Source organism: Pinus tabuliformis, chromosome 9 (genome assembly GCF_031772625.1).
Source record: "Pinus tabuliformis cultivar Carrire ecotype Pingquan chromosome 9, CPIR1, whole genome shotgun sequence".
Classification (NCBI taxonomy): domain Eukaryota; kingdom Viridiplantae; phylum Streptophyta; class Pinopsida; order Pinales; family Pinaceae; genus Pinus; species Pinus tabuliformis.
In genome coordinates this window covers 1,410,602,779-1,410,746,957 of record NC_142307.1, presented here as the reverse complement: position 1 = coordinate 1,410,746,957, position 144,179 = coordinate 1,410,602,779, and the positions used below count along the sequence as shown (strand labels likewise).

General features: G+C 38.7%; 1 protein-coding gene across 2 annotated transcripts; it reads left to right on the top strand.

Annotated features, from left to right (window-relative positions):
- The first annotated feature begins 29,658 nt into the window (after positions 1–29,658).
- On the top strand, positions 29,659–141,713 carry LOC149153832 (uncharacterized). 2 transcript variants are annotated; one of them, XM_089445095.1, is made up of 4 exons: positions 29,659–30,019; positions 30,155–32,006; positions 32,110–32,182; positions 141,364–141,713. In XM_089445095.1, exons 2-3 carry the CDS (start codon positions 30,316–30,318, stop codon positions 32,126–32,128), a joined length of 1,710 nt encoding a protein of 569 aa, XP_089301221.1. In that variant the 5' UTR covers positions 29,659–30,019; positions 30,155–30,315; the 3' UTR covers positions 32,129–32,182; positions 141,364–141,713. The 2 variants fall into 2 exon arrangements, with proteins under 2 accessions (XP_089301221.1, XP_089301220.1); XM_089445094.1 differs by having other exon boundaries at positions 30,132–32,006.
- The last annotated feature ends 2,466 nt before the right edge of the window (positions 141,714–144,179 follow it).

The window sequence follows — 144,179 nt, the reverse complement described above, 5'->3', positions numbered from 1 at the left end:
GGAAAAAAAAAAACAAAAAGAAGAACCAAATGAACCTCCTTACCCAGAAAGGCTACTTGTTAAGAGGGAAGAGATCCCAATCAAATATGATTTAGAATCAAAATTAAGGAACATTTGTATTAAAATTCCACTATTACAAGCCATTAGGGACATTCCTATCTACACTAAAATGATTAAAGACTTGTGTATTAAGAAACCAAGAAGGAAAGGACATAAGAACCAAAATGTAAAAGTCATGAGTGAAATGTCTAGGATGATCTTAGATTTACCATTAAAATATAGTGACCTAGGAAATCCCATAGTGACCATCGACATCAATGGAGTACTTATGCAAAACACCCTTGTAGACTTAGGAGCAACGATTAACACTATGACTTTTGAAACCATGACATCTTTACAATTGCAAGGGATCAAACCTACACCTAGTATTTTAGAATAGGCAGATAAATCCATTATTAAACCCATGGGAACTCTAGAAGACATAGTAGTCACCATTGCCTCTTGGAAATATCCCATCGATTTCATTGCCATTTATCCTAAAAAACCAGGACACCCTGTAGTCCTAGGATGCCCTTGATTAGCTATTGCGGATGCTGTGATAGGGTGTAGAAATGGAGAAATGGTCATTTCTAATGGTTCATATAATCAAACCTTGTCAATTCCCCCCCCCCGCCTACTCAAACTGCTGCTGAAGTACCCTTGTGGCTAGAGAGTACTTATGGAGATGAGGATTGTATGTTTCCTTTATTATCATTAGAAAAATCTAGAGGACTCTAGGAACAATCAAAAGATCATATTTTGCAGCAATTTTTATCTGATTGTTCTTATATTGATTATCCTATTTCTTTTACTGGTTATAAACATGTTTTCAATAATGAGTTTTAGGAAGCTTGTCATCCAGCTATATTTGCCTCATTCACAGCAATAGAGGACAACAATGAGCTCACTATGGAACCCGTTGAAATTAATGAAGGAAAAATTTTGTATATTGGTAATGAATTAAATGAAGAGCAGAAGCAAAAATTGTTGAGCATGGTTCAAGAACAATCTAGGGCTTTCGCCTGGGACTATTTGGACATAAAAAGCATACGCCCAGATACATGCATCCACCACATCTACACCAATGAGGATATGAGACCAATCCGGCAACCGTAGAGACGCATGAACCCAACATTGAAAGAAACTATAAAATATGAGTTGCAGAAGTTATTGGTTGCAGATTTTATCTATCCTATTTTAGATAGCATATGGGTGTCACCTTTGGTGGTGGTTCTGAAGAAGAACGGTAAGTGGCGCATATGTGTTGATTACAGGGAGTTAAACAACTCCACCCTACAAGATTACTTTCCACTACCATTTATTCATCAGGTACTTGACACACTCTCTGGTAAGAAGTATTTATCTTTTCTAGACAAGTATAACCAGATTCAAATAGCTGAGGAAGACTAAGAGAAGACCACTTCCACTTTTCCTTGTGGTACCTATGCCTATCGAGTTCTTCATTTTTGCCTTTGAAATGCCCCAACCACCTTTCAACGAGCTGTCCTAGCCATATTTTCTGACTTGATCCATGACTGTGTAGAAGTCTATATGGACGACTTCACAATATATGGAGATGATTTTTCCCAAGCTCTGGCAAATCTAGAAAAAGTGTTGATTCAATGTCAAGAAGCCCACCTAGCCCTTAGTAGTAGTAAATGTAAAATGATGCAAACTAAGGGGATAGTCTTGGGCCATCACGTTTCATTTGAAGGAATCAAAGTCGATCCAACCAAGATTGAGGTAATCTCGCATATTTCAATTCCTAGTACACAAAAAGAGGTAAGAAGATTTTTGGGACATGCGGGTTACTATCGTCGATTTATCGAAAATTTTACAAGGATTGCAACACCTTTATTTAAATTATTAACCAAGGACGTTGATTTTGTTTGGAATGATGATTGTCAACATGCTTTTCAGGTATTAAAGGACAGGTTGTCCACCGCTCCAGTATTGAGAGGACCAAATTGGTCCTTACCATTCCACATTTGCACAGATGCTTCAGATACCACACTTGGAGCAGTTTTAGGACAAAGGGAAGATCATTCTCCTTATGTTATTTATTTTGTTAGCAAGAATCTTTCCCCTACTGAACTAAAATATACAGTTACTGAAAAGGAATTGTTAGCAATTGTTCATGCCATTAGCAAATTTAGTAATTACATAATGGTTATTAGACTTTTGTCCGTACTGATCATTCAGCCATTATATTTTTGATGAACAAACCTATCACTAATGGTAGGATTACTAGATGGCTGCTACTTTTGCAAAAATTTAATATAATTTTGATTGATAGGCGTCGGCGAGATAATTTCACAGCTGAATTCTTGTCTCAAATGAATGTCATGCAGGGAAATGTACCAACACCAATACCATATGATTTTCCGGATGAAGAATTGTTTGCTATATCTACCATTACTCCCTAGTTTGTAGATGTTGCCAACTACCTAGTGTCAGGGAAGTTGCCTCAGAATCTGTCTACCAGGGAAAAACATAACATCATACAGCGTAGTGCCAACTACTCCTGGATTGATGGAGACTTGTTCTACACTGGACCTGACTTGATCATGAGGAGATGTGTGCGAGAAAATGAGATATTTGATGTGTTGAAGGCCTGCCACAATGAGCCTTGTGGGGGGCACTTTGCAGACAAAAGGACCACATACAAAGTCCTTCGTACCGGGTATTATTGGCCCTCGCTCTTCAAAGATGCCAAAAATTTTGTATCTAGTTGTGACGCTTGTCAGAGGATGGGGAGGCTAGTTCCTTCGGATGAGATGCCCCTTCAGACACAGATATCAATAGAACCTTTTGAGAAGTGGGCATTAGATTTCATGGGACCTATCTCCCCCATGTCAAAGAAGAAAAAGCATATTTTAGTTTGCACCGACTATGTTACGAAGTGGGTGGAAACTAAGGCTTTGTATGCAACAACCAAAAAGGAAGTAGTGGAATTCCTTTTTGGAGACATTTTCACTAGATTTGGAGTACCCAAATAGATTGTTACTGACCAAGGCACACAGTTCACATCAAAATTGGTCAAGGCTCTCACTGAACAGTACCGAATCAAACATCAGAAATCTACTCCTTACCACCCCCAAGCCAATGGCAAGGTGGAATCCACAAACAAAGTATTAGAATCCATCTTAACCAAGACCATTCAGTTACATCACAAGGATTGGGTTGATAAGTTGCTGGAGGCATTATGGGCCTACCACATAACTTGGAGGAATGTGATAGGGCACACCCCGTATGAGATAGTTTATGGTAAACAAGTGCAGCTGCCTATTGAATTCCAAGTGAAAACATTTCGGATTGCCACTCAACTTGAGATAAATCTTAATGAAGCCCAAGAACAAAGGTTAATGCAGCTGAATGAGTTTGACGAGATTAGACACGATGCATTCCACAGAACCATGTTGGTGCAAGATCAAAGAGCTCGTTGGCATGATAAGTTTATTAAAAAGAAGATTTTCTGTCCATGAGATTGGGCCTTGCTTTATGACAGTAAGTTCAAATAGTTCAAAGGTAAATTCTCCACTAGGTAGTTAGGTCCCTATGAGGTGGATGAGGTTTTCGACAATGGATCAGTCTGCATTAAGACTATTGATGGCAATGAGACCTCTTATGTAGTAAATGGCCATTGACTCAAGACTTATCACCAACCGCTCTCCCGATAACAATTTCTGCAGGAGGTAAGAAGAGATCCAAAGATGGAGTTGGTCTATGAAAATGATTAGCCTCTTGTTGTTTCATCTGGTTGATTTCTTTTATTGTGTGTGTGTGTATATGTATACAGAGAGAGAGAGAGAGAGAGAGAGAGAGAGTAATCAATGGGTTGTCATTTTCCATATCTTTAGGTGTTTCTCCCCACAGCCCATGTAATATACCTAGGGGGGATAATATGGGGTACAAAGGGAGGTACCCAAGGGAAAAATGTAATAATGGGATGGGCCATAGTAATAAATAAGGTGGTTAACCCGTATCATGTAAGGGACCACAAGTAGTTAGTAATAATGTAATGGACCCATGGTATTAGATAGATGGTATTGAGGGAACCATGGTATTGTATGTATGAGGCCTATATAGAGGCTAGAGACTTCCCATTGAGAGATGTCAAGGATTATTGTATGAACAGGCATATGGCTTGTAGAGTGCTCTCCTTCCTTAAGGAGTGAATGTATGGTGTTGTACTACCTTAAGGGTTTGATCAATAAAGAAGCATTTATATATATTCAGATCTTGTTATTTTTTGTGATTATTTGCAGTTATTGGGTATATTGGTATGTTTTCATATATTTGCAAGTCAGATCTATAACAAGTGGTATCAGAGCACTTTCTTGGGCAAAAGTGGAGAATTTTTTTTAAATTTTTTTGCAGGAACTTTCTGGGGCGGAAAGTTTGCAGATCAGATCTGTATGTTTTGGGACAAAATCTACAAAATCTAATTGCATATTTGGATTCTTTGTGAAAAAATATCCAAGTTCAAAAAAAAAATTGGCCAAGTCGGAGTCCAGATGAAGGAGATATCGCTGATCTAAAAATCAGTGGTGTTGTAGATATTTTTCAGGGCGGCAAGTTTGCAGATCAGATCTGTATGATTTGGGGCAAAATCTGCAAAATATAATTACATATCTGGGTTGTTGGTGAAAAAATACTCAGTTTCAAAAAAAAAAAAAATCGGCCGAATTGGAGTCCGAATGAAGGAGATCTCGCTGATTTAAAAATCAGTGCTGTTGCAGACATTTTTTGGGGCAGCGAGTTTGTGGCACAGATCTGTATGTTCTGGTGCAAAATCTGTAGAATCTAATTGCAAATCTGGATTATTTGTGAAAAAATACCCAATTTCCAAAAAAAAATCAGTCGAATCGGAGTCCGGATGAGGGAGATATCGTTGATTTAAAATCAGTTATTTTTTTCAGCAATTTTTTGTGACGGTGGGATAGTTGCAGCGAAAATAGGAAATTCCAGTGCCTATATCGAGATTTCTACCACATGAGAAGATGCAGAATGGTTGTTCCATTTCCGAAAACACGTCATAATAGGGATTTTGAGCAATATTGACGGAATTGTGGCCATTTCAAATTTTCAGCAAGTAAGTGAATTTTGTTCAAAACACTCTTCATGGCAGTTCCAGATTTTACAGGAAAAGATAATAGTCCTACCATTGAAGAGCACATTTAAAAAAAAAAAAAAAAAAAAAAAAAAAAAAAAAAATTATGGGAAAAACATTGAAGATTTTGGGTAGTGGCTAAATTTAAAGATGAAGCGGCCACATGGTGGGAATTACTTAACCAAAAGAAGTGTTCCAACCTGCCCGATGAAGAATTTGAAAAATTCCTTTTAGACAGATGGTCTCATGCCAGAAAACAAGATAATGAGAAACATGTGGGGTTATTTCCTACTGGTATCTCCTTATTGCAGGTTCATGGATTGATTCAGAAGGAGAAGATCATTGTGTCTATAAATCCTAGTTGCAAGCATAATTTTATCAATGTTAATTTGGCAAAAAAATTGCAAGTTCCAACAAAACACATTGAAAACACACAGGTTGATAATGAGGATGTTCAAGTTTATAAAGATTTGAAGCTTTCTATGGATAAGTATGTGTTGCATTGTGATTTTTATACTTTAGATATGGATAACATGGATGTTGTTTTGGGATATCCTTGGATGGAATCTGTGGGTACTGTCAATATGAATGTGCAAAAGAAATTCATGAAACTCTGGTATAAAAGGAAGAAAATAACATTGCAGGATATTTCCATTAAGCCTCAAACAGAGACTAAGGAGGCAGTAGCACAAAGATCTAATGAAACTTACACATCAGATGATGAGCCTTTGATGATCAACAATCAAACACAAACAAAGGCTGAAGCAGAAAAGGCTACAGGTACTGATACATCAGATGAGGGCTCAGTGGTTGAAGTAATATTGGAAGATAAGCAACAACAAAAGACACCACAACATGTACCAGCTACCAATCAGGCTCCATTAGGTGGTGAATTAAAGAAAAAGACACCGTGGGTTAAAACTTCAGCATATCACCACCCACATCACCCCGCAAGAAAACAACCAACAAGATGGCAACAAATCAGCCACAAGGACAACAACCCCCACATGACAGATCAAGAGGAGCGACGATCCACCTACTACACATCAACACAGAAGAGCCGCCAGGGTCAACTTCCATCTCAAGCGAGCGAGGCACCAGCTGGATCGAGGGTTCACCTATCTCTTGGATGGCTAGATGCACGTGCATGGTACCAATGGACTACTCTTTTGAGTAGATCTTATTATTTGTGTTCTTCCCATGTTTCGGGGACGAAACATGTTAAGGGGGGTGGAATGTAGTATACTTAGGGGGGATAATATGGGGTACAAAGGGAGGTATCCAAGGGAATAACATAATAATGGGATGGGCCATAGTAATAAATAAGGTGGTTAACTCGTATCATGTAAGGGACCACAAGTAGTTAGTAATAATGTAATGGGCCCATGGTATTAGATAGATGGTATTGAGGGAACCATGGTAATGACCCATGGTATTGTATGTATGAGGCCTATATAGAGGCCAAAGACTCCCCATTGAGAGATGTCAAGGATTATTGTATGAACAGGGATATGGCTTGTGGAGTGTTCTCCTTCCTTAAGGAGTGAATGTATTGTGTTGCCCTACCTTAAAGGTTTGATCAATAAAGAAGCATTTATATATATTCAGATCTTGTTATTTTTTGTGATTATTTGCAGTTATTGGGTATATTTGTATGTTTTCATATATTTGCAGGTCAGATCTATAATAGCCCATGTAGAGTAAGGGAGAAATCTGTCTTGGGTAGGTTTATTCCTTTAACCAGACTTTATAGATTATTTATGGAAAAGGAGCTTTTGGGAGTCTTCTTTGGATGTTTTCAAACTCTAAAAAATTGAAACTCTCGAGCAGTAACTAATCCAGGCTCATAAAAACTACATGGAACAGTGGTAGTCTAAGGATTCTTCGAGTACATATTCTTTTACAGCCTTAAGGAAATATTTACGGAAAAGAAGCCCCTTGGAGTCTCCTTTGGGTGGTTCAAACTCTCTATATATGAATACCTCGAGCAATGGCTACTTTAGGCTCGTTAAAACTATAGAGTAGCAGTAGTTAGGGATTTGCTGAGTATAGAATTATTCTTTTCCGGGCTCAGCACAACAAGTACGAAAAAGAAATCCGCCTAGAGCTTTCTTTATGACCATTTCAAGCTCTCTAAATATGAAATGCCTAAGGCAGTTATCATCCCTGGCCTGGTTAAAATCTATGGGATGGTGAGCAGGTTTACCATGTTCTGAAGGAAACATTCAACAAATTTCATGACAACACTCAAGGAGAAACTTTTAGATTTTATACTCCAAATTATGTACTTAGCAGCTTTCTGTACTCTAATGTGTAAAAATTAAAGTCTGTTATTGTGAATGTATTTCAGGAACAACATTTTTAGAGCACATTTGGTGTTTATGCTTCATTTTCATAAGCATCGTTTCATGACCAGTGTCCACTCCCACTACCAACCAAATATGGTTGATCTCTGCATCTCAACACCCTATATCATTGTGAGTTAGTAAGGTATGTGCTCATAATTTATTTGGATTTAATTATGAATAGTTAAAATGTTGTCAAGTGATATGCAACCTCTGGTTCCCTAATCATTTCTACCCTTTGTTTCATAGCCGAGCCCTTACACTCCCTGTCCTATAATCATTACCTTCTCCATGTCATCATTCCCTAAAAGACCCATGTCAATCCTTTCGGCTCATGTTAAATCCTCCACGTCGTCCTAATAATTACCAAATTTCCCCACTTAAATCACATCTGAACCATGGCTATTATCGCACCTTCAGCCTTGTACTACCCCATCACCGTGATAATCATTCCCATGGAGGCATGATGAGGGTGGAATCATCGACACGATGGGGGCAGTTCTCATCAAAATCAAGGCAACCGTTTTGTTTATCAATTATAAGGGAATTCTATTCTTATCTCAATTGTTGCAGGCAGAGAGTTAAAATTTTCAGTTGGATTCGAAAATTGTGGTTTTACACAGGCATGGGGGCCGATCACCATGAGCCGACCTTTGGCCAATTTTCCTGCAACCCTGAGTATCAACAATGCAAAGGAATTCTCGAAGAGCAGGGATGGTTTCCATTTTTAAGAAAATTTCAAGGATATAATGATAAAGTAGCCCTGGCATTTGCTCAGAACTTTGATGGAGAGCATGTTAAAGTTGGTAATTTGAATTTTAAGGTTACAAAGGAGTCTCTTAGCCACGCTATAGGGTTACCCTCTGTGGGTGAACCATTCTTCAAGGGTGGGCAATTAAATATTCCAAATTGTGCCTCATTCCTCAAACCGACCTATCAGTCAATCAGTTGGACGAAAGGTATACTACAGAGTTGTATCAAAGAGAAATGGCACCCTTTGATCACCATGTTGCATCGTTTTTTCACCTGTGAAGGAAGGTATGCCATAGTGTTTTTATATCATATTCGCTTGTTATCACATTTTGCAGAAGATAGTAAGATCAATATTCCACATTTCTTGAAGTTAAGCTTGCATAAAATGTCTAGAGGGGTACAATCAGAGAGCAAGAACCCTGAGACAGCCTTATATCACCACAGTCTTATTAAAATGGTAGTTGTTGTTGAGCTTACAAAGCGACGGAAGTCTTGGGAAGACTTCCTGATTGAAAATTTTCCTGGAGAAGAGACTCAGTTCAAAGGTCAGCAACGGTTGGTGGGACAATCACTTAAGCATAGAAGGGAGACCTTGTCATAGCATTCCCAAATGACACCTAACCCTACAAACAACCCTGCCTCTCCTATTGTCAAAACCCCTCAAGAATCGACACCATATTCTAATACTATGGAAGAGGGGACATCTTCAAAAACCTGAAAGGTAAATAAGCAAAGGAACAAGCGGAGCAGGGGTAGTAAAGACCAACCTGAGCCAGCTGACATTGTAGGGTCAAAAGGTGAAGAACCTGCATCTAAAGCTCCTGAAGCTCATGCAGGGGCAGAACCAAAGCCTAAGTGGAAGAAAGCTCTTTTTCCAGCCCAAGTTCCATCAATGTCCATGGCAGAGACTTCGATCCAAGGTCGCCGAAGAACTAGAAGCATGAACAAGCTTAAGACTCCTAAAGTTATAAATTCTGAGCGTATTGATGTTATTTCCTCTCCTGACTCAGATGGCAAAGAATTTCATTCTTCCCCTGAAGAAATTCATGTCTTAGCATCTATAGTAGAGATCCCCTTCGACATTGCACAAGATTTAGAAACATAGTCCCCTGTTCAGTCCTTGCCTAGCAAGAATCCTAGTCGAAATGTCAGCAGAGAAGTTCAACAAGCTTCCTCACAAGGGAAAGGTAATATCAAAACACCAAGAGGCAGTGCCTCTCAACAATCTACAACACCCATGAAAACTCTGACTCCTATAGAAGAAGAAAACCTGAAGATTCACTTAGTGAAGTTGCAGAGAAAGATTGTTAAACTTCGTAAGCAAGCAAACAAGTATTGAGTCTTATTTCAGTATGTTAGAGAAGTTAACAATCAGATCAGGGAAACTAATCTTCAGTTGTTTTCCCAGAATGATGAGCTAAAGTGGAGGAACAAGCAGTTTCTACATTGGAAAATCTCCAGGATGAAACCCACCAAAAAGCTAAGTGCTCAAGAGCTTGCTCTACAGTTTAAGAAGTGTTCCATTCCAATTAAGCATGGGTTGGAGGTCTTAGTTAAGGTCGCTGGTCTTTGACCAGAGTTTCTTTTGCTATCACTACTATTTTTGGCATACTATGGCAACATGCATGAGGACATGCATTCAAATCGGCATGGGGGGATGTTGGCGCCCATTTTTGTCCCCAATTTTCTGCCTCTCATCCCTATTTTCACCATCTTTTGCCTATGAAAGTACTCCTACTACCTACCCTATCACCTACATCACTCCCTAAACCCCACTAGTACATGAATAAGAGGTAAATGCACTTAACTGACATCGTTTTGATATTTGTGATTGAATTTAAGTGAATTCTTGAGTCATGTCCCTATATGCTAACTATTTATTCATGGGTTTAGTTGGAAGCTTGGTGGCAATATTGGCAGGTCTGCATGAATGGAAGGATGCCTTGTCATCAACATCGATCTCAATTGTCATATTCAAACAACCAATCCTTGACCGAGTTCGAGACAGTCTGGCCAGGTGGGCTCCTTCTTCTTGTTTTGACCATCGAAGTTTACACAACGATCTGTAAGGACAAGCGTGATGCTTCCAAGATCGATTTTTTATGATAAGAATGATAATTCCAAGGCCGAAGATCCTCCAGATCAGAATCAAAGCAGACTACTCTCATAATAGCAGTCAGTTACTCTAGAAGGAAGTCGTTTGTTCTAAGTAGAGTCAATATGATTTGGAGTAGATCGAGCAGTGCTTAGATTAGTTTATAGTTGCTAAGGTTGCCATAGTTAGTTAAATTGTTATTTTTACATTTATACAGTCACCTTTAAAGGTCGTTGTAATGCAAAGACAATGCTAGTGAAGCTAGCTGGTTAAGAATTGTTGTTGTTGATACATTGTGACTTATGTCAATTGGTTCCCAAACTTTGTTTTGAAAATATATATGATCGCTTTCAAGTTGTGAGCCAGAAGCGTTGTTATCATGGTTGATTGCAAATTATGTCTCTAATAGTTTAATCCTTCTTTTGTTGCAGTAGAATAGCTTACTCCAGGCGTGGGAGGGCCCACCACCTCTGGAAATAAGCCTCATTAACAGTTCAGATAGCTAGGTGTGTGCGTGTGATTTTATAGTTTGAATCTTGTGTGTTACAGTTACGAATATTGGTATATGATTTCATAATATGCGTGGTTTGTTGCTTTACAGATTAAACAATTTAAAGATCTATGATTCATTGTATAACCTAAGCTCGTACTTTGATACAGAGTCATGCTCTGTTCTTTCATTCAAAGTCACATTTATTCATATTTATAATTGGAGTGTCCACAATAGAGAAAATCAATCGATTCTTGAAGTTTAAGAAGCACGATTTCTGTGTTTATCCATGTAAATTATGATGTATGGTATGAGTGTGAACGAAGAATTCCTTTTGTATAATTGAGTGGACGATTTATAGTTTGAAAGGTTTTGATTGTGATTACAAATGAATTCGAGCTTGGTAGTGATAGGTGTTGTGTTCTTCATTTCCACAATTTGAATTGTTTAATTGTTTCAAGCATTATGATTTAGTTCAAGCAGCGTGGTTTACTTCAAAGCATTTCATTCAAAGCATCGATTTGAGTCATTAAATTATCATAGGATAATTTAGATTTATTTTCGCATGATAGAATAAGTTTGATTTCCATTTCCAATGCTGTAGTATAAAGATTGATTTCATATTTCGTTTATACACTCAAAGAATTTCGTTAAGATTTCGTTTTCAGTTCAAGTTGATTTCAAAGTCAGGCTTTGTAGCAATGTGATTTGGATATATTCATTTCTGAGCAAGAATAGTCTAGTTTGACAGTTCAGGATTTGATTCTGGTTTTCTTTTTCAAGTTGTAGCAGTACATTTTGATTTCTCGGAGATTAGGTTTTTATGATTGTTTGCCTCTTCCTTTTGAATAATTAGAGTTTGAACTTCTTGTGTTGAAAAGGGTTTATTCCAAGAATTGTACTTAGAGTGAATTTCATCAAACCTTTGGTTTCCATGAGTTTGTCTTTTGCTTGCAAAGATTTATAATAAGGATAATAAATGGATTGAGTTAAGTTAATTTCCTTTAGATTGCTTATGTTTTCTGAGAATGAGATGAGTGCTAGTTTGCATAATTGATAGTTTTTTTCAGTATTATGTACTTAACGATCATTATCAAGAAAAATTACATACTCTGAATTTAATCCTGAGCCAACACGCAGTACAACTCGTGCTTACGAGTCTTGGTTAACAATTAAATACTAGGAGGTTTAATCACTAATTAAAACTCTCAACAGCTGCATCAAGTTTGTGTGGGCATTCGTCAACCTGAAAGGCATGACTAGCCATTCAAAAAGGGCCTCCTTGGATTTGAAGGCATTCTTCCACACATCAAAGGGTTCAATTGGTACCCGATGATACCCGAACTTCAAGTCAATCTTGTTGAAATATTTGCCCCACTTGAGCTAGTCCAGAAGGTCATCAATCTGTGGGATTGGATACCTATTCCAGACAGTGATTTTATTCAGTGCCTGATATTCAATACAGAGTCTCCAGGTGCCATCTTTCTTCTGTACCAACATGATCAGGCTTCCACAGGGTGATGAACTTGGCCTGATGTGCCCTGTCTGCAACAACTCCTGAATCTCCTTCTTAATTTCATTGTTCTCTAGAGCAGATCATCAGTAGATCGATATGTTGGGTATCAATGCACCCAGGGTCAGATCAATGGAGTTCTTAAGCTGACAGTATAGGGGTATCCATGTGGGTGAGGTTAACATGTCCTTGTACTCTTCCACGACCTTTCCCATCTGCTACTACCATGCGGAGGAGCCTTTTCTGAAGGTTGTGGATGTGACCATAGTCTTCTTCTTTCTCTAAGGATGAATAATAAGGAAGACAAATTTCTCGGTCTGGGAAATGATCTCATTGCATTGCTTCGCAGAGATCAAAGATATGGTGGTAGGCAGTTCTACCCCCGGTACCTTGTATAACTTATTGCCCAAATAAATAATGATAGTGCGAGGCCTAGACTCATACACAACATGACGCTTCCACAAGTATGGTTGGCCTAATAATACATCACAAACTTCAAGAGGAGAAACATCACACAATAGCTCATTTGTGAAGGGCTTGATGTTGTAGGGAAGGCAACGTTGTTGGCTGGTGCAGAGATCTCGCCCTTGGTGAAGCCACCCGATGGTGTACGGAAGCAGGTGTGGAGTGGTCGGTAGGCCCAACCACTCCACGACCTCTGCTAAAATGAGGTTCTTTTGGCTCCCACTGTTGACAATGAATTGCAATGGAGAACCCATCACCCACATCTGTAAGTGGAAGAGCCACTCACCCTCCTCTGGATCTCTAGGCTCAATCTTCTGGATCTTGGTCGTGGCAACGGTGGCACTAGGCTCTGCATCAATAATCTGATTCCATTTGTCATTCCCCTTTTCGATTTCTTACTCAAAGTCGGAACATGTATCTGATTCGGAAACCTTCAGCTCGACACTCATTTGTGTTGGGAGTGGGGCTCTTATGGAAGTCACACCATTTCCCTGTGTCCTTCTTTATCTTCGTGGTGTTGTTCTTTTTTTGTGGCTTCGGTGGGTTGTCCTAGGTTGCCTCGCCTTGGCTTTGTCCTTTGTTATATGGTTTTGAGACACCTTTCCTTTACTTCGGATTCGCAAATCCAAAGTATCGCTTCTTCTGTTTAAATTTTTGCTCAATCTTAACAACGTATCGATAAGCGACGCCAAGTGAGGAGATATCCAGGAACTCCATGTTGTCCTGGATATACTCGTGTAGACAGTTGCGGTACTTGAGTACCAAATTCCACTCGTAATCCTTGATACCCAACTTCACGCAAAGGGTATGGAAAATATTTGTTAACTCCAACACATCTTGGTCCCTTCCCTACTATAGCGTGGTCAATTTTATGTATTTATCTTCATAGCTTCCGACGGGGTAATATTGTTCCTTGGTGGCATCTCGGAAATAATTCCAAGTGGGTGTGGCTGAAAACAATGAGGATTCCCTCTTGTCCTTTTGTTCACAGTAGGTTTCCCACCAGTCCTTGATATGTGGGGTGGCTTTGAGGAGTGAAAAAGTGATATTTTCCCGATTGGAAAAGTCATGAACTGAAAAATGTCCTTCCAACAGATTTAACCATCTATCTACAATGTTTGCATTTATTTGTCCTTCAAATAGGGGAATTTCAAAGTTAACTTGTACCTTAAAAGGGGTGGCGCCTCCAGAGTGGCTGTTGGATGAAAATGTGTCGCCTGTGGGTAGTTGTTGAGGGATTTGCACAAAGTTATCCATCATCGCATTCCTATGTCACTCGAGGGCTTCCTCGAGTAATATTTTGAAACGATCTCCTACCCCCTCATCTTTATTTTCTTCCGCCATGGGAGGTCGTTGGGGTTTGCGAGGCTAGCCTTACAAAGGTTCAACCAGTTCGAGCCCTTAACTCCTTATACTCTAACCTCATTGGGGACATGCAAAGGAAAATAGAGAAAGAGAAGACTGCTTTGATACCATTGATCCAAATTTATGTAGGAATGCAAAAGAATACAAATATACACATAAACATAGAGATGCAGCAGAAATAAAACTTCATTTCATTAATATCAAAGAAATGAAATATGCTTACATACAAAATGGAAATAAACTAACTCGAGCGATGGTAGCTTATCTTTGAGAAGAGATGTGGTGACTAAATGCCTCTGAACTATGTTACAATGAGGCTCAAGAGCCTTTTTATTATTCAATAATAAAGAAAAACCCTACCCCGAAGAGATGAAACGCCAAGAGTTTGTGGGTCCCATTGGGGTTAGTTCGGCAGCCAACTTCCCAGGGTCATAACTTGGTCATATGTTCTTCGTTTGGCGCGTACAATACCTTATTGGAAATATCTCTATGAGTACTACAAGATTTGTCACAAGCCCTTGCCAATGGCTATAGGCTTACTGCAGACCTCAAAAAAATGTTGTTTACGAGGTCAAAAAAGCTATAGAAGTTCAAGACCCGAAAAAATGCTAAAAATAGTAAATGATGTTATAATTAACGAAACAGGCAAAATTGACTGGAGATCTAGGTGGAATAGGCGGGTGGCCACCAATATCCACTGGGATCATAAAGTTACGAAGGAATTAACCCTATTACCAGGTGATGAGCACAACCTACCCATGAGCCTTATTGATGATATCTATCCTTCGCATACTTGCGCATTGAGTCTTCCTCAAGACTAGATTCTATCATTGCACATTCAAAACCTTCAAATTATGGTCACCTAACCCTTGATGCTTGTACTAACTCACTTCATTGAGTTTTGATCACTTATGCCTCACATAGCGCATGAAGCACTTCTAGCTTACAACAACGACCTCCTTCATCCCCTTGCAAAAGCAAACCGCGCAATGCAAAGGTCCTCCTTCTTTCACAGGGCAATGAAAATCCTCCTAGCAAAGTGACTTGATATTTTACTACTTTCCTCATCCAAATGCACAATCTTCTCTTCCATTGAGCATCCCTCTGAACATGGTGTAATTCTAGTGGACAACTAGTCCAATTATGAGCCACAACAACCCTCAACTACGCTAGCATATGAGCCTTCCCCTCAAGCACTATGCATGGTGTAGTTGTAGTGGCCAGACTTTCCTTCTCTGCTGATTGTAACCCCTCACTACGCCATTCCTTGTTCTGATTGCCTCCCAAGTGAATATCACAATTATAGTGGATAGTGCAACCTCTCTTAGATCACTACTGAATAAAACTACACAATACACTAAGCCTGCTCTTCCTTCACAGTGCATTGTGTAGTCCCATTTAGTAAGCCATCAACCCCTATCCACTAGATCTCCCTACTGTGCAGAAACTTGACATATCTCTCCTACATTGTGAAATGTGCAATTCTAGTCCATAGTGAGACCATCCCATAGTCACCGTGAAGCTCAACTACGCTATCACTATCTCTTGCTCCCTTAAGCATTGAGCATTCATTCAACAAGCTCATGAGACTATCTCCTGCACTTGCCCACTACGTTGGACCCTGAAGAGACCCTCCTTATAGTGAATTGTATAGTTCTAGTTAACATTGGTGCCTTCCCTCAGCCACTGTTGAGCTCAACTACACAATCCTCAATTACATAGGCCCATCACAATCAACTTATTCCATGAGCAAAGTAAGGATAGGATAGATGTTTTTAAAACTAATCTTTCCTTATCATGAGTGAACTTCATTGGTAGGTGTACCTCCTCAACGAAGCAAGGTGATGCTCGAGGAAGATGTCAAGGAGGAGAAACAAAGAGCCACTTGTAGAGAAGAGGCACAAAGAAGAACTATCATGAAGACATGAAGAGATCTTGGACCATGACAGAATGAAGAATTTTCATGGTGACTCAGAAGGTCCCAGTATTTACCCAAGACCTTTAGAGGGGGAAGATGAAGTACAAGCAAAGAGTTATTATCAATAATGCAAGATGGATCAATAAGGAGAGTGGCTTGAAATTGCCACATAATCACGAAGTTCCATTTCATAGCTACCAATTTATGGCTTGTACAAGTTTCATCACAATGTCATATGTTCCAATGGGTCTTGCCACGTGATGTGGAATGTAATTATGTATTTTTAAGAAAAATGACAAAATGTAAGTGTGAAATTATAAGAGTCACATGTGGAATATAAAAAGTCACATGTGGACCAAAGAGTCTTATAGAAGCTAAAAGGTCACTTAGGAGTCCAAGATTCATACGGGATATCAAAGGTCATTCCTCTTGTTATAAAAGAAACCTCATAACTCAGGCAATGGGCTTTTGGAGTCTTAGAGTTTGGAGAGTTAGCCTTAACTTCTCTAGCTTGGCATAGGAGAGAGGATCATTCCTTGGAAAAGCAAGAAGTGACTTAATGCTCCAATACCGAAATTAGTGTCTCATCATTGTAAATGTGTACTTGGATCTTTCACTTAATAATCAGAAGTTGATTGAGCCCACACACTTTTATGCATGTATCATGAATATTGTAGAGACTATTCTTTAGATGTTATAAGTATATGTTTATGCTCTCATGTACTAAATAAATTGAACTATTTCATTGACTTGGTGCTTATATTGTTGAATGTGTGTTGTATTTTCTTTAATGATTGTTGTGTGTGTATGAACTACTTCGCTATATAACTAACAAATTTTTTCCTGCTCTCGTGTTCCTCTCTTAGGATAGTACTATTACTTTCCTTCCAGAGACTAACTTTTGCCTCCCCTCTCATGAAGGCCTCATTTTACACATTGCAATTGGTGTTTTATATGTGAAATTACTTGTTTATTTCAAAGGTTATGTGCATACTCTCTTATGTTATTCATTGCAGCTAAGGCAAACCTTAGAGTTATGGTGGTCAGGTCGAGACTTTGAATGGGACTCCTACTCCAAACAGTGTGAGGTCTAATTGGGACTTCACACTGGGGAGACCCCCTGTATGTTGGTGGTATCTAGAACCATCAACACATGTCCTATGATACGAGGAATATATCAAACCTCTTTGCAATTCTATGCTCACCCACCCACTAATTCCTCTGATAGGCTTTAACTTAGAAGGCTTGAAATCAAACAGGGCACTTCCTCCAATTTTATCACAAGCAAATTAGACGATGGGTTAACTTGAGTCATGTGACTGATATTTCATCTCTAACAATTTAGAAATTTAGATCACCCCCTATTATCACATTTCCATGGCTAATTATTCCATATTTATAATTTCCTCCCAATGATTTACTCTCTCAACATAAGAGCTATATGTGTCCAAGATTGTGATATTTTTATCCAATTCTTGAGAATAAAGAATGGCTACTAACCCTGGATGAAAAAACTAGATATTTGAATAATTTCATACCATATCCTTCTAACCAGTTATCTCCATCTAGCATCAACATAACTAAATCCCCATACCCCAAATAGTTTTCCTGAATCATAAGAAATATTACCACCATCACCCAGGATTCTTGAAGCAACACTATTTTGGGATGTCAAGACTCAACAAGTCTCTCAAGGGCCTACCTTTTAACAATACAACCCATCCCTTTGCAATTTAAATAGATTAAAATCATCAAGCATTTCCTAATGGAGCATTATTTAGTCTTGAGAACCCCAAAAATATAATATTGTTTTCTAGGAAAAAATGCATACATAGTATTTTCCTTTGCAATACATGAGTTTAATCGTGTACCTCCACCAACTTAGTCTCTCAATACCTTTCCCATCAAATCATCCTAACCCCTACTCAACCCCCCTTTAGCATCCCTAATGCCTTCCTTCATACACTTCAAGTTGTATCCAATACCCAAAACCCCTTCCTAATTTGTTTTAAAACATTAAAAACCTCATCACTAAAAATAGATCTAATAGAAGATCTTATGATAAGACATTCTCCACTTTTAGCCATATTAGAAGCAACCTTCTTTACAATAGGACTACCCCCCACCAAACTACCTAAGGACCAACTAATATTGTTACAACTTTCCCTTATTGAATTTGTAATCCCAACTTTATCATTTTTTTAACAAAAACAAGAACAATATTTTTATCACCTCAAATAAGCACAGGAAATGCAATTCTTACATCAGGAAGATCAGATAAAAGTTGGAACTTGAGCTATATAGAACATTTGAGACAATCATTTCTTAAAGGACCCATTTCCCCAAAATTTTGAAGTTTTTGTCCTAAATATCCCACTATGGCTATATGCATATATATGCCAAAAAAAACTTGTAGAATTAAACAACATTTACAAAGAAACATGTATGAAGTATAGTTAGAGGGACTGCCTTGTTCCTTGAGTGCTTCCTGATCATATGATTCAATGGCATTTAGATCTAGGACCAATTGAGCTATTGTGGGTTATTCACTACTAGAAAGTGTTTGTATAGTTGGTCCTTTATCCATTTCTAACTAGATATTTTCTATCTGTTCATGCAGGAAAACCATCTCATCTTCATTTGTTTGGATGATAATCCTGTGTTCAACTAATATGTCCATTATTGTTGTTATGCTTGAGATAGATTTGTTATGGTTCAATTGTAGAGTGCAAATTTCCTCTTCCAATTGGTTTACTCTTTCCCATAGTAGCCCGATTTCAATTTTTTTTTAAGAATTGGCCATTTGGTGCACCAAGTACAAATCCTCTTGTAGTTTTATCCTTCTATAGAATAGAGCAGAATGGAAGACTTGCAAACATAATTATAAGAAATTTAAATTATCCTTGAGCCCACTCCACATTCACTTGAAGTGAATGGACGATGTTAAGAATACCATATTTATCCAACGATGATTTGCTAACCCTTAGGGGTCCTCCATCTGACAGCCTAAAGGTTCACGAACATGCAGACTTTCGATTGGAATAATTCTCCTACTCAAGCATGAGTTTTGAGTTTAGAACAACCTTCCCATCCTCAAGGTGGTTGAACATAGAGTGCCACTAAACCAAATTTTTAATGTCTTAGCTAGCACTAATTTTATGTGGACTTATCCCTCTTGTGGACAAGAGAAATATCCTTAGACTTCAAAGAAACCTAGTAACAAGCAACCAGGAACTGCTACCTTTCTCTAGACTATGATTGACTGAAACAGATACTATGATAGAGGCCACTTACCATTTAAACGAAATGATTGATGAAGTCCCCTTCAAAGCTTTTAACCATTCGATCTTCGATGCTTTCGAGATCCTTCTGTCGCTCCCCACAACTTCTCCATGGTGTCCTAAAAGAGATCTACATAGACAGAAACAAGCACGAGATCAAAGCATCAAGCATAAAACATAAGAGATAAGTGGACTAATTAACCAATCATGTATCATAAACTGATCAATATGTAATCACAATCTATGTAGGTGATCAAGGAATCCTACAAATTATATCAACTAAGATGTAATTGAGAAAGAATAATTTCATTTATATTTATAAAATGGAGAATAACCTTACAACCATGTAGCCTGGATGTTTCAAGTCCCTTCCCACAATCTCCAACCTTCTCCTTGAATAAATAGCCTTCCAACCTTATTCTTCCACTATAAGCCTACTTTTAACAGTCCTCCTCAATCCCCAGGCATGTGTTAGCTTTATAGGCCATGAGTGGGAAGTTTGGGATCCATTTTCCAAGGGATCAGATCCACTAATGGTGGGATAGGATTCACAAAGAGAGGGAGTTGCTCCATGATGGGAGGGCTTGGGACTAAATAGGCAATCATTCAAAGCTTGTTGGTTGGAATAGATGCTACCAACAATGCTTCTAGACCTTACTTTTTATTTTTACATGCGTTAAGTCATGTTTGCAGGTCATAGTGTAAGACAGTGCGTACTTATGCGCAATTCCTAATGGACTCCTCTGCGTATGTGCAAAAATTGACTAGGGAACTGCGCAGGAAGCCAAAAACAGGGTTTTGTACCATGGGATCTAGGAATTCCACTTTCTTTGGGATAATTTGGATTCTAACTTTGCAAGGGAATGCTTTGGGACACATTTTGGGATAACGAATATCCAAACCGATGGTCATTTTCGTAATGAGACAAAATGACGTGTAACAACAACTAATTACTTGGAAATGTGCACCACCACTACAATGAGGCAATAAAATATAGGTATAACTTGTAGAGAAGGTTCAAATCTTGATGAAGATCTTGCAAGTTGATGGTATTTCCTTTCAAACCATGGAGCCTCTTGATGTAATGAGAGTAGAATTTGAATAAAGCACGGTCGAAAAGTTTGGTGTATTATCACTTCAAGTGTCTAGGGGGAATCTTCCTCTATCTTGGCATGTCTCAAACTAACTATCATCATCCTCTACATGAGATATGCTACTATGAATCAGCCTTGAGCATTCCATCCCATAGGGAACACCATGCCATATCTCATTTTGTCGACCTTAACTACTTCAGAATGTTTGAGAAACAACATGGGAGTCTACCTTCTCATTATGCCAACTAATTAAGCATGTCCTCTACATACTAGAGTGAATGTGTAAAGGGACTAAATCCTAGACAAAATCTCTCTAAGGGCGGCTCACATGCATGTTGTAGTGGGAGAGAGGTTTCCATTTGGCCCTCTCCTATTTGGGGATGAGTCCCCTTTGAATTTTTTTTTTTTTTCATGGGATTGTACATAATTGGCAAGAGAGTTTCCTCCTTAATACACCAAGAGTCAACCCAACTCCTTCATTGGCCAGTGAATCTACTACTTGATTGTACTTCCTGAGAATGTGGTGGATTTTGTATTTTTCAATCCTTAATAGAACCCTCTTAAATTTTTTTACTATGGCCTTCAGGTGAATGTAGTTAGGAGCAATGTCTTCCTTAAAATTTGTAGGACTATTTGGGAATCCCTCGTAATACTTAAGATGAATCCTTGCTTAATTTCTAACATCAATCCCTGGTACAAAGCATAGGCTTCTACCTAATTGTTTGATATTTTTCCAAGCACCCGAGAGAAGGTTGATTCTATCTTTTCATCGGGGCGAAGAATAACCCCTCCCATTCTTTCCACCCCTATAATCTAAAATTTATCATAAATGATAGAATGATATTGTAATTTTAAGGGGGGGGATCTTCAAGGCACCTGCCAATTTTAATTTAGTGTAGATATGTGTCAACTTCAACCTCCAATATTAACACATAACTCTTAGGATACGAAAAAATCCATTTGGAGTTCCTTCTCCCCCTTTTAAACTACTTTAAATTCCTCTAAAATATCCCTCTTGATCCCCTTGGACTTCTCCATTTGGGTTACTCACTCCCCAACCAAAGGACCTTTCCAAATATAGGCCTTCTTCTTCAAATACAATACACAATCCATCATAACATGACCATGTATATGACATCTAATGCACCTAAAAGACATCCTAAAATAGTTTAAAGGCTATATAAATGAATGAGAACTCTTTTGTGAGGAAAACTCAACTACAAGGTTATCTCTTAAATCTATCCCAACGAATATGTGTGCCATAGACATGACATTGAAATCCAATTAGCTTAATCCACCTCAAGGAAAGTTTCCAAAGCCCTATTTCCCTAAGAACTTCCAATGGCCAAAACTCTAATGGAAGGCTAGGGAACTTCACCCAAATTGTAGTAACATCTATCCTTTCTAAACACATTGCTTCAACAAAAGAGGAATTGAGTCCCATTTCTAACAATGGGACAATATATTCTTCAAATCATCTTAATATATCAATAGAAGCCTCATACACCCTCTAGATAAAGTATACAAATTTAAGATGTACCCTATTTAAGGTGCCAAATATTCATGCATCCACATATTGAAAGATGTCATGTGCACCTTTTTCTCATATATATACATATATATATCTTACAATCTTGGAAGGTAATTTCAACCATCTCATGCATTTTGATATCCTCATCAAGAACAAAATAGTTTGGAGAAAACTTTTGTTTAATGGAATTTTACCTCTTCCTATCACCCAAATCCTTTGCACTACCACAACCTCCCTCCTTCAATTCTTGGTAGGTTTCACCCATACCTTTTTCCATTCCCTTTAAAGGATTGACCACTCTATAATCACCTCAACTGATTAAACACGTGCCAACTCTTAATTATAGTACTTACAAAACTAAAATGCCAATTCTCGTTACATGTAACATGTTTCATGAAACTATAATAGTTACAAAACTAAAATGTTGCATGAAAAATTGAAAGTAAAAAATAATTAGTATTTCATGTATATAAATTAAGTAAATTGATATCATAGTTAAAAACATTTTTGTGTGAGTTAAATTTTCTCATAGTAAGAATCAATAAGTATTTATGATATATAAACTAGAATAGATCCATCTTAACTTCAGATCTACAAAGGGTCGAGAGGGATCAAATCTCTTATGATACAAACCTCTTTTTGAGTGCAAAACTTGACGAAAGGTTTACACCTCAAGAGATTCGATCCCTCTCGACGCTTGGTAGGTTTGGAGTCAATAAAATAAAATGTTTGTTGTCATGTACAAATAGAGATTGATATACACAAATACAATAGAGGTTTAAAGAAGATAAGAAAAAATATTACTTGGAAATTAATGCATAGGAAAATAAGTGATATGTATACATAAAAGATGAGCGCACATGCCATAGTTTGGGGGCCCTATGGACTTTGGATTGGACATATAACTAAATCTATTGACTGTAGAAAACTAGAGCCACTATATATTAATGGTAGAAACGTTTACAACAATTAATTAAAAGTTCATTTGTATGAAGGAATTCAATCCCCTAGTCTCTACTTCTTATAGCCATTTGTACAAACTAAATAAACCAAACTTAGCTATCGATCCTATATGAAACAAGTTAAACCCTTATTTGGCTGCTTAAATTTATTGAATTTGGCCCTTTGATCAATTGAATTCACACCCAATCACACGATTTGAAGGAGGTGCAAATTTTCTCTTAGTTGGCGTGTGATCTTCTCTGTTACCATAACATTGACTGCTATGTTGACCGGTCACTATTGTTAGATTTGATCTAAGAGGAAACCAACCATATCGTGAACCCTAGGAACACAACCCACATCTTTGTTTTGCCATAAATTGTTTGCAAGTATCTAAATGAAGGATGATTTACAAGTTTAATTTATTTCCTGTTAAAAATGGGAAAAAATGAATTTTCAACATTTAAATTTGCTATATAACCAGAATTAAAACTAAATAGTATAAATACCTTTTTGTGGGTTTATTTATCTTAATTGGGCAAAAATTAAGCAAAATGCACAAAGGAGAAGAAAAAGGAGGTGAAAATAGCAGAAATGAAACAAAATTTATGTGACTTTTTAATGACCAAAATGAGGACCAACAACCCCAAATCAGAAAGGATATGTTTGAGATAAGAACAAGGTGGATGAGAGGTGGCATGCCTTTACATTCATAGTGATTAATTCCACGTATCTTCATCATTAGAGCCTTAAAAGGATTCCTATATTTTGTATATATAAAGAATGGTCATGTCAGACACCATCTCCCTAAATATTTTGTTTAGATTATGGGGACCTAGTGGTAGAGGAGAATATTGGATTGATAATTCCTAGAAATAAATATGCAAATCATGTAATTTTAGGGTCATGGTTATGAATGAAAAATTTGGAGTTAAGGAAGGCCAACATATATTAAATCTTAATTTTAAGATGTAAGTTGTTGTATAACCATTACTCTATACATCTCATGTGAATGCTAACAATGTATTTTATTTACTTTAAAAAATGGATAATGTTTCATAATCACTACTCTATGCATTTTATGTCAATAATATTCATATATTTTGTTTAGTTTAAAAAAATGGATGAGGGATGAGATAGAAGATGAAAAAGAATCATGGAAAAAAGGATAAAATCAATAAAGTAAAGTTTTTTTTGTAGCTAAGATTGTATTACCTCACAAAATCAAGCTTTCTAGTACATTGGTCATCCAACCACTTGTAACATGCTTTACGACAAATGGTCTCAATCTTTGATCCCTCTCGGTGCATAGTAGATCTAGAGTTAAGATGGATCTATGTCGATTATATTATGTGAAAGGATTTTAAAAGATTATCTTCCAAGACAATAAAGTGATGTTATCTCTTCATTGAAATCATTACTTTATTAATATCTGGTTTCCCAATGGGTAGATTGAGATTATCAAAACAAAACAAAATAAATGATTATTATTAACATAAAATGGATACAGTAATGATTATGAAACACCATCCTTTTTTCTTAAAATAAATAAAATACATTCAATTATTCACATGAGATGTATAGAGCAATGGTTATAAACAACTTACATCTTAAAATTAAATTTAATCTATGTTGGCCTTCCTTCAAAACTCCAAATTTTCCATTCATAACCACGACCTTAAAATTACATGATTTGCTTATTTATTTCCAAGAATTCTCCTCCACCACGAGGTCTCCGTAATATAAATAAAATCTTTAATGAGATGGTGCTTGACATGACCATTCTTATATACAAAATGTAGGAATCATTTGAGGCTCTAATGGTGAAGCTAAGTGGAAGTAATCACTATTAATGTAAAGACATGCCACCTCTCATCCACCTTATTCTTATATCAAGCATATCCTTTTTGATGCAGGGTTGTTGGTCTTTTTTTTTGTCATTAAAAAGTCACATAAACTTTTTTCATCTCGACCATTTTCACGTCCTTTTTATTCTCTTTTGTGCATTTTGCTTAATCTAAATAAAATCTTTAGTAAGATGGTGTATGACCATTCTTATATACAAAATGTAGGAATCCTTTGAGGCTCTAATGGTGAAGCTAGGTGGAAGTAATCACTATGAATGTAAAGGCATGCCGCCTCTCATCTAGCATAGATCCATCTTAACTTTGGATCTACCAAGTGCCAAGAGTGATAAAATCTCCTAACGTGCAAACCTTTCCTCTCAAGCACCAAAAAAGAGGTTTCCATCATAAGAGATTTGATCCCTCTTGGCCCTTGGTAGATCCGAAATTAAGATGGATCTATGCTAGTTTATATATCAAAAATACTTATTGTCTTTTATTATGAGAAAGTTTAGCTCATACAAAAATGTTTTTAACTATGATATCAATCTACTTAATATATATATGTGAAATACTAATTATTTTTTACTTTCAAAATTTTCATGCAACATTTTAGACATAATAAGAATTGGAATTTTAGTTTTGTAAGTATTCTTATTAAGAGTATCATTTTTCGCAAATAGTTTTATATGATATAATTTTTGACATTACACAAATAATCTTTATTTCATTACTATAAGTTATATATTATATAGTTTAAGATTTTTTGAAGTTTTGGGCACCATACTCCCAGCTCATCAAACTTTATATTCTTTTTGTTTTCTTGAATTTTGTCCTCGTTTAATTTCCTTTTGTGATTAATAATATCATTGTATATACATGGTTTTTTGTTAAAAAGTTTAATTAAGCTAACATATTCAATATTATTCTTTATTTTTAATTAATTAGTGGATATATATATATTTTAAATTTTATAACATAAGGTGACAACATCTCCATCATATACTGGGTTGTAGAGGGTCTCTCGATGCAACTTTATAAAGTAATAAGTAACAAGGAGCGATCTAATTTCCTCAGATGCGCTCTACAACTCAGTATAGTGGAGATGTGTGTAATGTAAGTTTGTCAATATTTACCAAATGTTGGGAAATATCTCTCTCTCTCTCTCTCTCTCTCTCTCTCTATATATATATATATATAAAGAAAAAGGAAACAAAATTAAGTGTGGCCTTCATATTCAAATTAAAACACATATAAATGTAATGTAAAAGCTAAAATGCAAAATGTATAATGTAAAATGTAAAATCCATATAAACTAAAATAATAATTAATACCATGACTTATTAGTATCGAATGTCAAAAAACCGTATTAAATTTAATTAATAAGCACATAAAAAATTTAATACTTACAATAAACTTAAAACATAACCAACATAGATCCATTTTAAGTATGGAGAGGGATCAAATTTCTTCAGGTAAAACTTTTTAGAGTGCAAAATAGTGTTATTTTTCATTGTTTAAATTGTATTTTTAATGCTAAAGAGAATATATATATGACCAAATAAATGTTTTAACCATAAACACTTAATTTTTTCATGATGTATACATATATATATTTTTAATTAATGTATATAATATACTTAATTTACATAAACATATTATATCACGTGTACATCCAGACAATTTATCACACAAATTAAAATGGTTTTTTATTATTAATATATTTTTAAGTATATGTCAATATTAATTCTTATTAAAATATTTTATTAATAACTCACATTGACTATTTTTATAGATATATGAAGTTGACATATACATAAATTAGTTAACATAGATCTTCAAATAGCTTATTTAAATCCCTTGTTGAATTTTTTTGAAAAGTATACGATTTAAACATTTTACTATACGTTTTTTTACTTCTATTCATTTTTTTATTATTATTATAAGATGCCCAAAAACCATTACTCATTTCAAAATCAAAAATATTTTAATTTTATAACATTTTTAAAATTTAATCTAAAAGAAAAGATGTTATAATTAATATTTAAACACTCTATCCTCACCACTACTAAAAATATTTCCTAGATATTCCATAGAGAAAGGGAGGGAGAGAGAGATGGAGTTGAAGGGGGAGAGAGGAGGGAAGAACAAATACATAAAGAGATAGAGGTGGAGAGAGAGAGTGACAAGGGAGAAATGAGGAGAGAGTGAGGGAGAGAGGAGAGGAGGAGGGAAGAGAGAGGAGAAAGAGATGGGGGCGGGGGGAGACAAAGGGAGGTGGGAGAAAAAGGGAGACAAGGAAGGAAGAAAGAGAGAGTGAGGGAGAGAGGAGATATTTAGGGAAGAGAGAGGTTATTTTAGACGTAAAGTATATAATTTATTTGAGCCTTAAGCAATCCAAGCCTCAAGTGAAGTGACATGATTACCACTAGCAAGAGTTGTACAAAGAATACATGGAGACATGCATAAAAGATATACATGTGGAAAATTAGGTTATGATACTAGGTAATTATGTATATGGTGAATGATTTAGTGTTAAATTATAAACGACTTCAAAGTTGCAACAAATAACAATTAACTTTGGTTATTTTTTAAGTTTATTTATTTACAACAAAACTAAAAACTAACATTAATATTTGTTTATATTATCATTATTATTATCCAATTATTATCCAATTTTAAGGTCACGACCAAGCCAAACACCAAATCTTACTTGTAAAACTAAAAACTAACAATCTTAGTTGTTTTAACAACATCTTTCGGTAAAATCACATAAGAGATATTCTCGTACCAACTAGTGTGGTTCATTTTCAGGACAAGATGAGGAACCAGATAGATGTAGAGAGTTGCTAACTATCTGTTAGGGAGTCACAACTAGTTTGACTAAAGTTATAAATTAAAAATTAAGTTTTGAAAAAAAAAAAGTAATAGAATTTATTGAATTATTATATATATATATATATATTATTTATTCTTTTATGAAAAAATATAATTAGAATCCCAATTTTTCATTAAAAAAAAGTTTAATTCAATAAATTCCTTTACCCTTCTTTTTCAAAACATAATTTCTATTTTCTAACTTTAGTCAAACTAGTTGTTACTCCCTAACCGCTAGTTAGCAGCGCTCTACATCTATTTATTACAACGCCTGGATTTGGCTCTACATCTATTTATTACAACGCCTGGATTTGGTTGGTTCCTCATTTTGTCGTGAAGATGAACCACACTGGTTGGTTACAACGCCTGGATCTGGTTCCTCATCTTGTCGTGAAGATGAACCACACTGGTTGGTTACAACGCCTGGATCTGGTTCCTCATCTTGTCGTGAAGATGAACCACACTGGTTGGTTACAACGCTTGGATCTGGTTCCTCATCTTGTCGTGAAGATGAACCACACTGGTTGCATCTTGTCGTGAAGATGAACCACACTGGTTGGTTACAACGCTTGGATCTGGTTCCTCATCTTGTCGTGAAGATGAACCACACTGGTTGGTTACAACGCCTGGATCTGGTTCCTCATCTTGTCGTGTAAATGAACCACACTGGTTGGTTCTAAACGCGTCGATGAGAATATCTCTTATGTGATTTTTACCGAAAGATGCTGTTAAAATTATTATGGATCACAGAAGTCTAAATTTTGAAATCTTATTTGTTTATATAAACCAATCTAGATTTATAGAGGGATCAAATTTCTTGAGGTGCAAACCTTCTTTAGAATGGAAAAGAGTTATAATAGATTTATACTGGATCGTTACATGTTTTTATCTTTTTGGCCCAAATATAATGATGAAAATTTTCACGAAATGTTTTTATCTTTTTGACCCAAATATAGTGATGAAAATTTTCACGAAATTGTGGATTTTCACTATTTAACTGTGTTTTTGAAAGCATAAATAAATTCATTGCTCTCAAAAACCATTAAGTACTAGATTATGCAGATCTTAGTTCTTGTTACACATTTTACTTGTTTATATAAACCAATCTAGATCTATAGAGGAATCATTTTTCTTGAGGTGCAAACCTCTTAGAGTGAAAAAAGATTTGATCCTTCTCGACCCGGATTTTTATCATTTTGGCCCAAATACAATGAAAATTTTCACGAAATTGTGGATTTTCACTATTTGACTGTGTTTTTGAATGCATAAATAAATTCATTGCTCTAAAAAACCATTCTTGTACTAGATTATGCAGATCTGAGTTTTTGTTACACATTTTACTTGTTTATATAAATCAATCTAGATCTACAGAGGGATCAAATTTCTTGAAGTGCAAATCTCTTTTAGCTTGAAAAATGATTTGATCTCTCTCCACCTTTGGTAGATTTGGAGTTAAAATGGATTTACAATGATCATTACACGTTTCTACCTTTTTGGCCGGAAAAATGCCAATTTTTTAAGGAAATGGTAGATTTTCACTATTTAATTGTGTTTTTGAATACATAAATAAATTCATTGCTTTTAAAAACTATTCAAGTACTAGATTATGCAGATCTCAATTCTTGTTACACAATTTTATTTTTTAAACTGAAATATAATTATAAAATTTTTCACAAAATAACAAATTTCACTCTGTAAATTGTGTTTTAAATATATAATTGATTCATTACTCTTAAAAACCTTTAGAATACTTATGTAGATTACAAAACTCAAAGTCCATCAAAGATAAAATCCAGGCAAAGATAAGAAACTCCATCAAATTTAAGACAAATTCCATGGAAAAATCATAAACCTATCAGAGTTAAACTTCGGTAAAAATTAAAGTTCAAAGTATTGTGTCCATTTTAAGTTTTTTTTGAGGAGAAGCTAGTGAGGTAATTGAAGTTTTATTTGAAGGAGAAGCTTGTGAAATACCCTTCAGGAATTAGGTCATTTGAGGTTTTCATCAGATGAACACACCAATCTATCCTGTATCGATTCGGATAAATGGAATGTAGTACTGTTGACAATTCGCGAAATCGCAGCCGTTGGAATAACGCATCGTAAGGAGGAGTTTCCACGAGCCTTGCTGCAATAATAACAGGGAAGACGAATCAATCGAAGTCCGTTAAAGTTGCACTTGCCACTATTTCTTTTTGTTATTATTTTGTGTGGTGTGTCGATGGTTTCAGCGCTGAACACGAGACTGTGCTGCTTTTCAGTGGGATTCAATGTCGAGTCTCACCTGCAAATGAATATCGGCGTCCACTACTACTAGCCACAGCCACATTTCTCCATCACCGCTAAAATACCAGGTACTCTTTCTACTCTTTGAGTTTCCATTTTGCCTTTCCAAGATTTGAAGAATTTTTTTGAAGTTATGGCGGTACATTAGCTTTTTTTTTAGCTTAGGGTTTTGTACCAAAGGCTTGGTACATTTTCACATGCAGGCCGGAAAAATTGAAAAACTGAGAAAACTAGCCTGTCACCGAACATATCCGTAAACAAAATGGCTATTTCAAGGCTCTATCCCGCAGAGTAAAAGGATTATCAGGGTTCTTGACGTGTAGTGGAAGGGCAGTTGAAGGTGGGATTTTCTGCTGGAACGGGAATGGTTTCCAAGAAGAAACCCAGCTCAAAGCAGAAAAAATCTAACCGAGAAAGCTCCAAACGGCCCCCCGCCAAGGAGCCGGAATCTGGGGGTGAACATGGGGCGCAACCAGAGGAGGAACACGGCCTTGTTGATGACACTTCACCGTCTTTGAAAATAATGAAATCCGGTTCGGATAAGGTGGAAGAAAAAGATGAGGAGGAAGAAGTGAAAGAGGTTCCAGTGGAAAACAAAAAGTCAGGGCCGAATGTTGTTGAAGATTCCTCGGTTTCTGGTAAACCTCCTTCAGGGAAAGTTCCGGTTGCTAAGTCCGGGAAAGGAAAGAGGTTGCAGAGTGAAATTGATGTGCTAAGAGTGGAATCCCCATCCCTGATCTCTTCTGGGTCTGCAGGAGCACGGCAATTGCGGCCAAGAAAGCAGCCGGCGGTTTTCCGGGAAGTTGGTAAAGGAGAAGTCAATGATGATTTCCTGGCGTCTATAATTGGAAAAAAAATTAAGGTGTACTGGCCCCTGGATAAAGAATGGTACTCTGGGAAGGTAAGGTCATTTGATGCGCGAACAAATCGGCACCTCGTTGTCTATGATGATTGCCAGCAGGAGCGGCTTGATCTTAAGAAGGAGAGGATTAAGATTCCGGATGAAGCCGGCAACTTGTCTGGGGAAACTTCAGAGGTTAGAGCTGCCCTGCCTGAAAGTGATAAAGATATCGACACGAAGGAAAGCAAGGAGGGTAGCAACAAGAATTCTGTGAAAATTAAGGAGGAGGGTGTCATTGTTGATGGTGGCAAGAAGAGTGGTGTGAAGAGAAAGCAGGGGAAAAAGAATGACAGGAAAAGAAAGGAGGAAGAGGAAGAAACTGCCGGGAAGAAGAAAGTTGAAATGGAGGTCGAAATTATGAGCACTGATGTTGATGACAGCAAAAATAAAAATGAGGAGAAAGAAGAAAATGTGAATAAAATCAATCTAGAAAAGGAGGATAAGGTTCAGGAGCAGGTGGCAGAGGAAGTTCACAATCACAAAAGGCCAAAGAAGTCAAAGCAGACAGCACCACGATCAAAAAGAGGAGGCAGTGGAAAACAAATTGCCCAGGAACATGTTGTGGAAGATCGAACCGAAGGTGCAGACGGGAAGCAAGAGAGCAAGGAGCAAAGCCATCATACTATGCAGGATATAAAGCCAGATGATGTTAAGGCTACAGATCACAAAACTCTGGAAGATGTCAGTGCAGCGGAGGTGGATTCAGCGGCTAACAATGAAGGTGAAATGCAACAGAAAGAAAAGGAAAGTGGGAAGTTTCCTAAAAAGAAAGCTGATGGCAGTGTTCCTGGTTCTCCAGATAAGTTGGCAGATTCAGATGATGAGGTGGATGCAAAGCGTTTGAGCAAAGATGCTGGGAAGCAGCCAAAGCAGATTGAGAAATTTGATGAAAAGAATGCGAATACAGTTGCGACAGAGCAGCAGATAGATGAGCAGAAACCAGTTGAAAGGCAAAATTTGGAGCAGGTTGATGAGGAGGAGCTGACCATAGATTCAGGGGATAGGCCGAAGATAACGAACCAAGTGGAAGAGAAACGGATAGATGCAAGGGGAGGTGATGGGAAATTAACAGAAAAGAAAACTGAAACAAAAGATACTGATCAAGTGAGCAAAAAGCACACAAACAAGAAGCATCATGGTAGGACGAAAGCCAGGTAAGCGGGCTTGTCTGAATTTAGGTTCTTGAGTACTGTAGCCATGTTATAATGATGCCATATCAGTCTCATAAGTTTGTTAATTACGTTAATGGGATTCCAGGGATCACGGGAAAAAATGAATACAGTGCAGAAGAGATGCTGATATTTTCGAAGATATGTAGGCTCAAAACATTGTAAGTTTTCTTTACCGTTGTAATTTATAAGTAACTTTTATGCCGTTTACTGGGAAGGCCATTTTAGTTCTATGTGAGCTATAGATTAATTCAGCTGTAAAAGCTGCGATGTGCAAGGAATTTCCCTCGTTGTTGTGATCTTAATCCCAAAGCCTCCCCATATGTATAACCCTTGATAATTTAAGTGGAAGGTGCTATCCTCTTTAATCAATTCTATTGCCCTAACTTTTTTGGTATTTTTCCATATTTACCTTTTGGATCTCTTGCTTTGCAAGGTCTTGCAGTGATTTTTGGAAGCATAAATTAGCTGGTCGAACTAAGTTGTCATCATTTTTTCGTTTTAGTTTATAGGATCGTTCTCCAAAATCACTCACTTTCATTGCTAACAATTGTGATTTATCGGATTTAAAATTTATGTAATTTGTTGAATTGTCTTCTGTCCCTAAGAGTTCAACTTTATAAGGTTACTGCACTTTTAGTAAAGTTTCATTGTTAGTGCGTGTTTAACATCAGACAATTGGGTAGGATCACTCCAAATGGAAAATTTTTCATTCAATTGATAGATTTTGTTGTGTCTCTTTATGAATGGAACTTCTCTTTAAGATGTATTGCCACTGAATACCAAGATTATTAAGCTCAGGAAACTGTGTAATGTCATTTGACTGAAATATGTTGATAACATCATTTTATGTTTTTGGTAGTTTTAAACTCAGCAGGATTAACCTACTGCATATTAGTTTGTAATTTTAATTATTCCAATATTTTCATGTTGTGTTAACGTGTGATTTGTAGTTGACTTCTATTTTTATTTTTGTTTTTATTTTGTTTTGAAGTAAATGATTTGTATTTCCTGAAAACAGAGGGTTACATTCTAATTCTCTGAAGTCTGATCTGGTCGGCCACTGGGAAGGCCTGACCAGATGCAGAGCTTCAGTCTCTTCAAAAATTCTGAAGATAAGAAACTGTCCACAGTTCCTGAAACCAAAATACCTATATTAGTTTCTGGGTCTCCTGGGCCATTTTTAAATCGAAGATTACAGAACTGAAACATGAAAAGGTACAAGACAAAGAAACTAAAAGATAATTGAGTTATCTGAATCTGTGGGTTCAATGGTAATGGCCTCCTTGTTGCTGCCTGGTGAGCAACCTGCCTCAGGAGGGATGCCCATGTGCTTCTTTGTAGTTTGCTAATTTTGAGTTCCAGATATTTTTGTTTAGAGTTTCTATTGATTTTTCATTTTGGCAGTATTGTAGGTTGTCCTTCTCATCACAAATATTTGGCATCATCTTATAGAGAAGCTTTTCCTCTGATCTTATAAAAAATTCTCCACATTTAAAATAAGGTAAGGTTTAAGGGCCAAGGCTGGTGTTGTTCATTTTCAATTAAGTTGTTTTCCATGCTTTATTTTTATGTGTGAATGTTGTAGTTGAAACATTTTTTTTTTTTTTTTTTAGCGTTTGGCCCTTTCCCTATTTCTCAACTTTGTTCAAGATTGACGTTGTTGTGTCACACTTGTGTTTTTGAGATTCGAAATAGCTGCTATCAATCCAATGTTTTGTTTTGTACCTCAAATTATTGTGATAGTGCATATATTGATTGGGTAAAGGTAGCTTACATATTTGTTTTATTGGATGAACCTAATTTGTTGATATTCAAGAATTACGGATATTAGAAACAATTGCATTCATTGAAACATCATAGAGTACAAATAATGAATTGGCTATTTAGGAGCTAATTTATAGGATTTTGTTAGACACGTACATGGTAGCAACAGAGTATGAATGATAAGCATGAGAGTACATCTATTATTAACAAATGATATACATTTATAATACATGGGAGTGACCATTGGATTCCATATTCCAAGGTCTCTTGGACTCCCTTTGACAGTTTATATTTCACACCATAACCCTTAGAGGATTAGGTGTCCAACATTCCCCCCCTAATCCGAAGGGTTATGTATGAGTCCAAGAAGAGAGTTGTAATACAAAACGTGGAAAAATGCATGGCAGCACTTGGCTGAATGTGCTCTCTGAAATGTTGGTATAAAGGGGGGTGGTTTAAGGATGACCACCAACACTGGAATGCTTAGTGCAGTTCACGGAACTCTTCCAGGTCTGGCAAGAAGCTGAGATCTTCTGCTAGAGGAAGTGCTCCTGATGTTTTGAAGAGGGAAACCTTCAACCATGAAGGGGAGGTCTCACCCCGCAGAAAAGGGAGAACTTCAGCCTAAAAAGGGAGGTCTCAACCTATGATGGTTTAAGGATTACCAACAACTCTGGAATGCTTAATGCAATTCTTGGAACTCTTGCAAAACTGGCAAGAAGCTGGAGTCTTTTGCTAGAGGAAGTGTCCCTAATTCTTTGGAGAGGCATCACCAACTGAAGGCATGCTCAGGGGCATCTTTGTCTCTGGCTACAACTCTGAATCTGGTATGGTAGGTTGTGGCTCAGGCTCTCTTGATGTGGCTTTGAAGCTTGTAGATGACCATCATTCCCCCCCCGGTCAGATACAAGGTGAGATGATGGAGAAAACTCAACTGCAAGACTGTTCAATACTCTAGAACAAGTTCGGACATATGACTAAAATATCTTCTTGGCTGTTGATGCTCATTGCCAAGAAGCGATCCATCCAAGATGTATCTTTTTTCTTGCAGGAGGTTTGTTTTTGAAACATATGTTTGAAGAATGACTGGTTTTATGACAATGCTTACATGGATGAAGAGCAAAACAATGATCTTTCACATGGCCAACTCGGTCACAATGTTGGCATTTAACATTCTGTTGTTGCTACTGTGGAAAAGGAACATAATCTGAAACAAATGAAGGTGAACTATCATGAAGAAACCCAACACTCTGAAATTTTGATGGGTTTTGAGTAATCTGGAATGTGAAAGGAAACCTCTTTATCATATCCAAGACCTGTTCTGTGTTTGTTATGGACAAGCTCTTCCCAAGGTCTAATGACCGACTTGGGAAGTGCAAATTGAATTTCTGCATCTGCATGTAATTTTGCTCTTAAACTAGGGATTGAATCTGAATCAACCTCAAATTTATATTCTTGTTGCTGATGGGAGTCTATCTCAATCTGAAACAATAGATTTTTCTGAACATAATGATGCTTGCGTTGTTGTAGCTTTTGTCTCAAGTTGCAAAAACTCAATATTCTCTTGTGCATTTTGCAGACAAGTTCTAATATCAAATATAGTATCTTTGCTGATTTTAACTCTATCATGAACTGTGGAGTGTATTAAAGTATTTAGCAACTCTAATACTTCACCAATTTTATCCATTTTCCAAACTAGTGAAGTGTGTTGAATTGTGTTGTTGAAGTTTATTCCCTTCTTCAATTAACTAGAAGAATTAGAAACATGGACCACTGGTGTCCAAAATTTGTTGCATTCACCTATCTTTAACAACACTAATAGACTTCACACACTGAATAAAATGGAGCAGTTACTGCCACAAAAATCTCTTGAAATGGAGCAAGCAACAAGACTTAAACGTTGCACATTATAGGAGTTTTCAATGTTGCATATATATATAATTTTCAACCAAAAGCCACAATTCAAAGTTTTCGAGTTCAATCACTGTATATACACCAACAATCATACTCAACTCAAGGTATATGAATGACCACGAAATTTTGCATGCTATGTTGATGGATATTTCTATAATACAACATAAACCATTTCAACTTTACCTATTTTGAATTTCAACTTCCATCCAGACATGTCTTCAGTACTAATACCAAATAACAATTCTTCTGTATGACATTCTCCAATGATACAAACTACTGTTGAATTTAAGCCATCTTCAATTCATAACTCAATCAACCCACAACATAAATAGAGCAAAGAACAAGAATCTGAGAAAGCCATAGGAATCCTAACCGACTCACAATAACGCCAAGCTTCCAAACTCAACGGACAAGTGGGCTCCCTGCAACTCAACTGTTCGATTCCCTGTCGTGATGGTTTGTGAATATCATAGGCGATAAGTTGATAACCTTGATGCTGTTATACCTGGATTATTCGTTGCTAGAGAGGCATCATGTGCATCAGTTCATGGTGAGACAACACTAGAGACCATCCTCGGATGATCCAGGTATTCTTAGGTCATAGGTGGGGGATTTGACAATGATGGCAATGAATTACCCCGGTTAGTTTATGTATCCCATGAAAAGAGGCCTGGTTTTCAACATCACAAGAAAGCTGGTGCAATGAATGCGTTGGTCCGAGTTTCTGTTGTCCTCACAAATGGCCCCTTTCTGTTGAACCTTGGCTGTGATCATTATATAAACAACAACAAAGCTCTTCGTGAGGCAATGTGTTTTCTAATGGATCCTTCTCTCAGGAAGAAAGCTTGCTATGTACAGTGCCCTCAGAGATTTGATGGTATTGATCGACATGATTGATATGCAAATCGCAACACTGTGTTCTTTGATATTTCGATGGTATCCTAGGGCCTGTCTATGTGGGTACAGGGTCGTTTTTAATAGACAGGCACTCTATGGTTATGACCCTGTTCTCAGCGAGAAGGATCTTGAACCAGCATGTTTTCTGAGGAGCTGCTGGGGATCTGGAAAGAAGAACGAAAGGGCGAACAATAGATATGATGGCGATAATAAGAAGAACTTGGTGATGTCAAAGTAACTGACAAAAGTTTATATGGACAACATTTAACGTATGGTGGTCGGCCTTTAAGAGAGTCAATGGTATGGTGTTAATGCAGAGCACTATTACCATGCACGCAACACCTCTAGGCATCATCTCCATGCTGGTCGCACCACAACCAACATTCGCATAGGCCACCATTGCATGCACCTCTGTTCGACTGTTCTAACAACGCCAGGCAACAAACTTTTCCACCTTGAGGTTCATCTTAGCAAATCCAAAACTTTATCGCAGAAATCTACAATGGTTGGGACGCAGTGTATATACAGCAGTGGTATATGGGAGCCTTGCAACGCAAACCTCAACGAGTGGGGGTGGCAATGTAAACCTAATGTATGACACCGCAACGTATAACCACTGTTACGTATGATCATCGGAGGAGGTAACGACAACGCAGTATGAGTGGTATCGGGTATTACATTGGACTGGACCCGTAGAGCATGACAGTCGAGGGGCCGAGTGGTGGTATTAAATAACCTCGAGCCAACAGTTGTATGGGCAATCACGCCACTCGAGTAGAGCTGAAAACGCATGTAATAAAACTGTCAGGCATATTATTACATGGCAGAGAGGAGTAGCGATCCGGTGAACCGATACCACAAAGAATAATGGCAGAAGCGTTTTTGCATGGGAGAATATACATAACACATGGCTGACAAGCGCTCAAGGCAACCTAAATGATATGTCAGTGTTCCCAGGAAAATAATGGCTCAAAATGGAGCAGGACCAGTAATCCCCCACTCTAATACCATGCTAAACACATACATGGCAGCAACAGAGTATGAATGATAAGCATGAGAGTACATCTATTATTAACAAATGATATACATTTATAATACATGGGAGTGACCATTGGATTCCATATTCCAAGGTCTCTTGTACTCCCTTTGATGGTTTATCTTCCACACCATAACCCATAGAGGATTACGTGTCCAACAGATTTGATGAACTTAAACGTCGAAGTTGAAGAATTTCAATCTTGAAGTTTGAATGAACTTCAGTGGGTCTCAAAGAAATTCTTAGGTTTGTTTAGGTTCAACGAACGTCAAGACGAATCAAATCAAATCTAAACCTATAGGTGAAAACAAACTTGAAGGCGATTTGAACTTGGCATTTAGGTGAATTGAAAGGTTTTTTATTTTTCGATCTCAGACTTTTGTGATCCATATTATTTCTTCGAAATTGACTTTCGGATTAATCACATCATCAATATTTGCTCGTTGCAAGCATTGATGATGTGATTAATCCAAAAGTCAATTTCAAAGGCTTTTTTTGTCTCTAGAATCGCTTTTTAATTTGTATTCTTCACTTTTTATAATATATAAATAAAACATGCCTAACCCTATTTTGCCCACGTTGACTTTCTCAATGTGCATTTATTTGTAATTTTGTTTTCTCTTTCATATTCTCATGTCCTGACCTGCCTCCATACTTGTTGATTTTTCAGTGCAATAGATACAAGCACAAATTTTGAAACTGATAATTACTCCTAATGATATTGAATATTATCTTAGCACTTCCATATTATCATTAAGCAATTAAACTTTAGAAATTCAACCATAAAATGTAGAAGGACAGTAGAGATCACAATAGAATAATGATGCACAAAGACATAACAAATTTTCCCGTGGGAAAGCCCTCCTCTAGAGAAAAACCCAACAATCCTTTCTTAGATAAATTATCCAATTCAACAAGAGATACAATATGAATTTTTAGTCAAACTTGGTCAATATGACCATACAAATTAGCTAGGTTAAACTTGGTCCAAGTTGTCTAGAATATCAGTCAACCATATGCCCAATAACCTCGGTCAACTCTATCCAAACGCTAGTCAAACATTGCTTAGAAAACTTGGTCAAATCGACGTCTAAAAGTCTCTGTCAACTGCAATCAATTCTACTTTAGAAAGTTCGTCAAACAACCTACGGTCAACTCATAATTTTGGTTAACATAATGCCTTAAAAATTCGGTCAATTCTGCAGTCAACTCAATAAGAAGAAAATTCGATCAACCCTCCAAAATCTCGATAAAATAGAGCAGTCAAGGAATTGGTCAAACAGAGCAGATAACAATTGGTCAACGCTGGTCAACTTCAAATCCTTCCTCCTTTGCACGTATAAACATAAGACTTCTTTCTAGATGATCAAATTTTCAATTGGATGCCACATGGAGAGGTTGAATGGTCTTTTTATAGAGGTCAAACTATGTGGGTTTTGACCAAGAGTCAAGCCCAGTCAAGTGGTGGGGTCGACATGAACTCAAGAAAATAAAAATATTTTCCTTTCTTTATGAAGACTGATCGTCACTAAAAAAATCAACACTCCCTCTTAGCTAGGGAGGTATTCATAATAATTTCTTCAGATGATCTCTTATTGAAAAAAGTTCTCTATCCCAAGAAAAGGTTGCATGAACTAGCTATGTTGATGTATCCATCTACTACATGTGGAAAGCATCCTGCATCAACATCATGCTCAACAAGTAATCACTTGGAGCATAGTCACCAATTATCCAAGTCGTCATTTGGAACCTGGGCAACACTTGTGACCTATGGTGACATCTTGGGCTATTACCGTTCCTGCCTGCCAATTGAATGGCAACATACCCACCTGATGCTAAAGGCACTCACTCTACCCACTAGCCAAGTACCTCTTGGCAACCTGGGGGAGCACTTTGGCCTTGATGCTCTTTGAGCCATTCTCCTAACCACATTACATGGCCCCTAGTCAATACCTTTGACCTGTCAATATCTTGACCTAGGGAGAATGTTTGCCCCTTGATGCTACAACATCAACACTCCCTCTCAACGAGGGAGGCATTCTCAACCACTCCAAGCTTGCTGCTGAAGTATGCAAATTTCGCCTTGGGCAGAGGCTTGGTGAGAATGTCAATAATTTGCTCGTTTGTAGAAATGTACTGGAGCTTCACTGCTCCCTTCTGTACCATGTCTCAGATGTAATGATACTTGATATCGATGTGCTTTGACCTGTCATGGAAAATTGGATTTTCTAAAAGCTTTACACAACTTTGATTGTCACAATGTATCACGATTGGATCCTGCACTTGATTAAGCAATCTTGCAAGTAGCTTCTGAAGCCATATTGCTTCACCACTTACCAAACTAGCTGCAATGTACTCGACCTTTGCATGTTGAGTGCAATACATGTATGCTTTATGCTCATCCATGATATCACAACAAAACCCGAACTGAAACAACATCTTGATGTGCCTTTCCTGTGTTTCGCTCTCCCTGCCCAATTAGAATTTGAGAATCCCTACAGTTGCATTCCATCGTTTGATACATATCTCAAACCATAACTAACTGTGCCACGTAGATATCTCAACACATGCTTTGCTACAATCCAATATAAATTCCTCGGTTCCACCTGGAACTAACTCAAAGTGTTCACTGCAAAGCAAATATGTGGTCTGGTATTAACCATATATATCAATGAACAAATCAAATGTCGATACATAGAGGGATCTACCAAATTTGACTTAGAGTCTCTCAACTTCTTTAGGTTCGTCACCATGGGAGTAGACATGGACGCATTCTATCATCCCAAACCTCTGAAGGATCATAATGATATACTTCACTTGACCAAGGAAGGTTTCTCTTGGCTTTTGCCATACTTCCAATCTCAAGTAGCAGTGCATAAAGCCTAGATCCTTCATATCGAACTCAGAAGTCAACTCCCTCTTACACTGATCAATGAGATTCTTTGCTTTTGTCAAAAACAAGTCATCACCATATAATAGCAAAATCACAGGCTCACCACTGGCAGCCTTGTAGTAAAGGTTGGGATCAACATCACTCTTGGTAAAACCAAAACACGTCAGAAATCCATCAATCTGAGAATACCAAGTTTGAGGTGCTTGCTTGAGTTTGTGCAAAGCTTTCTTCAGTTTGCAAACATGAGTCTTCCTCTCATGTACCTCAAAACCTTGAGGTTGTTCTATGTACACATCCTCCTCAATTACTTCATTGAGGAACGCTGTCTTCATGTTCATTTGATGCAATTTCCAACTCATAATAGAAACAATAGAAATAATAGTTCTAATAGAAGTGTACCTAGCAACTGGAGCAAATGTCTCCTCATAGTCCTCTCCTTTTTAGGAGAACCCTCTTGCCATGAATCTTGCTTTGTACGACTCTATGTTGCCATACATTGCATGCTTGATCTTGTAGATCCACTTGGAAGTCACCATTGACTTCCCTTCAAGTCTCGACATAATATCCCACACGTCATTCTTCATGGTGGACTTCCAAACTTGTTGACCTACTGCCTCCTTATAATTGGATGGCTCAGAATTGTTAAGTTATGGTATGTTCTATGCTTATAACAGTTCACTTCTCTTTCTTATTATATTCCACAAATTAGCAATCACATGTACATAAAGTAAAGTGCAAATAGAACATTAAACGATCGAGAGAATACAAGCCAAGACAAGAGACACAAGATGTGGCGGCTAGCCAGGGACAAACCCCACAATGTGTGGGGAAACCCTTTGATCAAATCTTCTTTTATCTTCAATAATTCAGCAGAGAGAAATAGTACAATAAATCTGATTTATATCAGCAGTAGCAAACCCTAGATCAACAACATCAACATTAGTGGCTTCATCATCAAAACTACTGCAGTTGATATCTCGCAAACCGACCGTCGGATCGGTTTGATTCCACCACCAAAAGTGGCGGCCTACAGAGGAGGTCTAGAAGAACCTACAACGCAGTTCAGAAGAGAAGGTTTGATGGTCCACGCTGGTCAAAGTTTGGATTTGCAATTGCAGCTTCAGTTTCAGCAGCTTCCTTCAAACTACGGTAGTCGATATCTCGCAAATCGACCGTCGGATCGGCTTGATTCCACCACCAAAAGTTGCGGCCTTCAGAGGAGGTCTAGATGAACCTACAGCGTAATTCAGAAGAGGAGGTTTGATGGTCCACGTTGGTCAAAGTTTGGATCTGCAGTTGCAGCTTCAGTTTCAGCAGCTTCCTTCCACATGTGTGAGAGAGAGACTCTTTTTTCCGAAGTAGAGAAGAGCCTCTTTTCTGTGCAGGAGAGAGAGAGAGATGTGATGAGATGAGTGAGTGCAAATGAGGAAAAGTCCTTTTGTATTTATACACAACTGTTGATGTTTGAATAGATGCGACTGTTTGGCTTCTGAGCCTACATTTGTGTAGGTTGGCTTGATAATAATTCCATAATCAAAATAAATTCATATCTCCATAAATACTTATCGGAATCGGATGATCTTTAGATCAATCCTACACCTCTCGACAAGAGGAGTCTAATAAAAATATTATCAGCCATGAATAAGATGACCCACATGGAGTTTGGCCCTAGTTGCCAATTTTAACAAGAACCATTGATGTGACCCATCAATGTTGCATATCCTGAGTAGGTCTTGGGACGTTTGCTTTATTTGAAATTGCCACGAGAAGCTGCATGTCCCTTTGTTTCTTGCAATGTACTTCGAAGCCAAGTTGGTCTCTTTTTAGGCTTTGGAACAATGATCCTATGTGGGTCCACTTGATCATTTGGCCCTTCTGGCTCTTCTTGATGATTTGAAGGATGTTCCATAGGCTCAAACAGTCTCAAATCTACATCCTTGGGAGCTTCATGTTCTTCATCATCATCAACATCCTTAGACTTTCCGAAAGCTACATCCTCATCAAAGGTAACATCTCTGCTGACTTCAATCTTCCGTTACCTTGGAATATAAATTTTGTAAGCCTTTGATGATTCATTGTACCCAACAAATGTTCACTTCCTTCTAGAAGGCTCGAGCTTCGTCCTCTTCTCCTTGGGCACATGAATGTAGACAGGACAACCAAAGATAGTCAAATGCCCAATCTTTGGTTTCTCACCTTTGAAAACTTTTTCAAAAGTCTTGGATTCCAAAATTTGGTGAGGGCTTCGGTTTTGAACATACACTGTTGTTTTGGATGCTTCTCCCCATAAGAACAAGGGCAAATCTTCATCATGAATCATTTCCTTAGAAGCTTCCACAATAGTCCTATTCTTCCTTTTGTTAACCCCATTTTGCGGAGTGTTGTAAGGGACTACCAACTCCCTCTTAATCCCAACTTCTTTGCAGAAAATAATGAGTTCCTTGGAAGTGTATTCTCCTCCATTATTTGATCTTAGAGTCTTGATCTTTCACTCTGTTGAGTTCTTTACCTGAGCCTTGAATCCTTGAAACCTGCTAAAGACCTCATCTTTTGTCTTCATGAAGTAGATCCATGTTTTTTGAGAGAAATCATTAATAAATGTCACATAATATAAGAAGCCACCCAAAGGAGTCGCTGTCATTGGTCCGCATACATCTAAATGAATTAGATCCAAGATTCCTTTGGATCTGCTGCCACTGCTTGGAAAATATCCCTTGGCATTCTTGCCAAGTGCACAACCTTTGCAAACTCCTTCGTGTTGTATTTGGAGCTTTGGAAGACTTGTACAATGTTCCTTAATATTGACAAAGCTTTATAATGAATTTGAGCAAATCTACAGTGCCATAACTCACATAGATTAGTGTCATTATGCACCAATGCTTGAGCTGATTGTCCCAGGAGTCTGTACAAGCCTCCCTCTTGAACACTAATCACTTTGGCAAAATCTATGCTTGAGCCCTTTTCCATCCAAGAACTTGTCCATCAACAAATGTAACTCTATATCCTTTGTCTTCCAAAGATGAAGTAGAGACTAAGTTCTTTTTTAAACTTGGAACATACAATACATCATTTAAATAAATATTTCCTCCTAACTCCAGCTGGAAGGGTGTTGATCCAACACCTTTGAATTCATACTTGCCATTATCACCAAGTTCCACTTTTAGTGCTGACCCCCTCCTCTACCAATTTTGTGAGACTGTTTTGGTTAGCTGTCATTTGTTTAGAGGCACCATTGTCTACTAAGCAGATATCACTGTTATCTGCAACAATACCTGAAAGAGCAGGAAAGAAAACTAAGTCCTCTTCATTTTCATTCTTGAATTTCTTTTGATATGGATGTTCATCATCATCAATGGCTGCTGAACCATGCTGTTTGCCTTTCCTCTTCTTGTCATCCTTCCTTTTAGTGCATTGATTATAATGACCAAACTCGTGACAACGAAAACATTGAATATTTGACAAATCTTTCTTCTTTTGATCATGATTGGGAGTAGGTCTTCTACTTGTATTCCTTTTCTGAAATCTTCCAAAATTCCTTCTTCTTTTACCATTCTTTGCATGAGTTGCAAATGCTTGAGATTCACCATCTTGAGGTCTTTGAATCTTCCCTTTTGATATCAGTCTAGATTCTTCTTGAGTACATGAGGTCCATAGCTGATCAAACTTAGGAATTTCTGTTCTACCACAAATGTTAGATGCAAATGCATCCCATGAATTAGGTAGACCATTAAGAGTTGTAGTCACAAGTTCTGTTTCTTCAATGTTTTCTCCAATAGCCTTGAGTTGATCTCTCAATTGAGAGATCCTCATGAAGTAGGAAGCCACCATATCATCTCTAGTCATATGAACATCACAAAGTTGGTTCCTCAAACTCATTTTCTGACCAATGTTGTTGATGGTATACAATCCTACTAGGGCATCATACATCTATTTTGAAGTGTCTAGCCTTGAAACATATGGAATCAAGTGATATTTGATGGATTCAACAAGAATTCTCTTGGCTGTGATTTCAGACTAATTGTACCTGGCTTTTCCTTCATTATCTTGTGGTTTGGTAACCATGCCCTTCACATAATCCACAACATCATTTTTTTCAAGGATGAGATCAGTCCTTGTCTACCATGCTCTAAAATTTGTAGCACCTTCCAATTTGTTCTCTGTCTCAGTAGATGAACCCATGGTCAATGATCCAGTCCAAAATTAAATTGCAGAAGTAAGTGTCTTCAAAAATTGATCTCAATGTCCTTTCTCTTCACCAAAGCTTTGATACCATGTTGATTTTTAAAGTGCAATAGATACAAGCACAAATTCTGAAACTGATAATTATTTCTAATGATAATGAATATTAATTTAGCAGCTCTGAATTATCATTAAGCAATTATGCTTAAGAAATTCAACCATAAAATGCGGAAGGACAATAGAGATCACAATAGAACAATGATGCACAAAGACAACAAGTTTTACCCTGGGAAAACCCTTTTCTAGGGAAAAGCCCAACAACTTTTTTTTAGAGAAATTATCCAATTCAACAAGAGATACAATTTGAGTTTTCAGTCAAACTTGGTCAATCTGGCCATACAAATTAGCTAGGTCAAACCTGGTCCAAATTGCCCAGAATATTAGTCAACCATCTGCCTAAGAACCTCGATCAACTCTGCCCAAACCTCAGTCAAACACTGCCCAAAAAACTTGGTCAAATCAGCCTTTGAGAGTCTCAGCCAACTATGGTCAAATCTGCTTTAGAAGGTTCATTCAAACAACCTCATACAACTTTGCGGTCAACTCAGAATTTTGGTCAATATAATGCCTAAGAAATTTGGTCGATTTTGTGGTCAACTTAGCAAGAAGAAGATTTAGTCAACCCTCCAAAATCTTGGTCAAGCAGAGCAGATAACACTTGGTCAACGTTGGTCAACTTCAGAACCTTCTTCCTTCGCATGTGTGAACAAAAGTCTTCTTTCTTGATGATTAAATTTTTGATTGGATGCCAAATGGAGAGGTCGAATGGTCATTTTATAGAGGTCAAACAATGTGGGTTTTGACCAAGGGTCAAGCCCTGTCAAGTGGTGGGGCCAACTTACCATCCGGGGGCCGACATGAACTCAAGAAAACAAGAATATTTTTCTTCTTTATGAACACTTACCATAGCTACAAAATCAATAATACTCTTGTCTTTGTTGTGACATGTAACTTTGGAGCTTCACATTGCTTAGACCTCGATCCTTGATCTTCAATTTGTGTTGCGAGTTTGATGCTTAGGCCTCTTGTTGTGAGTTCTCATTGCTTTGGGTTGTGGCTTAGTGCCGTGATGGTCGATTGAGGCTCTTGTGGCTGTCGATGAAGACTCATCCATCCTTGTTGGCAATGGGTGGCTCTAGTGATAGGCATACTCTAGATTCTAATGATTGGTAATTCTATTGCGATTTGTTGCTACAATTTGTTGCCATTGGTAGCTAGGGTCAGCGAACTTGCCATATTTGCTTTAGCTTATGCTCGAGCTTGTTGCCTCATGGTGCCCATTGTCACTGTCATTGGGACATGTGGACTTGATCCCTTGCAACCTGCCTAGTGTCACTTATGGGTTATGGCTTAGTGCCATGATGGTCAATGGAGACTCTTGTGAATGTTGACGAAGACTCTTCCATCCTTGTTGGCAATGGGTGGCTCTAGTGATAGGCCTACTCTAGATTCTAATGATTGGTAATTCTATTGCGATTTGTTGCTACAAGTTGTTGCCGTTGTTTATTGCTCAGTGCTAATACCATTGTTTACTATTATAGGTTACAACATTTGATTTTTTGTTGCCATTGTTTATTGCTAGGGCCAGTGGACTTGCCATATTTGCTTTAGATTATGTTCGAGCTTGTTGCCTCATGGTGCCCATTGTCACTGTCATTGTGACTTGTGGCCTTGATCCCTTGCACCCTGCCTAGTGATAGTGATATATAGTACAAGGATCCCAACAATCATTGCAACCACTACTGTTAGGGTCCCACCCTAACCCCCTTATTTATGTAATGGGATCACGTCATAGTCAAGAGTCAATAAAGCCCATATTAATAATTGTAAGTGGTTAATCCACAATTAATGATGGAACCACAGTTAGTTGCAAATGGGCCGTAGTATTAGATAGATGGTATTAATAAAACCCACGGTATTGGTCCGTGGTATTGCATGTATGAGTCATATATAAAGGATAGAGACTCCCTTCGAGGAGCATCGTGTCTTATTTTGTAATCGAGCTCTGCTTTATTGGAGGTTGCCCCCTCGAAGAGGCAAGTGAACATTACTCTCTGAATAATAAAATCATTGCTATTCTGTGTTCTGGGTATCTTTTCTTCGCATACTCTGTATTTGGGTATCATTTTGCAGGTTAAGAGCATAACAAGTGGTATCAGAGCACTTTCCAGGGCCGGTGGGATCTCCATTTCTTAGCAATTTTTTTTTTTTGGCTAGAGACGTGTTCCGACGTCTTTAAACCACGGGATCTGTCGTTGAGCGCATAAACCTGTGGATTTGGGGAGGCATGCACGCAGGAAATACAAGAGGTTGTCATGTCTGTTGGACTCCCTTGTAACCCCTGTGGGTACCCCTTCGAGTAGTAGCGCATTAGACAGAACCGCGCACGGACTGCCTTCCACGTACCCTCTGGGTATATCGGAAGCCCCCTAGGCTCCCTTGAAACCTCGCCATAGATAAACCGTCGGCCATCTTGCGGCTACAGTACACCGAGTTCAGCACTTGGAGAGATTACTCGCCCGTACGATAGGGTAGTCGGGTTGTACGGCTAAGGGTACGGTTGATCCTCCTTAGTTAGAGCCCTGAAACATTGGGCCGAGTACTACTGCCAGACCCTTATGTATATTGCGATCTGTAGCACCTGACACTCCTCAAGACCATAGTTCCCTTTTCTATCGGGGGATCACACATCATCTCTTCCAGATCCGCTTGTGCAAAGGGGTGCAGCAGCAGCAGACATCAGTCCCGCAGTCTCGAGTTCGCAGATCAGCCATTCCGATCTATTAGATCCATCAGATCCGCAGAAGCAGTCTGTTCCGCCGCCCAGAGCTATCAGATCCGCCATTCAGATCTCTCAAATCCACCAGATTGGAGTCGTTGTGAAGGGTTCCTATATCGGGGTATAATTTTCGCATGACTTTTGGCCGCATTGACATTTTGAGGTTTTGGCGACTGCAGTATTGATAAGGAGTAAAACTCCGTTAGGAGTTTTCAGAGAAAAAAAAAATTGAGATCTTTCGGGGCGCTTATTGGTGATCTAGCCCATCAGAATCAGGACGACGAGCTGAGCACGGTGGTACCATTCACTTCTTAGTGAATTTTTTTTTAAGGCGGTCCCAATTTTAAAAAAATTAGGTTGGTGTATGGTAGAAACTAGAGCTCAAGCGATGGCCAATGAAAGGATGGACAAACTTGAAGAATCAGTGCAAACCCTCCACATTCAGCTTAGCAGACTATGTAGCATGGTCGAGAAAATAATCCCGAAGGGCAAGGAGCAAGCCCACGAGGAGGAGTATAATGGCAATGGACACAATGAGGGTGAGTCTAGCCACTCTCCTCACGTCTGGCACACCCACCAAAAACCCAGTAAGCGACCTCCCAAGTTGGATATGCATAAATTTGACGGTTCTCACCCGTCGGCATGGATAGCACAAATGGAGCAGTATTTCCAACTGAATCACATCTTAAATGATGAGACTCAGCTTATGTTGGGGAGCATGTACTTGGACAATGAAAGGTGGCAATGGTGGGAATGGCATCAACGTTGCACTGGACCTTGTAGGACTTGGACCAAATTCACCAAAGCTCTTCAAGACCGCTTTGACCAGGAATCATCTTTTTTGGGTCGTCTTACTAAGCTTCGACAGACTGGTACAGTGGATGAATATATTACAGCTTTTGAAGCCTTAGCCTTCCGCACTTGGGGTCTCTCAGATGTGTTCTACACAGAATGTTTTATCAGCGGTCTTAAAGAAGCCATCAAAGCTCAAGTCCTACTGCACCACCCTCCCACATGGACGGAGGCTTGCAAGGTAGCTCATAACGTGGAACGTGCATTAGCAGCCCAATACAGTCGCCCAAATTTCCCCGCTAAAGGTCGCCCCCCACATGCTCACAACACGACTCAAACACTTAAGGTCCAAAAGGTTTCCCCTGCGGAAATGGCCGACAGAAGAAAGAAAGGACTATGTTACTACTGTGATGAAAAATACTCCCCAGGTCATAAATGCAAGGAGCCCAAATTTTTTCAAATTGATGCCACTGACTATAGCTCAACAGAGGAAGATCCACCACTTGAGGAACATGAGCCGCTAGAAGAAGACAACCAAAAGGACAATGTCTCTGACGAACCAGTTATTTCGTTGCATGCTTTGGCAAGGATTTCTTCCCCTCAAACTCTCAAAATCAGAGGTTTTATTAAACATCGCCCAGTAGTAGTCTTGATTGATAGTGGAAGTACACATAATTTCATCCATCAAAAAGTCACAGAAGCAGTGCATTGTTTTGTACGAGCAGTTTCTAACTTCCAAGTTCAAATTGCGGATGGAGGCACAATGAAATGTGAAGGCCGCTGTGAAAATGTCAAACTTCAAATGGGGGATTATCAGTTGAAAACCCACATGTTTGCCATACACATGGGGGGTTGCGACATTGTCCTCGGCGCTGAATGGCTCCGCACTCTTGGGCCAATCACAATGGATTTCCAGGAGTTATATATGAGTTTTAAGCATAACAACTACACACATACCCTCTGTGGACTCCAGGCGGGAGCCCCCTCTATCATCAGCTCGCATAGGATGGAAAAATTGTTAAAAAAGGGCAATCATGGAGTTGTAGCTCAATTTAATGCCATCCAGGCAGTCGAAACCAAGCCTCTGCCAATTCATCCTAAGATGCAACAGATTTTAAATAACCATATGCCGGTCTTTGACAAGCCTCATAAGCTTCCACCTTCGCGAGGGGAACATGATCATAGCATCACCTTGGTTCCAGGGGCCCAACCCCCAAATGTTCGCCCATACAGATATCCGTTCACCCAAAAGAATGAAATAGAAAAAATCATCAAGGAACTTTTGGAAGCAGGTGTCATTCATCCCAGCATTAGTCCTTATTCATCCCCAGTGGTCATGGTGCTCAAGAAAGATGGGGAGTGGCAGATGTGTCCCGACTTCAGGGCCCTCACTAAGTTGATAGTCAAAGATAAATTTCCCATCCCGGTGGTTGATGATTTGCTGGATGAACTCAATGGGGCTCAATTCTTCACTAAGCTGGATCTTCGCTCAGGCTACCACCAAATTCGCATGAAGGAAGTCGACATTCCCAAGACTGCTTTCAGAACTCATGAAGGCCATTATGAATTCCTGGTCATGCCATTTGGTCTTTGTAATGCCCCCTCTACTTTTCAGAGCCTTATGAACCACATTCTCAAACTATATCTCAGGAAATTTGTCCTTGTCTTCTTCGATGACATCCTCATCAATAGTTGCACTTGGGCCGCACATCTTCAGCATGTAGATCTACTCTTGCAACTGCTCCGCAAGCATAAATTATTTGTCAAGATGTCCAAGTGTTCGTTTGGCATGGAAGAAGTAGAGTATTTGGGCCACATTGTGGGGCGTGATGGTGTCAAGGTGGACCCCAAAAAGATCCAGGCAATGCAGGAATGGCCTCAACCTAAGACCTTGAAGAGCTTGAGAGGATTTTTGGGTCTCACAGGCTATTATCGTAAATTTGTCCGCAACTATGGTCGCATAGCGAAGCCCCTCACCCAACTCCTAAAGAAAAATTCATTCTTCTGGAATGAGGAAGCACAACAGGCCTTTACAGCTCTAAAAAATGCCATGTGTTCCACTCCAGTCTTAGCATTACCTGACTTCACCAAATCTTTTGTCATTGAATGTGATGCTTCGGGTACAGGTATTGGGGCGGTCTTAATGCAGGAAGGGCGACCGTTGGCCTTCACAAGCCAACAACTAAGTGGGAGGAATCTGGGCCAATCTACCTACGAGAAGGAAATGATGGCCATCTTGCATGCAGTCGAGACCTGGCGACCTTACTTATTGGGGCGACGTTTCCAAATCCGCACAGATCATCACAGTCTTAAATATTTTTTGGAGCAACGCCTATCCTCCCCACAACAAAATAAATGGCTCGCCAAAATGCTGGGATATGATTATGAGATCATTTACAAGAAAGGGAAAGACAATAGTGTAGCAGATGCATTATCTCGCCAATTTGAGGAGGAAAGTACTCTGCTAGCAATTTCCCTCCCCATTCCAGAATGGATTGAAGAGGCTCGCAGGGAATGGTTTTCACACCCCGGGCTCTCCCAAATCATTTCTCAATTGCAGGTAGATCCAAATTCCACCAAGGACTACTCGTGGCAGGATGATATTCTTTACTACAAGGACCGAGTCGTAATATCACCAACATCCACCCTCAAAAGTCGCATTTTGGCAGAATTGCACTCATCTCCCATTGCAGGACATTCGGGCTTTCAGAAGACGTATGGTCGCACTAGAAGATCATTTTTTTGGATAGGCATGAAAAAGGACATCCTTACTTTCATAGCAGAATGCGATGTCTGTCAACGCCACAAAGGGGAAACCGTCAACACACCAGGCACATTACAACCATTGCCCATTCCGGCATCAATTTGGACGGAGGTTTCTATGGATTTCATTACAGGTCTTCCAAAGTCAGGGAACAAGTCAGTAATCATGGTGGTTGTGGACCGACTATCGAAGTATGCTCATTTCTGCGCCCTACCCCACCCGTTTACACCAACTTTGGTCGCTCAATCTTTCATGGATCAGATCTTCAAATTGCATGGCATGCCCACTTCTATTGTGTCCGATCGCGACCCGATATTCACCAGTAATTTTTGGTAGGAACTCTTCAGGATACAAGGCACTCAACTAAAACTCAGTACTTCCTATCATCCGCAAACAGATGGTCAAACTGAAGCCGTCAACAAATGTTTAGAAACCTACCTTAGGTGTTTCACTTCGGAAAAGCAACACTTTTGGGTACAGTGGTTACCTCTGGCTGAATGGTGGTATAACACCAACTATCATGCCACCACCAAATTGACTCCCTATGAAGTAGTATATGGTCAACTCCCGCCTTCACCTACTTTGTATCTCAAGGGGTGCTCAAAAGTACAAGCAGTGGATCAACTCCTACAACACCACGCAACCATGGTTGCCCATCTTCGAGAGAATCTTCATCATGCTCAGAACTGCATGAAGCAACAAGTAGATCAGGATTGCTCCGAGCGCCAATTTCAAGAAGGGGATCAGGTCTTTTTACGGCTACAACCATATAAGCAAACATCACTCAAAGACAAGGGGTGTCAGAAACTATCTCCCAAATTCTACGGACCATATCAAGTACTTCAGCGCATTGGAGAAGTGGCTTACAAGTTGGCCTTGCCACCTACTGCAAAAATCCATCCAGTTTTCCATGTCTCATGCCTCAAGAAAGTGATTGGGAACAATTTCAGAATTCAGACCAGTCTACCTGAATTGGACGAAGAAGGGTCCATCTGTCTTCAACCTGAACAGGTCCTAGACACACGAGACAAGCAAATGCGCGACCGCATGATTAAGGAAGTCCTCGTCAAATGGAAAGACACCTCTCCGGAAGATGCAACTTGGGAACCAACCACTATTCTTCAGCAATTTCCGTAGCTTCAGCGTTGAGGACAAGGCTAGTCTTAAGGGGGAGGGCATGTTAGGGTCCCACCCTAACCCCCTTATTTATGTAATGGGATCACGTCATAGTCAAGAGTCAATAAAGCCCATATTAATAATTGTAAGTGGTTAATCCGCAATTAATGACGCAACCACAATTAGTTGCAAATGGGCCGTAGTATTAGATAGATGGTATTAATAAAACCCATGGTATTGGTCCGTGGTATTGCATGTATGAGTCATATATAAAGGATAGAGACTCCCTGCGAGGAGCATCGTGTCTTATTTTGTAATCGAGCTCTGCTCTATTGGAGGTTGCCCCCTCGAAGAGGCAAGTGAACATTACTCTCTGAATAATAAAATCATTGCTATTCTATGTTCTGGGTATCTTTTCTTCGCATATTCTGTATTTGGGTATCATTTTGTAGGTTAAGAGCATAACAACTACAACATTGATGATCACACCGAGGAGAAGTGTTGGAATCTGCATCCGGAGTTGAACTTGAAGAATGGGAAGAAAAGGAATCTTCTCACCATAAATTTCAGCAATCAGGTGGAAAACAACTTTGATGTGGATGAGAAGATTGTATGCACCTTAGTGCAGAAGGAGGTGAATTTGAGTAACCTTCATCTTTAAGAAGAGAAAGAGATGACTGAACTCTTCCATATTAAGATGCAGGTAAAGAAGACCATGATTGATGTGTTGTTTGACTTAGGTTCATAGGTTGATCTCATAGTAGTAGATCTGGTCAACAAACTTGGATTGGAGGTTCGTGATCATCACAACGCATATCCATTTGGATGGGTAAATAAGGATGCATAAATCAAGGTAACAAAATATTGTAGAGTAAAATTTGCTATCAATGTTGATTATATTGATGAAGTAGAATTGGATGTAGTACCACTTGATGTATGTGGAGTCATGTTTGGCAGTCTCTACATGTATCTGCTAGATGCTCTCTTCATGTAGAGAGCCAACCAATATTGCCTCATCAAGGATGAGAAATCATTCATCATCAATGCACACAAAGACAAGTCCAAGATTTTGCTGGTAAGTGCTAACCAAGGCAAGAATTGATTAGTTTTAATAAGAAATATGTTTTACTATTCTTAAGGGAGAATTACTCTAGTGAGGAAGTCAATAAGGGCAAAGGCATCCATGGAAGGGTGTAATAAATGTTAGAAACAACAACTAGAAGGGTTGCTACAAGCATAAAAGGGAGTGCTCTAAGAGTGTAATGGGCTACCACCCAAGAGGGAAGTGGAGCATGAAATCCAATTGTTGCCGGACTCTCTATTGCCAAACATTGGGCTATATAAATAGTCCATTTGGAAGCAAGCAAAAGCGAAGTAGTTGCAGTGGCTATTGGAGCAGAGTGATTCGATGAAGTACCTCACCTTGGTCACCCATCAGCATTGTGACAGAGAAGGATGGGAATTGGCAAATTGCATTGGTGACAAAGTGTTAGACAAGATTACTCTAAAAATTCGGTACCCCCTACCCATGATTGATGATTTGTTGGATTAGTTGCAACAAGCAAAATACTTCACCAAGGTAGTTTTAAGTTAGGGTATTACTAGGTCCGAGTTAAAGAAGAATACACTTGGAAGACCATCTTCAAAATTAGACAAGGTTTGTATGAATGGCTATTCATGCCATTTGGTCTATGTAATGCATCGACTATGTTCATAAGATTAATAAATGATGTACTCCACCCTTATCTAGATTCATTTGTTATTGTTTATTTGGATGATATATTGGTGTACAATGCTCTACCCGGGAGGAGCACATTTCACAGTTGATGCAGGTGCGAGAGACTTTGAAGAAGCACCAACGACTGATAAATCTAAAAAAATTATGAGTTTGCAATGATGATTGGTGTATTTAGGTTTATATGATTGGTGGACAAGAGCTTAAGATAGATATTGCGAAGATGAAGGTCACCATGAAGTGGTTGGTGCCTACAAATGTCTCTGAAGTTAGAAGTTCTGTTGGTACAACATAATACTTGAGGAATATCATCGCCTCATTTTTAGTAGTAGCTGCACCACTCCACACCATAATAACGAGTGTCTAGAGCTTCCAGTATGGGGGAGGGGTTACCAAACTTGCATTAGGCCTTTAAGGTGGAGATGAATGCGAGTGTTTATGCCATGGGAGTTGTCTTCATGCAAGGAGAAAGGCCCATATATCATTTCGAAGTATTCCACGAGGCAATCCTTAACTACCCTACCTACCACAATGAGTTGTTTGCTTTGGTACAAGCTCTCAAAAACTGGGAACATGATTTGATGGGAAATGAGATTATGGTCCACACAAATTACCAACCACTACAGTACCTGTAGGTCCAGAGTAAGCTACAACAGACCAAGCACTACAAGTGGATGGGGCTTGTGCAACATTTTCATTTAGTCAAACTAAGTATAAGAAGGGCAACACAAACAAGTTGGTTCACATGCTGGGGTACAAGGGTAGCTTATCATGGACACTTCTGGGCATGGATTAATGGAGGGTTTCGACAGAAAGAATGGGCTAGGTTTGCGCTCTTGTCCGCTAGACCCCTTTTGGATATTAACCTTGGATTCTAGTCCGGTGGGATCTCTTTTACTGACCATTTGGCTTTAGGGATGGTATTTCACGGGAAACCCTGATTTTGGTTTCATGGTCCTGCTCCCTTATCCGCATATATTATCCTCTTTCCACTCATTATTACCCCATTCATCATTTCCCCCACTTGGGTCCACATTCCTCCATTGGGGCCACATAGGGCTGGCTCACCCCTTCCCCTTGCTCACACCTTGGGTCAGGCTTGGAATGATGCCCCAGAGGTTGATGCAGCTAAAAAGAAATATAAAAGCATATTTGGCCATATTCAACAGACAAATGTACCACAAAATGCAAAAGATGGCTGGGACAAACACATTTTACACGTGGGCAAAGGCCAATACATGAGCTCTACCCCATCATCATGGCCATCACCCTGGTTCTTACATGTTCTATGAACCCCCTACATCATATAGGAACACATGATTGTCCCGACCCCTGGCGGGCAATAAATCGACCTACCTTAAAAAGGGCTATTCACTGCTATATCTTATACATCATGCTCTTACCCCTTGAGCCCCGAGCAGTTAATCAAAGAAAATCATAAAAAAGCAAAAGGCATATAAAGAAGGGTGGAAAAATCAAGGTCGGGGCACTTCATATACCACGATTGCTCCTCCTATACATTATAAACCCAAGTGTGGGCTTCCCGTTATTAGCTACACTTCTACCCCAGCATGTGGCCTAGGGCTGCCCCTTATCATCCCCTACTTTATTCACCTCACATGCCACCACCTTTTGAAGGATGTACCTTGAACATATTATCCCCTTTAGAAGTGGAAATCACTTAATAGGATACTTGGTTAACCCCATTTGGAGTTTAGGAGACATTGGCACATCTCGAAGCCCATTATGGAAGGGCAGGCCATTATGAAGTCCCCACCTGTGGTCCATGGTTAGTAAGTTCATTTACTTGATTTCTCTAATGACTTGTTCTATTGGAAGGCTAGGGGATGCATTAGATCTTATGCAGGATTGTAGATGGTCTCCATCTTGGGTTTGGTCTCCCTATACGGGGTCCTAATCCTCTATAGGGTTGCATTGGCACATGTAGGGTGTGCGTTGAGAGCCATGGGCCTCTACAATAATAAACAATACTCTGTGGATCCCTGAGGATGTTCAGAGATTGCTCGAGATTCACCTATTGGACGACGACGATGCACCTAATTCACCTTTGCCCAACAAGCCCCATAGATGTACCATACACTTGGCAGTTGACCTAGGACTTGTAGGATGATGTGGTATCTTCTACACCATCATTAGAGCCCTTGTAGATGATCTCCAGGCATCTTCGACTCATTTGGAGACCCATGAGGTTATTATTGTGCCCCCACACGCATTGGGAGCACCACATGTTTATTGTTTGGAGAACAAGGGGCCAACCCTTTGTCTATCACTTTTGAGGGTCCTATTCTTCATTATGGCACCTATGGACCTCACTAGGCCTCTTGGAGGGCCTTACGACATGTTTTATTCATCATCTGACCTCTTAAGAGGCTTATTCTTTTATTTGTGAGCTAGTTTGGTGGGCTTGTCGCCCAAAGTTGGATTATTAGCACATTATTTTATTTTTGGGGTTTATGTAGGCCAAGGAGACTAATTCGAACTCCTCATTAGTGTATAAATACAAGTGAGATAAGTTCATTTGCTCATTGTCACTTTGGATTGAATCTCTTCTCTCTCTTGAGAATTTCACACTTTTCCTTGGAGGATGAATTGGAGCTTTATGGATGAATTTTGATGTTTGGATTTGGTTTATCTTATCTTGGAGCTTCTCTATTGTCAAATTGTGGATGGTTAGATATGTTCTATTACATGTGAGTTGTTATGCTCTTAACCTGCAAAATGATACCTAAATACAGAATATGCGAAGAAAAGATACCCAGAACATAGAATAGCAATGATTTTATTATTCAGAGAGTAATGTTCACTTGCCTCTTCGAGGGGGCAACCTCCAATAGAGCAGAGCTCGATTACAAAATAAGACACGATGCTCCTCGCAGGGAGTCTCTATCCTTTATATATGACTCATACATGCAATACCACAGACCAATACCGTGGGTTTTATTAATACCATCTATCTAATACTATGGCCCATTTGCAACTAACTGTGGTTCCGTCATTAATTGCGGATTAACCACTTACAATTATTAATATGGGCTTTATTGACTCTTGACTATGACGTGATCCCATTACATAAATAAGGGGGTTAGGGTGGGACCCTAACATGCCCTCCCCCTTAAGACTAGCCTTGTCCTCAAGGCTGAAGCTGCGGAAACTGCTGAGGAATAGTGGCTGGTTCCCAAGTTGCATCTTCCGGAGAGGTGTCTTTCCATTTGACGAGAACTTCCTTAATCATGCGGCTGCACAGTTGCTTGTCTCGTGTGTCTAGGACCTATTCAGGTTGAAGCCGGATGGACCCTTCTTCGTCCAATTCAGGTAGACTGGTCTGAATTCTGCAATTGTTCCCAATCACTTTCTTGAGGCATGAGACATGGAAAACTGGATGGATTTTTGCAGTAGGTGGCAAGGCCAACTTGTAAGCCACTTCTCCAATGCGCTGAAGTACTTGATATGGTCCGTAGAATTTGGGAGATAGTTTCTGACACCCCTTGTCTTTGAGTGATGTTTGATTATATGGTTGTAGCCGTAAAAAGACCTGATCCCCTTCTTGAAATTGGCGCTCGGAGCGATGCTGGTTTACTTGTTGCTTCATGCGGTTCTCAGCTTGATGAAGATTCTCTCGAAGATGGGCGAGCATGGTTGCGCGGTGTTGTAGGAGTTGATCCGCTGCTTGTACTTTTGAGCACCCCTTGAGATACGAAGTAGGTGAAGGTGGGAGTTGACCATATACTGCTTCATAGGGAGTGATTTTGGTGGTGGCATGATAGTTGGTGTTATACCACCATTCAGCCAGAGGTAACCACTGTACCCAAAGGTGTTGCTTTTCTGAAGTGAAACACCTAAGGTAGGTTTCTAGACATTTGTTGACGGCTTCGGTTTGACCATCTGTTTGCGGATGATAGGAAGTAATGAGTTTTAGTCGAGTGCCTTGTATCCTGAAGAGTTCCTGCCAAAAATCACTGGTGAAGATCGGGTCGTGGTCGGACACAATAGAAGTGGGCATGCCATGCAATTTGAAGATCTGATCCATGAAAGATTGAGCGACCAAAGTTGGTGTAAACGGGTGGGGTAGGGCGCAGAAATGAGCATACTTCGATAGTCGGTCCACAACCACCATGATGACTGACTTGTTCCCTGACTTTGGAAGACCTGTAATGAAATCCATAGAAACCTCCGTCCAAATTGATGCCGGAATGGGCAATGGTTGTAATGTGCCTGGTGTGTTGACGGTTTCCCCTTTGTGGCGTTGACAGACATCGCATTCTGCTACGAAAGTAAGGATGTCCTTTTTCATGCCTGTCCAAAAAAATGATCTTTTGGTGCGAGCATACGTCTTCTGAAAGCCCGAATGTCCTGCAATGGGAGATGAGTGCAATTCTGCCAAAATGCGACTTTTGAGGGTGGATGTTGGCGATATTACGACTCGGTCCTTGTAGCGAAGAATATCATCCTGCCACGAGTAGCCCTTGGTGGAATTTGGATCTACCTGCAATTGAGAAATGAGTTGGGAGAGCCCGGGGTGTGAAAACCATTCCCTGCGAGCCTCTTCAATCCATTCTGGAATGGGGAGGGAAATTGCTAGCAGAGTACTTTCCTCCTCAAATTGGCGAGATAATGCATCTGTTACACTATTGTCTTTCCCTTTCTTGTAAATGATCTCATAATCATATCCCATCATTTTGGCGAGCCATTTATTTTGTTGTGGGAAGGATAGGCGTTGCTCCAAAAAATATTTAAGACTGTGATGATCTGTGCGGATTTGGAAACGTCGCCCCAATAAGTAAGGTCGCCAGGTCTCGACTGCATGTAAGATGGCCATCATTTCCTTCTCGTAGGTAGATTGGCCCAGATTCCTCCCACTTAGTTGTTGGCTTGTGAAGGCCAACGGTCGCCCTTCCTGCATTAAGACCGCCCCAATACCTGTACCCGAAGCATCACATTCAATGACAAAAGATTTGGTGAAGTCAGGTAGTGCTAAGACTGGAGTGGAACACATGGCATTTTTTAGAGCTGTAAAGGCCTGTTGTGCTTCCTCATTCCAGAAGACTGAATTTTTCTTTAGGAGTTGGGTGAGGGGCTTCGCTATGCGACCATAGTTGCGTACAAATTTACGATAATAGCCTGTGAGACCCAAAAATCCTTTCAAACTCTTCAAGGTCTTAGGTTGAGGCCATTCCTGCATTGCCTGGATCTTTTTGGGGTCCACCTTGACACCATCACGCCCCACAATGTGGCCCAAATACTCTACTTCTGCCATGCCAAACGAACACTTGGACATCTTGACAAATAATTTATGCTTGCGGAGCAGTTGCAAGAGTAGATCTACATGCTGAAGATGTGCGGCCCAAGTGCAACTATAGATGAGGATGTCATCGAAGAAGACAAGGACAAATTTCCTGAGATATGGTTTGAGAATGTGGTTCATAAGGCTCTGAAAAGTAGAGGGGGCATTACAAAGACCAAATGGCATGACCAGGGATTCATAATGGCCTTCATGAGTTCTGAAAGCAGTCTTGGGAATGTCGACTTCCTTCATGCGAATTTGGTGGTAGCCTGAGCGAAGATCCAGCTTAGTGAAGAATTGAGCCCCATTGAGTTCATCCAGCAAATCATCAACCACCGGGATGGGAAATTTATCTTTGACTGTCAACTTAGTGAGGGCCCTGAAGTCGGGACACATCCGCCACTCCCCATCTTTCTTGAGCACCATGACCACTGGGGATGAATAAGGACTAATGCTGGGATGAATGACACCTGCTTCCAAAAGTTCCTTGATGATTTTTTCTATTTCATTCTTTTGGGTGAACGGATATCTGTATGGGCGAACATTTGGGGGTTGGGCCCCTGGAACCAAGGTGATGCTATGATCATGTTCCCCTCGCGAGGGTGGAAGCTTATGAGGCTTGTCAAAGACCGGCATATGGTTATTTAAAATCTGTTGCATCTTAGGATGAATTGGCAGAGGCTTGGTTTCGACTGCCTGGATGGCATTAAATTGAGCTACAACTCCATGATTGCCCTTTTTTAACAATTTTTCCATCCTATGCGAGCTGATGATAGAGGGGGCTCCCGCCTGGAGTCCACAGAGGGTATGTGTGTAGTTGTTATGCTTAAAACTCATATATAACTCCTGGAAATCCATTGTGATTGGCCCAAGAGTGCGGAGCCATTCAGCGCTGAGGACAATGTCGCAACCCCCCATGTGTATGGCAAACATGTGGGTTTTCAACTGATAATCCCCCATTTGAAGTTTGACATTTTCACAGCGGCCTTCACATTTCATTGTGCCTCCATCCGCAATTTGAACTTGGAAGTTAGAAACTGCTCGTACAAAACAATGCACTGCTTCTGCGACTTTTTGATGGATGAAATTATGTGTACTTCCACTATCAATCAAGACTACTACTGGGCGATGTTTAATAAAACCTCTGATTTTGAGAGTTTGAGGGGAAGAAATCCTTGCCAAAGCATGCAACGAAATAACTGGTTCGTCAGAGACATTGTCCTTTTGGTTGTCTTCTTCTAGCGGCTCATGTTCCTCAAGTGGTGGATCTTCCTCTGTTGAGCTGTAGTCAGTGGCATCAATTTGAAAAAATTTGGGCTCCTTGCATTTATGACCTGGGGAGTATTTTTCATCACAGTAGTAACATAGTCCTTGCTTTCTTCTGTCGTCCATTTCCGCAGGGGAAACCTTTTGGACCTTAAGTGTTTGAGTCGTGTTATGAGCCTGTGGGGGGCGACCTTTAGCGGAGAAATTTGGGCGACTGTATTGGGCTGCTAATGCACGTTCCACGTTACGAGCTACCTTGCAAGCCTCCGTCCATGTGGGAGGGTGGTGCAGTAGGACTTGAGCTTTAATGGCTTCTTTAAGACCGCTGATAAAACATTCCGTGTAGAACACATCTGAGAGACCCCAAGTGCGGAAGGCTAAGGCTTCAAAAGCTGTAATATATTCATCCACTGTACCAGTCTATCGGAGCTTAGTAAGACGACCCAAAAAGATGATTCTTGGTCAAAGCGGTCTTGAAGAGCTTTGGTGAATTTGGTCCAAGTCCTAAAAGGTCCAGTGCAACGTTGATGCCATTCCCACCATTGCCACCTTTCATTGTCCAAGTACATGCTCCCCAACATAAGCTGAGTCTCATCATCTAAGATGTGATTCAGTTGGAAATACTGCTCCATTTGTGCTATCCATGCCGACGGGTGAGAACCGTCAAATTTATGCATATCCAGCTTGGGAGGTCGCTGACTGGGTTGTTGGTGGGTTTCCCAGACGTGAGGAGAGTGGCTAGACTCACCCTCATTGTGTCCATTGCCATTATACTCCTCCTCGTGGGCTTGCTCCTTGCCCTTCGGGATTATTTTCTTGACCATGCTACATAGTCCGCTAAGCTGAATGTGGAGGGTTTGCACTGATTCTTCAAGTTTGTCCATCCTTTCATTGGCCATCGCTTGAGCTCTAGTTTCTACCATACACCAACCTAATTTTTTGAAAATTGGGACCGCCTAAATTTTTTTTTTCACTAAGAAGTGAATGGTACCACCGTGCTCAGCTCGTCGTCCTGATTCTGATGGGCTAGATCACCAATAAGCGCCCCGAAAGATCTCAATTTTTTTTGTCTCTGAAAACTCCTAACGGAGTTTTACTCCTTCCTTATGAATACTGCAGTCGCCAAATCCTCAAAATGTCAATGCGGCCAAAAGTCCTGCGAAAATTATACCCCGGTATAGGAACCCTTCACAACGACTCTGATTTGGTGGATCTGAGAGATCTGAATGGCGGATCTGATAGCTCTGGGCGGCAGAACAGACTGCTTCTGCGGATCTGATGGATCTAATAGATTGGAATGGCTGATCTGCGAACTCGAGACTGCGGGACTGATGTCTGCTGCTGCTGCACCCCTTTGCACAAGCGGATCTGGAAGAGATGATGTGTGATCCCCCGATAGAAAAGGGAACTATGGTCTTGAGGAGTATCAGGTGCTACAGATCGCAATATACATAAGGGTCTGGCAGTAGTACTTGGCCCAATGTTTCAGGGCTCTAATTAAGGAGGATCGACCGTACCCTTAGCCGTACAACCCGACTACCCTATCGTACGGGCGAGTAATCTCTCCAAGTGCTGTTTTCGATGTACTGTAGCCGCAAGACGGCCGATGGTTTATCTATGGCGAGGTTTCAAGGGAGCCTAGGGGGCTTCCGATATACCCAGAGGGTACGTGGAAGACAGTCCGTGCGTGGTTCTGTCTAATGCGCTACTACTCGAAGGGGTACCCACAGGGGTTACAAGGGAGTCCAACACACGTGACCACCTCTTGTATTTCCTGCGTGCATGCCTCCCCAAATCCGCAGGTTTATGCGCTCAGCGACAGATCCCGTGGTTTAAAGACGCCGGAACACGTCTCTAGCCAAAATTTTTTTTTGCTAAGAAATGGAGATCCCACCGGCCCTGGAAAGTGCTCTGATACCACTTGTTATGCTCTTAACCTGCAAAATGATACCCAAATACATAATATGCGAAGAAAAGATACCCAGAACACAGAATAGCAATGATTTTATTATTCAGAGAGTAATGTTCACTTGCCTCTTCGAGGGGGCAACCTCCAATAGAGCAGAGCTCGATTACAAAATAAGACACGATGCTCCTCGCAGGGAGTCTCTATCCTTTATATATGACTCATACATGCAATACCACGGACCAATACCGTGGGTTTTATTAATACCATCTATCTAATACTACGGCCCATTTGCAACTAACTGTGGTTCCGTCATTAATTGCGGATTAACCACTTACAATTATTAATATGGGCTTTATTGACTCTTGACTATGAAGTGATCCCATTACATAAATAAGGGGGTTAGGGTGGGACCCTAACATGAGTACATGCTTTTAATGCTATTCTTGTTTTACTTTGTCATATACATTGGATTAGGATTTTCGTTATTTTTAGGGTTAATTGCTGCATGCATTTATTGCTTAAATTGGGAATTTTGTCTCTATATAACATCTATCAATGTATGGGCCATGTAATTTGAATGAAATTTCCTAGGGATAATTCTATCAACAAATTCATCTTAGTAAGCCACCACCTTTTGCAAGACGAAGTATAAAAGCTATAAGGTTGCTTCCCTTTGCCCTAGAAGGCTAGTGAGGTAGTCTTAAGGCCTCCTTGACTAAGAAACAAGGTCCTCATTCATATTTAGCATAGATTCCATTCTACCAAGACTAAGGCACTGACCTACCAAGAGGTGGTCACCCAAAATCAATTATTTTTCATCTTTTCCTGGGTCTAGCCAAGTTGGGTCATCTAGGGCATCATTTTCCCGACATAATAGCCCTCCAAAATTTTCGATCTCCTAGCTTCTTCTGCGTTGGTGTCTTCTCAAGGCCTCCTCCAACTTTGAAGCCATTTTGACAGTGGAGTTGTGAGAAAAGCCAAGCCTTAGCTCTGAGATCAAACTTTTCCCTAGTATCCCCAAGGCTAGTGCCTCATAGGATCAAGTCAATACCTTTAAGTGAAAATTCTTTCTTTATTCCATTACCCTTCCTTGCCTATATTAAGAACATCATTGGTGGCTAAATCCTTGCCTCTTGACCTAAGCTGGTGATCCGTAAAGTGCTGTGGATATTCCACTAAACAGTTCGTCACAACAGATCTGATAATATTATATTTAAAAAAATATGAGATTCTACACTATTACAGTTTCATTTAATTTCTAGAGCTGTAAAATTCATTGTAATTAGTGCATGCATGTAAACATAAATCAAATAGAAAAGTAGAGAACGACAAAATAAACTCACACACACATAATACACAATATATGCTCTCTTGGAAACCCTTTCGGGAGAAAAACCAGCTGGAAGGTGAGGCCACTTCGCTCTCTTTCTCTGTCTAGAAATATGGTTGCAGATACGAAGAAGTAATGTTTGTGGCCCGTGGGCTGCTACAGTGCACAGATCCTCTCTGTGTGCTCTACCTCCTATCTTTCGTGGCTATCTTTGCTCAACTATGGAACAAAATGTTCTCGAAAGAATGGAATGCTTCTTCCTCCTTGTGGCCTGGTTATAACACATACCGATAACCTATTAGTGGTTAAGTTTGACCACATCAACTCTTAACTAGAGTTACAAAATAAACACTTCGAGAGTCTTTTACATCACAAACATGTGGCTAGCACCTTTTCCATGAATAATGGGGGTTGACGCGGCATCCACCTGAACTATAGGTGTGGAAACAGGACGATCAAATTTTGAGTGGCATAACTTTTGCATAAAGGCTCCGATTGACGCGATTTTTGTGCTGTTGGAAATATCTGTGTGTAGAATAACATGTAAAGGTGTGGGACATAAGCGGCAAAGTTTTACTCCCAAAAAACATCGTTTGAAGCCTCAAATCGCTTCCGGAAGGTTTCAGACCCCGTTTCATCAAACTGGGTCCCGCCGATAAAAACGATTGTGTGAGCTGATTCCTCCACCTTTTCCACCCCAAATGCATCGAGATGGATGACAAACAATATAATGATCCAATTCGGATCACACCTCCCTATTTTGGGAGGATTTTGGTCCCCAAAACTTTTATTGAATGAGATGAGGAAATTTTTCCTCCACCTTCTCTTTGGTGTACCATTCAACTTTGCCTAGAAGTTGTCCCTTCAACCCAATCTGCCAAAGATCATGCTGCCCCTTTCTTGTAGTTCTGGACCTCTTCTGCAAAACTGTATCTTCTATCAACTCTGCTTGAGCATCTGGTGCCAAATCCTCTAGAGAAGGTAGGACCTGGTCCTCTTCCTGATCTAGCATGGAAGGCTTATAGAGTTTCAAATTCTCTACATTCACAACTGAGTAAATGCACATATATGGTGGTAAACTGAGTCGATAGACATTATCTCCCACGTTTTCCAGTATCTCAAAGGGACCGTATATGAGAGCCTTGGTTTTCTTACCAAGCCCTTGCGGCCTCTCCCTTTTCAACTGTAGCCATACTCTGTCTCCCACCTTGAATAATTTCTCTGTTTTGTGCTGATCATGCCTGGCCTTATATTTCACTTGCGACTTCTGCAGTGTTTCCTGTACTTCTAGATGGATTTGCTCGATCTTCTCTATAAATTTTTCAGCCCTCAAAGCATCTCCTGTAAGATCTTCCATCACAACTCCTTGTTGTCTATATGCAATATCCGGAGGTGAAGGTGGCAAATATCCAAAACAAGTCTTAAATGGGGACTTTCTTGTAGAAGTGTGGACTGCTCTATTATACGAATGTTGTATATATACCATATTTTCATCTTAGGTCTTCGGATGCTTTTGGTTGTATCCCCTCAGAAGCTGCACCAAAGTCCTATTGACTACTTCTGTCTGCCCATCTGTTTGTGGATGAAATGTTGTAGATCTCTTCAACTTCGTGTCCATCTTCTCCCACAATGTAGTCTAGAATGCACTGAGAAATCTTGTATCCCTGTCTGAAATGATGCTCCTTGGTATCCCAAAGTGCACCCAGACCTGTCCAAAGAACAAGTTTGCTTCTTCTTGTTCACTGATGGTCTTTTTACAGGGCATTAGAACACACATCTTGCTGAACCTGTCAACTACCATGAACAGGTATTCATGTCCCTTCCTGGTTGTTGGTAAACCTCTCACAAAGTCCATGGAAATGCTTTCCCAAGGATGAGTAGGTACAGTTAAGGGATGATACAGACCTTGTTTCCTGTTGCTAGGCTTGTTGGTACAACAAAGCATGCATCCTCTTATGAACCTAGCTACTTTCTCTTGCATATTGGGCCAATACACATTCCTCTACAAGTTAGCCATGGTCTTCCCTACAACAAAGTGCCCTGGACCTTGGAGGTGTGAGCTTCTCTAATCAGCGGCAAACGCTCACCTTTAGGAACACATAGCTTATCCAACCTGTAGAGTAGCTTATCTAGCCTGTAGAGTAACCCATCTTGAGATGGTAGTCAACGGCGCTGTCACCATTCTACACATGACTCTGACTCTACAACTGCTGTTACACCTCCTTGAAGTCCTCATTTTGTGAATATGCTTCTATGTATGCATCATGGGTGAATGGATCCATGTGCATAAGAGTCCCCAAAGCTGTAATCTTTGATGTGGGTGGCCTTGAAAGCATATCGACCAACTTGATTGTGTTTCCCTTCTTATACTTGATCACCAAATGAAACTGTTGTAAAACCCCATCCACTTGTAATCCCTGGTTTGCTGTAGCTTAGTCTGAACTTACAAGTACTATAACGACTAGTGATCTGTGTCGATTACTATCTCCTTTCCCATCAGACACTGCTTTCACTTCTTCATAGCTTGCACCATGGCATAGAGCTTCTTATCATAGGTAGGGTAGTTAAACACTACCCCATGAAAAACTTCAAAATGGTAACATACAGGCCTTCTTCCCTGTATCAAGACAACTCCCATAGCATACCCACTCACATCTGTCTCCACTTCAAAGGGCTACTGCAAGTTTGGTAATGCCTGAATTGGTGTTTCACTGATCTTCTTCTTTAATTCATCGAAAGCCTTCTCTTGATCTTTTCCCCACTAGAAACTCTTGCCACTCGCTGTTATGTTGTGGAGCAGTGCTGCTACCGCTGAAAAAGACACTATGAATTTCCTTAGGTACTGTGCTGCCCCAATGAAACTCCTAACCTCAGTGACATTAGTAGGCACTGACCATTTCATGATGGCCTCCATCTTGTAAGGATCCATCTTCAATTCTCCTCCACCGATCACATACCCCAAATACACCAAGGACCGTTGTGCAAACTCACACTTCTTAATATTTGCTAGCAGCGAGTGCTTCTTTAATGTTTCCAGCACCTGCGTCAGATGTGAAATATGCTCCTCCCAGGTTGCACTATATACTAGTATATCGTCCAAATAGACAATAACAAATGAATCTATAAAAACGCGTAGTACATCATTCATTAATGTCATAAATGTAGTTGGTGCATTACGTAGGCCAAATGGCATAACTAAACACTCATACAAACCTTGTCTGGTTTTGAAGGTGGTCTTCCATGTATCTTCTTCTTTGACTTGAACTTGGTGATATCCAGACTTCAAGTCCAGCTTGGTGAAATACTTTGCTTGCTGCAACTGATGTAGTGGATTGTTTATGCTGGGCAAGGGGTATTTGTTCTTGAGCGTGATTTTATTCAACGCCCTATAATCCATACACATCTGCCAAGTCCCATCCTTCTTTGGCACAATGATGATGAGTGACCCACATGGTGATGTACTCGGTCGAACGACACCCTATTCTAGCGGTTGTTGCAACTGTGTCTTCACCTCACTTGCATCTATAACAGATTGCCTGTACAACCTTATATTTGGCAAGGGGGAGTCTAGCAATAGCTAGATCTCGTGCTCCACTTCTCTCTTAGGGGGTAACCCTTTAGGCTCTCGGAACATGTCCTTGTATGCTCGTAACAACTCCTCCAATTGTTGTTTTGTTTCCTAGTACACCCCTCTAAGGATGCCTTGCCTCTTATTGACTCCTCTACAGACTAAATTTCTCTTAAAAACAATAAAACATACTTCTTGTTGGAACTGATCAATTTCCTGGCTTGGTTGGCACTTACTAGTGAAATTTTCGACTTGCCTTTATGCGCGTTGATGATGAACGATTTTCCATTCTTGATGAGCTGGTACTAGTTAGTTCTCCTCATGAATATTGCATCACGCATGTACATGTATGGACCAAGGTTACTTGGGAGTGGGAGCGAAAACAGGGAGTAGGAGCGACATTTTCAAAAGTTCTTGGTTTGGGAGCAAATCTCTAAGCGTTATATATATATATATATATATATTTGTATATTTTGAATGCATATATGTCAACAAAAACATGTATAATGATGAATTAGATATAAAAAACAAAAAAAACATAGATTGAATCATATAACAACAATCATCGAGAAGTTATAATCTTCATCAACCACGTCCACAAGTTAGTAACATACAACATATTGAGTCTCATGAATCATGATTCTTCAATCTTAAAGTTTCAAGCTTTCAAAATTCAATATGTAACATTTATCATCATTGATCACCAAAGTTGTACTTGTAAGCTCAGTGTAACCATTACAACAAATAATATCTAATATGAAAAGAAATGTTATAAAATGAAATGAAATGAAAAAACTTTCAACTTTCACGAAGCATAATATTCATATTTCACTACCATTGAGTTATAATTGCCAACTTCAAACTTCAAACTTAAATTTTCATATATTGTTTACAAAAATATCATAATAAATATGAAAAAGTCAACAATTATAAAAACTACTAGAAACTAGAAAAAACAAGTAAATCTATCATCTACATCTTCCTCTTGCCACCACGAATAATGTCTAATTTCTGAGCTGGTTGTGGTGGTCTTCTAAGGGTCTCCTCTTGCATAGTCCCACGACCAGAACCAAAAGGCGCATGCCCTCCATGTGAGGATGTACATGGAGGCGGCGACAACAAAGGAGCAAGACTTGGAACTCGAGGACTGCTACTGGATGGCGGGGGTGGCATGGTTGTTGCTTCATCTTCCTCTCTCATAAGTTCTGCTTCCAGTTCTTCAAGATGTATAGTGCCATCCTCCAAATTATCGTCCTTTGGCTCGTTGTCCCAAATTTTATATGTTGGATCCTCATAAGCTCGATCAAAGTAATGATTCAACAACCTCAAGTTGTAGTGCACATAAACCAAGCTTTTTGCCCGATTTTCATTGAGTCTGTTTCTTCTCACATTATGTATGAAGCTGTAGGTGCTCCAACATCTCTTTGCAAAAGATGTATTAACAACCTGTGAGTGAACTTTTTTTGCCAATTTTGGCAAAAGTCCCATGCCGCCATATGCTTCACACCATGTGAGAGCATCAAATCTGTCTCTGTCTTCCATTGCATGCAAAGAACCAAACAAACCCTTGCAACTAAAGTATCCGCCTAATTCAAGACACAGATTAGCACATTCCTCCCTGTCAGGTACCAACTTGTCTAATGCTTCCATATATCTTGTAGCTACCTCTGGATCCATATGGGGTTTGACCCTAACCCCACCCCAGGTGCAGGTTGGCCCAACCAAGTTGGAGAGTAGTATTTTGGCATAAGGATATATGCCAAGGCATGTAGTGGAACATTAAGTTTATTCCACTGTGTACACACACAATTGTTAATCAATGTATACAAGTTGGGATCATCTTTCTAAACAGTATCTTTTATTTGCCCCAACATGGTATCCATCTGCTCATACACCTCCCCAATCATTGGTTTATTTGTATCTGCAAAACGAATCATGTGATAATTGGCTTGGTGAATTACAATACTTGCCTCACATGTGCCCAAAATTGACCATCAAGAGCAGTCTCCTCCACTTTCAAAACCTTGCTTGTCAGCTACATTTGTAGCCCTTTCCTTTAATACCTGCTAGTGTGGACTTGATACCATGCTAGCCAATGACTCTCTTACCTTCAAAAGGCGCCTGAAGGTGAGGTAATAACTAGCAAATCTAGTCTTCGCAATCTTCAACAACTCCAATCTTGAGTGATTGCGGAAAAGCCCATGGGTATTGCTATGATTTGTAATAAATTTTATCATTTGTTTGCCTCTCTTGTACAAATCACCAATCCATTTGTATTGTTGGTTTTTGTTCTTAATAATATCATGCATCAAAAGGTTCATTGTGTGAACCAAACACCCAGACCAAAATATGTTGGGGTATTTATCCTCAATAATTGCTCCCGCTGCCTTACAATTAGCAGCATTATCAGTGATGACTTGGATGACATTGTATGGCCCAATACGTTCAATTGTTTCAAGTAATGGTTCTGCAATGTTGATGCCGGTCTTGAACTTGTTTGAGTAATCATATGCTGAAAGAAAGATGGCACCACTAACAGATACAACAAAGCACTTATCAATGGCTTGCCTTTTACATTTGTCCATCCATCAGATACAATGGACACCCCATGCTTAGTCCATGAATTTGTCATTCTACTCAAAGAATGTGATATGTTTGCATTTTCATGATCAAGTCCAACGGTTCTAGCCTTGTCGTACCCAGGGCTCACTAACAGATACAACAAGAACACTTATCAATGGCTTGCCTTTTACATTTGTCCATCCATCAGATACAGTGGACACCCCATGCTCAGTCCATGAATTTGTCATTCTACTCAAAGAATGTGATATTTTTGCATTTTCATGATCAAGTCCAACGATTCTAGCCTTGTCGTACCCAGGGCTCACTAACAGATACAACAAGAACACTTATCAATGGCTTGCCTTTTACATTTGTCCATCCATCAGATACAATGGACACCCCATGCTCAGTCCATGAATTTGTCATTCTACTCAAAGAATGTGATATTTTTGCATTTTCATGATCAAGTCCAATGGTTCTAGCCTTGTCATACCTAGGGCTCTTGTATCCTTTAGGGGCATCATTTATGGCAGAAACCATTTCATGCCAATAAGGTGAGCGAAGAACATTGAATGGTATCCCACATGTATAGAGAAACCAGTAAACTTTTGAATCCACATCATTCCTACGCCCTTCATCAAGGAATCGGATATGGTTCTATGCCTTAAAGAGATGTTTGGTGACCCTGTGCCTCCATATCCACTGCCATAGGAGGACGCTGAAGGAGTTCTTTGTGCATGTGATTGTTAGCTTGGTTCAAGAAATCATTCGATCTTTTAGATTTGTATTGGGCTTCCTCCTCTTCCCTTATGTATTTGGCTCTCTTTGCTGTTGACACACCTGTGCAAATTTTGGTTCCTATTTGTTTATCTCCATGCCATGGCCTTTTCCTGCAGAGATGCTTTCTGGCACGGGTGTATGAACCTGTGTAATTATTGTTGTAATGGGGGCAGTGAAATTTAGTGGTTCCACCCCTTTTCCCTGCTTCAGGCCTAGTAACATATTTCCACAATGGGGTTTGGTCTTGTTTAGTTTTTTGAGCTGAATCATGTTCACTCTCCTCCAGCTCCTCCTCACGAAGGTACTCCTCTTCGGGGTTTTCATCAAATCCACTATAACTCACTTCTTCATCCCCTTCTTCATGTTCAACCCTCCATTTTCTACACCCCAACACCATAATAACAAAAAAAGGAACCAAGAAGAAGAGAATGCCAATCAATATAACCATGATGTTTGAAATTTGAAGTTTTGAATCTGCAAAAAAATGGAATGGGATTGGGAATGCAAAATAGAGAAATTTATTTATTTAGTAATGAACATAAAATTTTTTTGCTAGATTAGAGTGTAGATCCTACCTCTTTGGCTGCCAATCTCCCCTTGCAAGCTCTTCAAACTCCTCCAAGCGCTTCTCCTTGCTTTAAACTCTCTCTTGCTCTCTAAACTCTCTTACACTTAAGATGAAGTGAATAATGAGAGGGAGAGGGTTTATTTATTCCCCCCCCCTTTCCCTATTTCCCTTTTTTCCCTCCCCTTCCCTCTCTCCACGTCGCTGTCGTCTCTCTCTTGGCCTTGCAGGCGTCGCTCTCTGCCGGTCGGGAGCGATCACCCCTTGACCACTCCCTGGTTGGAAAAATTGCTCCTAGAGTGACACTTCCTCCATCGATCCCAGAAAAACTAGGGAGCGATTTTTTTTTTGGGTCGGTAGCGTGCTCCTGAAATTGCTCCCTATTCGGAAACGACCCGCTCTCGAGTCATTCCTGACTGGAGCGCGAATTGGGAGCGGGATCGAAGGGGGGCGGGGTGCTTCCCCGCAACCCTGGTATGGACTCCCAAACACGACTTCACAGACATCAAGGGAACCACATCCATATCTACTTCATCAAGAAAATCAACACCGATAGCAAATATAATTTTGCACTTTTTTGTTACCTTCAGCTTTGCATCCTTATGTACCCATTCCAGTGGATATGGGTTTGAATGATCACAAACTTCTAGCCCCAACTTCTTGACCAGATCTGCTGCAATGAGATTCGCCTGCAATCCTGAGTCAAATAGAGCATCAATCTTCGTGTTCTTGACTTGTATCTTTACATGGAAGAGTTTGGTCATTTCTTTCGCTTCCTATTGCTGAAGGCTACTCAGATTCACCTCCTTCTGTACTGATGTATAGACGATCTTCTCATCCACGTTCGAGCTGCTTTAAACTTAGTTGCTCGAATCAGTGGCCATGAGATTCTTCTTCTTATTATCTTTCTTCTTGTTCTTTGGGTTCAGCTTTGGATGCAACTTCCAACATTTCTTTTTTGTATGGCCATCAATGTTGTAGTGGTTGCAGTGGTTGCTCAGATCTTTGCACTGGTGTGATGTGGCTTCCGTGTTTTTATCTTTCCCCCTTTTTGCTTCTTCTTCCCCTCCTTAGAAGCGTCTTGTTGCTCCTTTTGCTTTGATCCACTTGATTGCACTCTGTTTAGGCCTATGTTCTCCAGGTACTGTGCTTGTACACAAGCCTCGTCCATCGTTTTGGGGTTGAACAATATCACTTGCTCACGCAGATGGCGATGCAGACCCCCCAAATACCTAAGGAGTACATCTGGGTTCTTTAGAGAGATACCCAACATTATAGCAATCTTTCTAAATTCTGTGGTGTGCTCCTGCACTTTTTGGCCTGGCTTTTGCCTGAAGTAATGCCACCAGATCCACTAGCCTTCCACGTACCCAATGGGATAAAATTGTGACTTAACGAGGGTTTTGAAATCCTCCCACTTAGTCAATGGAGGTTCTCTCTCCAACCTTACGGTTTTCATGTGGCATTCCCACCAAGTCAGTGCATGACCCTCCCATTTCAGCCGTGCGAATGAGATCCTCTGTCCTTCCTCGATCTGATGGACACTGAAATAAACTTATAGTTGCTGCAACCAATGGTTCAACTTTAGAGCATCGATCTCGTTGTGGTATTGCTTGATATCGACTTTTGCTTCCACTTTAACAGGGATTGGTTCACGACACTTGAACTGGGTTGATCTTTTTCGGGTTTTTTCTTCTGCTGGTTGTCTGCGTCTTCCTGATTTCTCGATCCCTCATCTAATTTGTCCTTTGCATTCGAACCCCCTTCTTCTCCAAATATCCCTAGCTTATTTTCTTAGGGCCGCCATGAGGAGGTTTACATTGCGGTTTATATCCACGACTTGTTCTTCGAGTTGCGAAAACCTCACCTCTATAGGATCACAATGTTCGTTTACAGATTTGTTGCCCATGATTAGGGTTCTACAATTTTCGGCCTCACCGATCTAGATCCTTGCAATTTCCACAAAATACTCAAAGAAACCTGCTCTGATACCAAATGATCTGTAAACAACGATAGATATTCCACTAGACAGTTCGTCACAACATATCTGATAATATTATATTAAAAGAATATGAGATTCTACACTATTATAGTTTCATTTAATTTCTAGATCTATAAAATTAAGTGTAATTAGTGCATGCATCTAAACGTAAACTAAGCAAAAAAGTAGAGAACGACAAAATAAGCTCACACACACATAATACCAGTGTTGTGAAAATCACGATTTATTCAAAAAATCGCGATTTTTTGCTGAAACGATTAAATCGGTCAATTAAATCAGTGATTTTTTCATTTTGGAAAAATCGCGATTTTTTGGGAAAAAATCTTGATTTTTGTGTATATATATATATATATTTATTTTTTTGAACTTTGCCAGTTTTAACGATTTTATCCCTATTTTTACGATTTTTTTTTTCCGCTTTCAGACTCTCGCAGATTTAACCCCGATAGCAATTTTCACAACATTGCATAATACACAAGATATGCTCTCTGGGAAACCCTTTCGGGAGAAAACCCAGCTGGAAGTTGAGGCCACTTCCCTCTCTTTCTCTGGCTAGAAATATGGCTGCAGATACAAAGAAGTAATGTTTGTGGCCTGTGGGCTGCTACAGTGCACAAATCCTCTGTGTGTGCTCTACCTCCTATCTCTCTTGGCTATCTTTGCTCAATTATGGAACAAAATGCTCTCGAAAGAATGGAATGTCTCTTCCTCTTAGGGGCCCAGTTATAACATAACCCGACAACCTACTAGTGGTTAAGTTTGACTGTATCAACTCTTAACTAGAGTTACAAAATAGACTCTTCTAGAGTCTTTTACATCACAAACACGTGGCTAGCCCCTTTTCCATGAATAGTGGGGGCTGGTGCGACATCCTCTCTAACTATAGGTGTGAAAACAGGAAGTTCAATTTTTGAGAGGCATAACTTTTGCATACAGACTCCGATTGACGCGATTTTTGCGTCGTTGGAAAGCTCTTTGTGTAGAATAACATGAAAAGGCGCAACGCGTAAGCGACAAAGTTTTACCCCAAAAAAATAGACTCTTCTAGAGTCTTTTACATCACAAACACGTGGCTAGCCCCTTTTCCATGAATAGTGGGGGCTGGTGCGACATCCTCTCTAACTATAGGTGTGAAAACAGGAAGTTCAATTTTTGAGAGGCATAACTTTTGCATACAGACTCCGATTGACGCGATTTTTGCGTCGTTGGAAAGCTCTTTGTGTAGAATAACATGAAAAGGTAGCCCCTTTTCCATGAATAGTGGGGGCTGGTGCGACATCCTCTCTAACTATAGGTGTGAAAACAGGAAGTTCAATTTTTGAGAGGCATAACTTTTGCATACAGACTCCGATTGACGCGATTTTTGCGTCGTTGGAAAGCTCTTTGTGTAGAATAACATGAAAAGGCGCAACGCGTAAGCGACAAAGTTTTACCCCAAAAAAACGTCGTTTGATGCCTCAAAATGCTCTTGGAAGGTTTTAGACCCCGTTTCGCCAAATTGGGTCCCGCCTGTAAAAACGGTCCCGTGAGTTGATTCCTCCACTTTTTCCACCCCAAATGCATCGAGATGGATGACAAACAATATAATGATCCAATTTGTATCCACTGGGCCCAGCTGGTCCCGTGTGGTCCCTCTCCTTTGAAAAGACAATTCTTCAAGAACCACCTGGGATACCAATTTCAATAAGGATTTTAGGGATTGGGAAACTCATTCACAAGCCATATTCCATAAACCTAGCCCTCAAATCCCCACACCCTTCTCCTAGAAGATTTGTACCTTGCTTAAGAAGCAAGCAAGCTTCATTCTTGAACCTCTTCTGGAAGGGGACTATTTGGGTCACTTTATATCCACTTATTGATTTATCCTTCAATTGTGACTCCACATGTACCGGGTCTCGTCCTATCGGTGAAAGTCTGCAAATAGTAGGGAGCCTTAGCTGAGGTGACAATGGGCTAATTCTCCTTTTGTTGCCCTTGGTCTAGCATTTGTACCTTTAGGGATCCCCTTTAGGTCCCCTCCTAGTTTGAGCGGTAACAAAGTCATAAAGGATTTTGGCTGAGAGTGAATGGTCTAAAGGGCAAATTCTCTCCTGAGAAGCCAGAAGGACTTGGCTGGTTCATAAAGGACTTTGACCAAAGGAGATTGTTACATTTGCCTAAGGATGCACAAAGGATTTTGGCCAGAGGTAAAAGGCGTTGGATATTCATATTACCTACTCCAAGATGGACTTATCTATAGACATGCATCAACATGGCAAGCTCATGAACTTTTCTTATGGAGGAGAAATTTCAGTTGCCAAGGAGAATACCTCCCTCTCTAAGAGGGAATGTTGATATTTTGTAGCATCGGGAGGTATTCTCGCATGACAAGAGGCCTCTTAAGTCAGCTTAAGAAGATTATGAAAATAAAAATAAAAATTTATTTTTTTGGGCCTCATGCAGGCTCAAAATGGACAAGTCGGCCCCAACAGGAAAGGGTGTGTCCCTTGGTTAGATTCACCCATTGGACTTGTATATATATACATGATGCGACACTTCATTTGATCACTTACATATTATTATCATCTCTCTTCTATAGTAGCCACATGTAGGAGCAGATAGAGGACAAATTGACTGAAGCTTTGACTTGGATTTTGGCACAAATTTCTCCTTTTCTAGATAATTTAGAAGTGTAAGCCTTGTTGAAGAATACTTTCTCCTAGAAGAAAAGTTGTTGGGTTTTCTCCCAGGTTTGGGTTTCCTAGGGAAAATTTGTTGTTTTTATTGTGCATGGCTGTCTCTTTATTGTTTCCGCTGCATTTACTATTGAAAATTTCTGTGTATAATTGCTCAACGATATTAGTAGCATTATATAAACTGTTTGAAGATCTTTAGGTAGTAATTATTAGATCAAAACATTGGTTTCTACTATGCATCTTGTAGAAAAGTCAACATTTTTGAGGCTACTCAAGGAGTTAAACAAAGTTTAGGTTAACCAATAGTTTTCAATCGCTAAAAATGCACAAAACAACAAAAATAAACCAGATGTCATTCCTAAAATTTGTGGTAAAACATGCAATAAATGATAGATTTTACCTTTTTCAACATTAATAGAAGTAATGCCTACCTAAAGTTCAATAACAGATATGTGCCACTTAGTTGTAAATTGCATATTTAACCAAACCACTTGGTTGTAATTTGCATATTTAACCAAACTACATAGTTGTAAATTGCATATTTAACCAAACCCTGACCCTAGTTACCATGAAATAAAGAAGATTATTAGGGTTGATTTACACATGAAGACTATGCCTTCCGTCAATTGGGAAATGGAGTCAATAGGACAAGGTCTATGCAAGAGGACCTTGGATAGAGAGGGTGGAAGGAATTTAGAAGCCTTAACGACCTTCTTATATAGGAGATTTAGGGTCAAAGGTTGCAAATCTAGCCCCTTTAATGGATACTTGATGACAATTTTTTTATAAATAAACTAAAAACAAGAGTTCATAAGAGATATTGCACGTTTTAATATGGCACATGACAAACCCTAATTTTAGCAATGTTATGCAAAATGGAAGAAAATATAATTAAACTTATACCATTCAAGCAAATATCACTTCCTCAATCCATAGAAAGTCTTCTTCATGCAAAGCATATCCTCCCCAAGACAATTTGTACACTATGTATCGATTGTGTCCAAAAGAAAAGAAGGATTACTAGTGCACACTCCTTTAAATGAGATAAATTGAGTATGTGTGACAATGATATAAGAGAATTTGACTCCCCTCTATTTATATGAGAGTAGCCAAGTCACATTTCTCTTAATTTATTGTCAAAAGTCCTAGAAATTTGTTTTAAGCATCCAACAATTCTAATAGGTCACAAGTCGACCTATAGCTTTATATAATGATAAAACATCATTAACTCTCCAACATGATGTCACCCTCGATTAATGAGAATCTCCATCAAGCAAAGTTACAAATGGGTCCAAGAGTGCTCCTCACTCTAGGACTTCTCATCAAAGTGAAAGGATGCATCTCCAAGCCACATCACCTCATCTAAGATGTCAAATAAGAAGCCTCACATCATCATCCTAGGGTTTGCATATGCGAGGTGGAAACCCTAGGGCATGTCCTTAGCATCAAAAGAGGTTTGCTAGCCCTTCCAAAATGTCTCAAGTCATCATTATCCTCATCTGGGCTCTAGAACATGGCAACACCCATTAAGAAGGTACAAGGCCAACCTCGAGGGGTCTTGGATCCGCTTAGTCACATGATACATCATCAATCCTTGCAATGACTTGACTTCTTGGCTCAACACTTCAACATTTGTTGGTGTGGAAGAGGCCATACATCCATGTGGGGGGATCTTAAGGGTCAATGCTTACTTCTGGGGTGGGGGGGCAGCGTTGGTGATACAAGGTCACAAGTGCTCTCATGTTGGGCAAGTGCTCTCATGCTGTGCGAGGCATCCTCCTCATTGTGCTGTAGAAGGGAAAAGCCATCCCTCAAGGGATATCTAATGCATCTTTGAGAAACTACTTGAAATAAATCCTCAAGACCAAATGAAATCAACATCATTACATAAGGAAACCACTAAAGTATCATAGTCGAACATATTCAATGCTAGGGGCACAAAAATACTTCACACAGGCCTTGCCTTCAAATATCTTTCTAGCTAATGATTTATAAGAAAGTTTCCACACTTGTGTTAAGGATGGTTATACAATTAGCCCTATTAGGTGCTCCTAAGTAGGCCCATCAATTGGTAGGTGCATGTGATAATTGTGTACATGGGATGGGAATGACTTTAATATGCCACTACCTTGGTGCCATCTAAAATATGTCCAACATCTTGAGAGTAATGAATGATAAGAGGGAGAAATCGTGGAGGCTTGAGCAGCGTGCTTTTCCCACCCCTCTGGTGTGTGTTTTATTCCAATGATCTTTCTTTTGTTTCTTGAATAGCTTGGGTGAGCAACTCGCTGATTGCTTGTTCAATACACCTTAAAGATGTAGCAGTTTATTGATCATCGGGGTTGGGACATTATAAGTTTCATTGCATTAGAAAAAAGCATGATATGCTTAGGAACTGGGTGATGGCTAATGGTGGAGTAGAGCTCAGGCTAGGACTTTGCCCAAATGCTTACTATTAGTCCCAACCATCTTTTGCATTTTTCATTTTCTTTCATTTGTGACCAATGTTACTTGGGAGCGGGAGCGGGAGCGACCATTTTCAGAAGCTCCCGGTTTGGGAGCGAATCCCGGAGCGATTTTTTAAAAATATATATATTTTTTAATTTTTGATACATATATGTCAACAAAAACATGTAGAATGATGAATTAGATATAAAAAACATAAAAAAGCATAGATTGAACCATATAACAACAATCATCTAGAAGTTATAATCTTCATCAACCACGTCCGCAAGTTAGTAACATAGTAACATACAACATATTGAGTCTCATGATTCATCAATCTTAAAGTTTCAAGCTTTCAAAATTCAATATATAACATTTATCATCATTGATCACCAAAGTTGTACTTGTAAGCTAAGTGTAACCATTACAACAAATAATATCTAGAATGAAATGAAATGTTATAAAATGAAACGAAATGAAACAACTTTCAACTTTCATGAAGCATCATATTCATAAATCATTACTAATGAGTTATAATTGCCAACTTCAAACTTAAATTGTCATATATTGTTTAAAAAAATATCATAATAAATATGAAAGAGTCAATAGTTATAAAAGCTACTAGAAACTAGAGAAGAGAAGTAAATCTATTATCTATTTCTTATGCTTGGGCCTCTTGCCACCACGAGAAATGTCTAATTTTTTAGTCTTGTTGCAAAATCAGGATCTTTGTCATTAATATCACCCTCCAAGCATTAATATCCAGAGGTATCTTTGTCATTACCTTTGTATCTGTATAGGGATCTTTGTCATTAATATCACCCTCTAAGCATTAACATAAGATAGAAAAAGCATAGCATGTCAAGTCAAGATTTTGTTTGAGTGATGCGTACATTTTTAGAAGGGTCATGATAGAGGAGTTCGACAACCAATGTCACTAACATCAAGGTACATAGAGGGATTGGTACTCTTGATTAAATATGAGTTCCATACCCTAATACATGACAAAATTCAATGGAAACATTGCAATCCCCCAATCCTGAAATCCTGAAAAACTGATAAGTCTGCTGGATTTTGAATGAAATCTAAAATTCTACTTTCTCCATATGAAATCCAATGAGGACGAAACCACTCTCAAACATCCTGAGTCATTTCATGGTAATGTTAAAAATTTAAGTAAAAGGATGAAAATGAAAATTAAAGAAAATGTCACTTTTACTTTAAGAATTTAACATTACCATGAATAGCATATCAATACTAGGGCCTAGATTTGATCATTAAGTTGCCCCACTCAAAAACTATTTGTTTCTTTCAAAAAAAATTGCTTTTCGAACATTACTACAAAAAAAAAAATGCAAAAAAGGCAAAACGCTCCCGAAAACGCTCCCGAAAAGGCAGGGAGCGAAATTTTTTTTAGGGAGCGCGCTCCCGAAATCGGGAGCGATTTCGGGAGCGCGCTCCCGACCTGCTCCCGCGCGGATCGGGAGCGGGAGCGAGGGGGGGGGGCGCTCCCCCGCAACACTGTTTGTGACTATATATGCTTTTATCTTTCTTTTAGTTGGATCAACCTCTCAAGGAAAAATTTCAGGTCTCGACTCATAAATGTGGATAAAGGGTGTCATTATTAATAACAAATAACAATCAACCCAAAGAATGGAAGTTGATACAAGGAAAAATGGAAAGTGACAAGTATGGATTACCTTGGGAAAGCTATATCAATAAATGCCTCCTATTTGTGCCCCTCTTGAACAGTTGAAGGCAAAGGCCTTATGGAAGGTCACAGTGGACTAGGGGAAAAGGATAACTTCCTAGGTGGAGTGTGAGAACGATATTACAATCAAAAGTGGTCAATAATTCAATTCAAATTGTGATCCATCTTAGAATGCCCTTATTATCAAATGACAATACATAATTACAGAAATAGTTAGTGTATGTTTTGATAGATAACTCACTTTCTTTCAAGAAGTAGGCGAGATGGGAGAAAGTGTTGATCAGAGCTTAAGTCTAGAGATCTAAAGCAAATCTATCTGTGGATCATTGTAGGGATGCTGGTTAGTTTGGTAACCAAAGAGGAGAAAAGTTTTCTCCTAGGGGTTACCCAATTGTGTGGGTAACAGGGCTATAAGCAAGCCTACATTCCAAATCATGAGAAAGAGAAAATCAAATTGTACATGGTCTCATTATAGGAAAACTGGAGTTTGTAATGATAACCAATGAGCTATTGAAAGAGGAAAATAAGGAATTTATAATCCCCACAAAGCTCTTAAGTTGGAGGATAATATGTGAATATTGGAATCTTGTAGTTTATGGTTAAATGTAGAGGATGGAAACATTACTTTATTCCGCAAGCGAGTAAAAGCATGGGTACTAAAAAACAATGTGAACGAAACCTATTTGTAAAATATAACGATCATCCAAAACTTTATGGAGATAGAAGAGGCAATTGGAATGCATTTTGAGGAATTACATAGAGAAAATGAAGGTGTGGATCCGGGAGCAATGGAGATCATGTTACAAAACATTCATTCGGTCATCTATGTAGACGAGAATGGAGAACTGATGAAAGCAATTGTTGTGGATGTAATTCATATATCAATATGGGGATTCACACATAATAAGGCTCCTTGACTTGATGGATGTACAATCCATTTTATAGGTATGTTGGAGCATCATCGAATCTAATCTCAAAAGAATGGTTACAGTATGTTCAAAAATCATGCGAGATAGGTGGAAACAAAAATTGCCCTCCCTAGTTCTTATACCAAAATATGCCAATCCCTCTTGTTTCCTCAAGTTCCGTCCCATCTCTCTTCAATGCTTCCTACAAAGTCTTGACAAAGATCAAGGCCGATAGATTAAAAAGATTCTTCCTAAAACTAAAAATATATCAATAAACATGTTCTATATGGCCTTTAGCATCTAAAAAAGACCATGCTACAACAAATACCTACATATCATCAAAATCATTGCCCATATTGGGATCTTTGTCATTAATATCACCCTCTACGTATTAAAATAAGATAGAAAAAGCTTAGCATGTCAAGTCAAGTTTCTATTTGAGTGATGAGTAAATTTTTAGTAGGGTCATGATAGAGGAGTTCAATAATCAATGCCACTAACATGAAGGTGCATAGAGGGCTTGGTGCTTTTGATTAAATCTTAGTTCTATCCCCTCGTACATGACAAAATCTAATGGAAATGTTGCAATCCCCCCAATCTTGAAGTCTTGAAAACTATGAAGTTTGCTAGATTTTGAGTGGGATCTAAATTTCTACTTTCTCCATATGAAGTCCATTGAGGTCGGAACCACTATTAAACATCTTGAGTCAATTGATGGTAATGTTAAAAATTTAAGTAAAAATATGAAAAGGAAAGGGAAAGGAGAATGCCACTTTTACTTTAAGAATTTAGCATTACCATTAATTGCATAACAATAGTAGGGAACTATGGTCAATACTAGGCTTCCCCACTCATAAATTATTGCTTTTAAAAAACAAAATTTGCATTCAAAGGGTCCCTGGTAGCATTGGAAGAAGTTGGCTGGTTTGGTAATGAACTGGTTGGTTTAGTGAAAAAATGATTTTTGGTACCGAGCCCGGTTAGTTTTGTACAAGAATCGATCGATTCCATACAAGATTTGGTTGGTTTGGTACGGGACTAGCCAATTTCGTACAAAAATTGCCCAGTTATGTACCAGACCAATTAGTTAGGTACAACAACTTACCAATTTGGTATAGGACCAGTCGGTTCTGTACAAGAACCGACCTTTTTTGGTTGGTAACTGTTATAGCCTAAATCTACCTCAGGCTGAGAAAGGCAGGTCTAGGGTAACATCAAACCACACTTAACTTGGTAGCTAGCCCTACCAGGTCGGGAGAGGGCTCTCTCCTTGTCAATCTCAAAGAAAATATGGCAAACAAGGCATGAGATGACTGATATGAATACTAATTTTAGGCCAGGTATATGCTCAGAGGAATTTGATTGATTTTAATGGTTGTTTGCTGGATCAGATGAGGAAGATAGCTTTGGGTCTGGGAAATCAACTCAGATTTGCAGAGTTTTCTGTGGAGCGAGGTAAGCAAGTGTTTTAGCACTTTGAAATGAATGTAATAGTGAGTCTAAAGACTGGTGAGGAGTTGGAAAGGGCATGCAAATGTCATGAGTCCTGTTCAAATAGCAGAAAACACTTAAAACTAAATAAACCCCAAGGCAGAGCACTGATACACCGAATGGATTCCACCTTTTACACTTGATTCATTTGGCTATGCAGAAAGAGAGATGATGGTACATATAAGCATAAGATAAACTGAATAACAGAGAAAAAAACAATGCTAATTCACATTACCACAAGAATCCCACAAAATGCTGCAAAACCCTGGTTTATTTTCTTGCCAATTTGCAGAAGTGATGTACAATAGTGCTCAATCCATCCACAAGAGTCCAACCTTGACAAATGACTAAGAAAGTACAAGATATAGGCATCAAACCACCTATGCTAGCCATCAGGGGTCGAATCCATGAGTCAAGGAGCTGTTTCAACAAGATCTAAACTAGGAACTGAAAAATAGGCAGTGGAATAGCTTGCCTCTAAAACTATGGAAACTGATTCATTTAGCTCAAAACCACCTATAACTGATGTATCTACCTCCTTAAGTCATTTTTCATCATTTTTACATCATAGTACATCAAGTTACATCATATTACATCATGAATTTTACCATGAGAGAAGAAAAAGTCAAACTAGTAGAAAACTAGGCGAAATTCTGAGTTTTTGAGCAAAATTGGCAAAATTTTGCCTGATGTGCAGCGCCACTTCAAGGCTGAATTTGAAGGCCTTCCCCTTCACCAAATTAGCTCCAAGATGGCTGGTTGGAAAGCTTTGTCTGTCTACTTTCTAGGACAATTGGAATTGTTGGATTTGGAGTCCATTTGCCCCTTCAGAAATCACTTCTCCCAACTCTGCTTCCTGTGGGTCCAAAAAGTGGCAGAGAGGGCATTTTTTAGGTGTTTTTTTTGCCCTTTAGGTGACCCATATCTCCTCCAAATTTCATGAAACTTTCTGGGTTTCAGTATTTTTCCATGAGGAATCAAAAAATGTAAGCCATTTGTCAAAATTCCAAGCCAGCTCAATGCATCAGAGGAAAATTCTTGTGTTTTGCAATTAAAATTTGTGAAATGACAAAAATTTCTCAAAATTGCTTCAAATTTGGCAAGAGGCAAGCTTACTAAGTGCTTTGCTGAGCCAAGGAATCTTCAGCCAAAATTTCAAGTCTATCTTGCTCCCTTTTGGCTTCTAAGGCTCACTTTAACTTAGCTTTTAGGCTTCTTATCTTTGTCTTGCAAATTCTGTTCTGGGCCAAATAGTGATAAGCCATGTGGCGCAACATGTTCTTCTCCTTGTTAGCCTTATCAAGTAGCTTCTCAAGGTGGATATTCACTCTTTCCAACCATGATTCTCGGTCAGCCTCTATTTCTTGTTCTAGTGATGTCATCTTGATTTTCCTTCTTTTTGCCACTTGCCGTTTTTCCCTAATGGTTTTCAGCTCCATGATTGTTTGTTTCTCCTCCAATTGCTTGTTCTCTTGCTCAAGGAAATTAATGATCCACTTAGCCCTCTCAAGGTCAAGTGATAAGGCTTGGATCTCAACTTCTTTCTCTTTGATGACCACATCCTTGAGTCTTGAGCTTTGGGAGCCCAAATCAGTGTCATCTTCCTCAACCAAAACAAAATCTCTGTCTTTCCCTTCAGTAGGCCCTTCATCATGCAATTTTTGCTTTCCTTTGTCCTGTACCTGTACTACTGAAGAAGAAGGCAAAGCCCCTTTCACCCCAGGTGAAGATAGCATTTGCCTGTGATCCGGTGAAGGAAACGAGACCCCTTCCACCCCTGGTGGAGATAATACTCGTTTGGTAGTTGCAAAAAGTCTTCTTGTACCTTTTTCATAAGTTATAAACATAGGAATGTGAGCCTCTTCAGTTTTGCTTTCATGCTCTTTTTGTTGCCCGGAAGGTCCACCTTCCTCTTGAGGATCTGCAAAAATTTGAGGCCCCTTGAAGATTTCATGGGCAATGAAGGTGTCCCATGGCACTCCCAACTGAGTAAGCTAATGCACAACAATAATCTTGATGACAGCAAAGTGATAAATACTGTTAAGCTGCTGTGGGTATGGTTTTCTCTTTGCAATCACAGTCATCCTCTTTATGTTTTTGCAAATGAAATATGGAATACTCATCATTCTAACCCTGGTGAAGTGCATAAGTAATCTGATATGATAAGCATAGAGTCTGGAGAACCTACCCCCACATGTGAAGTATTTGATGATGAGTTTCATAAGTGGAAAATACCGGTCCTCCAAGAATTTGAAAGGAAACACCTTGCTTAATTTACTATGATATTTGGCCTTAATGTATGGTTCATAATGTTGTTTGTTGATATTATATCTTTTGTTCCACCTTTCCCCTACATCTAGCATTCTAGTTGCTTCTGCAACAATGGCTGGTGAAAGTGTGAAATTGATGCCAGCAAGGTTTACCATATTGTTCTCCATGTTGATGACAAATTGCCTTGCCAATTCATGATGATTCTTAACCTTCTCAACCATCTCACAAAACTCAAAGCAAGATTGGTATCTGAAACAAGTGGTAGCAAGGGGGCAAGCAAGGAGTTTAGCAATGTTAATAGATTCCTCTCTGATAATTTTCCCACCCTTGTAAGCTCTGTTTTTTCATTTAAATTGACTTTTTTTGGTCACTTGGTAAACTGATGCATTGATGCTTTTGCTTTTGTCTGTAGTGGCTGGAGTTGGCAAGGTGAGCAAGGGCAGCAGCTGGAACTTATTACATATATAAAACATTTCAAATTACATAAATTTTGTACATAAAAATAAAAAACTTTGTTTTCACCTCAAAATAGAGTTTTGAGGTAAAAAATCACTTATGAGCATATCATCATTGAAATTTTGATCTTGTGAACTTATAAGACCTCCTCATGTGCCTGCTGACCCTTTATTAGGTTTTTGATGACCATGGTGACAAACCCTAGACCTAGTGAGCCCTAAAACCCTAAAAATGATTTTGGTAAATGGAATGAAATAAAATAACAGTGAATGACCTGAACATGTGAAAACAGGCCAACAGGTAAATGCCATGAGGGAAAATGACAATGAACCACTACCATTAGTTGATCCATGACCTTTGGAATGCAACTGATCGGATGGGACACCTAACATGCATGCAAAAAGAGAAATTTGATCACTGATGGAGGGATGAAGATACCAACACTAACAGTAACATCGGTTCAAACTGATTTTCCCTTGTAAATGATTAGATCGACCGATTTTTTTCAGTCCAGTTTGGTTTTGATAACATTGGGATTGCGACAAGGGTGTCCCCAATCGCCACTTCCGTATATCATCATGGATGAATCATTAGGTTGGAATTGGAGGTAGAGAGTCGATCCAAAAACCTCCTAGGAATCAAACTTGTAGAGGGAGTCATAAGCAAGAACCATTCTTAGTTTGTTGATGATACACTTTGTTTGGGTTGTGTGTCTCTATTATGGCAACTAGATTTAAAAAGGTTTTGGACCTTTTTATAAATGCCTCAAGGGGTAAATTAATGATAAGAAAAACCAAATTTATTGGTGGAATGTAAGCCAAAATCTGCGTCAAGTCATCTCCAAAATTCTTATGTCCCCACATTAGGAAACATGGACCTCATTGAGGTATCTTGGAATGCCTATTGGTTTGTCTAATCCAATAGCACAATCATGACAGAGGGCTGTAGGAAAAATTAAATCCAAGTTCCAACAACTGGGTACACAATGGTTGAATTTAGTTGTTAGAATGGCGCTTATTAAATTGGTTGTCTCTACCTTGACCATATTCCAATGCTTGAGCATGCTAGGCTTGGTGGGTGTGATGCGACGAGTGGCTCAAGGGATAAGAATATTTCTATGGCAAGGAATTAAGACAAATACAAACAAAATCATTTGGTTAACTACAAGACGGTTTGAGCTCCAAAAGAATGTGGCAACCTCAAAATAAAGGATCCAACCTTAATGAATATGACCGTAGGAGACATACTTGTTTAGAAGATGATCATAAAACAACTAGAATGGTGGAAAAAAGTCCTTCATAAAAATGACATTTGGGGAGATTGTGTGGTTTGTCTTGATAACGTTTTGCAATTAAAAAAGGATCATCCACTTGCAAACTCATTAAATCAACATCATTATAGTCAAATCCAAAGTCATTGGATCTCAAGTAGTGGAGAAACCATCAATATCTTGCATGATAGTTTAATGGGTAAGTAGTTGTTGGAAAGTAATCATGATATGCTTCCTTTGGAATCATGGATGGATAGTTAATATCTAAAGTCATTCTTTGATATCTATTCCTAGTTTAATAGTTCAAGTTGTTGGCTGAGATGGAATATTGGCTTTCCTCGTTATCTTCTCCCATTGGCCTCACTACTATTTGACTCTCTTAAAGGATGTGCACCTTGGAATATTTCAATCCCTTATTGTAGAGGTCAGGGATCCTTAGACTATAGAGTTATGGATATGTGCATCAATTGCAAGCATTATCTCTTCCTAGATGATCAACAAGTTGGAGTCGTGTGGCACTTTGAAGGACTCCCTAAAGTTAACATTTTTTTGTTAGGAGATGGTTCATGGAAAGATATTGACAACTGAAAATTTGCAAACAAGGGTGATCCATGGTCCCTCTCAATGAGCCTTTTATCCTTCCAAAGCAAAAATGGCCCAACATATATTCTTTGAATATGATTATACATCTCGAGTTTGGGAATTTGCCTATGCTAGAATAAATCATAGGCTGAGAATACCAAACTCATGGAATAGTATGTTTTCTCAATGGAGCAAACTCTACAAGGGAAATTTAAAAGACAAACCATTTTCAAAAGACTATGCATTGGTTTGCGAAAATATATTTGATGAAAAATATGGCTAACTCACAATAAAGTCATCTTTAAGAAAGATCTAGACAATCTTGGCATTGTAGTTGCCAATGCTAAAGGATTACTAGCAAAATATATCAATTGTAAAGGTAGGCAACTTTTGAAATCAATGCTGGAATGAGGATGAAGGGGAATGGGTTCATTAGCTTCATTTATCATCTCACATCTCAAGCTCTTCCTCTATTATGTCAATACACAGATCAGACTGGTAGTTTTAGTTGAGCACTTAATATTTTTAGCACTGGAGATCTTCGCAGTGCTCTCACATTCTATTTTTATACAAAGGCTCTAAAGGTCATTTGGGGGTGGCAGGTGTCGTGGGTTAGTTATTGATCTCAGAGGAAAAACTAAATAACTTGTGTGGGGCCTCGAGACCTCCTCCAATAATCAAGTTGAAGAGAATGCCTTACTGCAAGGATTAGGTATAATTGTTGACTCCCAAATTCAGTAGTCGATTGTTGTGGGAGTCTCAAGTTCAATAATCAATTAGAGGATCCTTAAATCCTTATTAGCTGATTGTAACCTTGCATTTGTACTAGCTTTGGATCATAAGGAGGTTGACAATTTCCAAAAGATTACCTTTTATCAGGTTTTAAGGGATAACAATCAACAAGTAGATAGGTTTGCTAGGGAGGCCACTATTATAAAAGTAGGGGTAATTAGGTTTAATGGAACCATAGGCCATCAAAGGATACTTTAATCCTATGTCAATGAATCTGAACACCAGAATCCTTGCATTAGATCTCCATATATCATGCACCTACGTGCCTCATTTTCAAAGCAAAGCAAGTGATGTGATAATACTGGTGTACTCTCCTTGCATGCCTCGCTTCATGATGACACAAAATTAAATCACAGGATGGTGTTTATTGTTGTTTCTATGGGATTATGGAAATGCAGAGTGGAAGACAACCTAAGGAATTTGGAAATATGCTCTAGATGTTTGACTAGTGTTTGGCAAGGGACGCTATTTCTTTTTTTGTGTGGTAAATGTATGTTATCTTGGTTTCCTTTAATCTCAGAGGTCTTCCTGGAGGGTGGTGATTCTGCTTCATCATCGTAAGGGAGATTTTCTGATCCTCTTCTTGTCTTTGGTTTTCGTCCTCATGGTGTGGATTGTCTCTGCTTTTATGTGCCTTTAGGCTCATGAATTGTGAAATGCTTCTGTGGTTAGTTTGGTCTTTTGTTGGGTTCGAGGTTTCTAGGCTCAAATTTTTTAGTAAGTGCATTGGGGGAATTGTGAAGGTGATCTTGTGGGTAGGAAGACTCTTTTTCTGGTTTCATTATACACCATTTATCCTTGGCCCTAGTCTAGTGTTCTATTGAACTTTTGTTATTGTCCCTTGCGTTTGCCTCTTTCTAATGTGTTATAGGGAGTTGGAAGAACTTAGAAGGGTGTTGTGGAATCACGAGAAGTTAATTCACTGTAATGGAACATATATCTTTCTAATCAATAGAGAGGTACATGATAATGAGCACTAGGCTATTTCTCAATCTGCGTTGATTATGGGCACATTAGTACAATAGAAACAACAAATAACTACTCTAGAAGTGGAATGCTACATATGAAGAAAATGATCTTGAATTTGAGTAAGGGAGCCTAGTTAGGGGCTTGCAACCAAAGAATGTTAGTGAACTCGGCTTGCAGCGAGCTAAAGGAACATGGCACTATGCATTATTTGTTTAAGGATATGGAGATTGGGAAGTAAAGATTCTATTCCATCGAGTGTTGACTTGGATGATGCTATCAGCACATGTTTTTTTGTTTGTTTATTTAATCTATTTTTATCTTGTAATTAATTGTTTTTTCAGATTTTATTGCTATAGGAGATATTGGGAGTTTCGGCCCAAGGTAATACATAAGCTTTATATTTCACATGCAAGGAGCTGCCACTTTCGATTAAAGTTTTTGGATGCAAAGTATATGTAATTATGCTATTAGCTTTGCTACAAATTTGTATAAAATGAATTCCCTAGTTTCGGTTCAAAAAAAACATTGGCTAACCTTTTAGTAAAATTTTGCCAATTGGAAAGGTATGCTGTTTATAATGTGTTAAAAATCAATCCATTGGCCCAAATTATGCTATAAATCTTTCCCTTGTTATGGGCCTATTTTTGATGCATTGATTTGGAACTGAAAATCCATTGTTTTATGCCATTCTTATTTTAGTCTTGTTTATGCTCGCTGATTGAAATACTACATGTCTGCTATTTCAATATATTTTGTTAAATCAATGGAAAAGTTAATGATTAGTTCATGTGGAAATTTTATGATTCAAAGTGGTTGTTTATTACTCATACATGCTAATTTTGTCATAAAATCCATAGTAGAAATACCTTAGGGCATTGTCTTGGTTTTGGTGATATTATGGGACATAACAAGTCATAGTGACCAAGCATGTAGCACGGAAGCTAGTTGCCATGAATATAATATGTACGCATGTATATGTTGATTCTATTATCATGTGTGTCATTTGCAAATGCCCTTGCAATGTTACTATTTGCTACGTGTGTTAAATGTGAAGTTAAAATTGAGAGAGAGGGGGTGTGTGATTTGTACAAGCCTTATTAGTAATAGTGTAGTAGAAATATTCACCTAAGGCTCATTTCCATATGAAAAATGGTGTTGGTATGGGATCATTTGCTACGTGTGTTAAATGGGAAGTTAAAATTGAGAGAGAGGGGGTGTGTGATTTGTACAAGCCTTATTAGTAATAGTGTAGTAGAAATATTCACCTAAGGCTCATTTCCATATGAAAAATGGTGTTGGTATGGGATCAAAATGGAAGTTCCTAGGAATTTCGTAGGAAAAGTTTGGGAAACATTTCTTAGAAGCTTCTTCTATGAAAACCTTTCATAGAAGACTTAGTTTGGAAAAACCATTTTAGCATTCGTGGGTCTGATGACTTCGAAACTGGAAATATAAAAAATATTAAAAGAAAGTAAACGACAATTTAACAACCTTTCTAGAAGTTTTTGTTTATACATATATATGCACACCAAGTATATAAACATTTCCTTCGCATGCATACATCTCCACAGAGACATTTTGTTTCCTTATTTTTTGAAATTATTGTTTCCAAAACATGTACTTCTTTCACTGTTTTTCATGACATAATGTATTAATTATCTATTTGGCAATAAGCTTTGGTCTAGTATGACATAATCTATTAATTATCTATTTGGCAATAAGCTCTGGTCTAGTATAGTATAAAGTTGTTGCTACAGATGATAGGCTATTATGATACAAGAATGACCATATGTTTAGGTTCTCTATTTAAGGTACATGGAGTATGACAATAAATTGTAGTGCCTTGAAGTTCATTGCTAAATAGGCAATCAATAAGTTTGTGCCAATCATGTACCTCCTCCCTCCTTATCAGAGTTTTCCATTATTATGATGTATGAAAAGCATTGGTCATTTGAACACATGCATAAATGGAAACTTGAGTAGGCTTCTTTTGACCAAGTGTTGAGCACTAAACCGTCTAATAGGAGGTCGACACTTCCATATATATTGCAACAACGAATTCTTCTAATCAACAACCCTCTTGTAGGGGGCCCACCAACGTATGAAGGGAAACATAACACATTTTTGAGGATTCAAAACCTTTTGGGGTGATAACCACTGTATGCTCTCATTGATGCAACTCACCTCTTGTAGCAACACGTGCTTAAATGACATATCTGATCATAACAGATCATCAAAAAATATTTATTTAGAGTGCTTTTTGTGTAAAAATGAGAACTTGGGCCTCGACAATACAAATCGATTATGATAACTGAAGAATTTTAGACAAAAAGTGATCAATATTTTTAGAGAGAGAATGCATTGCAAATGCTTTATTTGGAATTCCAATGGGGTTGTTCAATGACATTTTGCCAAGATACCCTTTGGTGGGAAGTTAAGGAGCCATAACCACTAATTCTAGTCATTGCTAGAACAAGCTTTGTTAGGGTTAAAATGTTCATTAATTTTTTTTACTTTTGAAGAAGTCCTCCGATTGGTACATTGATGTTTGTGTATTTATTCCAAAAGTAAATGGGAAAGACTCTTGTCTAGTTTCTTAATTATTAATTTATCGTAGTAATGTTTGATTATAGTCAAGATTGGTCAATGGGATTGCACTTGAGCATGAATGGAATGTAGGGCTTGGTAGGATGAACATGTAGCTAGGGTTTTCACCTTGGTTTCCATCCCAACATTGTTTATGGTTTGTTATGTGTGCTAAAGGTTGATTGCCTCCATGGAAGAGATTGAAGGTCCCAACGTTTAGGATTTTGATAAGGAGGTCACAGATTTCAACTCCTTGTTTTGGAAGGCATGAAGCAAGGAATAAAAGTTCGCTCATATAATTAACATTTTGTTGAGGATGCTATTAGAGATTCCTAAGGTAAATATCAATACTCCCACCTCGTGGAAAAATTCCCTTTTGTTTTCAAAGAAGGCCCTCTTTGGGAAGTTTAGTAGGCATTGCTCAGACTACAAGTTTCTTGAACTTTGGATGATCAAACTATGACCCCCTCTGATGAAGGGCTTTGTAAACTTTTTTCTTGTGGTAGAGGATATGTGGTTGCCTTGTTTCAGGATAAGCAGGATTGTGACTTGATCTTTAGGAGAAACCTTAATGCTTGGGTATCGAGGGTACCTTACTTCTTGGGTCCTTGCAGGTTATATTTGAACATTGGTCACTAGAATTCAACATGGACGAACTTCAACTCATGCATCTCTTGCTGATTTTCTAGGATGCATAACCTTCTAACTATTTTTATACGATATTGAAGAGTTCATCGAGATAGTGGCTCTTAAGTTATCTCTGTATGCTTGCACTCATATTTAAGAAAAAGTAGATTTTGAGAAAGACTTAACAAAATTTGGATGGGTTGTGCCATCTTCACAAGGTAACTACAAGAAACTCTTGTTTAAGTGTAGTAGGTGTCATGAATGTGATCTACTTTGCTAAGCATTGCAAAGAGATGCAGTCTATTCCAACCAATGTGTCTCTTGCTGATTATGAACCTAACTAGGTTTAGATATTTTATGTCTAAGTTTGAATGTTTTGATGCTTCCATTGTAATGACATGATATATTATAGTTGTCTTCATGCTTTTGTATATTTGTATTTGTTTGTACTTGTTGTTAAAGATCTGCAGGTGCATAATCTTCAAGGTGTTGGAGATGTTCGCAATTGAAGATGATTTTGAGCATGATGTAAGAAGCTATAAGAATGATGAAGATCAAGATAACCTTGATGCCATAAGAAAGAAATGGAGCCTTGAAAAAATGAAACTTCTCCGATGCTATGAAGTTGTTGATCTCTCCAAATTGAGAGGGAGCCTGGATAGAAGAAAGGGTATATCTCCGTAGTTGAGAGGGAGGGCATATTATGATAGTCACAATGAATACATTGAAGTAAGAATGAAATCGAAGAATGAAAGTACTACATATAGATGTTCACAAAAACCTGAGAAGTACTAAGGTGATATTTGGTGTTGCCGAAGAAATGGAAAAGGAAAACTTCCGATAAGATCGAAGATGATATAAGCAACATCAGAATGATTGATGACCCTAAAGGTTTGTGTTTACTTGTAAATATACATTTGAAAATTTATTATTGATTGGGGTTGTGGTTGTGTAGGATCTCTCCATAAAAGATTAAACATTTGAAGCATGCTTGGATCAGTGGATATATTTGATTTAGTTGATTAGGAGAGATGAAGCATCTAATGGTAAGATGATTAGGAGGACACCTGGCCGACCTATGTGTTGATGTTTAGATCCCGAAGTAGGGAGGGTGGCGTTGGTCATGGAGCTCTGACCTTAGATACACACCTAGATCCTTGGGTTGGTGGTAGAGCTTAAAAGCCTGATGGTACCTAGAGTGGCTAAAGCTTGAGTCCATCTTAGTCCCACTCGATTAGAGTACCCTAGTCAGGTATCTAATCTATAGCACTGCGTGTGCTGTGACTCTTCATAGAGCATATCATTTTGAGATCTTCCATGTACCTCTGTATATATGTAATTATGAATACCTCCCTAGTTAAGAGGGAGTGTTGAAGAATGTAACTAGTGTCAGTCTTCATAATTGTATTTGAGTCATAATGTAATGTATTTGTCAAAAGAAAGAAAAAGAAATTTTATTATTAAATAAATTGACTTATTAAAGCATGGGTTTCATGCTTGGGTCAATTGTTTTTAGGTCAAAGCCTCCATTGTAGGCTTCTAGGATTTATATCAAGTGTCGTTGTCCATGTCATAATGTAAAAGACCCTTCTTGGGCTTCATTTTTCAAAAAAATGATTTATTTTAATGTAAAATAGGTCAATTAGGCCTCCTCCACCATGTCAGCCTAAAACTAGACAAGTCGGCCTAATTGAGGGGCAAAATCTCCTATATAAAGGAAACAACTTGACCATATTTGGAGCACTCACTCACCAAGTTCAATCTGTAGTTGTTGGGGTTGTAAAAAGTGTGAAGTTCAAGGAAGAAGGTGGAAAGGGCTAGCGAAGGAGAAGGAGGTCTCTATCAAGCACAAAAAATCGAGATTCTCTCTCTCACACACACACGCGCGTGAAGCCGCTGAGTTGCTAGAAGGGCCTAAGTTATAGAAATATAGCTGGGCCAAAATTCTTGATTTGTTGGGGGTCAAAATTTAGGGTTGTTGCTGGGTAGAAGCCTTTGGACAAGAAGAGACTAATGAAATTTGCTGAATCGTATTGGAAGGCTGACTTGGTGGAGGAGGAAGGTCTTTTGGTCTAGTGTATTGGTCTATCTCAGCTTGATTTTGCTAGTGGAAGAGTTTGACTAGGTTTTCCCCTATAGAGGGGTTTTAGACCTGGCATAGTGCCTACATCTAGTGTCTTTGAACTTCGCGTTTTGCTTTTGATAATTGCTTGATGAAACAAAGAGAAAAGAAGAACATAATAAAGTTAATAAGAACTTCAAAGAATTATTTCTGCCTTTCTGATTTTCTAACACCTCCCCTCCAAAAATCCCCACGTACCCCGAGTCCCTGCGTTCTGGGGACTTTTGGACCCCTAGGAAACGTCCACAAACTGCTGGGGACTTCATCGGGGACTCAGTACTTGTTGGCCGCCCCCAAGACATTCCAGAAAGATTTCAGGGATGTTCTGAATAGATTTCATGGATGTTTTTGGTAGATTTCAAGGATTTTCTGGGCAGATTTCAGGGATGTTTTGGGAAGATTTCAAGGATAATCCAATCATACAACTTCAGATTTGACAATTATGGACATTGATGATTGAACAACCCCTCCAAAAATCCCCACGTACCCCGAGTCCCTGCGTTCTGGGGACTTTTGGACCCCTAGGAAACGTCCACAAACTGCTGGGGACTTCATCGGGGACTCAGTACTTGTTGGCCGCCCCCAAGACATTCCAGAAAGTTTTCAGGGATGTTCTGAATAGATTTCATGGATGTTTTTGGTAGATTTCAAGGATTTTCTGGGCAGATTTCAGGGATGTTTTGGGCAGATTTCAAGGATAATCCAATCATACAACTTCAGATTTGACAATTATGGACATTGATGATTGAACAATATCATCACTTTTCCCATTCATTATTTTTGTAATACATTGAATCTAATTTTTTTTGGTACAAGTTGCATCTCAAACATGGGTTTTGTATGATTGGTTTCAATTTGGATTTTTGGTGATTTAGATATTGTATTTTCAATGGTAAAATTACAAGAAGCAGGCACCATGTCAAGAAAACAGAAAATGCAACATTTTAAAAGGCTAATCCTTGTGGTTGTTGCTTTTGTTCTTTCTCATTTTTTTGGATCCTTTTAGCTTTTACATATTGTACATCGGTTTCAAGGAGTCATTCAAGTTCAGTGCTTCCACCATCCCAACCTCAAGCATTGTGAAAACAATCAGATAGTAGTGACTTGGATTGGGTACTAAATGTTTAAAATAAATTCCTATTCAATCCCCTTCTTGATCTGAAATTTGAGTTTAATAGCTTTAAAAAACCACAGTTGTAAATGTTTGCAAAATATGTTGAGAAGGGAATGCCTTTTATGTTTAACGTAGTCATCATTAACAAGAAATATGAGGAAAAAAATGATATAAAGACAGTTCTCTGTGATAGATCCTTCATGGACCTTATTACAAATTGAACCTCATGTCTAGTGGCCAATAATGGAATATGTCACTTAACCCTTTTTTAAATTGTTTCAGATTTTAATTGGCGAGTGTAAGGGCTGTGCATAATACTATAAACTATAGCTTGTAATGCTTACAAGCTTGAAACAACTACATATATATATATATATATATATATATATATATATATATATATAATTGCTCTCCCCAACTCGCCGTCCCTTGAAAAATTTGGAGGTGCGCTCTGGCTGTTCCAGGGACCCGTCCCCCCCTCCCCGCTGTTCCCCCATCCCCAAAACCAATGCAACATAGAACATATTTGGAACCAAAGTAACCCATACAATTAAAGAACATGTTAAAGAGACAAAAATATTGGCTCTAGCCAATTCGACTTAAATCATTAGGTTCCATGAATGTGACTACTTCGCTAAGCATTGCAAAAGAGGGTAGCCTCCTCCGGCATATTTAGAACCAGAGAAGCGCACTCAAACATAGCAACACGTACAAACAATGAACATGCAAAAGAGAGAACGGTCTTTGCTCTAGCCAAGTCGATGTAAAGCTAAAATTATGATGACAAATGAATCTGAGACAATATACCTAAACAATGAAAGGGAGGAAGAGGACATTCAAAGAGAGAACACCCTTTATGGATTTAGAGGAGGTCGAGAAGAATGTTAGACTGGAATTTTAAATTTTGCTAACTCAAGATGATTGCTGTGTTCTTTATTAAATAACTCAGATCTTGAATAACTTTAATAAAAGAAGTAAGATTCTGAACATGCAACAGTCGCACATATAGCTGGAAAACATAAACAATGGAAGCAAAATAACTTTTCTAGTACACACAAAATTCTGTCCTTCAAATCAGCTTATCATTAATGAAAAAAACTTACAAGAACAACTCAAAACTGTGGTTTGCAGCCTGCTAGAGACTCAGATTTGCACAAGATCTGCAGGTTGGTTATTCAGATTTGCTAGATCTGCTAGATTTGCCTGTGGGATACTCAGATCTGCACTTTACTAAACTTTTGTACAACACTGTTTTCTGAGGGAAATCACCAATAAAGGAAACATAGTGCATGCTCCCTGTAATTGATGCTACTGACATCGGTCCACAAACACTTGAATGAATTAGGTCTAGTGATCAGTGCTTGGGAAGGCAGACATGGCATGCTTGCCAAACATGCACCCTCTTTATACTCCCTGTTGCTTGAAGCTGAATTCTGGAATACCCGTGACTACCTCTATAATATAGGTGTCCCATTCTCTTCTGCCGTAACTTGCACAGACAGTTATTGATGTTAAATCTATGTTGCAGGAAACGTGGTATAGAGGTCCGTTTCCGTACGGAAACGGGTACGAACTTGTTCAATCACTATTGTTTCGGACACTCAATCCTTAGAAAATCCCAATGCGGGAACTCTGATGCAACAAATATGAAGGTTTTATTATTATGCAATTTCTGAATACGAGGGTGCCAGAAATGGCTTACCCAACAGGGAATGCCCTCGATAGAAGTACCTCTCCTCGGAGACAGAGATTCTGGTTGATCAATCCCCGGGTGAACGATCGCACAACAACAATTGCAGCTCCTTGGCTGGACAACGAAAGTTACTCCAAGCTTCTATGCTGCTCTGCGTTACTCTGCAGGGACTGCGTCACCCTTCTTGGCTCACTAGCACTCAGTGTGCCCCACGAAAATCTCCCAGCGCTGCCTCTTGGCCCTGCGTTAGCTTTGCTAGCCTTTGTGTAGCGACTGAAGCTTCTGCGTCAGCCCCTTGGTTCTCTGCGTCAACTCTCAGAGACTCTGCATCACCCACGCTAGCCTCTTTAGCCTCTACGTAGCTCCCAACTACCTCTGTGTCAGCCTCTCCAGGCTTTGCATTGTCTCTCTGGCACTATCTCTGCCTCTTTGCTATGTATTCTCGGCCTCGTGCCGAACTACCCCTCACTACAACAAATCACTAGCTCAATTCTCTCAGCAAAATCCCGCTCCAAAAAATCGAATTGACTGATCAATTTGGTGATCTCCAACTGACCCTCAAGCCTCCTTTTATACTGTTCCTGTTGGGTCTTCAACGACCGAGATTAAGTCCCTAATCAACAACTAGGATTAGATTTGGCTTGATCCATGTCATTTAGAACATTCTCACCCAGTTTTATATTAATATCCATTAATATTTTAATTTTCCTAAGTTTAGACTTAGGAACACCATTAAAAATATTAATTATTTTAATATCGGGTGGAATTTCCCCAAACCATTTCTCGGTCTTGGAGATCTTATGTGTCCTAGCCTCTCCACCAATTTTCATGGTTAGAGCACATCCGATGCTACCACAAATCAACACTCCCTCTCAGCGAGGAATGTGTTCTAGTAATGCTTCATCATGGAAACATCACACTAATCCTCCGCACTGGTAACTGTGTTGATGCTTGGCCTGCTGCTTCACATCATCTGCACTGCTGTTTCTTGTACTGCTGCCCATGACGTTGCCATTGCCACTGCTACATCTCTACTGTAGCTCCCTTTCAATACGCTGCCCATGCTGCCCTAGCACTGCCACTGCTAATTGCTACGCTGCAACTCAATTACCGAGAAGTAGGTCGCTGATTTCTCCCAAACACTGACATCCCAGTCAGTCTGGAAGCCTTGTGAAACTGGAGCTGCCTGTGCTGCTATTCTGTGCTCCCTTTGCTGTTGCTGTGCTGCTATTCTGTGCTCCCTTTGCTGTTGCTGTGATGCTGCATACACCTCCGTACCTCTCACATTGCTGCAACCTCCACTGCAATGCCTCATAATTTTGCACCCAAGCACTGCCTTGCTACTCCACTACACTTTGCTCCACTTGACATCTGTAATTCTGCTACTGTCGTTGAGGGCTCCCATAGCCAAATATGATCCAAGAGTTTGGGCACCTCAAGGATCCTGTCCCTAGTTTGTAGTCATCCTGACTACAAATCGATGTCTCCTCACCTCTTCTCTAGAGGTGCATGAGCACTCATGGCACAGTCGGCATCAGTCTCGACTTCTTTCTCCACCTTAGCTGGAGCTGCCTTAGAATCGAAAGCCTCTCCCTTGTTTTTGTTCCTGGGACACTGGGATAAATAATGTCCTAATTCCCCACAATGGAAGCGCTTCACCTTGGAGATGTCCTTCTTCTTCCTCTTCCCTTGCTGTGCAACAGATGCTAGAGCCGCATCCTCCTCCTCCTCTTTCTTGATTCGACCTCCCTTGCCACTACTCCTCGCCTTGGTCATTTGCCTGATCTCTTCTTGGTGAAGAACTGCCTACATCTCCTCCCATCTTGGAAGAGTGGCCTTGCCCAAAATACTTTGGACAAATGTCTCCCACTCGGAGATTGCATTCAGGGCAGTCCTAACCATAAATTCTGGATCCGGTGTAGACCCCACGGACATAAGCTGGTCGCGAATCTCCTGCAACCTAAGAAGGAATGGATCTATCTGCTCTCCCTTCTGCATCTGATACGACCGTACCTAATTCTCCAATAGCATCTTTCGTTGCACAGAAGCAATGTTGCACGAAGCGGGGACGAAGTGGTGACGTTTTTTGGAAGCGGGGACGAAGTGGTGACGTTTTTTGGAAGCGGGGACGTGGAAGCGTCATTTTCCAAAAATCTAGGAAGTGAAGCCTCTGCTATATATATATATATATATATATATATATATATATATATATATATATATATATATATAGATTTTTATATTTTTTTGCATTTATACTCAAAACAAACATCCCAAACAGGCGGAAGCGCGCTTCCGAGGACGCTTCCTGTACGAATCCGCACGGGATGCACTTCAGCCCTTCGAACCCGGGGGGGGGGCTTCCTGCAACATTGCACAGAAGTGCCCTGATACAAGGTCTTCAAACTTTCAAAGTATCCCACATTTCCTTTGCTGTGTTCTTTTCAGCAATATGTGGAATGACATGATCTTTGACCCCGCTAGGATCATGCACTTTGCCCTCGCCATTGCATCCTCATACTTCTCATTCTCAGCTGGGTCGATCGGGATAGCCATGGTTCTCAAGGCAAAGTCCTTGATGCGATGTCGATCTAGGACTGCTAGGATCCTGGCCTTCTAGATGACAAAGTTGGAAGCCCCATCCAACCTGTCTTGATCCCTCAGTCCGTTCACTGCCATTTCAGCTCCTCTTTTGGACTCCCTCTGAGTTTCGACTTCCCTCCTGGAAATCTCCCTCTAAGTCCTGATTTCCCTCCTGGAAATCCTCTGGCCAGTTGTTGAACCGCTCCTCTCCAATCCTCCTTGCAACTGCAACTTGGATCTGGATTTCTTGGCTAGAAATCCGTCAAGGTAGCAACTCCCTCTACCTTGGTTCCGTCTCCTTAGGTACTGCTCTGTTCTGACAGAACTAGCACCCCACCAGCTTCTCAATGATAATCTCCCCATAGCTCCCTAAGCCCTGGCAACTAAAGAAACTGAGCCTTTCATGCTCTGCGCAATCCCGACAATGGCAAAATCGACTCCTCCTGGCCATAACGTCGATCCTTCCTGGCTAAGAAAGATGACCAAGCGTTGCATAGGTCTGATTTGCCCCTCTCTGCCTCTGTGCTGACCCTCCTCTTGGCTCGAAATGATGATGCAAGCCCTCTGTGTCACTTCTCCTCTGCTCCTTCGGCTTTGGAACAATGCTGTCTCTCGGGACAGCTGCTACTGCTGCAAATTTTCCAGATTAATGCTGGTGTCTTCCGTTCTCCCGTGATCTGCAATGCTCCTATACCATGTTGAAATTTCTAAGTCTGACACGTTAGAAATCCCTACTGCATTATCTGGTTTAATTTCTCCTACTTGTTCATTCCAATAACAAGTTATTTATAAATATAAATACTGAAATAAACACAAATGCAATCTTAACTCATATATAGATCAACAATTGAAATAACTGTTAAAATTGGCAACTAGAGCCAAACTCCATGTGGGTCTTCTTATTTATGGCAACTGCTATTTTTCTTGGATTCCTTTCGTTGAGAGGTGTAGGATTGATCTAAAGATCATCCGATTCCAACATGTATTCATCGAGATATGAATTTATTTGTGTTATGCGACAATTTGTCAAGGTTAGCCAGCAACCAAATTACCCCCACTTGTCCTCCACGTTTTAGTATAAATAGAGGTGGTCTTCAAGTCACTTCGATACACACACTCTTGTGATCTCTCTTCATTTTGTTTTGGGTTTCATGAAGAATAGCATAGAGGGAGTGCCCTAGGATATACGTTGGCCTAATGATGCCCTAAGACTGCCATGAAGTTCCCTAGACGTGGAAGAAAAAGGGTCTTCTTGATTATCCTATGTTGTCCTAATTTACAGTCAATGAAGCAAGCCGTAATCACATTTTCTAAGATGACAAGTATAGGGTGTAGGAAGGAGTGCTTCGTATAGGAAGGAAGGCTTCGTATTGGGTGTAGGCAGCGTGATCACATGCCACCGCAGGTAGTCAAGGACTTAGGTAAGGGAGCCACAGTCAAGAGGGCAGAGAGCACACATTCAAGATCTCGCAGGGAAAGGCAAGGTCTGATTGCACCTCGGCTAGGGTATTAGGTGCGGTCATGACCAAAACTCATAAGCATAATGTAGACGTAGATCAGATTGATATACTTTCTATGAATCAATGCTCGGATGGACAAGGAAGTGTAGATTTCGGGTGGGGTTACTGCTGTAAGGTCTAAACTTCATGGAGACCTAACCCTTAGTATGACAATATTCACATTACTTGGATAAGGTGTGACAAGTATGCAGTCATGGTATTCCTGTAGAGTACTAGGTACGAGGATGAGCAATCATGGATCTGTTCTATAGATCACATCTCTATCTATAAGGAAAAAGCAGTATCAAAGCTCCAACAATCTAATAATGAAGGAATGTAACTAGGTCTATTCAATGAGAAGTAGTAATCACTGTCTCAGTAATGATAAAGGATATAAGATACAATCTTCATGATGAAGACTTTAATGAATACTTCATTGACATAATGCAATGATTGTCATAATAGAGATCTCACTGCATCTATGAAAACATAGAGATCACAGTGAAGATCTCAATCGATCACGTTGACATGGTAATGAAGCAACAATGAAGATCTCAGTGATATTGTAGTAATGGCTTGAATGGTGCAGCGTAGTGATGATGAAGTTCAACATGAATGGTGCAACAAAGTGCATCATGAAAGTGCAACATGAATGGTGCAGCATGAATGGTGTAGCATGGTGCAACATAGTGGTGATGATGAATGGTGCAGCATAGTGCAACATGACAGTGGTGCAACACAATGATGATTGTATGCAATATGATGAGTGCAACATAATGTAATGAAGTGCAGCATGATGGGTGCAACACAATGATGATTGTATGTAGTATGATGAGTGCAACATAGTGTAATGAAGTGCAACATAGTGATGGGAGCATCACAGTGATGGGTGCAACAATGTGATGGGTGCAGCATGGTGATGGAATCACCTTGGAGAATCAGTGGAAGCAGTATGCCTTCACTTGAGTTCAGATCAGCTACCTCGTGTTATCTTCTTAGTGAAGATCACTGCTCTTATTTTGTCATGTCAAAATGTTGACTTCTGATGTATATGTACTATCTCTCTCTTTGCTGAACTATTGAAGAACATAAGAAGATTTGATCAAGGGTTTCCCCACATTGGGGTTTGTCCTTGGCTGGTGCCACATCTTGTGTCCTCTTGTCTTGGCTTGTTTTCTGCAATTTATGTTTATGTTTTATCTGTGTTTTACTATCATGCTAAATGTTATTGCTAATCTATAATTGATATTGAGCTAATATGGAAAATTGAAGTAAATTTGCTCTTAGCATAGAACATATCTAAAATTAACAATAACTGAGACAAACACACAAGGGACACCGTTATTTTTGGACAATCATCCTCGAAAAAACCCAATAAGGGAAAACCGGTGCAGCAGATATGAGGGTTTTATTATTATGCAGTTTTTGAATACAACTAGGGTGCCAGAAATGGCTCACCTAACAGAGAATGCCCTCGGCAGAAGTACCTCTCCTCGGAAATATTTCGGTTGACCAATCACCAGATGAATGATCCCACAACAACATTGCATCTCCTTAGCTGGACAACGAAAGCTACTCCAAGATTCTCTGCTGCTCTGTGTTATTCTGCAGTGACTGCGTCACCCTTCCCGAGTCACTAGAACTTAGTCTTCCCCACAAAAATCTCCCAGCACTGCCTCTTGGCCCTGCGTTAGCTCTGTTAGCCTTTGCGCAACTACTGAAGATTCTGCATCAACCCCTTGGCTCTCTGCGTCAGCTCTCAAGACTCAGAGTCTCTGCGTCACCCACGCTGACCTCTTCAGCCTCTGCGAAGCTCCCAACTGCCTCTGCGTCAGCCTCTCTAGGCTCTGGGCTGTCTCTCTGGCACTATCTCTGCCTCTCTACTACGTATTCTCGGCCTCGTGCCGAACTGCCCCTCGCTGCAACAGATCACTAGCTCGATTCTCTCAGCAAAATCCCACTCCAGAAAATCGAACTGACTGATCAATTTGCTGTATCTCCTCAATCCTCCTCTTATACTTTTCCTGTTGGGTCTTCAACGACCGAGATTAAGACCCTAATCAACGGTGAATATTACATTTGGCTTGATCCATGTCATTTAGAACATTCTCACCTAGTTTTATATTAATACCCATTAATAAGTTTAGACTTAAGAACTCCATTAAAAATATTAATTATTTTAATATCTCTCCAACTGGGTGGAATTTCTCCAAACCATTTTTGGGCCTTGGAGATCTTATGTGCCTTTAGCCTCTCCAACAATTTTCATGGCTAGAGCTCATCCGATGCTACCACAAATCAATACCCATGGCTATCTCCATTTTTGTATTGCTTTGTATGGGTATAGTTGAGCATGCAACCATCCCTTTTTTCTTCTTTTAAAATTAGTTATCATTTGGATTTTGATGATGGGCCACATTAATATTGTTTTAAACATTGATGAAATCAATATGAATGTAATGTATTTGGAAGGTCCTATAACTAGTGCAATCATTACTGTGTTTTTAAAAAAAGGAATTCGTCATATAAGTTAAAAACATATAGAGTGCAAAAGCATCTCTGGAAGATGATGAGAAACATCGAAGTGCTAGAAAGAAAGTGGGAAAAGAAAGAAATCAAAAGTAGATACAACAGTAACTACTAGTGGAGAAATGGGCAAGCACTGGAGCAACCCCAAACATAAACATGAAATAGCTCAAGAGCATTGTATCTTGTCACTCTTGTGGCATCCAAGATTGCAAAGATCTGGAACAATAAGAACATTAAAATGTTAGAAAGAAAGTGGGAAAACAATGAAAGCAAGAGGATATATAAACACGTGGTTGAGAAATGGGTGAGGAGTTGTTGATCCTCCAAGATGAAGATGGAATAACTCAAGAGCACTGTATCTTTGCATCTTTCCTATCTTCCATCGTTGGAAAGACGTTGGTGACACGTCCTAAGTTCACAATTGGATGAGGAGCCATGAACCTGCATTGTTTGATTGATCTTGTAGTTGAACAATTAAATGTTCTCTTTCCACTTGCACTGTTTATATGTTGGAAGAAATAGGTAATCAATCTAGAGTCTTGATAGTGTGAGAAGATTGGATTCACAGAGTATTCTGAGGCAAAAGTAATCTCTCGTAAAGAAATAAAGCCACACTTTTTTGGTCTTTATATTTTGCAAAGGATTTGTGCGGAATTGTTATGGTGCCCGAACAAGTAGTAATCATTTGATATCATAGTAAAGTAGGATATTGGAAGATTACATGATTGTTTGATATAACCGTCATAATTAGATTTAGACATACTATTTCTATGCAATAAAGTCACAATAAATGACTTAGGTAGAGTCATTTTTAATAAAGTGCTGTAGTCATGAGATGATAAATGTATTCATTAAAAGGTCATATATTTGGGAGTTATGTTCTATTCCCTGTCATGTATGGAGGCATTCATTTATTCAGTAATTAAGCTATTATTCTTCTCTTATTCGTATATGCATTTCTTGTACGTGTTTTTTTTCCTTCCTTTTTGATCTGAAAATCTAACATGGTACACTAGTGCAGTGATGTAGAGTGAAGTAGGGGAAGGAGTGTAGTTGAGGGATTGATGTACTTAGAAAAGGCATCAAGAGAGTGTGTCACTGTTAAGAATGGGTTGACATGAATAGAATTTTAAACATTTGAATATGATTAAATAAAAATTATATGGTATAGGAAAAATCGATGCATTTGAGAGATGTGGACATTGATCTTTTATAAAACCGAGTAACTCCATTGATGGGGAAGTATAAGGGAATTACATGAACATGGATGATATTAGCGTAGTAAAGATGCTTAGGAGTGCACTTACTTCCTTGGATACATCTTAGAAGGGTGTGATAACAAGGGTAGGCTACGATTGATTTCCTGTCCAAAGAGGGTTGAATTGCAGGACAACATGGAGGAGTGTGTCCGGTCAACTGATACTAGTGTTTTAGGTCACATGATACAAGAGTATAGGGTGATTTGTGTTCTGTTACAATTTCTTAATCAAGCAACTATACTTCAGAAGTTTAAACATACAAGAATAAGAAAGTTGAGATCATAGAGCACAATATCAACACAATGATTACCCTTGGGAAAACCCACTTGGGGTAAAATCCCAACAAACCTATCCTTAGAGAACCAATATAACAAGGGATATCATAGTCAAAGCTATGGACAAACTAACCAATAAATGTATTCACCAAGTGTCCATGTCGACCCTCCTTGATCATATTGTAAACACAAAGGTAACATAGAAGATTTAACTCTCTTCTTCACTGAGATGTACCTCAAAAATTTTCGGCCCTCTGTCACAAATGCAGACCTTAGAAAATCAAACCTTTGTCACAGATATGAACTACATACTTTAGCCTTTTTGCTCAGGTTATGAACCACATAATTCAGACTTCTATCACGGATACGAACCACATACTTCGACCTTCTCCTCAGGGTACAAACCACATAAATTTCGTCTTTCTTAGAACGAAAATTGACCATAGAGATAGTTCGATCTTCCAAGCGTCTTTTACACCTTTGATCTGCTTCTTAACATGCTTTGTATGTCCTGAAATATAGTGATTTATGCACAGATAAGTTGTGTATTTTGAGGAGGATGAAAGACATCTATTTATAGCCAATCATGAGGTCGAATGGGTGCCAACACTATCTGAGCTGACTTGTAGGGGAGAGAGGGCTGACTTGAACACTTGGGAGCCAAAACCAATTTTCAAAAATTTAAATTTTTTCTTTCTGATAAATAAAAAAATGATTTTCTTATGAGCATGAAGAGCATGCTCTACATGAACAAGTACATCAATATATCAAGTTCACTCGGTCCACAGGTTCACGTGATCCTTCAAGTTCTTCTTGATGATCAACAGGTGGTTTTGAAGGATGGGAATGCCTTGGACTTTCTTCTTTAGGAGACTTAGGTTCTTCATTGTCATCAGAGTCCATGGGGACTTCTTTGGACTTCTTGAAGGCAACATTCTCATCAAAAGTGACATCTCGACTTACTTCAATTTGATGTTGTCCTTGAATGTAGATTCTGAAGGCTTTTGATGATTCACTATATCCAACAAAGATTCCCTTCTTTCCTGAAGGGTCAAGCTTCTTCCTTTTGTCCTTAGGAATGTGAATGTAGACAAGACAACCAAAGATTCTTAGATGATCAACCCTTGGCTTGTGACTAGTGAATGCTTCTTTAGGAGTCATGTCTTCTAAAATTCTATGAGGACTTCTATTTTGAATATATACAACTGTTTTGGATGCTTCTTCCCATAGGAACTTGGGAAGGTCTTGATCATACAGCATAGCTCTGATAGATTCTTCAATAGACTTGTTCTTTCTTTCTGCTACGCCATTTTGTTGTGGATTATAGGGAACTATTAGCTCCCTCTTAATCCCAGCTCCTTTACAGAATGCAACAAGCTCTCTTGAAGTGTATTCCCCTCCATTATCAGATCTCAGAATTTTGATCCTTTTCTCTGACAGATTCTTGAACTCGGCCTTAATACTTCATCTTTAGTCTTCATGAAATAGATCCATGTCTTTCGAGAGTAGTCATCAATAAAGGTCACATAATATAGAGAGCCATAAAGAGATTTCACAGACATGGGACCACACACATCAAAATGGATTAGATCCAAAATTTCTTTGGATCTACTATCACTACTAGGAAATGATTTCTTGACATTATTTCCAAGAGCACACCCCCTACATACTCCTTCATGATCTACTTGCACCTTAGGCATGCCTGAAACCATTTGACTCAATGAAGGCAAAGCTTTGTAATGAAGATGGGCATACCTTCTATGCCATAATTCACATGGATTGATATCAATATGAGTCAAAATTGAGGAGGTTGATTTAGAAGTCTATACAACCTTCCTTCATGAACACCAATGGTTCTAGCATTTTCTATACTAGAGCCTTTAGAGCATACAACGACTTTGCCATCAATAAATGCTACTATATCACCTTTATCTTCTAGAGTATGTTGTTAAAATGAACTTTCTCTCTTGATTCCAGCTTGATAGATGCATATCAAATGCCAACAAAGATGTAAGCCAGTTGATTTACCTTATGATATTAACTTCCTTTCAATAGACTTGAGAATTGGCCACGTTCACCTGTTATGTGCCTTGATACACCACTATCAATCATCCACATTGTTGTTACACAGAATGTATGGGCACTGCGAGGACAATTCAGACCGAGGGCTGTCACACTGATCCCCAATCACTCCGTTTGAGTTGTCTCCCAATAACAGATTAAGGGGGGTAGACCCTATGGAATTGGAAAAAAGAAAGATTAGTTGGGAACCAACCAACCTGGGAGACATAGCGAAGCAACCAATACTTGTTTTAGATTGTGCAAGATTTTAAGGATTCAAAATGATTTGAAGAAAGTGATAACAGTGCCTTGTGGAATCAACTATTTGGCAAAGAAAATAAGGTTCAAGTAAAGGATGAGAAACTGCTCTTGAAAAGACTCGACTGTCTCATATGCAAATGCAAAATTTAAAACTATGTGAAATGCAGGGACTTGGTTAATTTTAGTTAAATGAGGGCCTAAAATTATTTCTGAAATATGTCTTAAATGTTACTTAACTTAAGGCTTAGAAAGGTGGTGATCTAAATGTGAAAGCAGGTACTTATACCAACACTACAAAATGTAAAATCTGCACAAATAATTACTGAAATGCACAATGGACTGAAAAGTAAAATGCTGGACTAAAACACTTTTTAAATTAAAAAATTCATTTGTATGAAATACTCAATCAAGATCATTAGATGCATAAGTAAAACTAGATTAGTTCTACTTGCATAAGCATGTAAAAAACAAATGAACTTCAGAAATTAAACTAAATGTTTTAAACTCAGATCACATTAATGAAATATCAGTCTAGTAATTTGCTTTTACATCAAATGTTAAAACGAACAATATATTTTAAAACAACAGCCCCGTAAGTATGCAATATTCAGAAATTTCTATGTATAACAACATAAAATTCTAAATGACAAATTGATAACTACAATCCAAAAAATTTCTGAGTTTAATTCTTTCTGATCTATTGACGTATTTGATTTAAAAACTCGAAAAATTACTAAAAAAACAACGAAATAATATTCAAAAAATAACATGCAAAAGGTTCTGAAAGTAATTATATTTCTGAAATGTAATGTAGTGAAAGATGCAAGCTAATTTGCTGCTAAATTTTAGATAACTAAAATTTTATGCCAGTATTAACTTGCTTTCAATTAGATCAATGAAAGAGATAAGGGTTTAGAGGATTTGCACTAGTCAGGCCCTTAGGGGCTTGAAGACACTTGAAGATGGGTTGTCGAAGTCAGTGAAAATTCTCCAATACAAATGCCAAACTCATAAATTTTTTGTTAATTTTTTTTGGGGAAAATTTTAAGAAAAATTAGTGAGAGAATTTTGGTGAAAGGGGAGGCTGGGAAAGAGGCTATAGATGCCCAACGCAGGGCCTCAAGGCCCTAAAAAATATTTTCCCATGATCTTCTTGAAATTTATCTTCAACTTGCAAACAAAATGGCTTAGATCTCTCTCTGAAATCCACCAAATCACTTGCGATTTTCAGATCTGTTCCTGCACAAACAAAAGATAGAAAAAACCCCAAAGCATCTATATACAGAAATATGAAATACCCAAAACTGCAATGAATTAAAAAATTTGATATTTACAAATCTACAATAATATTTTACAGGTCTAACAGATCTGCAGATCAAAGCCCTCTATTAGCCATATTTAAACAAATTTTTGCACAATATTTAGAAATAAATTTGAAATTTTAAAGAGGCACAAGCGCAAGAAAAACCTTGCAAGTAAAATATTCAATAAAATGACTTCAGAAATTAAAAAGTTAGTGGGCTCTTTTAGATTCTGTAAACTGAGAGTCAGTTGAGCTGAGGACTTCCCCAAACGCCCAAATTCTGAATGATAACTTTTGCACACTTAAATCTGCTTGTTAGATTAATAGAGATTTAAAAAATTATCATAAAATTATCAAGAAATAGAGATACTTGCTACTCCTATCAAATTAAAATGATATTCTAAAAAACCCAGAAATCTGTGCAAGATACCTCTACATAGATCAATCCTCAAAGGCTATGAAGAACAATATTATCACATAAATATGAAAGAGGAACACCACGATTTGAAACCCCAATGTCTTTGTGTTTTATTAACGAGAAAAAAGTTACAAGAGCTTTTTTAGAGCAAGTACACGATTCGAAAATCAGATCCAAATAATGTAGAGAGGTCTCTCATTTATAGAAAAATTCTCCAACGACTAGTTGGCTTGATCCTTGTCAAAGCAATCTCAACCATTGATGAAGTTCAAATGAATTTTTAATCATCAAAGTTGAAATAAAGTTACTTTTTGAGGAAAATTTGAATTTCACTTTTAATTAACTCAAAATGATTATTTTGAGTTAGTTGCCGCAAAAAGTTGACTTTGACTTAACTATTATGGCCCAAGGGTTCAAAATATCTTGAAATTTTCAATATTCCCTTGGCCGGGAGCTTAAAAAATTAAAAGCTTTAAAACCCACGAATTTTAAATGTTGGAGAATTTAATTTTTCCTAGGACTTAAATTAATTAAATTTCCGGCTTTAGCATTTTAATTTATTTTAGCCAGAAATTTTAATTAATTGACTCATGAGGGGATTATTAATTTTTCCAACCCTCTAATATTTAGCCATGGTGTCTAACTATGAGGGACCATGCACTAAATATTTTTTACATGAAATATTACATTTCTAACCCATGAAGGGGGAACACCCGTTCGTTATAGACCCTTAATAATTACCTATTTTTGCGACACAAAATATGATCTAGTAGACTAAGTGACTTGTAATAAAATAATCTAACCAAATAGTTAGAATTATTCCCAAATCACTTTTATAGAGACTCGATAAATGACGCTAATACTTGTTTAAAATCTTGACGACAAAATCCACCCTAGCTTTGGGGTGAGGCAGGAGGGAAAAACTGTGTTGATCATCCATGTTTAGAAACACACATGAATCGGTGAGACTAAAAACCTCCTAGGATAGAAATCATCATCAAAAAATTAATTTTACCTAGGTTGTTACATACATTTGTCTTACAAGGATCATTTACATTACAAAATGCAAAATGGGTTTACAAAACTTCAGTGTAAATGTCGCTGGGAATGATGAATTTGTGGATCATCTGAGTGCTTGGACATGATGAAAATCCATGCGCGAAAAGATGTATAGCTATGGGGTAGTTGACATGGAGTGGTCAACACACATATCATCTTCTTCAACAAATAAAAGTAATAAAAGTATTTGCGACTTTCATCCTTGACTTTCTTGGGGTGTTCCTCATTTTCTGCTTTAGATGCATGATGTTTTCCTTTTCTCTTCTTGTTCGTTGATGCTTTAGGACAATTGTTTCTATAATGTCCAAACTTATGACATCCATAACATTGGACTTTAGACAAGTCCCTTTTTCCTTGAGGCTTAGGTCTTCTACCTACATTCTTATTTTGAAAGCAAACTTTCTTTTTATCATTATTCCTTCTAGATCTTGCAGCAAAGGCATGAGATTCTCCTTCATCATGTCTTTGGATCTTTCCTTTAGCAATAAGCCTAGATTCCTCTTGAGTGCAAGAGGTCCATATTTCTTCAAAGCTTGGAGTATCCTTTCTAGCACAAATGCCAGCTACAAATGAACCCCATAAATTTGGTAGGCCATTGAATGCACTAGTGATTAATTCAGATTCATCAACGACTTCACCAATACTTTGTAGTTGATCTCTTATGTGAGGAATTCTCATAAAGTAGGAGGCCACAGGTTCATCTATTGACATTTTTACATCACGAAGTTGATTTTTAAAGACATCTTTTGACTGATGTTGTTAATTGAGAACAAATTAACAAGAGTATCATAAACTTCATTTGATGTAGCCAATTCTGAAACAAATGGAATCAAATGATCCTTAAGAGATTCAATAAAATTCTTTGAGCCTTGACTTCACCCTTCCTGAAACTTGCTTTCCCTGCAACATTATTGTCATTTGGTTGAGGTCCTTTACCTTGGACAAATGGCAAAACTTCATGTTCTTGTAGGACAAGATCAATCCGCTTCTCCCATTCCTTGGAGTTTGATGCTCCTTCAAGTTTGTTTCCTTCTTTGCAAGAGGGAACCATTTGGTCAGAAATCTTTGACATAGAGATCAAAGATTTCTTCCCAGAGAGATAGAGAGAGAGACAGGGATTCAACAAGATGTGATCTTCAACTTTATTCTTTCACCAAAGCTCTGATACTATGTTAAAATTCTAGAACAATGTTCTGATTTCTGAACACTGATAATTACTTGTGATGATTATATATACAATCCTTTTAACAATTACAACTTCTTTATCAAGCAACTATACTTCAGGAGATCAACCATACAAGAAATCAACACGATGATTACCTCGGGAAAACCCACTTGGGGTTAAAACTTATGATACCAGATCTTTCAGGCCTAATGGCTGGATCCCTGGATTAGAGACGGATTCGGATCCGGATCCGCAGAGATCCGCCCATCTTCTATTCATGGGTAAAAAATCATCAACATACGTGAACACAAAATTCCAAAACGGGAAATTCAACGCAAGTCAATGGAATGGTAAGAAATAGATTAATGAATCCGTCAGCGGAAATAAACTTTAATACAAGACGTTATAAACTTTAATGCAAGTTTGTGGGCGACAATTTATTATTTCTATGTTGACCAAATTATAAACTTTAATAGTATTAAAGACATATTATAAACTTTAATACGTGTGATGTGAACTCATTTATTTAGAAGATATTTTAAAGTTCAAAAAGCATGGTTATATTTTAATCAATTTTAAACTTTCTTTTCAAGTTTAAAAATTAACTTTTCTAAAATAGCTATAAGTTTAATAATTTGCTTAATATAAATAATTATAACTAATAATTAGTGTTTAAATATTTATAAATGATGCATTGATTATATTATGATTAACTTAATAATTATTTTTGAAGTATTATATTGGAGTTATATATTAAAAATTCACATATGTTTTATTTTTATATAAATTTAATTAATGTTTAATTAATATTTATAAATGATACATTAGGAATTATTTATATAATAATTATTTATTGTATGTAAAAATTATATTTTTAAAAATTACTATATATTTTTGTTTTATATTTATATAAATTTAGTTTTTATTTTTATATTTATATAAATTTAAATTTTAAAAATTTTAAAATATTTTATATTTGATTGTACTTTCCGTTTCCGGATCCTGGGTTTTCAAAAAACTGGCGGATCCATATCCATATCCGAATCCCGATCCAGATCTGAATCCTGGTAACCTAGGTAAAAACCTAGCGAATCCTTCCTTAGAGAACCAATTCAACAAGAGATATCACAATCAAAGCTATGGACAAACTAACCAGTAAATGTATTCACCAAGTGTCCAAGTCAGCCCTCCTTAATCAGATTGTAAACACAGAGATAACATAGAAGATTTAACTCTCTTCTTCATAAAAATGTACCTCAGAAATTTTCCGCCCTCTGGCACAAATGCAGACCTCAGAAAATCGAACCTCTGTCAGAGATATGAACTAGAAAATTCAGCCTTCTTGCTTAGGTTATGAACCACAAAATTCAGACTTCTATCACATATACAAACCACAGAGTTTGACCTTCTCCTTAGGGTACGAATCACAGGAATTTTGTCTTTCTTAGAACAGAAATAGACCACAGGCAATTCAATCTTCCAAGAGTCTTCTACACCTTTGATCTGCTTCTTAGCTTGCTTCTTATGCCCAGAAATATATTGATTTATGCTCAGACGAGTTGTGTATTGTGAGGAGGATGAAAGACTTTTTATTTATAGCCAATATGAGGTTGAATGGGTGCCAACACTAGCTGAGCCTACTTGTAGGAGAGAGAGGGCCGACTTGAACACTTGGGAGCCAAAACCAATATTCAAAAATTTAAATTTTGTCCTTTTGATAAATACAAAAATTTGATTTTCCTATGGGCATGAAGAACATGCGTTACATGAACAAGTACATCAATATATCAATATGAAGACCGACCATAGCTACAAAATTCAACATGCTTCTCAAAGTTCTAAGTGCTGCATAAGCCTTTTATGAACTAAGATTCTACTGTAGGAATCATGCTGAATCACTCCCATTCAGTTAAATGCCCTTTCTCATAAACATGCATTCAACATATAGAATTAGGGAAATGAAATTTTCAGATTAAAACACATGGAACTGTCAACACATGCTAAAAATAAATATGGACATAAACAGACCAGCAAGACACATAAAAATACACACACATTTTTGGTCAACTTAGACCCAGGCAAAACCCCTTCAATCTTCTCCGGCGAAACCTTGTTAGAGAGCTCTTCAAATTTATTTATCTTTCAAGTTTAGGAAAAATACATTTGTAGACAAAACAAAATAACAAAATACAACTTATCTCTTCAGACCAAAACTCGTTGAAAACCGTGCCCACTTTGCCTCGATTGTTGTGCCCACTTGAAGCTGAAAATATGTACTGTACAGATACAGACCGTATGCATGGTACTGCATGGATTCAATACAGAATGTATGGATTTTCGCACCGCTGTATATACTGTACATTTTTTTTTCAATTTTTTTCTCAAAAACTTCTCTTGAACGACGTGCATCTCACAACATTTAAACACTGTTTGTACTCTACCTTCTGTTGTCTTCTATTCTTTGATTTTCGTTCCCAACATTGCCTAAAAATCACTCCTTCAGCTTGCTGCAACAAATTTCTCCTTCAGAACTTTTCTCTAGCTCTCAGCCTCGTTTCTCCACTCTGTTTATGAAGAATGAATGTAGTCTCTCTTTTCTTTTCCCCTTTTTGTTTCCCCAAATGACTTTTGGGCAACCCTAAGATCTAATGGCTCAATTTCATTTAGATCAAGAGATGAGAATAAATGTGCATTTAATTCACTTTATATTTTTTAACTCACCCATTAAATAAAGTACCCACTTTGTACTTTATGTCTAAAGTCAATTTTCACTTTATAATTTAACATTGACTTTTACCACTTATAAAGTCACTTTCGCTTTATAAAGTCAGACTTAGGAAAATAATTATTTTCGACACTTTTCCCTAGGTAGAGACTAACCCTTGGGAAACCACTTGTCCAAGGTACATTAAAAATCAACACTCCCTCTTACCGAGGAAAGTGCTTCTCACCACACCCATCTTGTCCCTGAAATGGACAAGTTTGCCTCTTGGCAAGGATTTCGTGAGAACATCGACCACCTGCTCATCTGTTGATATATACTCCAGCTTCACTTCGCCCTTCTGAACATAGTCCCTAATGATATGGTATCTGATTTCAATGTGTTTTGTCCTATCATGAAACACTGGATTCTCCGTGAGTTTAATGCAACTTTGATTATCACAGTGAATAACTGTTGGTCTCAACTCCTGATCAAATAGGCCATACAACAACTTGCGAAGCCAAATGGCTTCACAACTAGCCTGGCTAGCAGCCATATACTGAGCCTCAGAATAGCTCAAAGCAACTGACTTTTGCTTTCGACTGAACCACGACACAACTGCCGAACCCAATTCGAAGCAACACCCTGAAGTGCTTTTCCTATCAGAAGCACAACCTACCCAATCTGAATCTGTGTAACCTGCCAACCTCACTCCATCTCCTTGCCTATAGTCCAAACCATAATCAACAGTCCCTTGCATGTAGTGAAGAATGTGCTTTGCAGCTACCCAGTGCACCCTCCTGGGCTCAACCATGAACTGGCTAAGTGTGTTCACTGCAAAGCACATATTTGGCATAGTGTTGACTAGATACATCAAGGACCCAATAAGCTTCCTATACAATGTGGGATCTACCAAACTAGAATCTGAAGCATGAAGCTTCTTCTAGTTGGTGATCATAGGTGTAGACATGGCCCATAGGTCTACAGTTTGCCATGTGAAATCTGCTCAACACATCCACATCATACTGCCCCTGCCTAAGAAAGATATGCCCCTCCTCCTGCCACACCGCAAGCCCCAAAAAGTAATGCATCAGCCCAATGTCCTTCACCTCGAACTCCATAGCAAGATCCTCCTTGCAACCACTAATCAATCTCTTTGCCCCAGTAATGAACAAGTCATCAACATACAACATAAGAATGAGCGGATCATCTCCGACATTGATGTAGTATAGGTTTGGATCTGCATCACTCCTCGTGAAACCCATTTGCTGTAAGTATCAATCCTCGAATACCAAGCTCTCGGAGCTTGCTTAAGTCCGTAGAGTGCTCACCTCAACCGACATACATGGGTCTCCCACCCAAGTACCTCAAAGCCTTTTGGTTGCTCAACATACACCTCCTCCTTTATAACTCCGTTTAGAAATGCGGTCTTCACATCCATGTGATGGATTTGCGAACCCATTTATGCAACAATAGAAATAAGGGACCGGATAGAAGTGTATCGAGCTATGGGAGTGAAGGTCTCATCATAGTCAACTCCCCCTATCTGTGAGAACCCTTAGCCACAAACCTCGCCTTGAACTTCTCAATGCTGCCATCTACAACATGCTTGATCTTGTAGAGCCACCTGGAAGTCACAACTGACTTGCCCTCAAGCCTAGGCACCACTTCCCAGACATTGTTCTTAATGATAGAGGCATACTCCTCCACCATAACCTCTCTCCATACCTCCTGGTTGGCAACCTCCTCATAGCTAGTAGGCTCAGAGTCAACAACGCTGGTAGCTTTGGCTACATAACTGCAAATCCGCTCAGGGGGCACACTCTCCTTGTTCACCCTCTTCAGAGGACCAAAGGACTCCGCTTCCTTCAAGGTGTCTTGAGGCCACTTGGGCCTCCAATTCCTTGAAGAAGCTTCCCCATAGGGAACCTCATCCTCTGCCCCCTAGTCTGGTGAACTTGAAGGTCTGCCAATTGACCCTAGTGTGCTTGTACCAACACCTGTCCTCGAAGAACCTGTATTGGCACCTGTGCCTGTGTCCATTGAAGTGCCATGTGAACTCTATACCAATGGACTCTCTAAAGAAGTTCTCGGTCAACTCGCCACTAGTGCCCCAGATGTCATTGAGACTGAAGTACCTCCTGTACCAGTTGATCCAAAACCCTGAGGTCCTGCTCCTTGTACCTGACCTTCCTGCTGAGGGGAAGTCTGTGACTCTCTCTCATTATACTCCCGTGATCTTCAATAGGCCCTCTCCTCCTCGAACTTCACATCCCTCCTAAACACCACTCTCCGTTTAGAAGGAATGAAGATCTGATAGACCTTCGAAGTCTCGCTGTAACCCATAAAGATACCCTTCTCTGCCATGGGTTCCAGCTTCGTCCTCTGCTCCTTGGGGATATAAGAATATGTGAGACATCCAAAGATATGAAGATGTCCCACATGTAGCTTTTCTCTAGTGAAAGCCTCCTTCAGAGTCATATTCCCCAATACTCTGTGAGGACTCCTGTTCTAAAGATAAAAAACAGTATTGCAGGCCTCAATCCACAAAAACAAAGGCAATCCTTGATCATGAATCATCACTCTAACAACCCCAACAATAGCTCTGTTCTTCCTTTTAGACACCCCACTCTGCTGGGGGTTGTAAGGGACCGTGAACTCTCTCCTAATGCCTTCCTGTGCACAGAAGTCAGAAAACCCACCATCGGTGTACTCACCACCATTGTCTGACCTCAAGACCCGAATCTTCCTACCTGTCTGGTTTTCCACAAGAGCTTTGAACTGTCTAAAGCGATTGAAGACCTCACCCTTTGTCTTCAGGAAATATATCCAAGTCCTCCTAGATTAGTCATCAATGAATATAACATAATACTCATAACCACATAAAGACACATGAGACATACGACCACTAACATCAGTATGAAGCAAGTCTTGTATACTTGTTGATCTGCTGTCGCTCGCTGGGAATGGTAACTTGGTGTACTTGCCCAAAGCACACCCTCTGAAGACCTCATAATGCTCGACACTGAAATTAGGAACTCCAGTAGTGATCTCCCTTAGTACTCTCAAAGCTCCATGATGCATATGCACCATCCTCCGGTGCCATAACTCGCACAAGTCTCTACTGCTAGTGGTACTAGTGTGAGTGCTACCAGATGTGCTACTCACCAAAGCTCCTGCTGACTGAAAACTGAATCTGTATAGTTCCCAGAGTAGACTCCAATCACTTTGGCCGAAGTGATGGAAGCTCCCCTGGGATGCATCAATACTTGCCCTTCTGAGAAAGTGATGTCAAACCCCTTCTTCTCCATAGCAGACACTGAAATCAAGTTCTTCTTCATCCCCAGAACATACAAAACATCCATGACCTTCAAAGGAGGCAAAGACTCCCTCTCAAAGGTCACAGTCCCCACACCAACAACTCTCACAGTGCGTTCATCTCCTAGTACAATCTCGATATCAAGTGCCCTCTCAGCAAGCTCTGAAAAGAACTCCCGTGCACCTGTCATATGGCGGGAAGCCCCGTTGTCTATGTACCACGCATCAGATGATGTACTCCTACTAGATGTAGAAGTAATAAATGGAAAGTCTTGGTCAAACTGTGAAGCAAATTGCTTCACCTCTGTTGAAGCTGCAATACCCTTCTTCCCCTTGTTCTTCCTCTCAGGACACGTAGCAGCATAGTGTCCCATCTTCTAACATGCCCAACATTTGACTTTGGACATATCCATATATTTATTCTTCTTCTTCTTCTCCTTTCCCTTAGCCCCATCTGATGAGGCCCCTTTCTTGGCCTTCCCTTTGTTTTCCCCTTGGTTGTCAAGGCTACATGCTCCTCATCTGCTATCTTCACCCCACCACTGCCAGCCTTCCATATCTCATGCTGCACACAATCATCCCAAAATCTGTCCCAATTGGGAAGATTCTGCCTAGAGTAACATCTCCAAAGACCTCCCAAGACTTAGGAAGTCCCGCTACAACTATCCTGACTAACTCCGTGGGTGCAACTACGTCACCAATAGCAGTCAAATCATCACTTACCTGTTGGACCCTGCCAAGATAATGAACTGCACATTCAACCTTTGTCATCCTAATGTTCTTCAATTGTTCTTTGAGTACCATCTTCTTGCTCCCATTGGTACTCTGATAGAGAATGGTTAGAGATGTCCACATCTGATATGCATATGGGTTTCCTCTCCCCTGAGGAACCACATGATCCTTCAGATTGTCCATCAAAATCCTTTTTGCCTTTGCATTATTTTTTGTGAATTCAACAAGTTCATCTGCAGCAAGAGGTACAACCACTTGCCACACTATGTCCCAAACTGCTGCCTCCTCAAACATTGTCTGAATTCTGTCCTTCCAAACGGCATAGTTGGATATCCCATCCAGTTTGTCCTCTATCCTTAAGAACATGGCCATGACTGCTGTCCAAAATTTACAAAACCAAGAAAATGGAGAAATGAACTTTCCAACACACCTTGCTGTCCCAAAAGTTCAGTCTGTGTGAAATTTCACCTTGCTGTCCCAAAATATCAATTTGCTGTCCAAAAATTCAGTTTGTTGTCCAAACCACTGTTTGTTGTCCCAAACTACTGTCCGCTGTTCAAAGTTCAAACTGCAGTTTTCAGCCTATACCTCTGATACCATGTTGAAATTTGATGACTAAAAAAGTTTCCTGCAATCCCAACCCGGTTTTAATTTCACGTTATCACTCCCATTCAGTTAAATGCCCTTTCCCATAAACATACATTCAACATATAGAATTCTGGAAATGAAATTTTCAGATTAAAACACATGGGACTGTTAACACATGCCGAAAATAAATATGAACATAAACAGACCAACAACAAACATAAAAATACACACAGATTTTTGGTCAACTTAGACCCAGGCAAAACCCCTTCAATCTTCTTTAGGGAAAACCTGTTAGAGAGCTCTTCAAATTTATTTATCTTTCAAGTTCAGAAAAAATACATTTGTAGACAAAACAAAACAACAAAATAAAACTTATCTCTTCAGCCCAAAACTCCTTGAAAACTGTGCCCACTTTGCCTCGATTTCCATGCCCACTTGAAGTTGAAAATATGTACTATACAGATACAGACTGTACTGACTGTACTGTACATATTCTGTACGAACTGTACGGATTTCCGTATTATTGTATGGACTATACAGTTTTTTTCCTCAAAAACTTCTCTCGAACAGCGTGCAACTCAACATTAAATGTTGTTCGTACTGTACCTTCTTCTGTCTTCTATGCTTCTATTTTCATGCCTACCTTTGCCCAGAAATCACTCCTTCAACGTGCTACGACAAATTTCACCTTCAAAACTTTTCTCTAGCCCCAAATGAATTAAAAGGACAGTCATGTTTTCTTTGTCTCTTTTCTCATTGTTTCTTTTCTCAGGCTGGTAGTCTTCTTTGTCTCTTTTCTCATGGTTTCTTTTCTCAAGCTGGTAGTCTTCTTCTTTGAAGGATGGTGCTTGTCTTGGAGGGCTTCTTGACACTAGGTTGACCCATGTACATTACATAAATGATCAAGAGGAGGTCTTTAACATAATTTTGACTCTTTGAATTTTCTAGACCTATAGAATGAGCAAGGAACTCATTCATATAATTTATAAAAATAATATTTCTTTTTTCTTGACAAGTACAAAGATCAAAATTATATTGACAAATACTGAACCTAGTTACACTTTTCTTCAACAAAAGACTAATCTTAGACTATTTTTCTTGGAACTGTAGTTAACAACATTGCCTTTCCAATGTAAGTGTTGCATAAACCCTTTATCAACTAAGATTCTATTATAGGAATCATGCCGAATGGTGGCCTGAAGAAAAGCACTCCCAAATAAGTATGATAGGTTACGTAATTCATTTTTCTTTTAAATGTGAGGATGATGGTAGAAGCTTTTCTCTTAAGACAAATTGAAGGTTGTAACTTTTATTTTGTTCATATTGGCATCTAATTCTCATAAAATGAGGGTAGAATATCAATCTACTTCTTTGAGTCCTACAGTTTAATGAGACATTTACACAAAGGCACATGAAAATTACACAATGTTAATGGAGATTCCAAAAAGGAGGCTTCCACTTGTGTCACCCATGGCCTTTGTACTGAATTCTATTTCATTAATAATGTTGACCAAAAGGTGTAGGTGAGAGTCAACAACCCTATTTAATTGTGCTGTGGATATCATCAATATTATTCATTTGTGAATGTATTTTGCCATTGCTTTACATATAGAGAATCATAACTAATCAGATCACTACATCTAGAAGCCCCCAAGTCTTGAGCATGTCAAATAGCAGGGATTGTGCGATTTCTTCAGTGGTCGATGCAAGAGTGAAAACATGATAACAAAATGAATGTCCCTCCTTAAACCAACTTGTCCTTCAACTTGAAGCTTCTTCTAATGATGAGTAATCTGTGGGTGCTATGGTTATTAACTTTTTGGTGCCTTTTGTTTATAGCTATCTATTGGAATATTTGTTTTAAGGGTTGGGTTCATCATTGACCATCAATATCAAAGTCATTTTCAAGTAGAGGGGAAATAGAACTTGTAAATTATGTATTGATTTTTACTAGGGCAATGGTAGAACAATTTTTTTATACAGATCACACAATCATTATTAACATTAACTTTTTTCATCATGAAGCAGTAATAAGAAAATTCATTCATAAGCTTGACAGAGCAATAGTAAATCACAGTAGATACATCAAGAAACCATGAGACAAGAGACAAAGAAATTAGCCCGGAGGCCAGGCCAAAACCCACAAGGGGAAAACCCAAGAGATTCTTCCTTATGCGGGAGAGAGAGAGAGTTCAAGATACATTAGTACATCAGAAAGAACATCAAGATGACATCCAAACCAATACCCAAGAATAAGAGATATGCCAAGCCAAGTCCCATAGCCCTCCCTCATAATTTTTAGCCTCCTTATCTCCTCTTGAAATTCATTGGATCAGAGATGCACAAGACAAATTCGATGTGCCAAATGAGGAGGAACCCTCTCCTTTATGTAGACTTGCAAGGAGGGGTCGAATGGGTGCCTTTTGGGGCCCAGCCGACTTGAGGATTTTCAAGGGAAAAATATAAATTCAAATTTGTAATTTGTAATTTTCTTATCTTCCGTTAATTTTTATTGATGGAAGTGCTGTTGAGAAATCTAGGGCATCAAGATTAGGTGATTTCTCTTCTAATGATAACTGCTTGTAAATGCCTTTTACTTCTTTAGATTAGGATCTTCTCTTTACTTAGATTATTATTGTGTTCTTCTTCATCAAACAGCTACCAATGCATAAACAATAAAGAGACAAGAGACACAAAATGTAGGCTATTAGCTAGGGCCAAAACCTCTCCAACTTGAGAGGAAAACCCAAACAAATTCTTCTTCTTATAGAGACTTCAATTGATGAATACCAAGACCAAGACCCTTGACACAACCTCTCCAAGACCAAGTCACAAACCCTTCTTTCCAGCTTCTTCTTCTTGACCAAGTCCACACTAGTCAAATTGCTAACTTCACTCTCCTTCTCGGCTACCCTTTAGATTTCGGCCTCCTGCAATTCTTGGCCTATTTCAGAAGCCCTAGTTGCAGCATGTGGGAAGTGTCACCACCAAGATTGTACCCTTGATCCCTTTGTTTAGGATGGAGACTTCTTCTCCTTCAACTCGGCTTGCATTCTTGACTAGACTTCTTCCTTAATTCGGCCTCCTTTGATGACTGAGATAACTTCGGCTTTCCCTGCAGCAGATGATACTTCTCCTTGCACATGTGATGGATATTAGCCCTAAAACAGACCCAAACAAGTTTGTTCTTCCCTTCTTTCTTCTCATTGGCTATGAGGCTATCTTCCTTGACCTTATCACACTTCTTTCTCACTTCAGACCTTGACCGAAATTCTGTCCCTCAAATGAGGCCGAGCTGCCCTATTTATAGTGGTCTGCCCATCCAAAATAAGCTGACTTGAATAGGTGCCTAGGCCGACATGTCCTACTAGAAACATCTTTAGGCCGACTTGAAGGAGGTGCTTGAGCTTGGTCTTGGAGGGTTTCTTAATGATTCATTTACATATGTAACATGCCCAACAAGGGTCTTCAAACTTTGACATTGACTCAATAAACTTTATGACTTGATGACTAACCCTAAATCCTCACAATAGGAGCCTTAACTAAAAATAAAATTTTTGGCTCATGAAACCAAAGAGACAAACATTACAAAAATAATTTTATTTTCTTCTTTACATCAATTACATAAAATCATAATCACATGTCATTATGAAGACTGAACCTAGTCACTTTTCAACAAATGCCAACCATGGCTACAATTTTCAACATCATGGATAAATATTGTAGTATTCTGTATCTGTTAGCAGCCAATTTAGCAGCCTTGATAACGATAAGGTCCTTTGAGGTGCTGAGGTGGTACCCCCCAGGATAAGTGCTCATTGTCACCTCGACACAAATCCCCACTTTTTAGGCCAACTCCTAGCCAAAGGAGACTTCCCTAATCCGAACACACAAAACTTACCCAAAATATCAATAAACCATTGCCTAGATGTGGGATATATGGTGAAGGTAGGAGTTAATTAATTATTTTATTGATCTCGAATAGGAAATAGAACTGCACTAAATTGCAGACCAACAAGCAGAAAACCACTCAAACCTCAAAATATTTGATTCTTTGAACAATACAAGGTTGTGTGCTGGATGCTCTCACCAGGTGAGAGATTATTTTGTTGATTTACCTCTTTATAGGTGGCTGTAAATGGACAACTGTGTTGCTGTCTTGCACTTCTCTGACCTGCAAAAATGATAAATACACAAAAAACTAGATTGCCAAAGTGCTCTTTCACTAGATTAATAGATATGTGGGTGGGTAAGCTTGTGCATCGAGTTAACAATAATAAAAACAGCCCAGCACTTTAGATCTGCAAGTAAATGAAGTTTCCAGCAATCTGGAAACTACTTGCAGTAAAACGGGGTGATTCCCCCTAGGGGGTCAATGCCTAGAGAAATTTCCAGCAAGAAATACGAAATTTACAGCAAGCTGGAAAATATATTTATTATTATTACATCAGAAATTTAATAATAAACAATAAAATTCATATCTGGAATAATATGAAGGTTACAAAATAATATGTACTTACTTGATCAAACCCTTGAGTAAATGTTTTGCTGAATCTGGAAAAATTGTTATGACAAACTAGGGATATGCAAATGCACCTTGAAAATACCCTTGTAAACTATATTTTCAAGTGCAGAAAACAGAGGGCAATGATTTCGTTGCATAAAAAAGTAATTCTTAAGCCAAAATTTCAAGTATTTACTAGCTTTATAAGATAAAATCTAGGCACAAGCTAGAAAATATTTTTGTATTTTTATTTTTATATAAAAACAAAAAAAATGAACTGATTGATTTTTTGAATAAATGGTTGCTGTGATGTTACTTACTGTGGTTGTGATTTTAACCTTTTTAGGGCGTGGAGTCAGGGTCAAAACTCCTTATTTTCTTAGTTCTGCAATTTGATCTTGAATAAGGGGATTGGTGTCAAGGCGACGATCAAGCCCTGATATAGTTAGGAATAAGATTATGTTCCCAGAATTCTGCCAGGAAAGATCTCTATATGGAGAAGTCTTCAACCAGTAGGTCAGCTATGACACAAGGTGAAATTGCACCTTTGATAAAGAAACCATGTTAAAATAAGCAAATATAGTGATGGAAACACATTTTACGTTGCTATTACAGTTCAAAAACATATTTCCAATTGTATGAAATGTGTTTTCAACAGGTGAGACACATTCTTACAATTGAAAACGCGTTTCATGGCTGTACCACTTGCATTTTTATGTTTTTGTACAGAATCTCGCCTGGTAGGGCATTTGAAGTGGTGTTTCCTTTATCATAGATTCGTAGGAATACTCACTATTAAGTGTAAAAGGCATGGCTTGTGGAGTGATTCTTTTCACAAAGAGTAATTTATGGTGCTATTTTTTTTTTTAAACAGATAAGGATTTTTGTATTAATAAACGCTGGATTAAGGACCAGAACCCTTACACAAGTTTTTCTGAAACAAAATTTCTGATAACAACAGTCCTCTCAAAAAGCTTGCTAGCTCTAGGTCTGCAATTCCTCCTTAATCTAAAACCATGACCACTGTAAACTCTACAGAAAGACCCAAGTATGCAGCAAATTTTACATAGTAACATAGGTTAACAGATTTGAAAAAGGAACCACCCAAAAACTCGAACCTCAATACTTAGCAACGACTTTGGGCAGCAACACTAGACCCCCTTAAACGGTGGGTTCTTTTCCTTTCAGTAACGACACTGGAACCAACACCTCCCGAAATAAGCTGCACATTTCCAGTCCTGGAGACCTCCAAAGCAGTCACGTGAGCACAGAGCGAGTGCACTTCCTCACGCAAACTATCCAATGACTGTTCCATATCTGCGTGGTGCCTGGGCAATTTTGGTTTCAGGAAGAGCTCGAAAAGAACTATGCTGCCTTTCAACCATGTCCTCTAGTTTCTGGATAGAAGCCAAGAGAGCCTGAGAAGCATCCAGAAGCCTGTCAAGCACATGGCTGGTGTTAACATTCTCTGAGGAAGCCGAAGAGTCCGCCAGCACATACCAGACACCCAGCAAGAATTCTCTTAGTTTCAGAGCTAGGATGGAATGAAGACAAATGAATAAATTGGGGATTCAAAAAATGCAACATATAGACAGGACTAAAACCTTGCCACAAGCTGATCTGCAACAAAAAGTCCAGAGCCATCTCCCAATTCTCAGCCGGACAGAGAATCAACGTCTAAGGGAAGTCGCAAGACAAATGATAATTCCATTCTTCAGAACAGTAGTCTGGACTCTGTGGCCGAGACGATCTACTACAGATCCTGCCAGGAGAAAAATAAATTGACAAGATGCCCTGCATTTGAGACTAATGACATGACATGCCACTTGTAAATCAAATTAAAACATTGGGAAGGGGCCAGAAGGATCTGTGGTCGGAAAAGGAACAGCCGCTGGATCCCAAGGCCCTTCTGCTTCAGGAGACAAACCACTAATCGATATTTGTTGAAGGAAACCGACCACTTATCTGATCCAATTTTTTCTTTTACTTTGATGATCGGATCAATTATTAAATGATTACTTCTTGGGGTACTCAACATAGCTATGTAATGGGGAACATTTACACCCACTTTGTCCCGACTGTATCTTAGGCAACCAATCATCTCTAAGGAATTGGAGAAGTGCTAAGTCTGTTAACCATTTCCAGGATGACTTGTCCCAAGGTGGAGCCTTTTTTAGCTAAAACATCAGCTGCCACGTTCAAATGCCTTTATATGTGAAAGAATTCCAATTTTTCAAACTAAGAGGCGAAGACAAGGGCCCTTCAATTCAAGGAGGGATAATTTGAGCATATCATCTTCTTGGCCTTGTTCATTTGATGGATGACTAACATATAGTCTCCAAAAACTAATAGGCTAGAAATTTTCTTTTTGATAGCCATTTCCAAGCATTTCCATAACGCAGAATATTCAGCAGAGTTGTTCGTTGCTGAGCCGAGACACGAAGGCCCAAGTATGTTGTGATACGATTTTTCAGTCGGGGCTAAATAATACCCCTCGCTCGTGCCTCCCCCATTTGATGGTGCTATCTTTACCGTAAGTGTTTTCTCTACATTTCTTGCATGTATCAAATTATTCTGAAGCTAAAAGTTTTATTATTTATCTAGTATGGTTTCTATGGTGATGGAGAACATTTGAAGTGAGGAAGGACTATAATTTGGAAAGCTTGCTCATAGTAAGTTCCAACTATGTGAACAAATTGTTGATAAATTCAAATTGCTGATTTGCTAATTTTTTTCCTAAGCTATTCTCCTTATTAAGAAATCACAACATAAAAAAATGTGATTGTTTTCCAAAAAGCTGCGGATGTGGAGGAAATCTGTTTAAGGGATTCATTTGATTCCTTTGTTGAAAATGGTAGCTTTGGTCAGAATTTTCAGTGGCAAATTAATGGAGACAAATCATATTTTGGGTTTGACCAAGTCGGCCCAAGTGGAAAAGCCGCCTCCTCCTCCATTACATATAAATAATAAGTAAGGCATTGTTGACCCTCATTTGGAATCCAACACATCACAACAATCTGATCTGAAATACCAAGAAGAGTTCACATGTGCGAAGGAGCAAGAAGGAAACTTTTTCTGTTCTGTGTTGACCAACATTCTCTCTTTTGACTTGCATTGACTTGGGCTACTTGACTTTGTTTGACTGAGGGTTTTGGACTGGCTTGGAGGCCAAGCTTTTCAGGAGGACATTGGCTTTGTTTGACCGAATATTTACCTCTGTCCTGGGCATGTTGACTGAGGTTGACAGCACTGTTTGTCTGGACTTTGACCGCAGGTCAAATCTCTCTCATTTAATCAAAGATTGCAGGAAGGTTTTGGATCTGGTTGACCAAATCTTAAGAAAGCTAAATCTTTGGCTTTGCGTTGACCAAATTTTAGACTATTTTGCTGGGCATTGACCACAAGGTTGACTGTGACTTTGACCGAGATTTTTCTGAGGAATTGCAGGCTGAAATTCAGCCTCTTTGACCAGACTGTTGACTAGCAATAGAGTTGACTTTTTCACTTATTTGACTTGGTTTGACTCTCATTGACTTGGTAGTCAAAGGTTTGTCTTTGACTAGTTTATGTATGTGCTATCGGACTATATATCTCAAGCCGAACATGGATTGACTAAGAAGAAGAAGAATTGATTTAGGGTTTTCCCCCTTGTGGGGTTTTGCCCTGATCTTTGACCAAAATATCTGTGTCTTCTTGTGCTTGGCTATCTTCTATTGTGCATTACTATTTACTGTTCTATCCATAATTGCTTCATTTTTATTGAGGTGAATGAAATTGTTTCAAGTAACTATTGCAGCATAGAACATGTGGAAAATTAACATGGTATTGGAGCTGAGGTGAAGATTGCCATTGGAGACCAGAGAATAGTCCTTGAGACACTTCTCTTGCTGATTGGTGATAAACCCTCTTGGACAAGATGACTTCCTCCTACTTCAAGATTGAAGAGAATCTGAATGATGCCTCTAGCTTTGCAACATGGAGCGCTAGATTGTATTACCCTTGAAGAGAATGATGTGATGGAGTATCTGGAGGGCAAGGTAGCTAAACCTCTTGAGAATACCAATGTCAAATCCAAGTACAAGAAGGGTGAGATCAAGGCTAAGAAGATCATCATTGATTCTCTTAGATATCATCTCATCACTTATGTGTCGAAGACAAAGAAGTTAAATGACAGATTGATTAGGATGTATGAGGTCAACAATCTCAACCATATCATTTCCTTGAAGAGTCAACTTCGTGACATCAAGATGACCAAATCTGAATCTATAATAGGCTACTTCATGAGAATCTCTCAAATAAGAGATCAATTTCTTTCCATTGGAGAAATCATACTTGATAGACAGCTTGTGCAGATGACCCTTGGAGGACTCCCCATGTCTTGGGAGAATTCAAAACAAGAATTAGTTGCAAAAAGGAGCTCCCTTCATTTGATGAACTCTCAGGCTCATTTCTAGAGCAAGAATTTAGAAACACGAGGAAGGAGGACCTACATCATTTGCAGCCAATGTCAAGATAGGAAAAGGGAAAGGAAGACCTTACAAATGGAAGTCAAAGAAGCTAACTCTTGCATTCAACAATAGTAGAAGGGACTTGTCCAAAGTCCAATGCTATAGATGCGACAAATTTGGCCACATAGCCTGAGACTGACTTGAAAGAGTGCTCAGAGGCCCAATTCCAACAACAATGGCAACAACAAAAACAACTTCAACAATAGAAGGAGAGAAAGAGGTCCTGATGCCCATGCAAGTATTGAAGAGACTCAATGCCCTCAAAAGAGGTCCAAGGACACAAAGTATGCTGATAATGTTACTAATATTCAGTCCGAATATTTTTTTGTTGCTGCTCTTTCTAGCTTATCTTCAGATAGCATTGATAGCTAGCTGGTGGATAGTGGGGCATCTAGACACTTTACTGGGTATCGTGAAATCCTCTTAAATTTGGCTGAGAGGGAATCTAATTTGAAAATTATACTTGGGGATAATTTTACTCATCCTGTCAAAGGGTTTGGCTCTATTTCTTTTCATTTGGATTCTGGTCAAACCATTCATCTACAATATGTGTTGTAAACCTGTATGTGCCGAGCTTGAAGAATAATCTTGTCTCCATTTCTACCATGGAAGACAAAGGATTTAGATTTGCATTCATTAATGGAAAAGTTCTTGCATGGCCAAGGAAATCTAACTTAAGGGCAACCTTCACACCTGGTATAAAAAATGAAGGCCTATATAGAGTTTGTGGACGTCCAATTCGAGCATTGGTCCATGATACCACTAATCAATGTGAGCTTCGGCACCAAAAATTTGCTGACCTTCATTACAAGGCTTTTCCTAACTTGAGCATGATGGTTTCAGGGATTTCCAAGATTCAAGTGGATCATGAAGGTGTATGTCAGAGATGTGCTAGTGGCAAGAATGTAAAGGGACTATTCCCTTCTAGTAGCAACATATCTAAAGAGATTCTTCAACTTATTCATTCTGATCTTTGTGTGGGTATGCCGGTGACATCTCTTAGAGGATATTTATACTGTATGATCTTTGTTGATGACTTCTCTCATAAGACTTTGATCTTTTTCTTGAAGACCAAGGATTAGGGTTTCAACATGTTTAGGGACATTGAAGGTCTAGTGGAAAATCAAATTGGAAAGAAGATCAAGATCCTAAGGACAGATAATGGAGGAGAATTCACTTCAAATGACTTCAAGGATTTTTGTAAGGAAGTTGGAATTAAGAGGGAGGTGATTGTTCCCTACATCCCTCAATAAAATGGAGTTGCTGAGAGGAAGAACTTGACCATCTTGGAAGCAGCCAAAGCCATGATTCATGATCAAAAGCTTCCTATGCTTTTGTGGGAGAAACAACAAATACCATAGTATATGTTCAAAATAGAGGACCTCATCAAGTCCTGGGGAAGAAGACCTCTGGAGAAGAATTTATAGGTGTGAAATCGAAAGTTGGACATTTGAGGATATTTGGCTGCCCTATCTACTCTCATGTACCGAAAGAGAAGAGGCCAAAGCTAAAGGCTTCAAGAAAGAAACATACTTTTGTTGGTTATTGTGAAAATTCTAAAGCTTACAGGTTATATGTGCTAGGACGGAGGAACATTGAGTTCAACTGGGATGTGATCTTTGATGAAGATGTTTCCCTTGGAAAAGCAAGGGACTCTCCTATCCTTGCCATAACTGAGAGAATAGATGATTCTATGGATGTAGATGCAGAGCCATTGATGCTAGAGCCTGACCTTCCATATTAGCCTATGGCACCTTGTGATTCTCCTTCAACGAAGAGACCCTTGTGGCTTCATGATACTTTATAGGATGCAGAGAGACATTCAACCCCTAGAGGCACCTTCAGAGAAAGCAAGCAACCTCATAGATATCAAGGATATATTGCATTGATGAGCAACATCATACAATCTGAACCTGACAGGTATGAAGCAGTGAAGGAACAAGTTTGGAAAGAGGCCATGATAGAGGAATATCAATGCATCATGAAAAGTGATGTATTGGAGGTTGTTCCGAGACCTGAGGGTACAAAATCAAACATGCAACTGATGGTAGTATTGAAAAGTTGAAAGCGAGGTTTGTGGCTAGAGGATTCTCCCAGAAAGAGGGAGAAGATTATGATGAGATATTTGCATCTATTGCTAGGCACTAACATCCGGTCTATTATTTCTCTTGTTGCTAATCAAGGTTGGTGTCTTCATTAGATGGATGGGGAGACAACTTGTCTTCATGGCATACTCAAGGAAGAAGTGTACCTGGAGCAACTGTAGGGATTTGAGGAACATGACAAGGAAACACATGTTTGCAGATTGAAGAAAGCCCCCGGGGCTTTGTATGCTCTGATCGATGGATACCTAATGAAGTTGGGATTCAACAGAAACAATGCCAATCAAACCCTCTACTTCAAGGTTGTCCAAGGTATGCCTTTGATTTTGGTTTTATATGTTGATGATTTGTTCATGGCAAGAGAAGAGCCTCTAATCATCTAGTCTAAGAGGGAGTTTGCCTCCGAATTTGAGATGAAAGATCTTGGGTTGATGCACTATTTCCCGGGCTTAGAGTTGTGGCAAAAACCTAGAGATATTTTCCTTAGCCAATGAAAATATGTTGTGAAACTCTTGGAGAGATTTGGGATGGTTAATTGCAAATCCATGGCCACATCGATGGAGGAAAAGTTCAAGAAGTTATGTGGTGAAGCTACGTGACCAGATCTAGTAGAACCTTCTATGTACCAGCAACTGAATGGGGCTCTGATGTTTCTGGTTAGTGCTAGACTAGATATATGTTTTGCTATCAACACCTTGAGCCAGTCCATGGTGGAACCTTTGCATGCTCATTGGGTGGACGCAAAACATGTGTTGAGATATCTACATGGGACGATCAATTATGCACTGAGATATGCCTCCGATGATGATTTGAGACTACATGGATATACGAATGCGGATTGGGTTGGGAGCGTTATTGACTGAAAGAGAACATCAGGGTGCTACTTTAGCTTGGGATCTGCCATGATTTCCTATATGAGCAGGAAGCATAAGTCTGTCGCTCTTAGTACAACTGAGGCAGAGTATATTGCAGCTAGTATGGCTCGCTGTGAGTCAGTGTGGCTGCGGAAATTCTTTGCAGAGCTATTTGATCATGTGCTAGATACGATTGTGATATACTATGACAATCACTTATTCTTCAGAGAGAAACTTGGAGTGCAGGAGAATGTATCCCTATTCCCGTAGTCTTTTGACTAGCCATGGACTTGGTTGGAGGGGGGGGGATGAGCAGTGAGGCTCCTAGGTGTGAGGAGGTACTCCTTAAATCCATGGAATTGGCCGAGTACATACCCTAGTATTCATCCTACTTGCAAGTCACCTTTGTGTCATTATTGTCCAAGGGTCATATTGAGATGATTAAGCTTGTCGGAATTGCCACCCATCTGGCCAGTGGGTGAGGAGACTTAGGTGTGTGTGATCTTTACCAAGGTTGTATGCGACTTCCATGGACTTGGCTGTGGTAAATTGATCTCCCCTAAGTGTTGGATGTGGGTGTTCAACCACTTGATCGCTAAGGATCAAGTTGGATGAGCATTTGTCGAACATAGGGTGTGTGATCTTTACCAAGGTCATATTCGACTGCCATGGACTTGGTTGTGGTAAATCGATCTCCCCTATTGTTAGTGTGGATCATTCTTCTTCTCTGTATCAAGTCGTCATTGTTTAGTTGAGATGAGATGGGATGAGCTTCTTATGTTGAGACAAGTACATTCGAGATGAGACTTCTGATGTAGTTGGAAATTCCTCCCTTGTTGAAAGGGAGTGGTGAAAATGGCAGCGTGGATCAAAATTTTCAATGGTAAATTAATGGAGACAAATCATATTTTGGGTTTCACCAAGTCGGCCCTAAGACCATTAAGTTAGCCCCACAAGTGGAAAAACCACCTTCTCCATCATATATTAGTAAGGCATCCTTGACCCTGATTTGGCATCCAACACATCACATCAATCTGATCTAAAATAGCGAGAAGAGTTCACACATGCGAAGGAGACTTTTTTTGTTCTATGTTGACCAACATTTTCTCTCTATTGACTTGTGTTGACCTGGGCTACTTGACTTTGTTTGATTGAGGGTTTTGGATTGTCTTTGAGGCCGAGCTTTTCAGGAGGACGTTGACTCTGTTTGACCGAATATTTACATTTGTTTTGGGCATGATGATTGAGGTTGACCGAATTGTTTGACTGGACTTTGGCCGCAGGTCAAATCTCTCTCATTTGATTGAAGATTGTAGGAAGGTTTTGGATCTGGTTGATCGAATCTTTGATTGAGGAAGAAAGTTGAATCTTTGACTTTGCGTTGACCAAATTTCAGAAGTTTTGGGCATTAACTGCAGGGTTGACTGTGACTTTGAACAAGAATTTTATTAGGAATTGTAGGCCGAAATTCAGCCCCTCTGCCTAGATTGTTGGCTAGTAACGAAGTTGGCTTATTTATATCTCATTTGACTTGGTTTGTCTCTCATTGATTTGGTAGTCTAAGGTTTGAATTTCACTGGTTTATGGATGTACTATTGGACTATGTATCTCAAGCTGAACATTGATTGACTAAGAGGAAGAAGAATTGATTCTGGGTTTTCCACCTTGTGGGGTTTTGCCTTGGTCTTTGACCAAAATCTCTGTGTTCATTGTGCTTGGCTATATTCTATTGTGCATTATTGTTTACTGTTATATCTATAATTGCTTAATTGTTACTGGGGTGAATGAAATTGTTTTAAGTAATTATTGTAGTATAGAACATGTGGAAAAATGACATCCTTTGCACTTGCTATATATATGCACGTTTGGGAGAGAAGAATGTTCTCATGTGGTTTAAGGGGGAAAATTTAGGTTTAATTTCTGACGACGAAATTTTTGTGGAGTGTGTGGTATATGTTTACATGTAATAAGAAAGCTTCTAAATATTTTGCCCTTTTTTCATGTTTGTCAATTTCTTCTTGTGTTTTTTTTTGGGTTTTTAATTATTAATTTTCTGATATTGTTGAGCCCCATTGAGTTACTACCAAGTTTGACCTTTTTAACATTGAAATCAAGCGTCTAGTGATTGAGATGACTTGTTAGCGTTGCAATATCTCAAATGGAACTAATGAGTGCAAATACACAAAATAAAATAGTAGTTTTTAACATTGAAATCAAGCGTCCAGTGATTGAGATGACTTATTAGCGTCGCAATATCTCAAATGGAACTAATGAGTGCAAATACACAAAATAAAATAGTAGTAAGAGGAAATAAACAAAATAGTGAGAAAAAAGGGGTTGTGGGCACTCTATGTCACTTAAACACCAATAAGAGGAAAGAAACAGAATAGTGAGAAAGGAAAGGTTGGGGGCACTCTAGGTCACTTAGTTTGTGTTTGCGTTTGAATTTTGTGAGGAAGAAATTCGAGAAAAATCGTTACTGCAAAAAATGATGACAAAGGCAATACTATTCTTTTTTTTCATGAGAAAATTTCAACTAGCATCATTCATTAAAACAAAAGGTAGTTATATTTGCAACTTGATGAATCAAGAGATTCCTATGGATAGAAACTACAACTTCTAGAGAGACAAAGGCGTCCGTAATAGATACAAACTGAGATACTAGAGTAATTCCCAGTTCAAAACAAATAGTATGATGCAAAAAATTGCTAGCAGAAATAACTGACAACTATAGTAGGCTAGGACTGACACCTCGCAGAAAAAACAAAACAAATACAAAAGAAAGTAAAAACCAACTTGCAGACCAGATGCAAGGCATGCTTGCAGTGTAGCGACAGGGAAGCCTACTCTGCCTCTTAGAAAATGAAACTCCCAGAGCTGCAAGGAGAACCTATGACAAAAAATGTGAATCTATTGACGCCCAAGACAACAAATCTACCACTTTTGGAGAGGGCGTCGACCACCCATTTCTGCTCTCGGGAAATATGGATGAATGAAATCTATTGAAAGGATGCTGACATGGCCTTGATCTTTGATGCTGACATGGCCTTGATCTTTTGCATCCAGTGGAAGAGAGAAGGCGACCCAAAATTAGAATGTCCCTGAGCCCACTCAATAACCTTTTTCAAGCTTTTTAGAGTCCCCAACAATCATAATCTCCTCAATTCCCTGCCATCTAGCGCACCTTAAAACACCCCAAAGTGTTAATGTTTCTTCTCTATTGTTAGTTCCGACACCTCCAGGTCAGCGAAAACAATAGGACTATCAAGGCTTCAGAACTATATATGGTTCACACCCACATTCCCCTTCTGATGCAGCTCTATCAAAATAACCAACCGACATAGATGACCTGATTTCCTTGTGAGAACATGTTCTCCTAGACAACTTCAACCTCCATGTCCCAATCTCCTGAAAGAAAGACAAAATCTTCAGGACATAATGGTGCACTTCAGGGACAATATGATGAAAAATTCTAGCATATCTGCTCCGCCATATCCCCTAGCAAACGTAGAAAGGGAGCATTCTAAGTTCTTTCTGTCCCTCAATCCACTTAGAAAGGCACATGCCAATAGAGGATCAATCCACTTGATCATGAATTTTGTAATACATAGTTACCTCATTCCAGATTGCATCGACGAATGGGAATTGTAGGAAGAGATGCACCACGTCTTCATTCGACTGTCCACACATAGGAAAAACCAGCCCCTGGAACCCCCTTTTCATGAGGTTCTCCCACGTCAATATCCGGTTGTTGAGCACCAACCACATGAAACCCTTCAATTTCAATGTTATCTCCCATCACCACATTTGCACGAGCGATGAGTCCTTGTAAAGAGGGCTATTCCCCTGAGTGATGATAGAATATGTTTCCTTGGTTGATAGAGGACCTTTTGTTACTCTCCCTCCCCATACTAAACAATAATTTGACTCTGTCAATGCTATGCCTGCTTGGCTGAGTGTATATCTATAATGCTCCCACTCAGCCTCATGTTCCATCAGAAGCCCAAGATCCATAGAGTGAGACCAATGAAGGGAAGATAGAATAGACTCACGCGTGCAACCAAGGTGATTCAAAAACTGATAACGTGCACAATTATAAATTGTATAATGGGCACTGAGAGTAGGTGATTATCCTCCATTCCTTTAATGTTATCGAGGCCAATAGGAATCTTATCACCCCTGCTGACCTCCCATCTGAGATTACCGCATAGCCAGGGCTTGGTTTTAATCAGACTTCTCCAAATGAGTGAAGCATTCTTATTTTTTGGTGTGCCAACTTTGATCCATTCCTCAAGATTAAGATTGTTTAGATATTTCTACTTTTGCCACATACCTGTACCTTTAATAGCTTGCCACAAATTTTTAACCAACAACACCAGATTAAAAATTCTAGTGTCTCTAATACCTCAACCCCCGTTTGCCTTGCACTTTGAAATAACATCAAGGCGGACTACGTGGAATTTCTTAGTCGAGCATGCTCCTTGCTAGAGAAAACTAGCTATAATTGCATTAATTCTTTTAATGACTGCTTTGGGTAATTTAAAGAGGTGCATCCAGTAGACCGAGATGCCCTGAAGGATAACTTTGATCATGATCAGTCTTCCACCTAAGGTTAGCTACTTGTGTTCCCATCGGGCCAACCTCCCAAACTTTTGGATTAGCCATTCCTAGTCTAGGTACGTGTAGTTATTTGGCTTTAAATTAAAGCCTAAATACTTGAAACCCCCGTCCATGGAAGTCACTTCACCTCATATATGTTGGCAATTTCCATTATTGGCACCACGTCCACCCTGTTGGATATCAATTCTTATATCTTCTTGTTCATAATGAGCCTTGATGCTTCCCCAAACTTAGAAAGGATTTGGTGAAATGTCCTCCATTCTGTTATGCTTGCTTCCCCTGTGAATATCACATCATCAACAAACACTAGATGTGAAATGCTAGTTTGTCTGGAGATCCAGCAACCTACGATTGTACCCAATGCTATAGCTGCTTCGATCCCTGTGCTTAATCCATCTATGAACAATATGAACAACAATGATGGAAGTTTACATCCTTGGCAAAAACCCCTTGTGATCCTGAAAAAATATGTCGGAATGCCATTGATGAGTACTGCCAAATTTGTAGAGGAAACACATGCCATGATCTAGTCTATATGCCTGTGTGCAAAACTAATTTTGTGGAGAATCAATCTAAAGAATTCCCAATCAACACTAGAATAAGCCTTAATCAGATCAATCCTCATCAGGCATGCCTCCATCCTACGCGATTTAATAGAATGTAAACATTATTGAGTAATTGCCAGTGTGTCTTGAATCTGTTTATTTGGTAGAAAACTGAACTGTTTTGGCGTAATATGCAAGGATAACATTTGTTTGATTCTGATTGCAATCACTTTGGAAACCATCTTGTTCACTGTATTTGCATAATGGGATATGTCTGAAGTCTGAAAAGGAAGACGGGTTAGAATTTTTAGGAATTGGAGTGATGAATGTTGTGTTGATAGAACTTGAGATGTGACCTAATCAAGGAGATTCTTCAGCCATTTCCAGAAGCTCTGTCCCCATGATGTCAAAGAAAAAGAGGAAGATTTCTACCGGCCACCCATCTGGGCTAGGAATTTTGTCCCATGTCAAAGATTTCAAGACCTCATATAGCTCCTCCTTTGTAATCGACCTATCCATTTGAGCATTAGCCTCCTCATTCACCATGCAGGGGAACAAATTTGCAAACTCCATCTAATAAGTTATATTTGATACCTCCTTTACCTTAAACTGATTGCGAAAATAGCGGATTGCCTCATTTTGAATGTCTTTCTAGTTAGAAAGAATCTTATTCTCCCCGTCTCTGATACACCATATAGTGTTTGCCCTCTTCCTTTTTGTGGCCAAGTTGTGAAAATAGGGAGTGTTCTTGTCCCCTGCAGCGACCCAGTCTGCCCTGCACTTTAGTCTCCATTCTTCCTCTTGAAATTTCAATATCTTGCTTTTCCTATCCACCAGGTTCAATAGCTTCTTCTTGGACAAATCAACAAAGTACTGCGGATTTGAGGGGTCATTCAAAGCAATAATCTCTTGCTCAATTTATGACAACAACCTAGCCATCTTCTTTTCTTGCCTTTCTTACTTATGAAATAACCTCAGATTTTAATCTTCGCAGTTTGTATGATACAACCTCCATTTTGTGGACAGGGATTTGTTCAAATGTATTGAGCCACGATGCTCTAACCAAGTATGCGAATTCCTTATCTTGCATCCACATGTGATTAAATTTAAAGGGTATAATAACTCTCATTTCCCCTAAACCATTTGAGGAAGACGCCATCGTGGTTTGAGAAATCAATGTAGTGGGTCCATGACAACAGGTTGATCCATCTTTCATAGAAAAAAGAATGGACCAGATATCGATCGAGTCTTTTGGAAATTCCCTCAGCGTCTGTACGCTCGGTCCTACATGTTGGGCATATTAGACACGGGATAATATCCTTTAGTAACTTGTGAACAAATAGTTCCTTAAAATATCAAGCAAGATTATCCAATTTCCCTTTTTGTCCCCAGACCTCCCCATCATCCATTGTCAGGTTCATATCACCTGCCAAGATTAGTGAATGGATTTCCAAAAGCCCACATGAGACAAGACGATCCTGGTAACCTTTTCGATTCGAATATGGGGCGTATATATTGAGTATATGCAATTGATGGCTTGATCCCCGAATGTAACCTGATAAAATGATCTCTGCAAAGGATTTGTGAGCTTTGAGTGAGAAGGATTTAGGGTCACACATGGCTGTCAACCCCCTCGAGAGACTCGATGCACATACCACACATACTTCCCATTCAGGGCAGATTTTTAGAAGTTCCCTTGTTTTCACTTTTTCTAGCATCGTTTCTTGGAAAATAACTACAGATGGTTGTTTTGTCAGAATAATGTTACTGAGAGATCGCCTTTTATGGGTTGATCATAGGTCCCTCACATTTATGGACATGATTTTTATTATTTCTGGGCAATAGCTGGTATGCCCGGTCTAAGGACTTGTGGCTCAAAAACTTCAAGTAACCCATTATTACCCTTGGAAGGATAGGGATCAAAAGGGGGTTATAGGGCCTCCTCCATTGCTTCTGACAAAAAGTATTAAGGTTTGCAGAAACCCCAGTACAGGATGGCATTTTTTTAATAATTAATGCCTTTCTTCCTTCGGGTTGTCATATTCTTCCTAGATTTTTGGCTGACAATCACTTTTGTCGGAAAAAAGATTTTTTAATGGTCAAGGGTTCTAGACCCAAAAACCCATCTCGTGCCAATGAATCTAGTTTTGTGTCCTCGGAAGGTGGAGAGAATGATCTACCCTGATAGGACCCGAATCAGAGAGGTGACGACAGGTTGATCCTAGGTCCCTGATTCTTAGCAACATTTGTCTTTGTGGATCGAAGATGGAGAGTAGGCAGATCTCGTCCACACTCTGACACAGGCTCACCCACTATTGGCATTGAGGATTGATTCTCCGAGTGTGAGTTCCATATGGGAGCATGAGGGCTTTGTTGTTGCCACCTGTGATGTGACTTGGGCAACATATGACTCTCGACCAGCCTTTGTCAAAGGCAATACTATTCTTATCATTAGATAAAGGCAAATAAAGGCGACTATGAACAAACATTATACAACTTAATTATTTAATATCTAATAATAAAAGGGACAACATGACTAACTTTCTGACATAGAGACTTTGGAGAAATTTAATATATTTTTAAAATACTAATGTTAAAACCATGGTTGGAATTATTATAATTTTATGATTTTTAGAAGGCAATAGAATTGAATGCGTAGGTGAATTTGCCTCAACAAGAGAAATAGATTTCGTGCAATAATGAGTAATGGACCATGGTGCATGGTCAAGCTTTCACTTGTACTTGAAGTAGGAGCAATGTTACAAGTAGGTTGAGCAACGAGGAATTTCATGATCAGGCCAGACTCATGAGCAAAAGCTTCAAGTAATCACTCATCACTATAGGCAGAGTGCAATGACTTAAGGAGATTTGGAGCTACCTTAGGCACATGAACTTCAATATTTATAGGCACAATCACATTTAATTCAGTGTGTAGTTGTTTCATCCGTAGTTGATTCACTAGTGGCTGTGAAGGAGAATGTAATGATCTCATTTAATTCAGCGATGATGGTGGACAGGGATATAAACATTTTAATCTAAATGCGTTCAACATAGTTAATTACACGTTTTTTTGGCAGGGATATATTCATAGCATTTTAATCTAAATGGGTGATTAAGTTCGTTTGAAGATAGTTAATTACACGTTTCTTATCATTCTCCGGATTTTGAATCTCAACCATAAGAAACAGGCAAACACAATAACTTAGGGGACATGTGCTCGACTAGCTTTGGAATGTGCATGCTGTTCCTGACATATGAAGGAAGGCGTCTCCATATGGATCTCTATTGGAAAAGAAAAGTACTCAAATGAGTAACTACATTTATTGATAATAATGAATGGTTACAAGCTGAGAGGGTGGTTGCTTTTTAATACAACTCTCAACTAACACTTTTCCACTTAGTGGCAAGTTATTAAATGCATGTAACTAACAGCTCTTGACTATTTTAGCCATGACTCGTTAACAGAATAACTAACCGTTGAAAAATGAATAAGTAACTGTTGAATAATGTAGCTATGGTCGTGCTTCATAATCCTTGGTGTATTTATAATACTATATAAAAACATGAAAGAAAAAATAAATGTTAAATTAGAAGAATGAAAATTAAAAGAAAGGAAATCAACAAAACCCACCTAAAATTAAGATCCTTGAAAATAGCTCATACTCACATAAATAACATATTTCCCCTAAGTTATTACCCACCATAATTCAAGCTAGTATTTCTTTAAAGATGGGATAAGGAACAAGATGTAAATAAATATACTTATTAGGATTTACTGCCCACCATTATTTATGTGAGCTTCAACACTTAAACAAATATGAGTGGGTAAATGTGTAGATTTACTAGAATTTAATTTACAAAGAGGCGATTTAATTTAATAGACATGTCTATTGGGTATCTTGATTATAGAAAGCACTTGAACTTCTTTATTTTACATACTCACTTATCAAACACATATCTTTCTCTTATACACGTGATCTCACATATCCTAAGTTTTCAACACTTGTGATATTTACTTTCTTTTCATGGTTATTGGTTGAATTTCTGAAGTGTGATTGTTTGATGAAGATAAAAGAACTAGTATATATTGACAAGTAATTACCATAGTTCAGAAACAAAGTACTTGTATCAATTGTACTGAAAAATCAGCAGTAACACCTAACACCTATCTCTTAACCTGGGGGCAAGTCATTAATGAGCCCTGTATAAAATATAATGTATTGGTCCACATGGTTTTGATTTTTTGATTTCCATGGATTGAAAATTTAGGCTAAAACAGAGATATCTTTAGAAATACTTGATATATGCTAAGTGAATTGAGGAAGTTCACACTATTATGGAAAACAGCCAAGCTCAACGCAAATTTATCGTAGGATCAACATTGCAGTTGAACTTCCAAGATATTGTTACTTTGGTGATGGTTTGAGGTCCAAGCTTAATAGTTGTTTGTTTGCAGAACATGTGCTTAGTGTATATGATATGAAGGGCGATTCACAATACCAATATTGTTACTTACAATTTGTTTCATGCCATTTGTTAGAAGAAAACAGTGTCTTCATCTATGATGTTTTGCTTAGTTATGTTATTGCACAAAAGTGGAACACAATATTCATTAGATTTGCAGATTTGAGAATACAGCTATTATAAGAGGCAACATAGAAAGCAATAGTTTTTGTGAGAGAAATGGTATTCATTCAGGACAATGATTTCTTTGAAAAAGGGGAAGATGTAATAGGCTACTAATTGTTCACAAAGCTACTACTAAATGGCTGTGCAATCTCTGTAGTAATTTATCTTCTGTAGTGTGGTTTGGCTGTTAACTGCATTTAGGTTATTGGTGATACCTTATGAAGTTCAAACCATGGAGCGATTTTTATAGGTTTAGTAATCAAGTTAGGTTCTAAGAAGATTGATAAAGGGAAATTATTAAGTAACCTAAATAATTTTGGTTAGGTGATGACCAAAGTCAACTATACTGCGATAAGCTGCAAGGAATATAGTTAAAGTGGGATGGCTCATCAGACAAGAAGTAAATGTCATAGAAATATGCCACAAAGTGAAAGTACCATTGTGGCTGGGCATCTTTTCTCTTTGATAATGTTATTCTCTGTTTTCCTCTGCGACAAACTTAGATTTTTGAAGATTGAGTTTCGTTTAAGGAATGCAGTTTGCATTTAATGACTGGGTGAGATCTTCAGTGGGTGGTCTTGCATTCGGGAGGTTCATTTGCTACGGATATGGGTCACATACATTGTTCATCTCTGTATGGAAATTGTTTCCTAGCGTTCTGACGTCTAAACTTCTACAAACTTGAATGCACAACATAAGCAGTACATACAGTGGTGAATACTGTAAATGCTAAATAGTTTTTTTTTTGCTGGAATAGTTGTTTATTTTCACCACTTGGAACAATTCGTCTGTTTTCCCATGTTTGAGATTTGCAAGTATATTATAACAGCAGTGAACATTATATCGTTGATTATTAAGAAAAGGATTCTGATTGATAAACTTTGATTAATCTTTTCTCCAGGCATTCATGTTTAATGAGATGGACATCATGATCCATAATGACCGTTTCATACCTACTGTTGCGAAGAATTTCCGATGGTACGCCAATAATCCTCTGTTTTGTTTTGGTTGACTATTCTTGTCCAAGTGCTACAACTTCAATGCGCTGAATTTGCTTAAATATTGTGGATGTAATCTAATTCTCATCCAATATCTTGGGTAAGACCGAACCAGGTATACTTGCTTTCAGTGATGGAGGATCTGCAGTGTTCAGATTCTACTTCTTATACTTGATATCGTTCACAATTTGTTTAACTCGAAGATGTTTCTATTCACAATATCATTAAGTTTTAATGCATTTGTTTTTCCTTTCTTCTTTTTGTCCTTTTGACTTCCGCAGTGGGGGTGCTCTACAAAGAGCGAGTAAAGAAACTGAAATGGGAGATGAATCCTATCACTAATTGTTCTATATCAAATTTGTTGCATGACAATAATGATATAAAATATGCGGTATCATTGTAACGTACAATCGTACAATCGTAGCATGGTATATGAGGATCAGTAAAACATGAAAGCATTTCTAGCAATTTGAGTGTAAATCATGAAAATTGAATTTATGAGAGTAAAAATGTTATGGTGATAAATAATGGATGAAAATAAAATAATAAGTCTCAACTTTATACGAGTGGGTAAGAGTTGAGAGATTAACAATGGAGATCCTAGTATATGGCACTGGCTCATAAAAATTGAATTTTTGAGAGTATTCATAGTTTACTGTTATGGTGATAAATAATGGATGAAAATAAAATAATAAGTCTCAACTTTATACGAGTCGGTAAGAGTTGAGAGATTAACAATGGAGATCCTAGTATATGACACTGGCTCATGAAAATTGAATTTTTGAGAGTATTCATAGTTTACTGTTATGGTGATAAATAATGGATGAAAATAAAATAATAAGTCTCAACTTTATACAAGTCGGTAAGAGTTGAGAGATTAACAATGGAGATCCTAGTATATGATACTGGCATAAATGGAAAATGCAATATCTTCTTTAAAATGTTCCTAACGTTTTACGCCTTTTGTTTAAGCTATGACTCTTTTAGTTTAAAACCATGAAAGAGGAACCCAGTACACCAAATGACAGACTTTCCCATATTTGGAGATAATTACATTCTTGATTTACAATGCATTTAGAGTCCAGCTTGTTATTACAATGTGGATTTAAACTCCAAAATTTTTGAACCGTCTAACTGTGTATATGCCCGGATACAAACTTGTAACATGAAAATAACTGCACACTTCTAACATGAAAACGATGGTTCGTAAATACTTTTACAAACATGGAACACGTCACCCAGACTTAATTTCTGTAATGGATAATTATTTTAAAAAAATTTAATTGACAAAATCTGTTTAATACAAATATAGTATTAATAAATATATATCGTCATTTTTTCAAACCAGAAGCTTACTGCAAAATTTAAGAGATGCCTCCAGACATTTAAGAGATGCCTCCAGACATTTGTGAATGCCATTTTTAGTAAATCTATTGGCATAAACTAGTGTCTGTCTTGAGGAGATTCTGAATACATGTTGAGACACAACTAATTGAATACCCAACCTTAATGATTGAAATAACCCTTGGGGCTATCTTTTATACTAATTATAAAAGTTGAGCATTCCATTGAAATTAAGTTTATGATAGTTTTTTGTTTTGTGGTAATCAAGTTTATGATAGTTTTTTGTTTTGTGGTGCCCAAAGTTAATGACAACTTGTAAAAGTTGAGCATTCCATTGAAATTAAGTTTATAATAGTTTTTTGTTTTGTGGTAATCAAGTTTATGATAGTTTTTGTTTTGTGGTGCCCAAAGTTAATGACAACTTGAACTAACCTTTGGGGCTATTTTTTTATATTAATTATAAAAGTCTAGAAATTCATTGAAATTAAGTTTATGGTAGTTTTTTGTTTCCAGATTAATGCGGTAAAGTTGAGAATTTCATTGGAATTAAGTTTATGATAATTTTAAGTTGATGATAGTTTTTTGTTTCAAGATTAATGTGGTAAAGTCGAGAATTCCATTGGAATTAAGTTTATGATAATTTTTTGTTTTGTAGTGCAAGATTGTTTGGGTCAACTATCCTATATTTTGTGTGGCATTTATTAGAATAACTCGGAATATTTACTTAATTTCTTTTGGGAAAGATGCAAGTTAAGTCACATGAAATTTAACATTTATTCAATTTCTTTTAAGCATATAATAAGTGGAATTAGTGAAATGACTAACGTAAAAGGTTAAAAAAAACAAAATAAAAACTTGTCAATGCAATATTAAGTTGACGTTCACGTGGTTGATGATTTTGACATTAACACTGGAATACAATGATGACATTCCTGGAATTTTGCGATAATTATAGAAATGGTCATTTATCTATTCATTATAGTTTGTGACGAAGTGTATGGATTTTGTTCGATTAGAAAATAATAAGCGGTTGAGCTTTATTAATATATGTATATAAACTCTTTAACATGCAGGAGTTTACAATGTGATTACAATTATGGCCATTCATAGATATCATTTGAATATTGTTTACAATGTGATTACAAATATAATCATTCATAGATATCATTTGAATATTGTTTGATGACAACTAATATCTTTAGCTATCGTACCTTGTCATATGATTGATTATAATGTGATTACAAATATGGTCATTCATAGATGTCATTTGAATATTGTTTACAATGTGATTATAAATATGGTCATTTGAGAATGTGATTATAAATATGGTCATTTGAGAATGTGATTACAAATATGATTATTCATGATATCATTT

What these genes read in the sequence shown, in the direction of transcription:
- LOC149153832 (XM_089445095.1), top strand. Translation starts at nt 30,316, where the DNA reads ATGGTTTCCAAGAAGAAACCCAGCTCAAAGCAGAAAAAATCTAACCGA.